Raw genomic sequence first — 136556 nt, 5'->3', positions numbered from 1 at the left:
CTAGACTAAGATTAAAGTTACTGCAGAAATTTAAACATTCAGAATGAATCTCCAAGGAAATGGTACTTTTCAGTGTGATACACTTCTATTTAAGATTGCCTTTAAAATGAATATATAAGCCCTGAGGACTGGCTGTTTAACTTTCAAGAATCACAAAGCAGAATTGAATTCACAGACTAACACAAAGGTGGGTGTCACTTGAAGTGACTGTTTAAAGTCCAGTTTTTTTTTGTTTTTGTTTTTTTTTTTTTGTTTTTCTGTGAGCATACATCTCAAATTTAAAAGACAGTGGAAAACTAAGATTTTATTTAAGTCCTAGGTACAACTTTCCAGAACCTTTCAGAAGCACAGGAGGGAACAGTCTTCTTCAACTTCCAAAAAAAGGTATAGTATTTTAACAATTTATACCAACTTTGAGACTTTGTCAGAATTGGAAAATATCTCTAAGATAATGGGAGATCTTTAGAGATGTTTCACACCAGGATAAAGATCAAATGCTCCTGTAGCCTAGAGTTAATATGTTTGGTGGTTATCAACTAGATCTAAGGCATAGTGAGGCAAACAATGTCCACTCTTTGATGCATACATTCTTTTTGATTTTTGCTCCTTTCAGTTTTTCCCCTGCCCCATTGCAGCTAGTAACAGTTTGGCCCTATTTCACTTGTAATCAAGAGCTCTCTCTGTAAAGAACCATGGTTCCCTCAAACAGTGGTACCAGCAATAAAACTATGATAGGTGACTTAGACAACCCCCTGCCCAAAAGAAATATTCATAGTAATACAGAGTGTCTTTCAGTTCAAATATTTATGTAAGAAAAGCTTAATTCCCTTTTCTGTGAGAAACCATTTCAAATAACTTGTTTAAAAATACTTTCAAATTTGGAGGTCGAACAAATCTGTTCTGTGTATAGAAACTAATAACATAGGCCGGGCACAGTGGCTCACGCCTGTAATCCCAGCACTTTGGGAGGCCGAGGTGGGCAGATCACGAGGTCAGGAGATCGAGACCATCCTGCCTAACCGAGTGAAACCCCATCTCTACTAAAAATTACAAAAAATTAGCCGGGTGTGGTGGCGAGCACCTGTGGTCCCAGCTACTCGGGAGGCTGAGGTAGGAGAATGGCATGAACCCAAAAGGCAGAGCTTTCAGTGAGCCGAGGTGGCGTCACTGCACTCCAGCCTGGGTGACACAGCGAGACTCGTCTCAAATAAAAAAAAAAAAAGAAAGAAACTAATAACATACACAATAACCAAGAACATTTGAGTAGCACTTTATTGTTTTCTGTTGTTATTCTCACTACCGAGATTAAAAAAAAAGTAAGACTCAGAATAGAGGTCAAGTTTTTTCTGGCAGAAGACTCGATCTCTAGTCTTATGCTTTCAAATTTTATTTCTCTAGAATATTATGATGCTGTGTACCAAGATACCAAAGAGATCAAATATATTACATGAAAATCATGGGAATAAACTCAATTCTAGGAGAACTGCAGGTTGGAAAATAAGATCTAAGAATTAGACATACTTTTGTTATCTCGTCCAGCTTCCCTTTAACAACGTAAACTATTAGTAAACCATGAAAGGAACGTAAACCATTAGTGGCTTTCTATTCTAGAAACCTAGACCAATTCCTTTTTTTTTTTTTTTTTTTTTTTTTTTGAGACGGAGTCTGGCTCTGTTGCCCAGGCTGGAGTGCAGTGGCGCGATCTCGGCTCACTGAAAGCTCCGCCTCCCGGGTTCACACCATTCTCCTGCCTCAGCCTCCCGAATAGCTGGGACTACATAGGCGCCCGCCACCACGCCCGGCTAATTTTTTGTATTCTTTTAGTAGAGATGGGGTTTCACCGTATTAGCCAGGACAGTCTCGATCTCCTGATTTCGTGATCCGCCCGCCTCGGCCTCCTAAAGTGCTGGGATTACAGGCGTGAGCCACCGCGCCTGGGCACCTAGACCAATTCTTGTAAAAATTGGCTTAAGTAAGGATTTAAGGTCAAACCTGAAATACCACAGTTGCCAAACATCCCTGTACTTTTCCTTCAAAACACTGACCACAGCCTGTGGCCGATAATGAGATTAGTTTTCTCTCTCCCACTCATCTGCCAACTCCTTAAAAGGCTGTATCTGCCTTCTTCACCGCTAGCGTCAGGCCTGTAGTTGCATATAAATAAGTGTAATTCAAAACAAAACAGGTGAGCTCTGGCCAGGACCCGTGGAAACTCCTGCCCCCTCCGGACGTCGGGACACCCACACACAAGCGGGGGTCGCCTTCTCCGCTGCCAGTCACAGGGCATTTCCGTGCTGCTTTCTCCTCCGCAGAATGAGGAGGAGCGAAGTACCGACCTCACCGGCTGGTTGTGAGTTTTAAGTGAGTCACCAAGTTGGCAGTGACAGTGGCACACAGAAGGCGCCTTTTAAGTATCTGCTAAGGGACCGTTCCCAGCCAGTCAGAACAGCATTGCCATCTGCGCTGGAGGACCCCCGCAGCAGATTTTAGTCATCAATTCATTCACGCGTTCACAATCGTTTCCCAGGGCCCGCTTCTCAGTCAGGGGCGTTCCCCTGCGTTCTCCATTCTCACAGCAAACGCCTACACCAGTCGTTCGTCGACTGCAGACACCGAAGAACCTGCTATTAACCATCTAGAACTCAGAACGCCTTGATTTTCCGACAAGCCGCGTGCAGCTTCCACAGAGCTGCGAGGCCGACTAGCAAGACGCCCGCACCTGAGGGCAGGCGTCCACCCTAGACCTGAAGTGGCCGCGCGGCGGGCGGGCCAAACGGCGCAGGCGCAGGAGAAAGAGCTCGAGCGGTAGCGGGAAAATCAGGCCTAGATCGCCTCGGGGCCTCGGCCCGGAGTGGGTCACCGGCAGGGGCAGGGCGTCGAGGACTTCTCCCTTCCAGACCCGGGAAGCGGGTGACCCTCAAAGGGCAGCCGGCACACGGAGAGGTCCCAACTAGTCGGCCCAGGAGCGGCCATAAGTCCAACCAGGAAGGCCCTGGCCAGCCCGGGCCAGCCTGGCGGCCCTCCCTGCCCGGGGCCCGTCGGGGCTGTACCTCTCCGTACACCTGGCTCTGCTTTCTCATGTAGACATGGGGAAGCTCGGATGAGGCTGCCAGGGAATAGATGTTGCCGATAAATGGCAGCCCCGGCGGCCCCGGGGGAAAGCCCATCGGCCGCCTCTGCTTCAGCAGCTGGCGGACCCCCAGCGCGAAGAGCAGCAGGAAGAGCGCGCCGCCGAGCGCCGCCGCGCCCTCTTCAGCAATCCAAAGTTTCCACATCGGCCGGTGCTGGGGGTGCGAACTCCACCGCAGCCCTGAGACCCAGGCACTCCCTCCAGCCCTGCCGTACTCCCATTGGCAGGATACCCTCAGGTCCCGCCCTAGCTCCGTGGCCATTGGCTGGCTGAGTGAGCGCTCAGGCCCCTTCGGGACAACTACCCTCTAGTTTTGCGCGGCTAAGAAGTGGGCTTTGCGGAGCGGGTGGCCGGTGCTACCCTTTGGAGGTGGCGCGGCTCTAGGCGGAGCAATGAGCCAGGAGTCCGTTTTCTAGAATGTTGACACCAGGGCATTGACGAGGTGTCAGGATGGCCTCACTCACTGGGCTAGGCGGATCCTGCCTCTCTGGGGCCAGCCCTTTCTTAAAGTGTCTTTTTAAGTACCAGGTCTGCTTATTTCATTTCAGACTAGGAAAACTGGAGAGATGATCAACACAGCAGTCTTTAGCTGAACCTGATGCTTTTCAGAATTTCCAGTAGAAAATTGACCCATCAGTAGTAAAAGAAAGTAATTTTACTGTTTTGTCCTGTTTTACTATTTTTCTCCTGTTAATGTATTTTTGTGTGTGATCTTTTAATAATTGTGATGAATGAGCAGTTTATGTCATTTACTCAGTTTACCTATATTTGACCCCTCTCTGGTCTTTCCAAACTGATTACTTATTGGCAATCACGGGACTCTTGTCTGCACTTGTTCACGGAGAGTATTTACTATTCAAGATTTCTGCCTCCACTGCCTGGAATTAAGCAACTGATTTCATATTATTCTTGCTAATTCTGTTTTTATTCCTGTTTTCTATTGGACAGTTCCTTGCAACACAGGACTTACTGGGTTTGGGACTCTTCTAACAGCTGCCCTGTAATTGTGATTTAGCAGTGGCATGAGTTTTATGGTCCTCATTAGCTTACGGCTCATTCACACAACAAATATTTTTGAATGTCTACTATGTTTCCATGTCCTAAGCAATGGAGATACATAGGTAAATAAGAGCAACAAAGTCCTTTCTATAACTTACATTCTTATGAGAGGGAAGAGCAATGACATGGAAATACAATAATTTTCAATAATCATAAGCAAACAAAAAGTGCGTTATAGAAAACGCCTGGTGGTTGGGGAGATACTTTAGCAGGCGAGGGCTGTCAAGGAAAGTCTTATTAGGAAGTTGACATTGGAACTGAGATCAACTGCTAAAGAGGTGTCTTTGTTTCCTACTACTGATGTAACAAATTACCACCAATCTGATGGCTTAAAACCACACGAATTTATTTTCTTACAATTCTTGAGGTGAGAAGTCCAAAATGAGTCTTCCAGGGCTGACAGAGAGGTGTTAGTGGGGCTTCATTCTTTCTAGAGACTGTAGGAGAGATTCTATTTCCTTGTCTTTTTCAGCTTCTAGAGGCTGCCCACATTCCTTGGCTTTTGTCCCCATTCCTTCCTCTTCAAGGCCATTAATGTCAGTTTGAATCCTCCCAACATGGCTGTCTCTCTGATTATCTCTCTTCTACTTCCTTCTTCCACTTATAAGGATCGTTGTGATTATATTGGGCCCACCTGGATAATCCCGACTCAAGGTCAGCTGATTAGCCCTTTAATTCCATCTGCAACCTTAATTCTTCTTGCCATGAAACATATTCACAGTTCTAGGAATTAGTATGTGGACCTATTGGGGGAGGGGAGCATTATTCTGCCTACTAGAGAAGGGAAATTTGAGGCAGATATGGGGGAAAATATTCCAAACAGAGGAAATATCAAGGGCAAAGTCTTCATATACTAAGCAAACCTTGTCCTCTGACAGTGTTTCCAATTTCTCTACATCTCCCACGCAAGGACACTGCGGAAGTCAGCAAGTTAGTCAGGCCTTTGAGTTTTTCTGTTTAACTGGTTTGTGACCATCTCCAGGGGCTGAAGTTACCCCCACAGGTATGTGTCACAGGATCTGCAGCCACAGAATATCTACCTACTGCCTATTACAAATGCCTATTAAGAGATACCTTAAAATTCTTATTAATCAACAATCTTCTAATAAAATGAAAAAATAATTGTGAGAGATCATTACTAAATTTGGTCTCTAATTTCTTACCAAAGGCCAGTGGAGATGACACAGGATGGATATTGGGACTGTGGGTGGGAGGCAATGCTGCTGAGGCACCAGGAGCTGGGGAATATCACCTATGGGATGCCTGAGATCAACCCTGCCTTTGCAGCACCAGGAGGCTTACAGTTTTTGGTCTGGCCACAGCTGTTATACAGTACAGGTACTTGGTTTAGGAGTGGGCCCCCTGCCATCATTTATTTTCAGAAAGGATTAATTTTCATTACAAAAATATCCTCGAATTCACTTAAATTAAGGAACATTCCTTCTTTGGCATTCTTTCCCTAGCTACATAGCAAAGGAGAGCTGAGTTACCCCGAGGCAGCCATTTCTGACTGACAGCACTGATGAAATGTTTCCCACCCCACCCTACCCCAGCACCCCTTGAGGGATAATAGGTGGGGGATTCTCAGGAATAACTATAAGTCTTTCAGGACACAGAGCCTTCCCTGTAACAGTTTATCATGTTCTCTCAGCTCAATAAGGAGAAATCCCTCCCTTATTCCCCCTCCTTGCATTTGCTCTTTGAGTGATAGAAAACAATCAGTAATGTTTGTCTATGGCTTTTATCATGACAGGAAGGTTTAGGGCAGCAGGAAGTTAAGTATTTCACTGTTTCATGGCTGAGATCTCATCTTCAGTACTCGGGGTGGAATGGGTGAACACACTGTATAGGGCTTTGCCATTTCTATGTGCAGAACAGTAATGGTTTTAACAGAGAACAGCAATGCTGTGCCAGAATCAGAGCCTCTTTCTGGGCCTTTGGGAACTGAACTGAAGCTCCAGGACTCATCCTGAGGGGCAGTATCAAGTGAGATTCTCCTGGGGTCCCTTTCTGTTCTTGAATGGCTGCAGCCCTGGCCTGGGCTGTGGGTGTTGTCCCAGAGAGCTCCCCACTCAGAGTGATGCCATCAGCGCAAATGTGCCTCCTTTGCACGTTCCATTATGTGCATTCTCAGTGTGTTTCATCAGAATTGAAGGAAGTGAGAGTCAAAGGAAGTGCCAAGCTGAGCCATACTGGAGGCTGAGCTAAAAGAAAAAAGTCGATAATACTGATCCTGCCTTATTAACAATTTGATGTCTTGTTCATAATGGGTTTTTGCCTCAATTTTGATTTTAAAGTGTTGCATTAAAGTGTTATCTTGCTTTTGATCTTCTTGGAGCCCTCTTAAATTCTGTTCCCAAGGTGAATTTCTCACTTGCCTTATCCTAGTCCTCATGCTGGGAGGTAGGGTACCCAAATGAAGACTTTGATTACAAAATGATGTGTAGAAACTGAATTTGTGCACTTGGATTTTCATTGTGCTCTTAGGAGCCAGGCACTGAGGTGGGGCTGGCAGACCAGTAGCACTTCTGGGTGAGATTAGGAACCTTATGAAAGTCTCCCTGTGACCACTTTAAAATGTCCTCTCCACCCCACTGCCTGAAGTTCAGTCTTTACAAATTAAATGATACGAATTGAACATTTCCTATAACAGGCTAAGTTGGAAAATGCAAAACCTGGTGGCAGGAGAGTACAGCAATAGGAAGTTCCTAAAAATGCTTATACATGAATGAATTTAATCCCACATTTACAGGCAAGGCCGCATGAGGGACATGATGACATGGATTTATTGGAGGTGGTGGCATGGTGATGATGATAGTGGTGGGTGTGGGGGTTTCAGAAGAGGATACAGAAGGGGAAAGGAAGTTTTACAGAGAAACTTCTTTCCCTTCACAATTTTTTCAAAGGCTAGATCAACTTAGAGAAATCATATTTCTCAGAACCAGGAGTTATCCCTGCCATTTCCTAGGGATACTCAGCCAACCAATCCTTGCCACTTCCTCCCATCCAGCTCCCCACTGAGCCATCTTCTGTCATGATATCTTGTATTCCTTTCCTTGTGTTTCAAAAAAATAGAAATGCATGAACCCTTCATGATCTTGTTGAAGACCCTCTTCCAAATGCAGTAACAGAGAGTCAGAGGAAGTTTAGTGTTCTATCCAAGGTCACACAAGATAGCACCAGTAGAACCAGAATTCTGGGCTCTGGACTTGCCATGTGTTCTTTCAGTCATTCACCACAAATGTATTGGGCACCTACTATATTAGATGCTGGGGATATAATGGTGAGCAAAATCAGTCATGGTCCCTGTGTTCCTGGGGTTTACATTCTATTGGGGGATGCCAACACCAGTCAGACAATCACAAGTAAATTTATTATTCATGTTTTCAAACATTACTATGTTTTCAAGATGCCAAACATTTTTGTTTTCTGAAGTAAAGAAACAGTTCTACAAGTGTGCATGAACACAGGAAATGTGATCAGTCTTGGAGGTCAGTAATTGTAGTCTGCACCAAACAACCAGCTTATATCCAGGGACTCCCCCATGATTGTGTTCATGGAAGATGTTACTACAATTCTTCCCTATAAACTGGTCTCATATGGACACTGAGTGAAGGGAAAGGAAAGTAACAAAATCCTATATTTAAAATTTTTGAATATCACTCAGAGAGACATTTAAGTCTTAATTTAAAGCCTTCTTCTGCTTTGCAAATGATTTTCATAAACATTCTTATATTGTGCTTCTGAAAATAGTAGATTTGAAGAAGCAAAGTAACAGTAGATTGAATTGTTGTTAGAGATAGCCACAACAACAATTCTGAAGACATCTGACAATCTGATAATGAAAAAGGAAACAATAATTATCAAATATAGATGTAACAAACCAAAAAGCACAGGAGTCTGAGATCATTTAGGGTAGAGAATATCAGTACCACACATCTCAAAGCCTGAGAGCATCATGTGTATGACAACAACACATTAATTCATGTTCTCATTAAATGAACATCCTCATCAAAGATTAAAATTATTTAAGAACATTCTAATTTAAGAGTGCAGAGGAAGGGTATATGTATTTTTGAAAGATTTGGCTACATTTCAAAAACAGAAAAAAAAATTCCTAGCACCTGAATAATTTAACTTCGGTCACTTAGAAAATGTTCTTTGGGAGCCCTAATACCCTGATGATGATGAAGGAGGCCTCCTAGCACTGGTTTGAAGGTTTAGTGGGGATGCCTCTGGCCCCCTCTCCCTGGTTTTACAGGTCAATGCCCTCAGAGGAAACAAGAAGAGAGTCATGTGGTCTTTGCGTCTGAACCCCAAACAATTTTTAATCATTATGGAATATAAGTTGAGAAATTCTTCAGTGTCATTTGTGGAGGTTGTCCACCTCTCAGAGTGAACAACCTGGGCCTGTATCTGGGTACTGTATCTTGGGTCATCACACTGAGATCATGTTCTTCAACAACTTTGAAAATTATCTTCTGGTCTTCAGAAGGGACACTTGCAGATGGTTGGTGGTACAGAGGTTTATTTCTCTGGGGTTTTAGAGACTGGCATTTTAAGAATCAGAGAGAAAACAGAGCATTTTCTGGGCCTGCAGGAGATGGTCAGTCAGACTTTTCGCAGGAATACCTGGCTTTCTAATTTCTGTCCATCCTCAAAGCCACCCTCCTCAGGCCTGCTGCAGACCGCCTCTGTTGCAGAGCCTTATCCAAATGCTCTGGCCCATAATGCGTCTCTGCCTGTGAGCCCCTCCAGCATTTATGCTTCTTATCACCTAGCTCAGCATTCACCTTGCAGGGCTTTCTCTTTTTCATCTATCATTTAATGAGAATGGCTCTAGACTTCTGGAGAAGAGGATCCCTGTATTACTCTTTTCCTGAACCTTAATACCCTCATATGTGGTTAGACATATCATGGAACCTGAACCCATCCTGGATGATTGGCTGGGTCTACCTGGGATAGTCTCTCCCGTCAAGACTCCCCTTAGAGGGCCCTCTGGGGAGGATATTTCAAGCCAGTTTGTAGGCTCCAGCAGAAGATGTGTTTTGCCTCTCGGTGGATTCATCAGACAACCACAATGGGAAGCTTCTGTCTATGGAAACACATGGTGTTATCCACAGAAAACTTGTTCACAGAGAAGCAAGGGCCCAGACACAATGCAAGCCTGTTTTAAAGAAGAAGGAATAATCCCTACTGGTCTGAAGGGCATAGTGCTCCTCACCTTCTTTTCCTGTCTCTTCTGGGAATTGTACACTTCTCCTGTCCAGGGGATGGGGCAGTAATTTTCCTGATTATGCCTCACACCACAATGACACATCCTTGCACCTCTTAGCTATACTTCTGGAAGTCATAGCGTGACCTGATATAGAAAAGTAGTGTAGAGTTCACATGGCATAACATTTACAGCAACTTTATAGAATTTCAAAATTGGAAGAAATATCCAAAAGCTATATTTTACATACAGATGTGGAAGTTGAGGTCCTGAGAGGACAAATGACTCACTCAAGGTTACACATTGAGCTGGTGGCAGAAGAAAACAGCACAGTGTACTGACTCCTGTGCTGTCAGTACAGCTATGCTCTTTCTTTTTTTCTCTTTTTCTTTTCTTTTCTTTTTTTTCAGGCTGTCTCAACTGTGTGAGAGTGAGTATAAACCTATTCAGATTGGATATCTAATACCATTCAACCTGAAATCTAGTTGCTTGCTTCTTTTTTTTTTTAATCCACATAACCGAAACCCACGCTACTAAACACTATAACTTAGCCTTCACTAGCTTCATTTTAAATAATACCCCGACATATATGTCTCCATGGTAATGATTGCTTAAGATGTCTTTCAGGAACTTGCAGCAGCCACTGTCCAGTTCAAGCCAGTTGAGACCCTCTGGCTGAGCCTGCACAGATATCTGAAAAGTGACCTTTTGATGTCAGAGGGCCCAAAACTCCAGCCTCAGATCATGCTAATGCTGCCATTTTCTGAACATGTGTCCTATGAAGAGCCATGAACCCTGACTATGCTTAGTGCAGGATCAATGATTACCTCATTTTTTCGCACTGCCAATTACCTTTCCACATGCTTTTTATCACCCTGCTTCTTTATTTAATAAATATTCCTAAGTCTTATCTTCAGGAAGTTGGATTTGAGAGCTGTTCTACTGTCTCCTTCCCTGGCTGTCCTGTGAATAAATTTTTTCTCTGCTGCAAAACTTGTCATTTCAGTAATTGGCTGTCTGCATGACGGGCAGAATGAACCTGGTTTGGGATCAAATCTAAGTCAATTTGCAGATGTTTGAGTTCCAATTTAAGCAAAACAGGTGGATTTATTTAAGCAGATTTGTCAACACAATAAAATGAGTAGAGAAATTTTCTGCTTTTGTAAGTTTATCTTTTACTTTAATGAATTTAGTTATTTAAAAATTTCTATGATTCACTCTGAAATAAGCAGGGGAATACATATTTTTCTCCTGCAAAACTGGAAGTTTCTCACACAGTATCTTTGGATAATTTATATACTGTCATGATGTCTTTCATTACAAATCAGTCTGGTCCAAGCAGAAAGACCTGGCTATATTTTCTCTTGAGTACATTCATTGCCCTAGGGAACCAGGTGTCTTAGCAAATATGGCAGGTATATGAGAAGTCTGTGGGCTAATATATTTTAGTTAAAAGTCTATGGTGAATATTATTACTGAATTCAAGTTTAACAATTAATAAAACATAAATATCTAATGTTTTGTTTCCAGTTTTAGTTTGGGTACTTTTCATTATACTTGTGTGTTGATATCTTTAGAACACAATCTTACAATTAGGTTTATATAGTCAAACTAAAATCTCCCTGGGTTTGCTTGTGGTAAAGCTACATAAACAGTGGTATAATAAACATCCCTTTCATACAGTATTCTCTGTGTCTGAAATAATTTCCTCGGTGTAGTTTTCCAAATTCAGAATTATTAGATCACTGCCAGATCACTAAGCAGAATCCCCTTCTTGGTACCCTGCTACCTGAATTCGATGCCCCCCCCCCGCAAAAAGAGAAGTAATACAGTTTTCTCTGATAATAACTGAATACACAGCAGGCTAGCAATCACTTTATTTCCTTTTTAAGTTCTCTCTTAATAGCAGCCCCTTTAATAGAAGGCTTTTGGCTGTCTCCTTCAAAAACCATAATCTCTGTACAATTTGGAACACTCCAGTTAATTAGAGATCTTTAAACTGTGCCAAGATACAGAAAGGACCAAGCTTTAAAAAATATTGTCTTCCATATGGATTGATCTAAAAGCAGTATTTTAACCTAAGCTCTGAAATACAGTTTTACAGTAACTATTATCCTAGGGCAAATGAAAATTTTGAAAAAATGCATTTTGACTATGTGACATATTATTTAATTTCAGAACTTCATAATATGCCCTCAGCTATGAATCTAATAATATCCTAGAACTTACATATAAATTTAAAATCAAATTTAAACCACTTATTTTTTCTTTGTAAAGATTTGTGTGTATGTATGTGTGCAAGTGGTGTGTGGTGTGTATTCTGGCAATGGTGGTATTAAATTTCTGAAGAGAACAAAAAGTTGTTAAAAATATTATATAAGTAATCCACTCAGAAGTTTTCAAAATATATTAGAAAATAGAACCTCTATCTTCTAATTAAATATTGAGAATTAGCCATTACTGCCCAAATAAAAGTTGTGAAAATAGTTAAATACCAAACTATAAGTAAGATAGTTATGGAGGTAATACATTTACTATTTATTTTTATTTGTTTATTTTTTTTGAGACGGGGTTTTTTTCTTGTTGCCCAGGCTGGAGTGCAATGGCGTGATCTCGGCTCACTGCAACCCCTGCCTCCCAGGTTCAAGTGATTCTCCTGCCTCAGCCTCCTGAGTAGCTGGGATTACAGGTGTCCACTACCATGCCCGGCTAATTTTTTGTATTTTTATTAGAGACGGGGTTTCACCATGTTGGCCAGGCTGGTCTCAAACTCCTGATCTCAGGTCATCCACCTGCCTTGGCCTCCCAAAGTGCTGGGATTACAGGCATGGCCACTGCGCCCAGCCATACATTTACTATTTAAACAGTTCTTAAAAACATATAAGACAACCTTTGAAAATCAAAGAAATTATTAAACAAAGGCCATGAGTAGATATATAATTCACTAAAGAGGAATTAACAATGGGTAAACAAACATGAAAAGGCACAGCTTCACTCATAATAAAAAACACAAAATAAAATATCTCTGAAATTCACAGCAGCTTAATTCAGAAAACCCAAAAACTGGACATAACCCAGGTATATATCAACAGGAGAATCAATAAATAACTGGGTATATTCATGCAATGGAATATTACTCAACAATAAAACGGGGGAGGAAAATCTGCTGGTACATGAAACAATGTAGATGAATCTCAAAAACATGCCAAGTGAAAAAATGTATATCTCAAAGCATACATACTGTATCTGTCCATTTATGTGGAGTTCTGGAGCTGCCTTTAGTAAACTGTGATTTTAAAAAATTGAAAATGGTACTTGCCTCTGGGAAGGTGGGGGCAGGTATTGGGGGCAGGGTTTGATGGAAAGGGGTGTGAGGCAACTTTTTGGCATAATGGTACATCCTGTATTTTCTTGTAGGTTTATATTTTGTAGGGGTATGCATTTTTCAGAACCCATCAAACTGTGTACTTAAAATTTATGCATTTCATTGTATTGAAACTTCTTCCCTAAAAAGGACCAGCAAGCAAATATAGAACTCTATTTAGGATATGCATACTAAAGTGTGTAGGGTGAAGTGTCCTATTGAATGCAACTTACTTTGAGATGTTAAAAATAATACACATTAATGCATACATAAAGGGATGAATAGATATCTAAATATGTGTTAAAGCAAATATAGCAAAATTTTAAAGTGTAGGTATGGGGTACATGGGTATTCATTGTATAAGTTCTTCAACTTTTCTGAATTTTTCAGTTTTTTCTTATTAAATTGCTGACAGACTCTGAAGTACTATTTTGCCTATTAAATGAGAATAATATTTTAAAAAATATAATGAGCCGAAAAATTTTTAAACCCACAATAATGGCCATGATGCCATGGAAAAGATACTCCCTTGTCTATTGATACTTGATATTGATACTAAAATATCTAATGGATTTTTTTGGGAGAACAATTTAGCAATATCTATCCAAGGTCACCAAAATGGCCTACCTCATCTAATAATTCTATATATAATCTACACCAAGAAATAATCTCTAACATGGAAAACTCTGAATAAAGAAAGATATTCATTATAACATTACTATATAAGAATAAGTTAGAAACCTAACTGACCAAGAATAAATCAATAGATAAATTTGTATCCCTTGTTGTCACAGAAAATTTGAGGTTCTGGTAATAAAATTACGTACAATGAAATAGTAAAATAGATATAGAAATAATGGCTGATGAGGGAAATGAAGTTATGAAGTAAAATACATCTTGAAATGCCCTCGAAATATTACACATAGTTAAAAGGCATAGCTATGAAGACAACGCAGTTTCACTGCAAATGTCTGTGATGTGATAGGTACAAAGTAGACAAGTGTGTACATATACACCATAATTATAGCTGTGTGAAAGTGGTACATGTCTGAAGCTGTTTGTAGTGGATGCTGTTGTGTACTGCCCAAATCTCACTTTCAGGACTGAGTCTTGCATTCCTCCAGCCTCACTGGAGTATGGTGGCTGAGAGCTCTCAGATGAGTCAGTTTCTGAGAATGGCTCTCAGCCACAGGGAGTTGTGTTGATCAACGTCTAGATCCTTCCTGGGAAAAATTCTCATTGAATGCATGATTGAGGGCAGGGCCAGCTACATAATTTGCAAAGTCCAATGAAAAATGAAAATATGGGTCCTCTTACTCCAAAATTATCAGGAACTTCATAACAGTAATAGCAGAGCATTAAACTAAGCATGGAGCCCTTGTGAGTATAGGGGCCCTGTGTGATTGCACAGATCATATGCCAATAAAGCTGGCCCTATTCCAGTGAGGCATAAAGGGTCCGGCTCCTTGCCTGAAGCTGGAACAACTCTGAAGTCCTAGCCCAGCTCTAGAGTTCCCTGTGAGACAGGTCTTTCCTGTACAGTTCAACTTTTCTTTCTGCCCATTCCTACTTTCTTCACTCCCTTATAGGTGTTGATACCAGGGATTCCTCCCAAATACCTTTTGGCACACAAATCTCCAACTAAGAGTTTGCTTCCCCTGGAATCTTACATAACACACTATTGTTAATGCAAAATAAATCAGCATAAAATACAGGAAGAAAATACAGTAATTGTATAAGAATAATTTCTTTCTCTTCTGAATTTTAGTGTATATGCTTACATGACATTTAAAATTAAAAATAAGTTCCGATTTAAAAAACGATACTTTTAAGAAAATACACAAAAGAATTGAAAGCATAGACTCAAATAGATAATTGTATACCAATTTCATAGCAGCATTATCAACAATAGCCAAAAGGTGAAAACCACCTAAATATTCATCAACATATAAAATAATGAACCAAATGTCATATATGCATATGCAATGGTACATTATTTAGCCTTAAAAAGGAATAAAATCCTGTTACATGCTACAACATGATGAATCCTGAGGACATTATGCTAAGTGAAAGCCAGACACAAAAGGACAAATATTGTAGGATTTTACTTATATGAGGCACCCAGAATAGGCAAACTCATACAGACAGAAAGTATAATAGAAGTTACCAGGGGCTGATAGAAAGAATAGTGGGGATTATTGTCAAATACAGTTTCCATTTGGGATGACGAACAAATTCTGGAAATGGATAATGATGATGATTTGCACAACATTGGGAATATAATTATTGCCACTGAACTGTATGATTAAAAGTGTTAAAATGGTGTTAAAAGGATTCTGTTCCTGCTTACAATTTCGAAAGCAGCAGAAGCATATCACTCCTACCCTAAGAATGAGAAAAACCTGAATAATCTATAAAATCATAATTTTTTGGACCCACCAGAAAGCTGAAGTCACAAGGCAAACTGAGTCACAAAATATACTGATTCAAAAGGGTAACAAGCTCCTCCAAGAAGAAATGGATCACATGAATTGCTTCAACTTTGGAAGAAGAGGTGGCACTTGTAAAAGCTGGTAAGCAGGACTGGATTTGAGCGAATGCGTGTGTGGGCATCATCCAATTGGTTGAGAGATTGATAGAACAAAAAGATTGGAGAAGGTTGGATTCCTAGCCCTGTCAGATCCTATTTCAAGTTTAGATATGTTCTTTGTCCTGGATGTTTTTGCACTCGTTTTTATCATTAAAGACATTACGTTAAAATATTACTCTGGATTCCTGAGATTTTTGGCACCCCTTTACATTTTGCAATGGAAACAAGTGCCTCTCTCATCTCACCCCAGTTCGGGCCTTGCAGGGCACCTTTATAGAGAAACTGATTTTGTTCACCAAATAAAACGAAGCTAGTCTTTGCCCCAGCAGTTTTGCTTTCCCAGGTAAGGAGAGATCAGATATAAAATGTAGACGTGCTCTGGATTTATTCTTGGTTGAGGATTGCACCAGGCAGCAGCAACAAAACGATTTTGATTTGCTGAGTCCGAATCTAATTGATCCACACAGGTTTCCCTATTGCTCGCTATGCTTAGGTCTGGCGTGGCCCACTGGTTTCTGACAGGGTGGCTTTTATTTTGGAAGTCTGAGGACGCACTGGACGGTCGCCACATGGGGATTTCTGGTTGAGCAGTTTTCAGAAAATGAAATCAGTTCCTTCGCACTTTTCCTGGGAGCATTTGCTGAGCGCTAGAAAAGTTCGCCTTTCTAGGCCCAGATCGCATAAGGGGCAAGCAAAGCGTCAAAACAGCGCCCCCTGTCGGCGGCGAAGTCATGGCGGCCCGCGGACCGGCGGACCCCTGGGCGTACCCGCTGTCCGGATGCACAGGCCCAGGGGCCCCACGACCGCGGGTGTCGGGACCGTGGGCTCCACTCAGGAGCCCACCGAATCCTTCGGCCTTACCAGGCGGGGGGTCTTCTTCCCAGTCCGCGGAAGCCAGGTCCGGGAGACGGCGGGGCTCGCTGTGCCTCCGGACCTACACTCTGCTCCGGGGCCCGATCTCTGCAAAGCGTCCACTTTGGAAAGAAGTTTCACTTGCAGGGAAGGCGTGTGTACACAATGATGGTCTGTGTGTCCGGGATGTGAATGCCAACCAAGACTGCGTCCGTTGGTGGAGTGTGCGCGGGTCCTCCGTGAGGGTGCTTCTGGCAGTCACAGTTCACGAGTTAGCGAGAAGATGGCTGGGAGGCGGCGAGCCCCCGCCCCCGGGGCGCGCATTTCGAACTCCATAGGTATGGGTGAGTTGGTTAGCATTGGATGAGAGTGCTTGTCCTTATCTGAGTACAGACACCTGGTAACCTTCGGGCCTGCAGAGGCCCCTGTGCTCCTTTGGAGGGCGCTGCAGGACGGGCTGGGGTGCATCCGGGCCTTTACCCCAGGTAGCCGGCAGCAAGTGAACTGGCCTGGATTGGCCGGCCCAGGGCACCTCCCCACACACAGCTCCGCGGCACAAGGCAACTGTGCAAAACGGTCTCTAGAGGGGCTGTCCTCGCCCTGATGGATGGGCAGAAAGGCGTGTGCATGCGTGTGTGTGTGTGTGTGTGTTCGCGCGCGCGTTGGGGTGCAGCCGGCCGGTCGTAGGCTGCGGTAAAATGTGGCTTGTTATTCTGGGAGGGGGGCACCGTAAAGGGTTTCACTTCCCCTGGGTGAGCCTTCTGGGGGTGCTGTCTTGGGCAGAGCGCCAGCCCCAGTGGTACCACTGCGGGGGAGCCCGCTGGGGTCCGAGTCTGCCCACTGTGGGGCTGTTGTCTGCTCTTGCCGTTAGCCCCGCCCGTTCTCTGCATTTCCCCTGGTCTTTCCCCTTTGATCTGGAGGCGCTGTTTCAACGGCTGTCAGTCTCTGGAAGGGTAAATTCGGTTCCGGTCATTCTTCCAGTGGGCCCTTATCCCTAATCCTCCCTCTCCTCTCGCCTGCTCCCTCGGAGGCGAGCTCCTTGTTTGGGGCGGTCATGGCGCCGCGGCGTACCCTGCGCGCGGAGAGGCCCACTTCAGTGGCAACCTGAGCTGGGTCCAACGCTACGGTGTGTGCCCCTTGGGGAACAGTCCCTAAATCAGGGCAGGGCAGCAGGCGATCCCAAGGAGATGGGTTTGTCCAGGGGTCTGGCCTTCTAGAGAGGGATGAGGCACCCACATCTACGTTCAGGTGAAGCTGCTGAGCTCAGTCCCTACAAACAGCCGGGCTGTCTGAGAGCAAGAGCCTTGGGATCTGTACCTGTCATTAAATGTTCCTGGGACTAGGAACGTGCAGAGCAAGTGTGTGTGTGTGTGTGTGTGTGTGTGTGTCTGGGCTATTGAAATAACGACCTTGCCCCGGGAAAGATAACCTCAGCTGTCTAAGTGCCTAAGGAGGGAGACAGTGAGCCTGCCTTCTTCAGCCATATTGGGCAGAAAGCCTTCCTGGTAGACTAGACCCACAGGATGGGACTAAGGCCCTTCAACCCCAAGCGGAACCCGGCACCCTCAGGCTTGGACATCTCTCCCTGCTCTGTCAAGCTTCCAAACCATTTACATTCATGAATGCCTTCAAACTTGAAGGCACCCCATTGGGGCAATGAGGCCTAGATAGTGTCCAGTTACTTGCCTGAGGTTACACAGGAACAGAGGCAGCACAGGAAACCTGGCCTCTAGCCACTGCCACACCAACCTCTTGGGGAAGGGCCCCAAAAGACACGAGGAACCCTAGGAGACACTCTAGAGAGCCCCCTGAACAAACGCAGAGCTGCGTGGAGCCTGGAGTTTTAAATTCCTATGAAGAACAAAGCCAAGGCAGACTACAGGAGGGGCAACTGAATCCCCCACCCCCAGCTCCACATGTTGTTCTAGGCCCCGGGGAAGTGTGCATGGAGAGATATTTCATGGGGAGGTGTGAAGGGACGGAAAGACTTGGAAATGGGGCCTGAAGCCTGAGGAGACTTGGGGACTCCTAGTTGGGAAGTGCCTTTGGAAAAGCTATGGAAAATGGGCGGAGCCCAAGACATCCTCTAAAGAGTCCAGGATAGATGGGAAGAAGGATCTAGGCTGGTGGGCATGGTAGGGAAGAAAGCAGGTATTTAGGGCAGAAGCTCTGTGCAGTAATGAGTACCATGCTTTCGCCTTTAGATCCAGGTGTGAACATACCGAAAACTTAGCTGTAGCTGGCCTGGCCCCGCTCACTAGAAGGTGAGAGAAACCCTTAATATACCAGGTTACCTCAAACGACTGAAAAAAGCTGTGACAGTGACCCCAGCTGGGGATTAACTGACTTGCCTAAAGGCGGCATCATTTTTCTTGTTACATAGAGCAAACAAAGGCTCCCAGAAGTTCTCCCGCTTGCTGGCTCTCAGTTTTGGTCCTGTGCCAGGAAGGCAGCCTCCAGGCAGCGCCACTCAGGTGAGACAGCTTGAAGCCAGGGGCACCTCCGCTCCCACTGCCCCTGGGACCAGGCAGCTCTGTGCCTCTGAAGCCATGCATGGTTCCCGGTGAATCAGTGCCCACAGGTGGACCCTGACCTCATGCCCTGTCCCCTGGGAGTCGCAGTGGCCACATCCTCAGGGGAAGAAGCAGAGACCAGAAAGCCTGGCTGTTTATCCTGGGGAGGGGCAGGCAGGGACTCACAGCCTGCATTGAGTTTGCTTCCCCTCCACAGGTCTGCCCTGGAGAGCAGTCCAGACCCGGCCACACTCAGTGAGGTGGAAGTGCGCCTCCTGCTGGCTGCACTGGTGCAGGACTATGTGCAGATGAAGGCCAGTGAGCTGGAGCAGGAGCAGGAGCAGGAGACAGCTCCAGGTGAGGCTCCCCAAGGGCCCAGAACAGGGCCTCCTCTCCCCGCAGCATACCAAGAAGGCAGATCCCAGGAGGTAGGAGAGAGCACACTGGCAAGGGGTCCAGCAAGCTGATTTGTTCAGGAGGAGTTGGAGCCCAGCTTTTCTCAGGCTCCAGGGGAGACAGAGGTCCCAGTGCAGCTGGAAGGACTGTGGTTAGACACAATAAAAAGCTCCGTTTCTGAAAGCTGTTAGGAAGTGAAATGCGAAGATGTGGAATCGCTCACTGTGGGAATTGCTCTTGCAACAATAGCTCTCATTAGATGGGATAATTGTGAAATACATGTACTTTGTTTAGTGCTGACTATGAGCTGGTTACAGTTCTAAGTAGTTGACTCATGATTTTGATCCTCACAACGATCTGTGAGGAAACTAAAACAAGTAAGGTTAAGTAATTTGTTAAAAGTCATAAACTAGTAAATGGTAAAGCTGAGCTTTAAAATCTGGGTAGTTTGGCTCCAGACTCCATTTTCTTAACTAGTATTTCTACTGCTTCTAGTTAGTGAGTGTGTGAAGACCTAGCATGGGGGCTGGAATACAGTAGGTGCCCTAATGTGTTAGGAGGTTTTAGACTTGCTCTTTCTTACACTTTCTCCTTCCCTTTCAGTCAGTTCGATTTCTGATGGCTGGTTCTCCCCATTCCTTCCCTTTCTAAAGTGGAGAGTAGATCTCAGGTAGAGCAGCTGATCACCAGCAGATGGCAACAAAGACTGTCCAGATAAGAGCTAAGAACTCTTTACAATGTGATGAATTAGTACTTCATCTGTAAAAAAGAAAACTGAAATAGAACTCATGGAAATGTTTCTCATTTCTGAATAACCAAATACACAGGAAACTAAGTAAAATCCTTAGGCTTAATTCATGTTGAAATGCCCTGAGAACATTTGTTGACATCCAGAGTGATATTGAAAAGAACTGATTGAGGATAGTGAACATCTTCATTGTGTTTATAAACTCAGGAGGAAAGGTCATTCAATATGATGTTAACAGTGGGATTTTTCATATGTATCTTTCTTCAGAATAAGAACATTCTTTTCATTCTAGTTTTCTGAGAGTTTGTATCAAGAACATTCTTAAGTTTTATCAAATGTCTTTTTAAAATCTATGTAGATGATCATATGGTGTTTCTCTTTTATTCTGTTAATGTGGTGAATACATTGAGTTTTGGAGGTAAAACCAATATTATATTCCTAAAATAAACACCATTTGGTCATGATCATCATTCTTTTCCACATTGATGATTTTTGATTTACTTTTCTTGTTTGTTTAGGATTACTACATCTATATTTATGACATATATTTGCTTGTATTTTGCCTTCCTGGTGATGTCCTTATAACTTTTTGTGGGATTCTACTAGTTTCATTAAATGAATTGGGAAATGTTGCTTCTTTCTTTTTTCTCTGAAAAAGTTTCTGTTTGATTAATTATATTTCTTCCTTCTTGGAGCTTCCTTTGTGAGAGATTTAAGTTATATATTTAAGTCTTTATCAGATACAGGACTATTCAGATTTTCCATTTCCTCTTGTGTAAATTTTGGTAGCTTGTCTTATATAAGAAACTTGTATATTTTATCAAAATTGTCAAAATTATTGGCACAAAATATTCATAATATTGACATATTTTCTTTTAATGTCTTTAGGATCGCTAGTGGTATTAACACTTTTTATTCTGGATACTGGTAATATGTATTTTCTCTCTTTTTATCTTGCTCAGTTTTGCTAGGGGATTGTGAATTGTATTAATCTTCTCAAAGAACCAGCTTTTGGCTTTGTTGATTTTCTCTCTGCTATTTCATTAATTTCTCCTGTTATTATTTTATTTTTCTCCTTTTTTGGATTTAATTTATGTCCTTTTTTTCTATCTTCTTTGGATGGAGGCTGAGGTAACTGATTCTCAACCTTTCATTTTTTCAAATATATGTATTTAAAGCTATAATAACTTTTTAAAATAATGGTTTTTAACTGCAGCCCACGAATTTTGATGTCATATTTTAATTTCAATATTTCAATTGAAAAATATTTCAATTAAAAATGTTTTTTATTTTCTTTATGACTGCTTCTTTGATACATGGGTTATTTAGGTATATATGGCTAAATTTCCAAATATTTTTCTGTTATTGATTTCAAATTTATTTTCACAACAGTTAGATAAATACTCTCAATGATTCTAATTCTTGGAAATTTATGGAGAATTGCTTTATGATTAGCATATGATCTATTTTGGTAAATGTTCCACTTATCCTTCAAAGATTGTATATTTTGAAGTTGTTGAATGTAACATTGTATATAGGCCGATTGGGTCAAGATGCTTAATTGTGTTGTTAAAATCTCATTGACACTGTTTTTTTTTTTTTTTTTGAGACGGAGTTTCACTCTTGTTGCCCAGGCTGGACTGCAATGGTATGATCTTGGCTCACCACAACCTCCACCTCCTGGGTTCAAGTGATTCTCCTGCCTCAGCTTCCCAAATAGCTGGGATTACAGGCATGAGCCACCAAGCCTGGCTAATTTTTGTATTTTTAGAAGAGATGGGGTTTCTCCATGTTGGTCAGGCTGGTCTCGAACTCTCGACCTCAGGTGATCCACCTGCCTTGGCCTCCCAAAGTGCTGGGATTACAGGTGTGAGCCACCGCGCCTAGCCATACCGTTTTTTTTTTTTTTTTTTTACTGATTTTTCTATCAGCTACTGAGAGAGATAAGTTAAATTATACAATTATATAAATTTGTCTAGTTCTCCTTCGGGTTCTTTATTTCTGTTGTATATATTTTGAAACTATGCTATTAGGTGTATTTAAAATTTAGGATTTTTTTTTCTCACTGTTTCAGATCTTGAAATGTTCTTTATCACTAGTAATACTATGTATCTTAAAGTCTGCTTATTTGATATTATATAGCCACGCTACGTATATTATATTAGTGTTTTTATATCTTCCCCATTTTCTAACTTTCATATTTATAAACAGCATATAGTTAGCATTTTTTAAGACAGCCTGACCATTTTCTTCCTTAATTGGAGTGCTTCATCCTTGTACATTTAATATAATTTCTGATATAGTTGAGTTTGTCTTCTACCTTCTATTTATTTTGCTTTAGTCCCATCTGGCCTGTTTCTTTATTTTTTTTCTTGTTTTCTTTTGTACAAACTAAGTGTTTTGCTCATTTTTTCAGTCTTTCTTTTCCTTTCTTTCTTTTTGCTTTTCCTTAATTGTAGTAGTGACTTTGTCAAAACTTGCCAAACTATAAACTTAAATGCATTCAATTTTATGTAAATTATACATCAATAAAGTTGATTTTAAGAAAAGATAATAAAATAATAAAATAGAATACATAAAGGAAATGAAGAAAATTTAAATTTCTTTCGTATGTTTAATTAAAAATATATCCCTTTCCATTATCTATTTCTCTTTATACACTCTCCATTGTTTATTCACTAATGTATTACTTCTACTTTAATGTCCATTTCCAAAATATTTTTTCTTTTATTTCTAATGCTTTCCTTGGTTTTGTAAGCTCCATTTTCATATCTTCCTGCTCTCTTTTCTCCAATAATATTATTTCTGAGTTATTTTGATCCTAATTTAAGTTGTTCTTTTGATCCTAATTTAAGTTGCTCTTTTGAAACTTTTATTATTTTCTTAATTTCTTTTACCTTGTTTGTTTAGAATATTAGCATATAGTTTTTCCTATTTTGTGGGCATGTCTTTCTGGCTTGTTTTCATTGTTTGCAAGAATATTTTTCTGGTAATAATTTTGAGGTTTGACTAATTTTCTTTCTGTTGCTTGTTTTTTTGTAAGACAAGTTTTCCTGTACTAGAAGGGAAGACAGCCAGTGTAGCTTTCCTAGCTTCAAGGTTCTAGAGCACCTTCTGCAGTTAATTTGAAGTGTTAAAAAATACTGTGCTGTCTGAAATTGGCTGACTCTTCTTCCCTTTTCTTTCCTTTGCTCCTTTTGTTCCTGCTCAGTACAGAGGCTTTGTCCTGTAACTAAGATTTGGGCCCAGAATCCAGATCACCCCAGCATTCTCTGACTTAATGTGGTCCCCTTGCACTCCCTTGCAAATTTTAGTCTACAAAGCTCCTCCCAGTTTTGATTGATATTTTCTGGAAGAATATACCTGCAATGCATATAAAAACAAAGCATTTCTAGTAATATCCAAATCATATATAATAAATAAGGAAAAGAAGACTACCCAATAGAATAATGTATACAGGTTACAAACAGGCAATCTATAAAGGAGGAAACCTGAATGTGAGATAAACATATGGAAGGGTGCTTCATCTCACACATAGTTGGAAATGCTTAATCTCACCCATGATTGGAAACATATGGAAAGGTGCTTTATCTCACTCATAATTGGAAATAGAGTTTCATCTGATTTAGCACTAAAAACATTATAATTGTCTCATATAATAATTACCAAATTAAAAAAAGGAGTCAAATCTTGGCTTCTTTTAAAATAATTCTGAAAAAAGAAAGCCGGAAAATAAATCTGATGACGAGAGAAAATTGCATCGCTAGTGCTCTTTCTCTCTCTCTGATTTCTGGGCCCTTGCTTATACTATTCCCACATCTCAGAATATTCTTTATCCGTCTTTTAATCTAGCTAATTCCTACTCATCCTTCAGCTTTTATTTTAACTATCATCTCTTTCAGGAAACATCTGACTGCCTTAGCTAAGATAAATGCCCTTGCTATCTTATAAGATACGTGCAAGATGTATGTCCTTGGCATTTTATACTACCATAGCATTTTCCAAATATAAAAAAATACAAAAATGATGTCAGTTTTATACATTACTTTGGCTAGGCTATAGTATCCAGTTATTTAATCAAACACAAATCTAGATCTTTCTGTGAAAGTATTTTGTAGATGTGATTAACTTGTATAATCAGTTGACTATGTAAAAGAGACTATTTTCCATAAGCTGAGTGGGCTTGATTCAAGTACAGCCGTCCCTTGACATCCATGGGAGATGTGTTCTAGGACCCCCAGTGAATACTAAAATCCATGGATGCTCCAAGTCCCTGATATAAAATGGCATAGCATTTGCATATAACCTATGTATATACTCCCATATACTTTAAATAATCTCTAGATTACTTATAATATCTAATACAATGTAAATGCTGTGTAAATAGTTGTTACACTCTATAGTGTAGGGAATAATCACAGGGAAAAAAGTCTGTACATGTTCAGTAGAGCTGCAATATTTTTCCCAAATATTTTCAATCTGCTGTTGGTTGAATTGACGGATATGGAAGGACTGACTGTAGTTGAAAGGCTTTAAAAGCAGAACTGAAGTTTGCCTGAGGAAGAAGAAATTTCACCTGTGTACTGTAGTTTCAGTTCTCGCCAGAGAGTTTCCAGATTTCTCCTCCTGATGGCCTGTTCTATAGATTTTGGATTTGCCAAGGCAGCCCTCACAATCCTGTAAGTCAATTCCTTGCTGTAAATCTCTTTATATCCATATATATGGATATGTCCATTTATAGCTATATATACATACATATAAACATATACATATATATGCATGACAGAACCCATAGAATAAATAAAATATTCTAAAATTATCTAAATAAAATTATATATTATATATGCTTTAATTTTATTTATTCTACTGGTTCTCTGTCTCTGATAGAACCCTATCTGATACAATTACTATACCAGATTATATAATTACCTATTTTCTTTCACATCAGACAGTAAATATCATCAAAGCAGAAATACTGTCTTGTTGATCTTTGTATTTCTAGTGCTTAGAATATACTATATGCTCTAGCTGACCTTCTGGAAAAAAAAGGAATATAGTATATGCTCAAAAAAATGTTGAATAACAAATCAATTTCCTACTGAGATTGAAGAATATAAGTGGCCTAATATGAAAAATCCTCAATATAGCTGTGGGAGACCCTGCTTAGTGTGCTATAGGATTGGAGAAGGAATGGGCTAAGAAACTGCTAGGTGCTTCTAGTAAGTTCTTTGGAATACCAGATAGTAACAATTTACTCCTTAGAGAAATCATCCATTTGGTAAGTCACTAGAATATCCATTAAGTTTTCACAGTTGTCACAAACATTGAAAAAAGTAAGCTGATTCTAGGAGTTAGTAATTTCTGTACTAAAAAAGAAGGTCCAACAAAATACTACTTGCATAGTTTAGTGGCAATAAACTTTGATATTTAAAGGAAATGTAAATGTTAATATATCAAGTGGCCCATAATTGCATACTCTAGGAGTCTGATTCTGTTTTTAAACTTCAGTGAAAACATGAAAACAGAATTTCAACTGATTCACCACAAAAGATTACAATAACCTAATATGATAATTGGAAAAGAATGAATCAGAATCTTGGCTTCTATTGAAGAACAGACATTACCTTGTAGGTATTCCCCCCCACAAAAAAGCCAGAAAAAATCTGATGACAATAGAGAATGACATAAAAATTTTTTTAATGCTAAAGATTGAACTGTAAAAAACCCTCTTGAATTGTGCCCTAAACCTATGTGTTCCAAAAAAAGTTTGAAGGCTTATTCCATCTGCATCATCTGGATACTTGTAAAGACATATATATATCCCCAGGCTCCATCCTATGCCAACCAAATCACTAGGGGTCAGGTCTGAGTATTAAATATTTACCAGGTGATTCTGATGCACAACCACTTTTGGGAAGTAGCGCTAAACTGTCAGTGCTTATGTCACATCCTTTCTTTCCTTCATCTCATTGGTCAAGGTCAACTTTCTGCAGGAAGCTCTCTGTGTTTTTTTTTTACCTGCTGGCAAAATTTCTGCGGTTCCTTTTGTTTACTAACTCCCCTATCTTAATATGGCACTTAATCAGAGTATATTACTTTATGAAACCATTAAATTGGGTTTGGAAAATAGTGAAGAAAAGTAACACAATATTTAATTTCTTCCCATATTGGATCTTTAGATCCTGCTTTGCTACATTAGTTCAGGCATTCTCTCACATAGAACAACAGGTATATTAATATTGAAATGCAAATCTGAATATAACCCACATCACTGGCAAGAAAGATCCTAGCATGTAGTTTCTTGGGAAGATATCATAGCTCACTGGGATTAAACAACAGCTAAGGATTTTCCAACTGATAAGCTTGATATAATAAAGTTCCTGACCTAATGCTTTAGAAAGAAGTTTAATTAACAGTACCACTTTAGGCTTAGAACAAAGGTCTAATCCTCAGGATCCAAAGTTCAAATCCCAGTTGTACTATTAAATGTGATTTTAGGAAATTTGCTTCACTTTTTCACATCTAGATTTTCTGATTAGTAAAATGAAGATACAGTATGTCATACTGAAACAATAACAATAGCTAATAGTCACTAGACGCTATGCTAAATGGAAGGCAAGTGGGAAAACAAAATGAATTGTTTCTCATCCATTGAAGAAATATTGGCAAGGTGTGGTGCCTCATGCCTGTAATCCCAGTGCTTTGGGAGGCTGAAGGAGGCAATTGTTTGAGGCCAGGATTTCGAGACCAGCCTGGTCAACATAGCAAGACCCCTGTCTTGACAAAAAATATATACAAAATTAACCTGATTTGGTGTGGGCACTTGTAGTTCCAGCTACTCAGGAGGTTGAGGTGGGAGGAAGTATTGGATCACCTGAGCCCGCTGCACTCCAGCCTGGGTGACAGCGCAAGATGCAAGACCCTGTCTCTTAAAAAAATAAAAAGAAAGAAGGAAGGAAAGAAGGAAGGAAGGAAAGAAAGAAGACATGAAAGGAAAAGAAAAGAAAAGAAAAAAGAGAGAAGTTGATGACCATGCAACTACCACAACTTTTAGTCATCGTACGGATTAGCCTGACAATTATATCCACAGGAAAAAATGTATAGTTCTGGTAAAATATTTTTTTTTCAGAATCAGATAAAAGGAAAACAATAAAATGTGGATATCGTTGTTTTAAAAAATCAACAATATCATTATATTGAGATCTATCTATCTGGATCAAAGAAGGTATTTTTTGGCTGTGGCAGATTGTATTTTTCCAGTAGTGGCTGAAATAATATTTCCCATCCTGCATGTTTTTTGAGAACCTTGACAAATTCTCATCAAGAGACTGAGTTTATATCCTCTTCTCTTGAACTTGCATAGACCTTTGTGATTAGTTCAATTAATGCACTATGAGACTTCTGAGGCTGGGTCACTAAAGACAGTATAGCTTCTGCCTAGCTCTGTCTTTCAGAATTCTTGCCCTTGGAATCCGAGTATCATTCCATGAGGAAGCCCAAGCCACATGGAGAGACTGGTTCAGAAAGAAACCAAGTTTCCTAGCCCTCCACTCCAGCTGACCTTCCAACTGATCACCAGGACCAACCAGTTGAATGAGCCTTCTTGGAAGTGGATTTTCTGGCCCTTAGCCAAGCCAGATACAAGCATTTCCCACCAAGCCCTGCCCAAGTTGCAGATTTCTGAGCTAGAGGAATGATTGCTTTTGTTTTATACCACATAGTTGAAGAGTGGTATGTTATGTAGCAAAAGATTACCAGAACATTGCCTAATTTTCTAGAGCATGTATACATTAATAACACATGTCAGCATTTCTTTAATTACCCCATGGAGTGTTAGGATGGAGTAACTGGGCATCCAATTCAACTGCAGAATGTTATTCAGAGCAGTGCTAGAACTCCTGCTTGAAATTTATATAGTGGGTATGTTAGTATTTTTGTGTGGCTATAACAAACTACCACAGACTGGGTAACTTTAAAACAACAGGAATTTATTTCTAACAGTTCTGGAGGTCGGAAAGTCCAAGATCAAGGCACCTGCATGTTTGGTGTTTGGTGAGGGCTGCTCTCTGCTTCCAAGATGACACCTTGTTGCTGCATCCTCCACAAGGGACAAACTGTGTCTTCACATGATGGAAGGGAGGGTAGGGATGATCTGGTGCTCTCAAGCCAGCTCTTTTATAAGGCATTAATCCATTTATGAGAGCAGAGCCGTCATGGCCTAAACACTTCCTAAAGATCCCATTTCTTAATGCTTACACTGGGGATTTAGTTTCAACATAAATTTTGGTGGGGACATAAATATTCAAACCATTGCAGTGGGTACATTTTCTTAAGTTGGAAAAAAATTTATGGATGAATGTTCATTACAGTCCTATTTTTAATCTCAAGAAAGAAAGACAAAGAAGGAAATGAAAATGGAAACTATCTAAGTGATCACTAATAGGTAAAAAAGATATGGTATATCTATATAAGGAATGCTATACAGGCACTAAAAAGAAGACAAAGATGTAAATGTACTGACCTACATTTTATGGGAAAAACACAAAATGACATGTATAGGAAGATCCCATTTGTGGTAAAATATATAAAATATATTCCATTTATGTAATTGTTTAAGGAGAAAGATTTCTGGAAGGAGACGAGTAATGATATTTTTGGGGTGTGGGAATGTGGAATTGAATTGGGAAATAGGAACTTATATTTCCTTTTCTATATTATCTGTATTTTTCAATTCTTTGAGTATAGGTTTTATAATAAAAAATGCTTTTCAAATGCATCAAAATTGTACAGATTACCTATAAACTATCAGAATTAACTTTAAAAAGGAAAAAGACATCCTGAGGGGCATCTGGAAATATTAAATATGCATTTGGCCTCTCTGGATGATCGTATTTGTATATGACAGCTGTCCCACACAGAACTATGCACTCCAATGCGTTTGATGTCAGGCAGCCATGGATTTAATTTGGAATAGTAAAACTCTTTAAGAAAAAGTAAACAATTTGATCAAGGCTGTTCCACCATAAGAATCTGAAGTACTCCAGGTGAGGTGGCTCATGCCTGTAATCCCAGCAGTTTGGAGGCTAAGGTGACAGGATTGCTTGAGCCTAGGAGTTTGAAACCAGCCTGGGCAACATGGTGAGACTTCATCTCTACAAAAAAATTAAAAAAAATTAGCCAGGCATGGTGGTACACGCCTGTATTCCCAGCTACTTGGGAGGCTGAAGTGGGAGTATTGCTTGAGCCCAGAAGGTTGAGGCTGCCGTGAGCTATGATTGCACCACTGCGCTCCAGCATGGGCGACAGAGTGAGACCCTGTCTCAAAAGCAAATAGACAAAAGGATCTGAAGAACCATAAATAAAAGAATAAAATAGCTTTAACCTTTAACTTTCCCATAGTAATGCTAAGTGTTCCACAGACAACGTGGTTACTTACCTTATTTTTCAACTTGCTCTAAAATAAAATACATTGTCACAGTAACTGGGACAACCCTATATGTTACAGAGACGAACAGTGTTGGGTATGACCCCATGGTCATTTACTTTACCCAACATTTTAGGACTCTTATATCAGTTCACTGGTGAATTGCTGGAGCTAAGGGTAAAAGTACTCTTATTTTCTAAACACACGTCAGCTAAGCATTAGGTTAGGTGGCCAGGGTGGAGATAGGTGGTGGGAAAAAGCAGTAATAAAGAATGAAATTTGCCTTATTGTAACTCAGATAGAAATACCATTGATAATTAATTATTTGTATTATCAAAACAAGCATCTCAGTATAGCTTTGATGTTTTCATGTTATTATATTATGTTTCATGATAGGAAAGTTTTGATTTGAGATTAAACAATCACTATGAAGAAACTTTCATGAAAAATAAAAGCCAAAGCAGGGAGCTTGCTAAAATTATCCCTAAACCAGTAATCAACGAAATAGACAGAAAGCCACAGTGTTCAATTAGCCTTATGCAATCTCAAGATATTAAACTTTCAGTGCATCCAATCTTCCTGCTCCTCCCATCTGAGCTCCAAGAGCATGCATTCGTATGGTTGACAAGCCTGTGTTAAGCCCCCTGTGCCACGTATTTTGCCTGACATTAAGGACAGAGAGGTAAAGGATGCTGTCCTTGCCCTCTGAGAGCTTGAACTGATATCATTGTGTGGTTCATATCACGTCATGTTATGGCTTGTAGTAAATATGTCTTATAGAAAGGCTTGGGTCTTACTCATATTTGTTCACTGTCTCTACCACAGTTATCAACTGTAAACCACAGCAAAAGGTTTAAATACTGATATGGTTTAGATTTGTATCCCTGCCCAAAACTCATGTTGAATTGTAATACCCAGCGTTGGTGGTAGGACCTGGTGGGAGGTGATTGGATCATTGGATCATGGGGGCAGTTACTCATGAATGGTTTAACACCATCCGCCTTGGTACTGTTGTCACAACAGTGAATGAGTTCTCATGAGATCTAGTTGTTTAAAAGCATGTAGCACTTCCTTCCCCTCTCCCTTGCTCCTGCTCTCACCATGTGAGATGCCTCACCCTTTGCCTTCTGCCATGATTGGAAGCTTCCTGAGGCCTCCCCCGAAGCAGAAGCTGCTATGCTTCCTGTAATGCCTGCAGAACCGTGAGCTAATTAAACCCCTTTTCTTTATATATTACCAAGTTTTAGGTATTTCTTTATAGCAAGGCAAAAATGGACTAATACAAACGGTAATTTTCTTTCCAAAATATGGTCAGGGAATAAAAAGAAAAATGAGAGTAGATGAAAAAGAATCAGAATTGTTGGACAAAAGAAGGCACTGATGTTTCCTGATTGCCTGCCACGTGCCAAATTTTGTGCTAGGGGTTTTGTATGTGTTCCCTTGTTGAATCCTTCCTCCAATCCTGTGAGGCAGAAAGGAAGCTAAGACTTATAGAAGCCTTACAGAGGTCTAACATCTTCATTTCTTCTCTTCCATTTTCTCCATTGCAGCTGGGTTGTCTGGTCTGATCATTGATTTAACAGCCATCCATGGTTCACCATTACCCTGGGAATAAAGTTCAAAACGTTCCACTGACTTTTAAGGAGCCATGGGACCTGGTACTTTCCTACATCTCCAGCCTCATTTCTTGCCTTGCTTTCTCTTGCTCTCTCTCTGTAGACATAGAACATTTACTTCAGTTTCTTGAGCACATTATGCCCTCTTTCATATCCTGGCCTTCCCACAGGCTGTTTTCTCTGCTTGGAATGCTTTTCCTTCCTGTCTTCTCAATAATGTTGAATGAATGAATGAATGAAGGGATACTGGAGAGAGTAAGGGTAGGAATCTTTTTGGGGGAAAGACTAGGCATAGATAAAGGAATTAGAGAGTTAATCATAAACCTATGACAATAGACGCATTCTTTAAGGTTTAAGCTGGTCAAAGATGACCAGATCTTGGTTTCTTCTCTTTATTAGTTCTTCTCCTCCTTCAAGCCTCACCATTGGTGCCACTTCCTCTAGGAAGCTTCTCTCACTCCCACAATAGTCAAATCCTCTTGCTGTATGCCCCACAGCTCTATGTACTTTTTGTCTATAACGCTCATCACAACAGACTAAAGCTGCTTGAGGACAGGGCCTTGTCTTTCTTGTTTGCTTCTCTATCCCCAGCACAGAGCAGTTGTTCTAAATATATTTGTTCATTTGAATTATGAACAGTTAGGAACACATAGTTGGTTTGTGTTTCTCATTGGTTTTGTTGTTGTATGTTTTGGACCATTAGTTTCTTTCATGCAGAGTTATCAGTGGTTAGCAATTTTAGAAATTCCCATTCTTCCAGAGTGAGTGCAACTGGTTGGGGAGTGGGGCTATTCTCAAACACTCTCTAATTTATAACATAATTAAAAAGCAACTATTCTGAGTTTTCTAAATGTCCCTGTGGGCACAGACTCTGGGGACACATGTTTATTTTCCATTCTTTTACCTCAGCTCCCTCCCCTTTTCCCTTTGCCTGACTAATTCCTATATATTAGGTCTCGGCAAAACCGTAACTTCAGACAGCATGCATCTAGACTATGTAGGTGGCAGTGGCATCTTAATGCGAGGCACAAGAGTACTTGACATATGATAGCTAGATAAATGATGTTGAATGAATGAGTGAGTGAGTGAGTGAATGAAGGGATGTTGTGGGGGAGATTCAGGGTAGGATCTTGTCTGGGAAAGGTCAAGAGGAAAAAGTTAGGGAATTAATCACAAAGCTATAATGATAGCTGTGTTCTTTGACATTAAGCTATAATAATAGCTGTGTTCTTTGACGACTACTATCAAAAGATGCAGCACATCTAGCACCCAGAACTTAAATCATAATTTTACATTTATATATTGTATATTATTCTCCAATAAAAGGAAGCAGGAATCCCTGGATAAATGGATGACTCTAAGGCTGGGGTAGGGAAAATACAAAGTAAATTTGGAGCATCTTATAGTGCCAGAAAGTAAGGAAGTGCTCAAGTGCCTCTAAATGTGGGCTGCATTTACTGACTCTCAGGTGACAAACAGTATATGGAAAAGGAAAAAATAGTAACTTTGGTAACAGGAAAAGCTGGCAGACACTACCTTAACCAAGTGATCAAGATTAACATCACCAGTGATAAATATTAATAAACATCGTGAACTTCTCTATATGAGGCTATGAGAAAGACACCTTGCTTCTGGGACATTTTTCCCCAAGATCTATAACCTCAATCTAATCATGAGAAAACATCACTCAAATTTGGAATAGTCTAAAAAATACCTGACCAGTGTATTCCAAAGTGTCAAGGTCATGAAAAACAAGGAAAGACTGAGAAACTGTTAAAGACTCAGGGGAGACTAAGGAGACATGACAACTAAATTGCAACATGGTATACTGGAAAGAAAAAGACATTAGTGGAAAAACTGGCGAAATCTGAATAAATTCTGTAGTTTGTTAATATTACTCTGTACCAGTGTTAATTTCTTAGTTTTGATAAAGGATCATGGTGAAGGGTATATGGGAACTCTGTATTATCTTTGCAACTCTCCTGAAATCGAAATTTATTTTAAAATAATTTTAAAAAAAGGTTTTTTTCCTTTTTTTTTTTTTTTTTGCCATGCAAGGCTTGGCTGCAGGATTTGTTTGTGGAGAGTACTAATGCACGGAGCAGGAAAGCTTGTCTGATTTGGGATTCATGAAATCTTGGCCCTCTAGCAGTGCATATATGCTACCTTTTTCTGCATAGCTTTTTTTATTTTTACGGAAGGATTTCATATCCTTAAATTCATTTGACCTTCTCCATCAAGAGGAAGGATAGGAAATGAAGTACATTAGTTGCTGTGGGTCTAGAGTAAGCTTCTTCCAGGACCTTAGGGTAAAATGAATAACCTCACATATAATGTTCAAGATTAGGCATCTGTGGAAATGAAAGTGTGGTCTCTGAAAGAGACTGATCTAAAAGAAGACTGTGACATAATTAACACACTAAGGGAAGAGTCTGACAATGGTGGCAACCAAGTCCAGAAAAAGAATAGCCAAACACTATATATTTGTTAGCTTATTTCTAGCAGGGTGCAAGGGAAAGCAGACCCTAGCAGTCTCTCATAGACTTAACCAACAGGATCTTCCCTTTGGTAGAGATCAATGCCTCAGACTATTGCAACTCCTTTGTTCTGATTCTACTCTCCCTAAACAAATTATTAAGCGCAAAAAAAGGAAGGTGAGCATGTATTTGCTTATCATTGTTCTAGGTAATTTAAATGCTTTATGTATTTAAATTGTCTCAAGACACTATGAAGTTGGCATTCTTGTCCCTTAATTTACATGTGCAAATCAGAGAGAGATTAAGCAAACACACTTGATTACACAGTAAGTGGCAGAGCTGGGATTCAAACCCAGATGATTCAATGCCTTGGCTCATGCTGTTCCTACACCCAGATGGTAAGTTCAGTCCTCCCTTGGTATACATGGAGGATTGGTTCCAGGAATCCCCGGGTATACTGAAATCCACGCATACTCAGTTTCCGAAGCCCGGAACCCGAGTATACAAAAAGTCTGCCCTCTGTATACACAGATTTCACATCCCGAGAACACTTTATTTTCAATCTGTGTCCGGTTTGGTTGAAAAAAGCCCACATATAAGTGGACCTGCGCAGTTCCCACCCATGTTGTTCAAGGGTCAACTGTACAGAAGAAATGTCCTTCAGCCCCACCGTGCTCTTTAGCCATCCTGCCTGATAGGGACTCCTGGTAAAACTGATCTTTGGGATTGCATTGTGGAAAGCGCCTGGTTTAGAAGCAGGAAATCCTACTTTCCTTATGAAGACAAGCTCTGGAGTGAATCGACAACAGGGTGGCTCCCTGACATTTGTTTCCCCCTTCTGTTGGGAAGTATCCTGATTTTTGTTTGGGCATTAATCCTGCCTAGCCCAAGTACTTTGGTTGAGGCTGATTCCATCCCTGGCACTTTGGGCAGGAAATGTGATTCAGACTGGTGTGACCCTATTTTATAGCCCCAGATTTTGGTTATAGGATGGGTGTGTAAGTGAAATTGGGTCAAGGAACACAAGGATTTGTTTGCTGGGAGCCTCTGGGCTCTTCTAAGAGGTTTTCAGAAACATTCTTTCCTGTCTCCTGGAATATGAATGATGTCATGCTGGACCCCTATTTACTCCAATAGTGATGGCACCATGTCCAAGGGGCTGAAGAAGACACCGGAACTAGCAAACTTGACATAGGGTTTATTGGGGCCTTAGATACAGGGCTATCCAAGAGAGGGGAGCTGGACAGAAAAACCGCTCCCATTAGTAAGAAGTGTGCAGGTTATATAGCATTTTCACGTAGCAGCTTCCACCTAGCAACTCCCAGCTAGCAACCCCCATTTAACCCAAAACAAAGGGCCTCGATTCCCTGAAATCCAAGGAATGGGTCAGGGGGCTTTGGATGTCCTTTAGAGATAAGGAGTGAACTGGTTTTCTCAGAACCCTGAACACACATTCTTATTAGACCATAAGGTCATTCTCAGGGTATGCTTGAGCTATTGCTGTCAGATGCATCTGCCCTACAAATGGGAAAGTGTGCAGCACAGGGGTGTGGATAAGGAAGCTGCCTACTGCTAATTTTACTTTGCCACAGTGATATGTGGACCAAAGAAATCAAAATAAATGAAATGTTTGGTATTCCCACTCTACCTTATGAGCTCACAGATCCGTTTTATTATTAACTCAGTTTGAATTGGATTTTTTCTTATTTACAACTGAAATAATCTTACAGACAACTTCCAAACTAATTTTTCTGAAAGTTAGCCAGTGAGTAAGGTAATTACATAACTTATTATTCAGATTAAGACTATTTTGAGAGAGCAGTGGGAAGCATTAATAACTGTCCTGGGCAAACTGAGATGTGTGGACACTCAACTCGTGAGGCATGAGCTGGTTGCAATTCTGCCTGTGGATAAGCTTTGAAACTCTGAGCAATTAATTTTAGATCTCTGGATATCAATTTTCCCATGTGTAAGATGAAATATGAAATTCTGTGAGTTTAGGTTGTTTCTCTCCAGTCTATGCTATTCTGCACTCTCTTCTGCAGTAAGAGTCTGAAGGCCAAAATGTTCTTTCGAGTAGATATAACAACAACAACAACAGCAGCAACAACAACCATAATAATAATGAAAGTCAACCACTGCAGCAGTAATGCATCACAAACCACCACAGAAATCTCAGTAGCTTTCAACAACAGTTATTTTTCTTGCTGACAAATCTGCAGATATGTTGTGGTTTGTCTGATCTTAGCCGGGCTGACTTGGCCAGGCTGAGTTCAGAATGCTCCATGTGTTTCCATTTCTGCATCCAGGCTGAAGAAACAATAACTATTTGGGGCATATTCTTCTCATGGCAGAGGGAGGAAGCTCCAAGAGGTCAGAAAAGAACCAAGCACATTTAAAACCTTTCTGACATGACATATATTATATCCACTCACATTCCCTTGACCAAAGCAAGTTGTATGGCCATGCTCAATGTTGAGCATGACCATACGCTACTCCAAGAAAAAGACATTGAAAAGTCACATAGTGAAGGGCTTAGATATATAAATCTATTACAGGGTAGAAGTAAATAATTGATAATAATAATCCAATGTAATAACCTCTGTTACATACACTGGGCACTCACTAGGTGCCAGACTCTTAAGATACATGATATCATTTAATCTCCACAGCAAGTATATGGGACAGATACTATTAGTATTTGTTGTATGAATGAGTGATTGCCTATTGTATACCTACTGGGCTATGTTCTGTGGCTACTGTATAAAACAGTTCTGATATTCAGTTGGCTGGATATCAGTCAGGGTACCTGGAGGGCTCTGTTAGGCATGAAGAGGAAGCTGAAATTATTTCCTAAACTCACATTTGCAATGATGCACATCTGAACCCAGGGCAACTGATGAACAGGAGGGTCTTGACTTACATAGAAAGAGAACTTCTAGTGTAGATGCCTCTTCTCTCTTCCCCTCCAAGTCATCAGCTGTGGGCATCACTCTTTAGGGTTACTTCCTATATGGCACAATTGGATACATTGTCTTCCCCTTTTCCCAACATACAAGCTCGGTGGAAGATTCACAGGTTAACATACTGAATGTTTGCTAGTTAGGATTTTGCTCCTCTGCCATTTTCATACCTACATTACAGAAGCACCAGTGAACAATAATTACAAACCAGAAAACACATAATAAACAATCAGAAGATGGTACATTTGATGTCTGGAGGTTCTTATGATGGGATTATTAACACAAGGAAAAGCCTAATTAGGGGAAAATCTGGGACAAGGGTGATTTCCAGTCACTGTTCAAACAGTTCTTCCTCCCACTCATTCCCAAGACCATTTTGATGTTGTAAGCCTGGAGCCTCAAATCTTGAGTCTTTTGCCAACTCATTATTCTTTAAAGGGATGGGTGAGAGAGCCTGTTTTTCTGTTTAATAAATAATGTACTCTAACAATTAATACAAGATGTCAGGGCGCATAACTTTATTTCATCCAACATTTACTGAATATCTACTATATGCCAGGCAGTGAGCTAGGTACAAGTGACAATCCTGCCATCAGGGTGACACACAGACCGGTGTGGAGAGAGACACATATGTACAGATTTAACCTTAATGAAGAGTGCTCCATTTGAGATATGAATAAGTGATATGAGACAGAAGAGCAAATAATTATTTCTTTTTTTGAAGACAGGAGCAGAAAGAGTAGATGCCATTTTATCTGAGCCTTGAAATCTAAGACAGAAGAGATAGAAGAACATTGTAGGAAGAGGTTCAACATGTAAAATGGCACAATGGAATTAAAGCATGACTTTTCTCTTCCAGAGTCCTGGGGCTGTCTAAGGAACTACGGTGGGATAGAGAGTGTTATGGGTTGAATTTTGTCCCCCTCAAAAAGGTATGTTGAAGTCTTAAACTCAGAATGTGACTATTCAGAACTAGGGTCTTTATAGAGGTAATTAAGTTAAACTGAGGTCATAAGGGTGAGCCCTAGTCTAGTATGATCAGTGTTGTATAAAAAGTGGAGATTTGGTCACAGACATGCATAGAGGGAAAATGATGTGAAGAGACACAGGAAGGATGCCATGTGGAGACTAAGGATTGGAGTGATGCATCTGTAAACCAAAGGATGCTAAAGATGCTGGCAAACAAGCAGAATCTAGGAAGAGACAAGGAAGGGTTCCCTTACAGGTGTCAAGAGGGAGCATGGTCCAGCAACACTTTGGTCTCTGACTTCTAGCCTACAGAACTGTGACAATACATTTCCATTGTCTCAAGCCACACAGTTTGTGGTACTTTGTTACAGAAGACCTAGAAACTAATACAGGGAATTAAGAAGGAGCTGTTAGGATTCTGGACTGCCCATTCCTATTTCAAACATGGTGTCTGTCATTTTATGCTTCTCTTAAGTGTTTGCTTGAAAAGCAGTGTTTCGTTGGTAAACATGAAAACAACAGGTAGCGAGTTTTGAGAGTGTGTCATTTGGACACTTTCAGTTGATTTAAGTTGCAAATAACCAAAAACCTAAGTCTACTGGCTTAAATAACAAGGTTTATGGTTCACATAATGACAAAAGGCTAGAAGTGATGTGAAATTCCTGGGCAATTAATAGAGGATTTGATCAAGGCTCTAACTCCATTTCTTTGCAGTTTTCTGTAGAGTTCTCATGTGTTGGTTTCTTCCTCCGGTTGGCTCTTGTTATGGTAGCAAAACAGCTGTGATATCTTCAAGCTTCACTTCACAGCGCTCTACTCAAAGTAGGGATGAATAGCTTTGACTTGGTATTCCCAGCCAAGGCCTTGAGGTTCTCACTGATTGGGCCACTCCTGAACCAATCTCTGCATGCATGGATGAACTGAGACCTGTGTTATGAACCAAATGTGGCAGGAGGGAAGGATTTGCCCTGATTGGCTTACCCACTTTTTCCATTAGCCTTATTTACATAACAAAACATTTAAAAAATTTAGTGGCTGAAAACCACAACAATTTGTTTACTCATGATTCTGTGGGTGAGGAATTTGGGCAGGGCTCAGCTGGAATGTCTCATTTTCTACCATGTGGTGTTTCCTGGGCTCACTCATGCACTTAGGGTAACTTGGCAAGTCAGCAAAGGGCTGGCTGGTCCTGGGTAAGGGCGAGTGACAATCTGCTGACATGTCTGCTGGTTGACGGGGTAGTTCGGTTCTCTTCTCTGTGTTCTTTCCAGCAAGCCAGCTTGGGCTAATTCACTTGAACATGTCATTCTATGAGAGTGAGAACAGCTGTAAGGCCTTTGACATGTAAACTTGGGACTTGTGTGACATGATTTCTGCCACATTATATATTGGTCAAAGCAAGTCCCTACATATTTTAAAAAAAATAATTTCAAGTTTTATTTTAGATTCAGGGGGTACATGTGCAGGTTTGTTACATGGGGATATTGCATGATGCTGAGGTTTGGGGTATGACTGATCCCGTCACTGAGGTAGTGAGCATAGTACCCAATAGTTAGGTTTTCAACCTTGTCCCCCTTTCTCCCTCTCCCTTTCAGTAGTTCCTAGTGTCTATTGTTGCCATATTTATGTCGACGGGTACCCAATGTTTAGCTCCCACTTATAAGTGAAGACATGTGGTATTTAGTTTTCTGTTCCTGCATTAATTTCCTTAGGATATTGGCCTCCAGCTGCATCCATGTTGCTGCAAAGGACATTACTTCATTCTTTTTTATGGCTGCATAGTATTCATGGTGTATGTGCACCACATTTTTCTTTATTCAATCCACTGTTATAGGCACCTAGGTTGATTCCATGTCTTTGCTGTTGTGAGTAGTGCTGTGATTAATATACAAGCACATGTGACTTTTTGGTAGGATGATTTATTATTTTTTTTGGATATATACTCAGTAAGGGGATTGCTGGGTCAAATGGTAGTTCTGTTTTAGGATCTTTAAGAAATCTCCAAACTGCTTTCCACAGTGGCTGAACTAATTTACATGCCCAACAATAATGAATAAGCATTCCTTTTTCTCCACAACCTCACCAGTATCTGTTGTTTTTTGTTTTTCTTTAGTAATAGCCATTCTGACTGGTGTGAAATGGTATCTTACTGTGGTTTTGATTTGCATTTTTCTGATGATTAGTGATGTTGAAACATTTTTTCATATATTGGTTGCTTGTATGTCTTCTTTTGAGAAGTGCCTGTTCATGTCTTTTGCCCACTTTTAAATGGGGTTATTTGTTTTTTGCTGGTTGAATTGGTTAAGTTTTTTATAGATTCTGTATATATGTCCTTTGTTGGATGCATAGTTTACAAATATTTTCTCCTATTCTGTAGGTTGCCTGCTTACTCTGTTGATAGTTTCTTTTGCTGTGCAGAAGCTCTTTAGTTTAATTAGTTCCCATTTATCAATTTTTGTTTTTGTTGCCATTGCTTCTGAAGCAAGTCCCCACATCTTGATGTAAATAGTTATAAAAATATGTGATCATTTAAAATCTATCAGACCCACCCTTACAACTGGGGGAGGGGTAACCAATTTCACCCAAACCACATGCTTCTAAGCAGAATGAACATCATGGAGGAAGCTGGGTAGAGGCTGGAGAAGAGGCTGAAATCATGTTGTGGCAACTATACATTAATAAAACTGGCAAAAATGAAAAGAAATTAGGCTGTAGGGGGGCTTTGTATGACATGCTTTGTATGACATGCTAAGCATACTTGATCTTCTAGGCTCATGATTCTTCATGGTTGATGAATATGATGCATTCCCATTAGTAAACATGATTTAAAAGTGATTTACCATGGCTGTGATTCTCATCATGCAGAATGGGGGTGAGAAATGTTTCCTATAGGGACTGCATCAGACCCTCCATCTATTTGTGGGGAGGGTGGTGGAGCTACCTTAATTGTTAATCACAGTTCTAGGTGATGGGGAGTCACTGATGCCTTGATCCTGAGTGCAAGGCAGATTTTCTGCTTTTAGATTCAGTCTGAAGTTGCTCCTATAACAGTTCTGGGTTAAATTCACATAAACCTGCCTTCATTTCCCCCAGTGTGCACATATGCTGCTAGTTTGGGACTCTCCTGTTTTTAGCAGTACACTGTCTCTGTAAGCAACATTTCTTCCTGAAGGCCAAGTCCTTGGGGATCAGTCTACTCCTGAGTACTCACACACCATTCTCATTGCCATGGCTTTATCCTACTCTCTAGCCTTGACAAGAGCAGCCCCATCCATCCAATGTGTTTTTGGACCTCAATTCGGCAAGTGGCCACAATCCAATTCTTTTCTTTCCCAGAAGTCTCCTTCATACATGCTCCACCTAACATGGTCTCCAATACCCAAACAAACATGAACATAAACTTACTGGGCAAGAGGAGGGTGATATCTTTGTGGCATTCGAGCTGAGGTTACAGTGTTCTGCCATGTGTACATATTCACCTCTGCTGTTGGGCTGAATACAAGTTGTAAAAGAAACATGGGATTTCCGTTGTTTATGGAGAAAATGAATAACTAAATAAATTTATTGAGTAAATGAATTAATATGGATGAATAAGATAACCCTGTGCAGCATCCCTCTAGGATAAAAAAGCATAGTGACATGGAAAATGTTCCCTGGTGGACAACTTTTCTCCTCTTCACTCAAAGCCCAGGAAGGCACCAGTACAAGTGGCTATAAGGCATCTTAATCTTGGATCCTCTCCATACACTGGTGGAGGATACCTAAGCCAAAAGGAAGAGTTTAGAACAATGAAAATGTCTCTTAAATTGGGTAGGAATAAGGTTCTGAGCAATTCTTTGGCATACTGGAGCAGAGCAGGGATAAGGGTGGGGTAGATGGACGATAAAGAGAAAGAGTGTTGTAGGTGTGAGCTGGGAAGAGCCCCTCCATCACCTCCCCAGGGGCCCTTCCTAATATAAAATCTCACCATGGAGCCCACAGCCTTGTTTCTGCAGGACTTCTGGCTGTGCCTCCCCATCGAGGAGTGGCTAGTTTACAAAAAGGACTTGAAGCCTTAAGTGTCTCTGACTTAATTCAGTGGCTGCTGCTCCATTTGGATAGCTCATTTCTGCTCCCATGCCTCATTAGAGGCAGCCCTTGCTCACTTCTATTTGGCTAACAAGCATGAGCACTGGAGGAAATGGAGGCTATTTACAGTAAATTATTCAATTAGAACCAGGAGCAACAGTAACTTCTACCATCGCCTCACAGGCCAATCTCAGGGCAGCTCAAGATCGCTAGGATTGTTTAATCTGCAGAGTCCATTAGAGCTGTCAACAAGGGTAGTGTGGAAAGCAGTTGAAGGGTGCGGCTTGTCTTTAGCTTTAGAAGCAGTCCCAGTATGGGGAGGAGGTACCTGGGGGAGAAAGTTAAGCAGGGAGAGGCAGCAAGGCTAGTCAGGCTGGCCTTCTTGCCTGCTCCTCAAAGACTTCTAACCCATTGGTTCTCACCACTCTTGGATGCACATTGCAATCTCCCAGGAGGGATTTACAAAATGCTGATAACTGGGGTCCACTCCCCACCCAGATTCTAATTGAGTCAGTCTGGGAGTCAGGGTTAGGAAGCTCCCCAGGTGGGGAGGCTAAAAGGGAATGGAGAGATTTTACTATTTCACAGTGGAAAGCTGGAAAGACTCCTAGAAAACCCAGCTTCTCAGGTGAAGAAACAAGAGGGAAAGGTCTCCTACCTGGCTTAGCAACAAAGAGAGGACCAAAAACTCTTGAGTTCTCAGGTCAATTAATTTTCTCATTTAACACTCTTCTTTCACTTACCAGTCATGTGACCTTTGCCAAGTCTCTGTTTTCTCATTTGTAAATGGGTATAGTCATTTATTCTACTTATTTCTTATTGCCATGGGGTCTGAGTTCATGAAGATGTTCCTGAAGATAGTAGGGGGAGAAGAAAGAGCACAGATACATTTTTTAAGTGCAAGACTTTAGAAGAGATTATCTAAATCAATGGTCCCCAACATTTTTGGCACCAGGGACTGGTTTCATGGAAGATAATTTTTCCACAGACCTGGGTAATCTGGGGGTCAGGGTTAGGAAGCTCCCCAGGTGGGGAGGTTAAAAGGAAATGGAGAGATTTTACTATTACACAGTGGAAAACTGGAAGGACTCCTACAAAACCCAGCTTCTCAGGTGAAGAAACAAGAGGAAAAGGTCTCATACCTGGCTTAGTGGCAAGGATGATTCAGGTGCATTACATTTATTGTGCACTTTCTTTCTGTTATTATTACACTGCAATATATAATGAAATAATTATACAACTCACCATAATGTAGAATCAGTGGGAGTCCTGAACTTGTTTTCCTGCAACTAGATGGTCCCATCTGGGGGTGATGGGAGACAGTGTGTGTTTCTTATGTCCAGTATACTCTGTAATCTCATTTTGGTTGCTGTCACTGCAGAAATCCTGCTTCACAAAGATAGGATGTTGGAAATGGAAGCAGTCTTTTCAATGCTTCTGTGGCAATCTCAGGATATCCCACCTTGACCTTAATCCAGAATGTATGGAGATTTTATGTTGGCTCAAACATGCTTTTAAGGCTACCAGCATTTGCGATCTCAAGCAGTTGATCCCCTTCTAGCACGGACAAAGCTGACTCACCTGGCTTATTAAAAAATGGGTCACAGATCCATTCCTTCCCAGTTCGGGGGTTTCTGTGGTTGAAAAGTAATGCTCAAACTCTTTTGAAAGCTAAGATAGGTGATCATGCGTCAGCTTGGAGAAAGATGACCTGACTCAGTCTCTTTCAAAATCTCTGCTAATGTTTCAAACATGTCAAAAATCCCAATGTTCACTTGTCACCCCCATGATTCCAGTTTGGCTTTGAATGCAGCCACTTCATCTGCCAACTTGAACACAGTTGTTGTTCTCCCCTGGCGTGACAGATTGAATTTATTGAGCAGGTTGAATATATCACACAAGTAAGCAAGTTTTGTGACCCATTCTGTGTCAATGAAATGTGCTGCCAGTGGTGACTGGTTTTCTAAATGAAATCTCTGGAGTGGCTCTCATAGCTCAAAAACTCTGGCCAGTGGTCTACCTTTAGGAAGCCAACTCTCTTCTGTGTATAAGAGAAGACATGTGTGCTCTGTGTCCATCTCCTCACAGAGCTGCATGAACAGATATGAATTAAGGGCATGTACTTTAATGTGGTTGATAATTTTAATCACATCCCACAAAACATTGTTAAGTTCAGGTGATATTTTTCAGCTAGCCAGCATTTCTCTATGGCTGACACAGTGCGTAGACTCACATTCAGAAGCAACTTCTTTGAACTGAGTAGTGAGACCAGAAAGCTGTCCAGTCATGGCAGCTGCTCCATCCGTGCATATACTGACACCAAATGACCAACCCACATTTCCTGATATGTAATCATTCAAGGACTTGGATAGTTCTGCAACTGTGGTGTTGGTTGTTAGCAAAAGTGCACGTAATGCATCCCCATGCACATCCTCCTGAAAATATTGCACAAAAACAAGTGTTGTTGCCTTGTGGTCAACTTGGTAGACTTGTCAACCTGGACTGCATACCATGGTGACTCATTAATCCTCTCTAACAATTGTGCCTCAACATCCTCTGCTATTTCATCAATTCATCTAGTTATGGTGCTAGCTGAAAGAGGAACACATGCTACCTTTTGAACTGCAGCCTCTCCTAAAAGTTCATGAAATGTCCTTAGCAGCAGGTGGGATCAACTCTTCACCATTAGTAAAGGGCTTCTTCACTTTAGCAATGCAATTAGCCACTAAGAATTACGCTCTTGGTGCAAACACATTTGATAAAGTGGTGGCCTTCAATTGCTTCTGTTTGGTATTATTCCATTTTCACACTGCTAATAAAGACATATCAGAGACTAGGTAATTTATTAAGAAAAGGTTTAGTGGACTCACAGTTCCATGTGGCTGGGGAGGCCTCACAATCATGGCAGAAGGCAAAACACATGTCTTTGATGGTGGTAGCCAAGAGAGAGAATGAGAACCAAGCAAAAAGGGTTTCCCTTTATGAAGCCATCAGATCTCATAAGACTTATTCTCTACCATGAGAACAGTATGGGGAAACCACCCCCATGATTCAATTATCTCCCACCAGGTCCCTCCCACAACACGTGGGAATTATGGGAGCTACAATTTAAGATGAGATTTGGGTGGGGATACGGCCAAACCGTATCATATTCTTTGTGTTCACATTTCTTTCTTTGGAAAATGCCAAAAGCTTGTCTTTTAGCACAAGGTGCTTGGTCTCCCTGTTGTGAAGGAATTTTGAAGGTTTCGTGGCTTCATTTGATAGCTGGTCACTGCACATTATACAAAGCACGCTTAGAGGATGTGAATCACCTGTTGCAATGAACCCATAATTTAAGAAAGACTCTTGGTATTTTCTTTTAAATGCAGCTTTCTTTTTGTTGGCAGTCTTAGAGTCTTCTGCTATCTTATCATTTGGTCTTTCCCTCTTTTCAAAGAAGTTCTCCAGTGATGTTGTTTTTTACTAATTTTGGCTAGGGTTAGCTTGTTGGCTTACCAAAACTGACTGAGATAAGCGCACAGTGCAGAAAAGAGGTGCGGATGGAAGTGGTAAATAAAATAATGGGTGGGCCACATGCAGACTAAGTAAGTGTCGGATTCTGACTTAAAGCCTGCCACCAGAGGCAGCTGTACAATTGAAGTAAATCAACTCACTTGACACTATACAGCCTGCCACTAAATGCAGCTTAATTGTCACTTGCCACTCATTGATAGGGTTTTGATATGTCTGCAATGAGTTGATTTATTATGGTCTCTGTGCAGTCAAACCTCTCTGCTAATGTTTATCTGTATTTGCAGCCACTCACCAGCACTAGCATTGCTGCCTTGGTTCCACCTCAGATCATCAGGCATTAGATTCTCATAAGGAAGGTGCAACCTAGATCCCACACATGTGCAGTTCACAGTAGGGTTTGCACTCCTATGAGAATCTAATGCCACTGCTGATCTGACAGGAGGTGGAGCTCAGGCCACAATGTAAGCTATGAGGAGGGGCTGTAAATATAGATGAAGCTTTGTTCACCCCACCACTCACCTCCTGCTGTGAGGCCCAGTTCCTAACAGGCCATGGACTTGTGCCAGTCTGTGGCCCAGGGGTTGGGAACCCATGATCTAAATGACAAGGATGGGATAGACATGCATGAAAAATAGACATTCAAAGGACTCTACCTTTTAATTTTTTTCACCAAAGGGGTGCAGTAAAATCTGGTCTGAGTGTTGTGAAGTCTCTGATCAGGCTGCCTCTCTGCTTGCTGGAGTCAAATCCAGTCTCATTTGTCCACTAAGGAGCCAATGGCCATTTTGCCTCTTCATGAGTGGTCAGTTAGTCCGGGGCTAGCACATATCTAATTCATGGTTAACAGGGTTGTCAGATGAATGAGTATATGAACTCTTGGCTCCTTACAGACTTGATCTCTGTCCCACCTTCCTCAGACTCCTAAAATGATGACCATGCCCATGAAAAGCTACAATCCCAACCATCATACACCCTTGTACTAACATGCTTCACTATATTTCACTTTACTTTCAGCCTTAATGATTCCAAAGAGAATTGTAATTTTTGATCCAAATGACTAAGGCACTCTCTTATACAGCCTGTAATTCCTTCCTTCCTTTCTTTCTTCCCTCCCTCCCTCAAATTATTGTTGAATTAAACCACAGGAATCTTAGCTACATACCTTGGAAGTCAGTATGTGAAGTCTTGTGTTGTTCTGCCCACTAAACTTTCATGCCCAAAGCACTTTGCCAACAGGCCCAAAGGGGGTACTAAAGGGCTCATGTAGTTGACCTCATTTACCAGGACAGGAACATGTATTGGTTGCCATGAGCCCAAGGGTAGAGCTTCCTCTTCTGAACTCTTTGTCCCTATAATAATGAGATACAAGATATAGGGGAAAATGCAAACTGGAGATGGCTAGAAGTGGAAGCCAGGGAGCCCATGGGTGACTATCCAGACAGTAGCCACAGAGGCAAGGTCTATATACAGTTGGCAGCAGAGAGGTTTGAGATTAGGAAACAACTATGGGCATGGGCTCCCCAGGCCAGATGGGAATGAAGAGGGGAGGGCAGGGAAGGGGAGGGGAGGGGAGGGGAGAGGAGGGGAGGGAAGAGGAGAGGAGGGGAGGGAAGGGAAAGGGAAAGAAGGGAAAAGACTTTTTGTTTTTGTCCTGAGAAAGCTGCTTCTAGACTGGAACTAGCAATTAGGCTAGGACAGGTGCGCAAGGCAGCTCTGAAGGTGACCTTGCCCAGGAAATCAGTGGCCCCAGCTATCAGGGTCAGAAGTCAGAGCTCATGGAGGCCTATGGTACATCCTTTGCACACCAGCCAAGGTTTCAGATTCTGGTCTGCTCTGTCCTACAGAGCAGCACTTGGCCCAGCAGAAGGATACTAAGGAGGTTTCTCAACCTGACCCAGGATAACCAGACCTGCTAGTAATGAAACTTCTGCACTTTGGGTCCTCATCCTCCCCAGGACAGTGCTTGGGCAATAGAGGCAGCATGTTGAATTGCTGGTTCTGTCAAGGCAGCTCTGGGAAAAGCTCTTCAGCTTCTGGACACCTCCTGAAATGACTACTGGGAAATTAGTAGTATCTTGGCTTGATAGGTTGGATGGCATGGAAGGTAGGGCTTTCCTGCAGACTTGACTAGGGCTGTCTGTGAGGCTGCTATCTTTGCTGCCAAAGCCCAAGGTCTCCACACACACAGTGTTCTCAGCCTTGACAATACTAGCATCTTCTTCCACGTATTATCCCGTCTAGAAATTGCAGGAGCCTCTATTATGAGGGCAAAGCATTAGAAGCAAAACCCACTTGATTTCAGACATTAAAGCAGTAGCAAGCTAGCAGCCTTAGATCGGAGAAGAGAGGCCAGCTGAATCCAGCTGAGAAGATAGGCCCTGGGTCTCTATGTGCCTACCCAAGTACAGGCTGGTCTCAGGAAAATGTCCTTCTCTGGCTTGTCTTTTGGCACTAATAGGTCAAATTAGGCACTAATATTGATGACCTTGTGAAGGTCACTCTCTCTCTCTGGGCCTCTATCTTCTCACATGTCAGATGGAGCATTAAAACTAGATCAGTAGCTGGGTGCAGTGGCTTATGCCTGTAATCCCAGCACTTTGGGAGGCTGAGGTGGGGGGGATTACCTGAGGTCAGGAGTTCAAGACCAGCCTGGCCAACATGGTGAAACCCCATCTTTATTAAAAATACAAAAATTCGCCAGCAGTGGTGGCATGTGCTGGCCTGTAATCCCAGCTACATAGGAGGCTGAGGCAGGAGAATTGCTTGAACCCAGGAGGTAGAGGTTGCAATGAGCTGAGATCACACCATTGCACTCCAGCCTGGGTGACAGAGAGAGACTCTGTCTCAAAAAACAAAACAAAACAAAACAAAAACAAACAAACAAACAAAAAACTAGATCAGCTCAAAAGCTCTTGCAACCCTAATACTCTGAGATCTCCTCCTTCTGTTCCCTGCTCAGCCTGGACCTGCTTCTGGCCTCCCTGTTTTCTCAGCCATTACTATTCCTTCTCTCACCTGCCTTAACATTCTTGAGCCTGGGTTTCCTTTGCTTATTTCCTCACTGTGACCCAGAGATAGCTCATCTTTGCTGTTTCTCTCTTGCTTGCCCATTAACCATCTGTACTTAGCTATTAGCCAAGGTGTTCATTATAATTGGCATAGCTCTTAAGTGTTTCTGGAGCTCCTTCACAGAAATTCTGTCACTAATTTTCACAAAGGAACTTGACCTGCAAGAACCCCACACAACTCAGTCTCCAGGGGGCCTGTTTTAGTCACTGAACCTTAGGGCCATCTATTCTGGATTAAGGCTTATTTCTTCTTACATTGACACATCTATATGAGCTAAACTAGTTTCACATGAAAACTTGCTTCCACAGGGAACTTTAAGAAATTACAATGCTTTTAAAATAGGAGTTTATTAATCTCCTCTTCCAATATTAAAAGCTATTAAGCAAATTATGTCTTGCTGGTTTGGGGGCTTTATAACCACAGAAATTAGACTATTGATGTGACTCTCTCTTAATTGCTTAAAGGGCAAATTTCCAGGCTGACCCAGCTCGAAGCCTGCAATGCCTTGAATAATTTTTTTCCAGGGGTCTCTGAGTGGTCACTGGCTACAGCCCTCCCCCATCTCTACAGTCAGGAGCTTTCAAGGAGACTACAGTGATGAGAAGCAAGCTTCTCACAATTTATTAATCAAGTATGGAGAAGGACCATTGAAGAACAGGCCCCCAGAGTGTCAGTAGCTAGCATAAGACATTGATTTTTAGAGCTGCAGAGGAGCAGCTGGCTTCTGGGCAAGGCCTTGGACATGATCTCAATAAGGAAAAGTGAGGCAATGACTTTCTTGAGAGCAGAGGAAACTCAAGGACATGTTTTCCTCTGGTCATTGAGGGAAAGCGTGGTGGGCAGGTACCTGTATTATTTGAGACTGGATAGTTTATAAAGAAAAGAGGTTTAGTTGACCCACAGTTCTGCAGGCTGTACAGGAGGCATGGTTGGAGAGGCCTCAGGAAACTTATAATCATGGCAGAAGGCAAAGGGGAAGCAAGCACATCTTCACATGGCTGACGAGAGAGAGAGAGAGAGAGAGAGAAGGGAGAAGTCTACACACTTTCAAACAACCAGATCTCAAGAGAACTGTATCATCAAAACAGCAAGGGGGAAGTCCACCTCCATGATCCATTCACCCTCTACCTGATCCCTCCTCCAACACTGGGAATTATAATTTGACATGAGATTTGGGTGGGGACACAGAGCCAACCATATCATTTAGCCCCTGGCCCCTCCAAAATCTCATGTCCTTCTCACATTTCAAAACACAATCATGCCTTTCCAACAGTCTCCTGAAGTCTTAAGTTATTCTTGCATTAACTTAGAAGTCCAAGTCCAAAGTCTTATCTGAGACTGGGCAAGTTTCTTCCACTACCTATGAGCCTGTAAAATCAGAAACAAGTTAGTTACTTCCAAGATACAATGGGGGTACAAACATTGAGTAAATGCTCCCATTCCAAAAAAGATAAATTGTCCAAAACAAAGGGGTACAGGCCCCATGCAAGTACAAAACCCAGCAGGGCAAGTCATTAAATCTTAAAGCTCCAAAATAACCTCCTTCACTCCATATCTCACATCCAGGCCACACTGATGCAAGGTGTGGACTCCTAAGGCCTTGAATTGTTCCACCCTTGTGACTCTGCAGGGTACAGGCCTTGTGGCTGCTTTCATGAGCCGGTGTTGAGAGCCTGCAGATTTTCCAGGTGCACAGTGCAAGGTGTCAGTGGATATACCATTCTGAGGTCTGGAGGATGGTGGCCCTCTTTTCACAGCTCCACTAGGCAGTGCCCCAGTTGGGTATCCATGTGGGGGCTCCAACCCCACATTTTCCTCCTGCACTGCCCTAGCAGAGGTTCTCCATGAGGGCTCTGCCCCTGCAGCAGACTTCCACCTGGACATCCAGGTGTTTCCATACATCCTCTGAAATCTTGGCAGAGGCTCCCAAGCATCAACTCTTGATCTCTGCAAATTTGCACACTTAACACCATGTGGAAGCTGCCGAGGTTTTACACCCTCTGGAGCAGTGGCTTGAGACGTATCTGGGGCCCTTTTAGCCATGGCTGGAGCTGGAGTAGCTGCAATGCAGGGCACCATGTCCAGAGGCTGCACAGAGCAGTGGGGCCCTGGGTCTGGCACATAAAACCGTGTTTTCCTCCTAGGCCTCTGGGCCTGTGATGGGAGGGGCTGCTATAAAGATCTCTGAAGTGTCTTCTAGGCATTTTCCCCATTGTCTTGGCTATTAGCATTTGGCACCTTTTACTTATGCAAATTTCTGCAGCAGGCTTGAATTCCTCCCATGAATTTTTTTTTTTTTTTTTTTTTTTTCTACCACATGGCCAGGCTGCAAATTTCTCAAGCTTTTATGCTCTGCTTCCCTTTTAAATATAAGCTCCAATTTCAGGTCTTTTTTTTTTTTGCTTATACAAATGAGTGTAGGCTTTTGGAAGCAGCCAGGCCAAATCTTGAATGCTTTGCTGTTTAGAAATTTCTTCCACCAGATACCCTAAATAAATCATCTTTCTCAAGTTCAAAGTTTAACAGATCCCTAGAGCGGGGGCACAATGCCACCAATCTCTTTGCTAAAGCATAGCAAGAGTGACCTTTACTCCAGTTCCCACTGTTTCTCATCTCCATCTGAGACCTCCTCAGTCCAGACTTCATTGTCCATATTACTATCAGCATTTTGTTCACAACAATTTAACAATTCTCTAGGAAGTTCCAAACTTTCCCTCATCTTCCTGTCTTCTTCTGAGCTCTCCAAATTGTTCCAACCTCTGTCCCTTACCCAGTTCCAAAGTTGCCTCCACATTTTCAGGTATCTTTATAGCAGTACCCTAGTCTCAGTACCAGTTTTTTTTTTTTTTTTTTTTTTGAGACAGGGTCTCACTCTGTCACCCAGGCTGGAGTGCAGTGGCACGATCTTGGCTCACTGCAACCTCTGCCTCCTGGGTTCAAATGATTCTCCCACCTCAGCCTCCTGAGTAGCTGGGAATACAGGTGCATGCCACCATGCCCAGCTAATTTTTGTATTTTTTGGTAGAGACGGGGTTTCACTATGTTGGCCAGGCTTGTCTCGAACTCCTGCCCTTAAGTGATTCACCTGCCTCTGCCTCCCAAAGTGCTGGCATTACAGGCGTGATCCACCACACCTGGCCCAGTTTTCTGTATTAGTCTGTTCTCGCATTGCTATAAAAACCTACCTGAAGAAAAAGATTAAAAAAAAAAAAACCTACCTGAGACTGGGTAGTTTATAAAGAAAGAAGTTTATTTGACTCACAGATCTGCAGGCTGTGCAGGAGGCATGGCTGGAGAGGCCTCAGGAAACTTACAATCATGGTGGAAGGTGGAGGGGAAGAAAACACATCTTTACATGGCTGGCAGGAAAGAGAGAGGGGGAAGGGGGAGGTGCTACACACTTTCAAACAACCAGATCTCATGAGAACTGTATTGTGAGAACGGCAAGGGGGAAGTCCGCCCCCATGATTCAATCATCTCCCATTAGGCCCCTCCTTCAACACTGGGAATTACAATATGACATGGGATTTGGGTGGGGACAAAGAGCCAAACCATACAATGTAAATATATAGAAAGAGATTTATGAGGGACTGGAAGGTCTGGAAGCTGGAGCCCAGGTGGGCCAGTGGTGTAAATCCCAGTCCAAGCCTAAAGTCCCAAGAACTGGAGAGCCAATAGTGTAAGTACGAGTCTGCATCTGAAAGCCAGGGAAACAGAAGTGCTTATGTCCAAGTGCAGGAGAAGGTGAATGCACCAGCTCAAACAGAGAGAGAAAGTTCACCTTCCCTCTGCCTGTTTGTTCTATGCATGGCCTCAGCAGACTGGATGTTACCCACCCTCTTTGGGTGATCTTCTTTGCTCAGTCTACCCATTCAAATGCTAATCTGTTTCAGAAACATCCTCACAAACATGCACAGAAATAATGTTTTACCAGCTACCTGGGCATCCCTTAGTCCAGTCGAGTTGACGTAAAATTAACCATCAGAATGCCCAAGGAGATATGACTTAAATGATGTTAGGAGACCAACCGCTTCCAGATATCTCTCATCTTTCCATGATGCTACCTACCATTGGGGCTTTGCATTTCTTGCTAGAGACCTAAGCTATGCCAAGCACAATCCTGGTGCTGAAAATACAAAGTGAAATAAGACCTAGCTCTGACCTTATGGAACTTCTGGCTTATTTTGGAGCTTGATAGGACTAGTTGGCTGTGGGGTTAAATTATAATAGGTGTAGGATGTCCCCCAGCATTTTGACTTAGGAACTGAGTGGAAGCTCTGAAATACTGATGTTAGTTGCTTTCATACATGTTAGGAGAGAGTGTCCCAGCATCTTTCAAAAGCCAGCACCTCTAGGCTCTGGGTCCATCCTCCTCCACCCTCTTGTTTTTCACTCTTGCATCAATTTGCTCCTTTACACTGGACCATTCTCATTCAGCATGCAAACATGTCTGTTTTCTGCTATTTTTAAGCCCTCTCTTTGACTTCTGACCTTACTGCTGCTGTTTTATAAAAAAGTTATCTCTGTCACTTTTTCCTTGCCTTTCATTCTCTCTCCACCTTACATCAGTCAGGCCAGTGAAATGGCTTTTGAAAAGGTCACTAAGGGTTCCCTTGTTGCCAAATCCAGGGGTTATATTTCTGGCTTCATCTTACTTGATATCTCTAGCATTTTTGACATAACTGGCTATTCCCTCTTTATTCAAATTTATCTTGTTTTTTATGACTCCACTTCACTGGCCACTTTTTCTTAATTTCCTTTCCTGGCCCTTCTTTTTCTTCTGAACCTCTAAATTTTAGAGAGCCCCACTGTAACTGCCCAAGGGGTTCACCTTGACCACTGCCTAGACAGAGCCAATTTATCAAGACGGGAATTGCAATGGAGAAAGAGTAATTCATGCAGAGCCAGCTGTGCAAGAGACTGGAGTTATTTTTATTACTCTAATTAGTTTCCTGAAAACTCAGAGATCAGAGTTTTTAGGATAATTTGGCGGGTAGGGGGGCCAGTGAATCGGGAGTGCTGATTGGTTGGCTCGGGGATGAAGTCATAGGGAGTCGAAGTTGTTCTCTTATGCTGAGTCAGTTCCTGGGCAGAGGCCACACAACTGGTTGGCAGGTCCAGGTGGGGCCACCTGGTTGTTAGAAATGTGAAAACCTGAAAAGACACTTCAAAAGGGCGATCTTAGGTTCACAATAGTGATGTTACCTTTAAGAGTAATTGGGAAAGTTGCGAATCTTATGACCTCTGGAATAATGGCTGGTAATATTTAGAATTCCAGCTGTTCTCATTCTGACTTGGTGGCTGGTGGCCTTTCATTCATTCTACAAGAGCAGTTTAGCTTTGGGGAAGGGCTATTATTTAAACTATAAGCTAAATTCCTCCCCAAGGCTAGTTTGACCTATGACCAGGAATGCATAAGGACAGTTTAGAGGTTAGAGGCAAGATGGAGTTGGTTAGGTCTGATGTCTTTTACTGTCATAATTTCCTCAGTTATAATTTTGCAAAGGCAGTTGTACTGCCCCAGGCTCTCTACTCCTCTCTGCCCTCTTAATCTGAGTGAGCCTTTCTGCGTCCATGGCTTCAAATACTGCTGATGACTCCTAAATTTAGTTACCCTCTGAGCTCCAGATTTATAATTAAATTGCTTATTTGACATCTCTATTTAACACTTGGCATGACAGAAACAAAAATATTGATTTCTGTGGATAGTTAATTATCCACAAAACTGTGCATAGTTATCCTTCTGTGGATATATAGCAAAACTCTTCCCTTCTGCATAAGAATCTGACTTTCAAGCTTTTTAGCTGCGTTCTCCTAATAACCTGAAGATGGTAAGAATGTCAACTCTGTTACTAGCCAATGTCACTTAGAGTGAAAATGACCCCTGATAGGTAATCTAAACCTGGAGTGGGAGGAAGTACAAATGAACCATAAATGCCTCCTGTGAGAGCACACTTTGGAGCTTCCCTGTGTGTGGCAGTTCTTGTAATTGTCATGGCTCCTGTAGGCAATGAAGCTATTAAGCTAGGGAAGCCCCTGCACCTGACTGATATAGATGCAGAAAATCATAATGTGGTTCTGGCATGGAGAGCTTTTTTAGCTTTTCTCTGTTGAAAATCTCCATCATTCTTACCTTTATCACCGAGAATCCAGAATCCTTCTGGATCTATATACTGCAATTTTCTTCACTGTTTTTGCTTTCCCTATTGTTGGACATTTAGGTTGTTTTCAATTTCTGCTATTATAGATAATGCTGCAGTGAAGAGCCTCATACATACAGATTTGCCCTCCTTTTGAATTATCTCCTCATTCTAAATTACAATGAATAAAATTACTGGGTGTGAACAATTTTATGATTTTCAATATATGCTGCCATGTTCCTGTTTTATATCCAATGCCAGAAAGTATGTACACATTAATTTTACTGAAAAATCTGTGGCACTAGTGTTACTATTACACGTTCCTTGCCAAGTTAATAGATATAAAAATATACATTATTGTTTAATGTAAATTTTGTTGCACCCTCAACCCGTGTTTGCTATCTACATTTTTTCTGTTTATGTCTTTGCCGATTTAGCTATGAGAGCATTTATGATATTTATAATATATTAGAATACATTTTATATATTATACATAATAGTCCATTTCTCTAACATTTAAGACAAATACTTCTGCTGTTTTCATTTTCATTATGGTTAGTTTATTCTTGTACACAAGTTATTATTGATCTTTTCCTTCATGAATTCTTTCAAAGATTCAAAGTTCAGGCACTATCATCTAAATAAATGTATAAAAACTCTTGGTTCTATTCTGTGAAATTTATTCACATTAAATTATTTGACAAATTCTTAATTTTAAATGTACATTTTTGGATGTAACTTGATTTTTCCCCAAACTGGTAATCCAGTGGTAGCTTCAGAGTCTGTATGTGGGGGACTTATGGAGCAACCTTGCTAAAAGGGCAGGCAGATTCCTGGTCTTGCAACTGCACTTGTACAGCATGCATGTTGTTTTAATTTAGACCTCATGCAATTTGGTAGCTTGTGATAATAGTAAGAATGATGGAGATTTTGAACAGAGAAAAGCTAAGAAGCTCTCCAAGCCAGAACTACATTATAATTTTCATGACTCCTAGGAACTTTTGCTTTTATGAGTGCCTTTCTTCATAAAAATATTAAAAATTATATTTTACAACTTCTTTGTTATTATACTCCAGGATGGATTATCATATGTTCATTATTACTATTGTATTATTTTTTCTTATTTTAAAAGATCTTAAAATGAAAACATTTTTGTGGTCACTAAACTGCCTTTTGTGCCTAGTGGATAAGTTAACCCTGCCCCAAATTACCCCTTAGCACTAATTAACTCTCTGTATGTAAAGTATTGGGCCTGCTTCTTGCCTTTTTATTCTGTTCTTCTGATATGCATTTGTCTTATATAAGAACCACAGTATTTAACTATTATTTTTAATATGTTCTAATAGTTTTTAGAGCTGACCTATATCCCCAGATTTCTTCTTTTTAAGTTTCTTGACCACCTGTTTTTCCAAGTGAATTTTAGAATTGCTCTGTTTATTTTAATAGAGTCCTCTTGAATTTGCATTGTATTTGTAAGTTATCTCATTGAGAGATGACATCTTTAAAAGTTACAACAGTTGGCTATTTTGCTGTATAAACAAAATACCGTTACCATGCTAGAGAGAGAGTTTAATAGCAATTGAGACAGAGGACAGAAATGGGGTAAAGAAGAACCTGTACTTTGTTAGGGTGAGTGACAAACTAGGGGTGCTCAATGAGGCTGGGACAAAAGCTCCCATGAACCAAGATAGCCCCAGAAGTAGGTCTCAAGTCAGCCCTATAGGACAAGTGCTTAGTTTATTCTTTAGATGAGGGGAAAGGGAATGCCCATGGGGTGAGACTAAAGACCATTCTTTTGGCCAAACCCACCTGCTCGCAATCTGGCATTCTAAAGAGGATATAGTTTGATAATATGAATATTAGGGTTCTACGCGAGTTTGAATAAGACATTTTGTTTTTCCATGCACATATCCTTGAGGCCGATGAGTAGTGGTAGGAATAGAAGAGATGAGAAGGTGGAGGCTGACCAATATGGCAGCATATTGGATCATCAGTTATAACCATCTTGCTCCTCTCCCTTTTTTCTTTCATGAGAAACATTTTATTTATAGTTATAACTTTATATTTTTTAAATATGAAAGACAATCATTTAAGGACAGACTTGCAAAATTCAGAGGCCTTCCTCCCTAAGTCCAAGTCTTTAGTGTTGAAAGTGAAAAATCATGATACTTCAAGTGAATGACTTACAGGTATTGTCTGCTATGAATAGACATAACTCTAATATAAAGGCCATTAGAGGAAATTGAGTAACTTTAATGTAGAGAGAATTTGGATTTATATTATATTTTATAAGTCACATGCTGAGGTTATACTTGGCAAGCTATTTCCTTTTATGAATCATGAATAGGACCTAGGCTGGGAAGATTTTTGTGCCTCCAAGAAAAAGATGAAGGTGTGATCTGAAAACTTAAACTTTCAAAATTTCAAAGGCAATGTTTTATTTCAATTTTAATGTTAGGGGGCACATTGGAGCAACTTACTGGAAAATCTCTCTGTGGGTCTATGCTTGCCTACTCATCATGCCCAGAAGTATACAGTTATCTTTATACTCAAAGAAGTACCCCCTCACTCCAAATAAATCAAATAATGACCTATATGTGTACCAGGGATATACATTAGTTTCCAACACTGATCAATGTTGTTCAGTATCTCTCTAAACAAAATATCATCCTATATTTGAGATGTGTGAGTAGATTTTTAAAAGGGGACAAGCTGAATAAACAAAAAAATTCTCATGATGAAATAGGGAATTTAGCTTAAACGTATGAACTGATCACATTCTTAAACATCAAATAGAAGTAAAAGTAAATTAATTCTAGAAAATATAAATTCAGGCTAATAAAAACTCCCAGTTATTAAGTACCAATGAATGTGAACTGAAATTTAAAAATCACAAAAATATACATGAAACAAGTCATCATAAGCAAGTGTCATCAGAAATAAGAAACTAAAGAATCAGACCCACAAATAATGCAGATATAGGACTTACTGGTTTCAAAATAAGTTTGTCTGATATTTTTGAGTAAACTAAAAGTGACGTTACAAGTTGAATTAATCAGTTAGGGCTGCCATAACAAAATACCACAGATGGGGTGGCTTAAACAATGGAAATCTAGTTTCTCACAGTTCTAGAGGCTGGGAAGTTCAAGACCAAGGTGGCAGATGTTTTGGTTCTTGATGAGGGCTCTCTTCCTGACTTGCAGATGGCTGCCTTCTCACTGTGTCCTCATATGGAGAAGAGAAGGAGCTCTTGTGTCTTTTTCTCTTCTTATGAGGGCATTAGGCCTCTTAGATTAGGGCTCCGCCCTATGACTTCATTTAACTTTTATCATCTCCTTACAGACCTTATATCCAATACAATTATATTGAGGGCTTAGAGCTTCAACATGTGAATTTTGGGGGGCATAAACATTTAGTTTATAACACAACTATAACTAAAAATAAAGTGTCTATAAAAAATCTAAGATTGATTTGAGAAACAATCCAAATAAAATTTTTAGAAGCCAAAAACAACTAAAAATTTAAAAATCAATAGGTAGGTTAAGTAGAATATTAAAGCTAAGGACAGAATTAGTGATTTGGAAGGCAGATTTAAAGAAATTCCTTTGATCCAGTTGTGCAACAAGAAAATAGAGGCCAGGTGCAGTGGCTCATGCCTGTAATCCCAGTACTTTGAGAGGCCAAGACAGGCGGATCACCTGAGGTCAGGAGTTTAAGACCAGCCTGGCCAACACGGTGAAACCCCATCTCTACTAAAAATACAAAAAATTAGCATAGCATGATGGCACGTGTCTGTAATCTCAGCTACTCAGGAGGCCGAGGCACAAATATCGCTTGAACCCAGGAGGTGGAGATTGCAGTGAGCTGAGATCATGCCACTGCACTCCATCCTGGGTGACAGAGTGAGACTCTGTCTCAGAAAAAAAAAAAAAAAGAGATAGAGAGAATAGAAAATATGATATAAAAGTTTAAAACCTTGGTGGATGGTGTGAAGTCTAATGTCAACAAATCAAGTACCAGAAGGAGAGGATACAGAGAATGGATGAGAGGAAATAATGGAAAGGTAATGGATGTGAGTTTTCCAGAAATGACAGAAGTTTATGACTTTTTAAATTCAACAAGCTCTACAAATCTCAAAGATAATTAATAAAAAGAAATTTATACTTAGACACAAGTATATGAAATGACAGAGATGTCTAAATGACAAAGGAAAGACCTTAAAAATAACTAGAACAAAAAGACAGGTCATCTGCAAATAAATACCAATTAAACTAATAACTGATTTCTCAACAGCAACAGTGAAAGCCAGAAGATTGTAGAATAACATCTTTAAAGTACTGAAAGAAAATAAAATATCATCCCACCTATGTGTGTGTGTGTGTGTGTTCAGAGAAAAGGGGCAAAATAAAAATATTTCAAAGAAACGAAAAGAAATTAAGACTATTTACCATAAACAGAACCTCTGTAAAGAATATTCTAAATCAGAGTTTTTCTGTCTTTTCCTTTTTACTGATAGTATTGAAATGATCTTATATGCTTGTGTATTCAATATGACACTGTTCTAGAAGTGGTAATTATTAGATCAACAGATATGCCTCTGCATTTTAAATTTTGGCAGATACTACTAAGCTTTTCTTAAAAACAATAGCACTAGAGCTCATCAATATTTTAACTTCTTTTCAGACTCAGGCTACACCAAGTGCTGGACTCAGTCAGGACCATATATGTGTATATTCTACGTGCCCATTCAGATGTGATGAAACTGTTTTGCGACTGCTTGTCCTGATGCTTTTATCTTTTGCATTGACTTTAGGTAATGGAGACCCCTAAGTCCCCTACTCCCATCCTTCTCTCCACTGCTCCTCAGTGGGAGTCTTCATTACAGCAGCCCCTATCACCCACTCACGTTCATGGCCATGAGCAAAACTTCCATAACTTGTGATGATAATAGAGGTAATTAGTCGCAAACCAGGCCACACAGGGATTCTAAGTTATTCTGTTCCTCAGATATACATTTCTGTCTTATATAAGAACCCTCTTCAGGCAGCTTTTTCTGATTCTTCTTCTGAGAAGCTCTGAGATCAGCCCAATATCTTACTTAATTTGGTCAGGTCAAGAAGGGAGACAGTGTGGCCCTGTGTTCACAGTCAGTCAATCAATAAACATATCTTAAGCTTCTGTTGTATAACACACTAGAAAGAGACACACAAATGCATAATTAAAATAAAATGTAGTAACTCTTAACATGAATTCAAACAAAATACTACATCTGATTCTGCATGACCTTGGACAATCATGCTCCTTATCTGGACCTCTAATTTCCCAAGACCTCCAATGCCCCAATTCCAGTAGTATACTGGTAAATGTTCAATTGTTAACTTTCTGAAAAAAAACATGTCTATAAGTTTGTTATAAATTTTACTGACATAAAAGGTATGTAGCACACAATTTACAACAACAAAATGTGCTATAATATTTATTGCAAATTATGTAGCCAATTGGTCCTCACAGAATGCTTTATTGATTTTTGCTGAACTCTTGTATCATAGACAACCTATGCTTGTAACTGATGACAGAGTATAGCTCTGGCCTGAGCATTGGGCAGTATTTTTGTTTTCATATGTAAGACAAAAATGAAACAATAAATATGTATGCTGGAACTTCACTCATTCATCAGTGACATGATTAGCTTCTTTGTGAAACTGGATAATAGTGATAAAATACTGAAAGGCTGTTTCCTCAATTTTCTGTTAGTCACAATGTACCAGCTATAGACATGACACACTTTTAAGCTTAATTGCCATTTAAAAAATTTTCTGTATTATTTCTTGAGTCTAAGCAATCAAGAAAACAGTAAATCAAGCTCTGATTGGTAGTATTTGTAATTTCTGGGATGTGAGTATTCCTACCATGATCGAGTTCAAGCTACCAAATATGCATCACTGAATGAAAGTTGGGAAGAGATGTGACTAGCACACCATTGTATAATGTTTCTACCATACATACACAATAGGTGTAAATAACCTTAACAGCACAGATAAAAGTGACATGTAGTACAATAAATAGGAAGTGACAAGTTTGGCACATTTATTACCTTCTTTTTACATTTAATTCAATTGTAAGTTTATATAATTTAATTTTATTAATGGCTCAATGGTGTTTAGTAAAATGGCTCAGCATTTCTTTTTTTTATTTTTATTTATTATTATTATTATTATTATTATACTTTAGGTTTTATGGTACATGTGCGCAAGGTGCAGGTAAGTTACATATGTATACATGTGCCATGCTGGTGCGCTGCAACCACTAACTTGTCATCTAGCATTAGGTATATCTCCCAATGCTATCCCTCCCCCCTCCCCCCACCCCACAACAGTCCCCGAAGTGTGATGTTCCCCTTCCTGTGTCCATGTGTTCTCATTGTTCAATTCCCACCTATGAGTGAGAATATGCGGTATTTGGTTTTTTGTTCTTGCGATAGTTTACTGAGAATGATGATTTCCAATTTCATCCATGTCCCTACAAAGGACATGAACTCATCATTTTTTATGGCTGCATAGTATTCCACGGTGTATATGTGCCACATTTTCTTAATCCAGTCTATCATTGTTGGACATTTGGGTTGGTTCCAAGTCTTTGCTATTGTGAATAATGCTGCAATAAACATACGTGTGCATGTGTCTTTATAGCAGCATGATTTATAGTCCTTTGGGTATATACCCAGTAATGGGATGGCTGGGTCGAATGGAATTTCTAGTTCTAGATCCCTGAGGAATCGCCACACTGACTTGCACAAGGGTTGAACTAGTTTACAGTCCCACCAACAGTGTAAAAGTGTTCCTATTTCTCCACATCCTCTCCAGCACCTGTTGTTTCCTGACTTTTTAATGATTGCCATTCTAACTGGTGTGAGATGGTATCTCATTGTGGTTTTGATTTACATTTCTCTGATGGCCAGTGATGGTGAGCATTTTTTCATGTGTTTTTTGGCTGCATAAATGTCTTCTTTTGAGAAGTGTCTGTTCATGTCCTTTGCCCACTTTTTGATGGGGTTGTTTGTTTTTTTCTTGTAAATTTGTTGGAGTTCATTGTAGATTCTGGATATTAGCCCTTTGTCAGGTGAGTAGGTTGTGAAAATTTTCTCCCATTTTGTAGGTTGCCTGTTCACTCTGCTGGTAGTTTCCTTTGCTGTGCAGAAGCTCTTTAGTTTAATTAGATCCCATTTGTCAATTTTGGCTTTTGTTGCCATTGCTTTTTGTGTTTTAGACATGAAGTCCTTTCCCATGCCTATGTCCTGAATGGTAATGCCTAGGTTTTCTTCTAGGGTTTTTATGGGTTTAGGTCTAACATTTAAATCTTTAATCCATCTTGAATTGATTTTTGTATAAGGTGTAAGGAAGGGATCCAGTTTCAGCTTTCTACATATGGCTAGCCAGTTTTCCCAGCACCATTTATTAAATAGGGAATCCTTTCCCCATTTCTTGTTTTTGTCAGGTTTGTCAAAGATCAGATAGTTGTAGATATGTGGCATTATTTCTGACAGCTCTGTTCTGTTCCATTGATCTATATCTCTGTTTTGGTACCAGTACCATGCTGTTTTGGTTACTGTATGGCTCAGCATTTCTAAAAATTTAACAATCAGCTCTCAAAAGCCAGTGTGAGCCAGTTCCATAACGCCACTGCCTACTGCTCTTAAGATAATGTTCTATAATCCAGTAACCTCCAGAAGCTTCTGGAAGAACATTTCATAACCAGATAGCATGACAGCTGGCACCAAAATTTTTCTTTTTCGCTATCCCTGCCCAGAAGATAATTATTTATAAATGACAGGATCTGGAGGGGTGTGACTAGGTTTAGTTTGTTACTTAGCCCACAGATTCATGGGATAAAGCACAGTCTCGAAGGAAAACAAAGAGAAAATAAAAGCATCATTGTTGAACATAGTGAAAGGAATGCGATTTTCCATTCACTCCCCCAGCCTCTGCTGCCCTCATGCATTTGTTTATACACAAACACTAACTTTTGTTTATAGCTCTCAAAGCTCACCTTCGGCCCATGGTAATAATCAGCCCCTTGAGTCAATGCCTTCAACTTTTTGCTGGCTAGAGAAGCAAAGTTACTCTCTGGTGGTCTTTCCTACCAGGCCTACCACTCCTACCTGAAGTGGTGAGTCAGTGAGAGAACTAGAACAAGAACTCAGATCTTATGCTCTTTGCCCCACGTTAAGTTGTGTACATATACACATACATGCACGTACATAAACATGCACAGCCATGCACATATATACACTCACTCATACTCACAGAAGCTTGTCTGTCATCTGGCTTCCAGAAGCTTTGTTTCTCCTTCACAGTTGAGCTGTGGGCCCAACCAAGGCCACTAAGTGAAGATGAAGTTCCTTCAGCTGTAACTGTGGCTCTGCAGGTGCCTGGAAGGCTTGTGAGTGGGGAAATCCTGTCTCAGGCTGAGGCCTCAGCTCTATGCCTCCCCAGTTTGAGGTTAGACTTCCACTGCCCTTTGTCCTTCTAGTTTCTCCGGGGAGGGTTACTCAGCTCTAGGGGATAGGGAGAAGAAGGATCTATAAGGGACCTGGGGAGACTTCCACCTCCCCTGGAAAGTGAGGGAATCACTGAAAAACAAACCCCTTAAAGAATGAGAAAGACAGAGATAATTCTCATTCATAACAACTAAGTTTCCAATATAATCCCAGGTTTTGAATGGTTTTCTCTTGAAAGCTCCCTGAGGAAAGAAACCTTGCAATTCCTCTAAGCAGCTTGTTCTTTCTTTGTCTGACCTCATTCTTTTCAGCTTCAGAGTCAGCTCTGCTATCTCTTGATGGACCTTTTGGGGGTCCTGTGTTGGCACCCTCTGTTTTTATATACCTCCAAGGTTAGGACAGCATCATCTTTTCCATCGGCACCTGCACAGAGAACGTTATCAAAGTGACAGGGCAGTATAAAAATAGCTGATGACCAGAGAGGACCCAGACCTGTGATGGAGATAACAGATCAGAAGGTCATGATGATAGTAGCTGACATGTCCAAAAATATGACAGATGGGCAAATATCCAGATACCACAAGTTTTATTCCATATCCTGCCACCATCCCTACAGAATATGAGCTAGAGGGGAGCTTGACGATCATATGGTTCCAATTTCTCCATTTTATAGAAAAGAATGCTGAGACCTAGTGAGGACTGGCCTAGCTAAAGCCACACAGGAAGGCCAAAGCAGAGAAAAGGAATAAAAAGTCAGGGTCCTGGGCTCCCGACTCTCACCCTAGGCCCATTTTCTTTTCCCTATATTATGCTGCTACATATTCTGGTGGCATTGTGTGCTTGAGAACCAATGGTTGCTCAGCTTAGGGAAGAAGGGCCATCAGTGCTCAGGCATAAACAGTTTGGGCTGTGGCTGGTCACACCTGCCTATCCAACTTCTTCAGTCCCACCTCCTGAGGACCTCAGAAATCTGAGCAAAGACTGGGTGTCCTAGCCAAGATGAGAGCACCTGTGACCAAGTTCTACTTCCAAAGGCAACATGGTCTCAGCAGAGACACAGGAAGAGGCCAATTGCTGCAGTCTGGTTTTGGTGCCTTATTGAGTTAGTGACTCAGCAGCTATCACCAGTCTCTTTGATTGGCTAGCGTGTGGGGGGACGGTAGTACCCAGATTTAAGCTAAAGTGATTCTCAGGAGTTTGCTCTTGGCAAGCATGCCAGCATTTCTCCAAGAGGAAACTTCTCATTCTGGTTCCAGAATTGACTTTGGGGGATCCCAGGACCTCATGTTTCCTCTCTAGGGAATTAACATCTGCCTGCTGGTTTGGCCCTCTAAGACGCTTCTTGATTTTCATTTTTTTTCTGGACCTTCATTCAGTATATTGGCCTAAGACCCCTTTTTCTGTCCCCTGACACTTTTTGCTCTCTTTCCAAGCTTAATGTACAATTCCCTAAGTTTTCCTCACTGTACAGTCTCAAACAGGCCCACTTAAGTTGGCTTGTATAAGGGATATGTGCATTTTTTAAATGTAAAACACAGCTATTAAGTTATTAGCATCCCCAAGTGCTGAGTACTGTGTGAGGTACCCTGGAGACCACAAGGAGAAAAACCAACAATCCCTGCCTTTAAAATACCTAGAATATATAAGGGGAGACAGAGAGGCTAACCAATTATAATATCATGTATTCAGGGCTGTAGTCAAAGTGATCTATAATCAAAGTGCTGTAAACCTGGTTACTCAAAGTTTGGTCTTCAAACTGGTAGCATTGGCATCATGGGAAACTTTGTAGGAGTTGCAATCTCTGGCCTCAGCCCAAACCTACTGATTAGAGTCAGCATTTTAACATAATTTGTACATGAATTACCTGGGGGTGCTAATGCTGCTGGTGCCTGGGTCCCACTTTGAGAAATGAGGTTGTAGAACACAAAGGAAGGGACAATTCTGCCTAGCTGAGGGAAGGGCTAAGGGTGACATTGAAAGAACCAAAGAAGATGTGACATATACACTGGGGAAGGAAGGATGGATAAGACTTTTCTGAGCAAATGCAGGGAGAAGACAAGTGGATGGGCAGTCCAGGCAGAGGAAATAACACAAATAAAGGCACAGGAGCATGAAAAGTATATCTGGGGAATGATAGACTGATAAGTTGTATTCATATTGGACAAATAGATGAAGATGAAGTTGAAAATATAGGCTGGGACCATATTGTGAAAAATCTTTTATGCTATGTCAAAGGCTGTAAGCAACAGGAATTCAAGAAGTTCTTTGAGTAGAGGAGAAGCAAGATTATATCCCTCTCACTTAAATGAAAAGGGCAGACTAAATGAGAGAAAGTCAAACAACATCAAGAAGTCTGGAGGAGTTTATTGCAATAATCTAGGCATGAAATGAATAAGGATTAGAACAATGAAATGGCTGTGGAATGGATGTTATTTTAAGCTGCTATTATTTGTGGTAATTTTTTATGTGGCAACAGATAACTAACACAGATTTCAGTACTTGGAAGTGGGGTGATGCTGTAACAAATACCTAAAAATATAGGAGCAGTTGTGTAACCAGAGATTAGGCAGTAGCTGGAAGAATTTTGAAAAGCATGTATGAGAAAGTTTAAATTACCTTGAACAGATTTTTAGTAAAAATCTGAATGTTAAGGGCACAGCTGGGGATTAGCATGGAAGGTTTAGGTAAAGGAAATGGATGAGGCTGAATTATTTGATCACTTTTGGGAATCAGATGAGCTCAGCACCACCTGAGATGAAGCCACACTTGTCCTATCCAAACTCCTCAGTCCCACTCTCCTGAGGACCTCAGAAATCTGAGCAAAGACTGGGTTACAAAAGATAAGTCCATTTTTTTGTTTTTTTTTTTTGTTTTTTTAACAAAAATACTGGTATGTAGGCACTACCCCAATAGTCTAATTTTAGTCTCGTCTGTTTCTACTTTATCTTTCACTCTCTGTGCTCTGACTTTAGTATATTCTGTTTCTTAAACATGATTTCCAGCTATGTGTTATAATTATTTAACAACTGATGACTCTCTGGAAAGAAAAGGCCTGATTTGTAGCATTTGCTCATTTCCATTGTGTAAATACTCCCAAAATCACTGATTTCAAGCTACCAATAAGATATCACTGAACACAGAGTTGGGAAGAGATGTTAACAATTGGCTTCCATGAGCTGATATGAGCAAACTCCGTCATGCCATTGATACTATGACTGTGTTCCTGGTTGCTAGGTCTGCATGCTCTGCACTTTCCCCCAAGACCCTTCTCTTTGGCCACTTCCCTTCAATGTTCAGATCTCCAATTAAAGATTATTTCCTAATGTGACCTTGGAGTTCATACAAATGGTTAAAGTCCTAAGTTCTAAGTGGAAACAAAGAACAGAATTCTGAGTAACTAGGACTCATGAAGGGAGAACATGAACAGTTATATGGGCCACAGATTGGGGATTAGCATGGAAGGTTTAGGTAAAGGAAATGGATGAGGCTGAATTATTTGATCACTCTTGGGAATCAGATGAGCTCAGCACCACCTGAGCTGAAGCCACAACTGTCCTACAGGCAAGCTCAGCAATCTTTAACAGCTCCCAGATCTGGTGTGTGTAACATAGCCTTCTGGTTTCTGTAGGATTCTATGGAGTTGCCTTTGCATTCCTGAGTCTTACCCTGGGCCCAGCCTTCAAGAGACCAAAGGACAAAAAACCTGAGTAATCCTGCCCTGACTTGATATTATTGCACCTAGTTTTGAAATCCTCAGCCCCGGCAGCTGCATATTCTACTATCTCCAGAAACCCAGTCATCGGTGATCAAGGAGGCAGCTCTCTAGCAAAGCTGGCCTTCCTCATGAAGCTCTGAGAGGGATCTGGCTATCTCACAGGAACTGTGTGACATCCAACTGTGACCTTACAAGCTTGTTTCTTATCCAGTTTTAAAGCTCTCCATCCATCATAGGACTTTCGGTAACTTCCTGTTTCTGGATAGAAGGACCAGTAGTTCTCATCTGCAGAGGGGAGAAAATGGACATGACTTCCATGCAATAACTGATCAGCTCATTCAGGCCCTTGTTACCTCTTACTTCCCCAGTTGCTTTGTTCACCTGGCAGAATCCTCTGCATTTCTAGACACTCAATATGATAGTATTTTCCCAGGAAATCTTTTCTATCTGGGTCAGGTTAGACCACAATTTCTTGTGTCTACTGCAAGGATAGCATTTATCACATTGGGTTCTAATTGCCTCCTTTTTTCATGCCACAATACTTCTTGAGCACTTATATTTGATACTATATTAAGTGTTTTGATAGAGAGCAACAGGAATGCAGTCCTTGTGTGAATGTCTGAGAATAGACGTTAATCAAATAATTGCACTAATAAATGCATAAACTAAAACTGAAATGGTAAGCTGAAAGGGAGGCACTTCTGCCATTTGAAATCAAATATGAAAGAAATAAAACCTAGACTGAGGGGTTGTAATCTGGGAAGACTTCTCTAAGGAAGTAATACTTAGCTGAGATCTGAAAGATAAGAGATACCTGGGAATAGAGAAGATAAGATGACTTCAGAGTAGAGAAATGTCACATTGAAAGGCCCCGTGGCAGCAAGAACAGGCTGAATGTGACTCACTAAAAGAATGCCAGAGTAACTGGACTTCAGAGTGGGAGGAAGAGCATGGTGAGAATGAAGGTGGAGCAGTAGTCAGGTGTCATATTATACACAGCTTTGTAGACTATCTTAAAGGTTTTATACAAAGCCTGGCACATTGTTGGCTACTTTCATGAAGGCAAGGAAGCATTCCTACAAACGTCCAAGACCTACAGATAAGCCAAGCTCTCCAGGAAGCCTCTAAAGCAACCCTCTTTGTGGAAATAATTAATCTTATCATTGCCCTGGCAAGTCTGAATAGGAGAGATGAGGCCCAAATTTATAGTGCTTGGCTCAGGGCCCTACCAGAGACAAGGGCAAGACATTTGTTCATGCTACTCATCACTTACATGCAGCAGTGGCTATAGGAATATCCAGAAAAAGTTTTGCCAAGAGAAGAGCTATCTGAGGATCCAAATAATTAAAGAGACTTATCCCCCAGCATCAGACACATTCTTTATAATAGATAACCATCTAGGATGGATTTAGCTAATGAGATGGCTCATACAAACCTCAGTGCAGCTAGGGACTTCATAGTGAAAAAAAAGTGATTTCCTTTAAATCTCTGGCAATTAATACCAAATCCTTGCTTGAGATGTCTGGTCTCAGTCACAGCCAATTCTCCATGAAGGGTCTGCCCAAGAGTGAATCTCTTGGGAATCAAATGGAGCAAGAGAGCAGAGAAAGTGAATTCTGCTCATGATTAGAGGACTTTTCTAAGAGTCAGAGTGATCCAAAGTTAGAATGAGATAATAGGAGATGGTTACCTCAAGATTTCAAAAATAAGCCAGAAGACCATGTGGGAGATAGAGAGAACATTCAACCATGTGGTTGGTATACATGGCCTTAAGAGTTTCTTTCCCACCGTGAGAATCTCAGAGACAGAAAGGATGACGTGAAATAGTAGATGCAGAACAGAGAGAAATGAGACTTCATAGAGGGAAGGAAGGTGCTGGCAAAATGCACTCAATGACGTTGAAGAACAGAAGAACTTAATTTTGTTTGAAGTGGAAGCAGCTTATGCTATTGCACCTAATCTGATCTGGGCCTGGGAACCAGGGGAATGAGATCTGATGATGAAGCCTCCTTTCTGGGAACTGTGGCCTTCAGTGTGATCTCAGGTCAGCTTCTCCAGCCAACTCCAAAGGCTGTGCTTTCCAGATTTCAGGGGTTGAGCTGGAGTTATCACAGTTTGATAGGTATTCGATATCTATTACTATGTAGCAAGTTACCTCAAAATTTGGCAGTTCACAACTACAAATACTTACTATCTCACAGTTTCTGAGAACCAGGAATCTGGAAGAGGCTCAGCTAGGTGGTTCTGGCTCAGGGTTTCTCATGAGGATGCAATCAAACTTTCAAATGGGGCTGTGGTGATCTCAAGGCTCAACTGGGCCTGAATTATCCACTTCTGAGCTCACACACTTGGTTATTAGCAGGCTGTCATTTCTCACTGGCCAATGGCCAGAGATCTCCATCCCATTGCACACGGGCTTCTCCACAGCCTACTTGAGTGGCCTCATGACATGGCATCTGGCTTCTTACAGAAGAAGTTACCCAAGAGGTAGAGAAAAGTGAGCAAGTGGGTGAAGCAGTGCCCAAAGAGGAAGCAGAGTTTGTATGTAGAATATACATAGAGCTCCTACAACTCAATAGTAATAAGAAAAGCTGTTCAATTAAAAGTGGGCAAAATATTTAAACAGAAACTTTACAAAAGAAGATAAACAAATGGCAATAAGAAGATACTCAATTATTAGTAGTCATTAGGGAAATTTTTTTTTCTTTGAGATAGGGTCTCATTTTATCACCCAGATCGGAGTGCAGTGGTGTGATCATGGCTCACAGCAGCCTCAGCCTCCCCAGGCTCAAGCAATCCTCCCACCTCAGCCTCTCGAGTAGCTGGGACTATGGGCAAATGCCACCATGCTTGGCTAATTTTTATAAAAAAAATTTGTGTGGAGACTGGGTCTCACTATGTTGCCCAGGCTAGTCTCAAACTCCTGGGTTCAAGCGATCCACCTGCCTCAGCCACCCAAAGTGTTGGGATACAGGCATGAGCCACCATGCTCATCTGGGAAATAAAAATTAAAACCCACAATCAGATCCTGCTACAGAATCATAAGAGTGGCTAAAATTGAAAAGACTTGAAAACGCCAGGCATTTGCAAGGGTGTGTGGAGCAAGTTAAATGATCACATAGTTCTGCTGGGAGTGTAAAATGGCATAGCCATTTGAAAACAGTTTAGTTATATGCACACTTACCATACTACTTCTAGGTATTTATCCAAGAGAACTCAACTGTTCACATAAATACTAGTACATAAATGGTCATAAGAGTATCATTCATAATAAAACCTAGGAACATTTTAAGTATTCATCCAACAATGAAATACTACTTAACCCTCTTCCTCCCCCAAATCCTTGAGAATTGGTACCTGATTAATCCCCCAAGTAATTATATAATGATACATGCAACAATATAAATAAGTCTCATGAACATTATGTGAGTGAAAGGAGCTAGATATAAAAGAATACATTCTATCTATCTATCTATCTATCTATCTATCTATTTATCTATCTATCTATCATCTACCTATCTAATCTATCTATCTACATAAAAGTTACTCCACAGTAATAGAAATCAGATCAGTGATTTCATAGAACAGGGGTTTAGGAGACATTGACTTCAAAGTGGCATGAGGAATATTCTTGAACAATGAAAATATTTGATACTTTTCTTGTGGTGACAGTTACATGGATTAGATGGTACACATTTGCAAAACTCATTGAAATATAACTTAAAATATAATTTTATATATTACGTATTATATAGCCCAAATCCTAAATATAACAAAGGTAGTACAAAATCCTAAATAAATCACAAATTAAATTCAGTAGTATATTTTAACATATCCTTGACCAAGTAGAGTTTATCAAGAAGTATAGTGATTTAAGAGAGAAAACTCTAGATAGAGAGCCTGGGATTAGGTTTACATCTTGAGATGAATCTAAAAACTGTATGGCTTTGATCAATCTATTTAATCTCTGTGTGTCTTAGTATCTTCATCCACAAAATAGGGCTTATGGTAGTATGAACCTTATACAGTTGTTGTAAAGATTTAAAAGAGTTAATATCTAAAAAGTACTTATTATGGTGCTTAGCATGAAGTCAGAATTCGAAAATCTCAACTGCAATGATTAGTTTCTACATTTGAAAATACATTATTAATATTACTAAATTGAAGGAGGAAAGCCATAAGATAATCTTGTTAGATACCAAAATGTGTTTTGATAAAATTTAATATCCATTTATGATTTAAAAACATTTCTTAGTACTTTCTTAAGATGATAAAAAATCTCCCTCTGAATTCAACAGCCTTCATCTTCAAGGATGCCTGCTATTACCATTTCTACTTCAACATTGTTCAAGAAGCTCTAGTTGATGCAGGATGAGCAAAAATATGAAATAAGATTTATTGTTTTTCATAGATAATACAATTATCTACCTGAGAAACCCAATCCCAGTCAAAATACAAATAGTATTTTTAAAAAATTGAAAATTATTCTAACTTCTGGAAGAGTAAATGTGTGAAAATTGTCAAGAGCATTTTGAAAAAGATGAGTATGGGGGTGTTTTTCCTTTCCTAGCTATTAAGCTGTGATACTGGTGCACAGATATATCATTGCAAGAGAAAAACAAGAAGGCCAGAAGATGATCAGTATATGATACGTTTGATATTTCAAATAAATTGAGGACATTTTGGTTTATTTAATAAATAATATTAAGACAGAAGACATAATCTGATAATTAATAAAATCTTTCACCTCTTTGTGAGTGTAACCACTGTATGATTTCTGAGATCTGTCATATTGTCGGGGAGTATTTGCCAAGCCAACTTGGAACCACGCATTAGGGGGGTGATTCTAGAATCCTATTGCTTTTTGAGAAGGGTGCATTAATTCTCTATCAATAATTTTTCAGTAATTACTTTACGTAATTTGAGGCTGTATTGTTGAGTGCATGCTTTCATGATAAATTTATCTTCTTGCTCTATTGTTCTTTTTCTATATGGCATATTTCTTATTCCATAAACCATTTTTTGCCTTGAATTCTATTTTGACCGTATATTAAGAAGTTGTCACAACTTGCTGTTTATATTTGTCTTACATATCTTTTGTTACCTTTTGAATTTTAATCCATTTGAATCTTTTAGTTCTAAAAATTTCTTTTGTGCAATAAACATTGCTGGATCCTTTAAAAATGCAACCTGATAGCCTTGGTGTTTAAATTGTTGACTTGAACTAATTTGAAATTATTTTAAAGCCATCTAAATATTTCTTATTGCCATCATTTTTCACATGGTGCATCCACTATACATTCTTGGGGTCTTTATTTTTGTGCTTTGCATTGAATAGAATAGATTCTCTTTGGCTAGTTTAAAAGTTATTTATTATTTAAAATTTTTATGGTGGTTGCCTTAACTTAAAAAAGACCCATGCTTGTGTTTATTTATTCCTATTAAACATGAGTTATATATGCCATCCACCTATTCCAACTACCCAGCTTAGAAAATAAAACCTTAGGAAAGAAAAACCTTGATAGAAGCTGCCTATGTACCCCTCTTCATGACATTTCCTTCCCATCCCCACAAAGTTAATCACTCTTTTGAATGTGATGTTTATAATCCCTATACATGACTTTGTATTTTTACTATATGTGTATATATCTTTAACTTATGTATAATATTGTTATGTATGCTTTAATCTCAAAATAAATGGCATCACCTGATATGCATCCTTTGCAACTTACCTTATTTTACACTTACCATTATGTTTAAAATTTATCCAAAGTTGATACATATATTTATATTCAGTGCTGTGTAATGTATTGTGCATGTCCATTATACAAATAAACCACAATTAATTTATCTAAGGTATATGTTGTTCAGTTTCAGCAACAGGAGGCTGGAACAGAGATGAGACAAACATCCTTTAAGATGATTTTGAGAAGACAGAGTGAAAATGGTTACCAAAATAAATTACTAAAAAGAAATAACAAACCTGCACGTTGTGCACATGTACCCTAGAACTTAAAGTATAATAAAAAAAGAAATAAGTAAATTTGTCAAGTTGGATGATCATCAAATTTACCTAGAGCTCAACAGGAGGAAAAGCAAGCTGTGGCAACAAAAATAATTTTATCCGCTAATGCCCCTGAATTAATCTGCTCAGGCTGCCATAAGAGAATGCCACAGACTGAGTGACTTAAACAAAAGAAATTTATTTTCTCATAGTTCTGGAGGCTGGAAGTTCAAAATCAAGGTGCCATTAAGATTGGTGTCTAGGGTGGCCTCTCTTTCTGGCTTGTAGATGGCTGCCTTCTCACTATGGCCTCACCTGGCCTTCCACTCTGTGTGCACATGCATGAAGAGAGAGAGAAGGCTCTCTTGTGTCTCTTTCTCCTCTTATAAGGACACTAGTCCTATCAGATTAGGGCCCTACCCTTATGACCTTTTTAACCTTACATTACATTCTTAAAGGCCCTATCTCCAAATGCCATTAGGTCTTGAGTTAGGTCTTCAACATATAAATTTGGGAGGACATTGGGGGTTAGGTCTTCAACATATAAATCTGGGAGGACACAACTTAATCGATAACATCCCCAAATACTATGAATCATTTAATTATTGCCACAACACTACATAAAAGCAAACTTAATTTCAGTGGCTTATAATAACAAATACTTGTTTTTCTTGCTTATGGGTTTGTGGCTTGGTTTGGATGAAGTTGATCTCAGCTAGTGTTGGTTGGGTATGGATCCAGGCTGTAGGCCAGGTTTAGGTCCACATGTCTTATTTTGGAGTCCAGGCTAATAAGGCAAAGAATACTTCTATGATTTGAATATGTCCCTCAAATTTCATATGTTGGAAACTTAATCACCAGATTAATTTGTTGATTGTCAGTGGGGCCTTTGAGGGGAAATTCGGATTAGATAAGGTCATCAGTGTGGAGCACACATGATGGGACTGGTGACTTTATAAGAAGAGGAAGAGAGACCTGAGCTAACACACAATCTTGCCCTCTTACCATGTGATGCCCTTCCCCATATTATTACGTAGCAAAATGGCCCTCACCAGATGCTTGCAGGCACCATTCTCTTGACTTCCTAGCCTGTAGAACTATGAAAAATAATTTTTTCTTTATAAATTACCCAGTCTTTTGTATTTTATAATAGCAATGCAAAATGGACTAAGATAGATATCTAGGGCATGTTCTTTTCATGGTGATGGCAGAAGCACAAAAGCCCAAAAGCCAACCACATAAACATATTTCAAGCCTCTGCTTGCACCATGTCTACTATAGCCCATTTGCCACAACAAACCACATGGTCAAGCCCAAAGTCATGAGGCAGAGAAGTCAACTTCTCTCCCTATGGCAACTTCTATCCATGGTGAACCAACCATTAGATCATGGCAATAACAAGGGTTTATAATACTATGATAGTATAGTGAAGAACTGGGAGCAATAATTCAGTCAGCCACAGCATATATACTGAGGCTCTGATTGTTTGGGATGAGCATTAACTGGCATTAAAAAACATCCTTTCTCTGTAGTGTCCTAGGGGGTTGTCAGTAGTAAAGACTGGTGATGCATCCACACCAAAACTCATTGTTTCTCCATTTTGTGCTTTGATTGCCGTATGCACTTATTACATCTTTTCTTAGGTTCCTGATCCAGTGAACTCTATGTTTTATTTGAGGATTAAAATTAACCGCACTCTTTTACTCTATGAACTCTGGGTCATTTGAGAAATATCCACAAGGTCTTTGTGTGAATTCAGTATAGTATTAACTTTATTATTGGTGAAGGTGTCTTGGACCCACGACTGAAATAGTCTTCCTGCTGTTTCTCCTCCTGATTTTGAAGTTACCTGTCCACTCATAGGTATCAAACCTGGAGAGCACCCTCCTGGTTTGCTTTGTTCACTGCATGGGAAGAGGAAGAAAAGCTGGTCAGAATTAATGACATGGAGGAGGAAGATGGGGTTAGAAGTGTGTCCAAACAAAAGAAATAGTCTGTGTAAAAGTCTTGAGGCAGGAAACAGAGTTACTGACAAACTGGTGGCCACTGCAGTCTTCAGGCTGTTGAACAATTTACTATCCAGATGTGATTGTTAAAGCTTAAGGCCCTTGGAGAATTTGGCATGAAGAAAAATAGGTCCAGAGGGAACCTAAGAGTTGACCACAAAAGTAAAAGAGAAGAAGACTTTACTTCATTCATTCACTCTTTCGTTCAACAAATATTTATAGAGTGCTACCTTGTGCCAGGCACACTGTTCAGCATTTTGGGATACAGCAATTAACAAAATAACCATATCCCTGACCATGTGAATCTTATACTTATGGCTGGGAGGGATACAAATAACAAACAAAATAATAAACAAAACATATAGTATAGTAGAAGGTAATAAACAGTAAGGAGAAAAAAATTAAGCAAAGAAGAGGGCTAGGGTATGTTGTTAGTGGGAGTGGGGTGCAATTTCAGAAAGAATGGTCAGGATAGGTGACATCTGAGAAATAATTGGAGGAGATGAAAGCCATGGATGGAGGGTGTTCTTCACAGAGTACGAGTGGTGGTTGAGTGCTGGAAGATAGGAAGTTGAGGAATAGTAAGAGGGCCAGTGTGCGGGAGAGTAGGAGATGAGGTCAGGCAGGTAATGGGGGTGGTGGTGAGAGGAGAGAAAGGGAAGATCAACTTGGCCTGCAATGCTTCAGGTGTTTGCTCATGAGATGGGGAGTCACTGGGATGTTTTGAGCATAGGAGAGACACGGTGTGATCTATCTTTTACAGTCACAGTGGGTTACTGTGTTGAATACAGACTGGAGGAGAGAAGGGGGCATAATTCTATATGGCCTGAGAAAATAGAGTCAGTGGGTAGGAGCTGACTTTTCTAACCACTAGCTGACTAGTTAACTAATAACTAACCCTAATTAGCTGACTACCACCAGTGAAACTGGCTGCTAACTCACCTTGGGAGTTACACTCAGCAGCTTGTCACTGGTGGTCCCAAAGAATGCTATGGTTGTTGATGCTGGGTAATTCCTACCTTGAATAAGGAAGGCATCAGACTCTATGACATTCTGGATTCCTTCCAATACTGAGAGTCCTTGATTCTATAGCATGTACCACCTCAATCTCCCCTGCTAGAATGTAAGCCCATGAGCCCAGGGAGTTTTGTCTGCTCTGTTCAGTTCATTGCTCTATTCCTAGTGCCTAGCATATAGCAGGCACTCAATAAGTATTTGTGAAGTGTATGAATGTCTCTGTTAAACCTATTGCTGGACCTTGAGCAAGACGTTTCTCTGAACCTCACAGAATAAAAAAGTTGGGTTGAATGGCATTGATGACCTTTCTAGGTTGGCCAGTCTGTGATCCCCATTTTAGGCTCTGAGCCATTGTTTCTAAAGCAGGCTAAGGGGTGCATGAAGAGCTTCTTATATGGAGGAAGGGCAGGGATGGGTAAAGGCAAACCTGCATGAAGGAGGAGTACATGGGTAACTTCTGAGGCTGGAGACCAGGGCACCCTCTGAAAATAAATATGAATTGTTCTCTTTGACATGCACAAGGCTCTAATTTCAATAGGAGATGCTTCACTAAAAACTGAGGGTACAAGACACTAGGGATCCATCCCAGGCATGTTGTCTTTGTGCTAAGTGAGTCAGATTGGTTGGTCAACAGAGTGCTTACAGGCCCCTGAAACTCTCCTGGGAAAAATAGCATAAATAGCAGCAGATATTCCATTGAAGCGTATAGAAAATACATTTTTAATTTTGATAGAGTTCACAAATGACAGCATTGACATTTCTTTAAACAAATACTTCTGTCAAGGCACAGCATTACCATGTGTCCCCAGATGCCCAAGAGGCAGTGATTTCATGACCCCCTGAGGTTTAGCAGAGCCACCAATGTCAATAGGATGGCTGACGGGGCCTAGATTTGCTACCAGATAAGCCAGTGAGACATGCTGTCAGATTTATGGTTACATAATCAAGTATTTTAAAAGATGCACAATAGGTAACTGCAATGAGCTTGTTCTGATTTAGCAACAGTTCCTTTCAAACAAAGAAGATAGTTTTCAGTATCAAGAAGGATGCCTATATGTATGTCTTCCATGGAGCCTTTCCTACAAATTGCTTTCATTATACATTAAGGAGTTCAGCTTCATTGTGACCTAGGAGGAAGAAAATAACAGCTAGAATTTAGTTACTGGTTAATTGTCAGACTCAACATCTATTATCTCACTTGCTCTTTATAGTAATGCTTGGAGGTAGATAATATTGTAGCCCTCAATTTACAGATGGAGAAACTGAGGCTTGGAGAGAGTTAAGTAACCAATTCATGGTCATATAGCTGGTAAAGGGCAAATACAGTTCTTGAACTCAAGTCTGTACACTTAATTAAGAGGTACACGACATAGTAATGTATACTCTAAAATGATAGTGTCATTATCTTTCAAACTCAAAGGCTAGAATAATCAAAATTATAAATGTCAAAGAGCAGTGTTTTAAATAAACAGGATCTATATTTCTTGGTCTCATGATCTCAGGGTTACAAGGAGAGACTGAAAAAACAGAGATGAATCCAAATTCTAGGGTTTTAGCTACTGGAACTCAGATACTGGTGTGGGTACCTTCCCTTATGGATTTTTTAAAACCACATGGTCTCAGGGAGGCTCAGAGTGGTTTTACACCCCTATAAAAACAAGTCATTCATCTTCCCATCCCATCATACAAGGGCAATCACCTTCTTGAGTCATTCAGCTGCTCAGGCTTGAAGGTCCCTGCGGCGCCTGCCGAAGGCTTTGGAACCCACATTGGTGGGCACAAAGTTGTTCTTCACCACACCCCCTGATCTGCTCAGCAAGCCTGCCAGCCGATGAGTCACACAGGTGGCAGTGTCACAGGCTCTCTTCTGGGCAATGATTCTGATTTGCAGGATGGAGAAAGAAGAGGTCTGTGAGTGAGAGGCTGGGAGAGAGGTCAGCCCCATGGGACCTTCATGGTAAAGTTGCTGTGCTGAAAGGCACCAATTAACTTTAAGTGTTTCTCCTAAACACAATTATCAGAGCAGAAAATCACAAGGCCATTAGGGAAAATGCCATGATCACTCCCCATAGATATTCCCAGGGGTGTCAGAAAACCCAAAGGTGACTCTGGATGACTGGCTATGGAATGTGGAGCAGTAACAGCCAATCTTTCCTGTATAAACTAGCTAAAAATCAAAGCGGAGGCTTATGACACTGGAGTGAATTATGGTCCCACACCCAGCCCCATTCACAAAGGACTATAAAATCTATACCCCAGTCACGGGCACCAAATACCCTTTCTTAGGAAAATAAAAAATTCCTCAGTCTTACCTGGAAGAGGAGCGGAGTTTGCAGCATCAAGTCCTAGAGGTGCTTACCTGCTCCTTAGGACCCCTGTTCTTGCTGCTTGAGCTTGGTCAGAGGGACCACCCACCATACCCTCTGTCCAGCTAGCCTAGGGTTAAGGCTGTTTCTAAGCATAGGTCTTAGACACTATGAAGCCTGGGACATAGATCAGAACAATGACCACCACAGCTCAGATCTTTGGAGAAAAATAGTTTTATTCCTCAAATGATTAGCACATTCAGAAGCAGGACAGAGGAGCTCTCATGACATCTCTGGGGGACTCAAAGCAGCCCTCATTTTCTGGTATTTTCCCGGGTGATTCTCTTCCAGCCTGTGAGTCCTGCTCTCTTTCCTCCCATCTGAAGTTTGAGACATCCTCTGCCACAAGGAAAGCCACCAATACCAGCCCAAAGAGCCACCAGAGAGGAACCAAACCACATGCATCAAGTTATAGGAAGGATGCAAGAAAGGAAATTAGGAAGGAGAGGGAGGAGTTTAGTTGGCATCCTGGGGCATGCTAACATGAGGGCGATGGTCTCTCTCCAAGTCGCTGGACATATCCCTTTTCTTTCCAGGTGCTCCAACCCCAATTGCAGTTTGGGGGAACGTGTGAAACTTGTTGAAGTCCTGCGTGTATGTGCCCAGCATGCAAGTACTCAGATTACCGCACCGCTTAGATCTGGGGCTGTTCAGGCTGCAGGGAAAACACATGCCAGAGAGTACCATGCACCAGAATCTGTCCCCATGGGCAGTCACTTAGAAGGTTAGACCAGGCAGGGGACCCTGGGAGCAGGAGGGGCAGGCAGGAGGGCAGCTCACTTATCCTTCATTAGGAGAGCTCAGAGGTGCAGTGGGCCAGGGCAGTGCAGGGAAGGGCTGGATGGGGAAGGATGATCTTTTCTGGCATTCCACATGCTGTTCAGTCCTTCATGCTTGACAGAGGGGTTCTCAGGGCAGATGCAGGGGCAACACATGCCTCTGCCTGAGCAGTGCTGGGGCCAGGCCAGGGGCTGGTCTCTGCTCAGGCTCAAGGTACACAGGGATGTGGATCTGGGGAAGGGTGCTCTCCCTGGCCTCCTGACAACATGCACATCTCCACAGATGCCACACATTTAAAGGCTCAAACCTACCTCAGACACTGCTCTACCTGTCCCCATCCCCTGCAAGGGCCTCACCTTGACCTTGCAAATGTGAAATGAAGGCTCCTTGCAGATGTGAAAGAATGTCATATGCAGATTAACAAGGTGGATCCAAATTTCTAAAACTTCCTGAGATATACTATGTCTATCCCTGACTTCACCCTTACTAGTCTTAACTCATCCAGTGCTGGGAGATCTCCCAGTACTGCAAGAACAATTCCCACAGTGAGCGATTCCACACCTCCCCATTTCATTTCCTAAGAACTTTCAGAAACGGAGCCTTTTATTATGTCTAACCACGGTACCTCCAGCTGCAGTGGGACCTCTGTCTCCCTTGGAGGCTGAGAACAGCCGGGCCCCAGGTCCCGGTGAACAACACAACCTGTTGGATTCCTAGCCAGTGTGTTCTCTCCTACCTCTTGGGATCCACCTTCCTGTGTATGCTGCCGGGAGAGGAGGCCCTGTGCTGAGCCCTTGGGGAGCCTCACCTGGAGCCCTCTCTCTCCTGCTGCTCCTGCTCCAGCTCACTGGCCTTCATCTGCACATAGTCCTGCACCAGTGCAGCCAGCAGGAGGCGCGCTTCCTCCTCACTGAGCGTGTCCAGGTCTGCTGGGCTGCTCTCCAGGGCAGACCTGTGGAGGGGAAGCAAACTCAGTGCAGGCTGTGAGCCCCTGCCTGCCCCTCCCCAGGATAAGCAGCCAGGCTTCTTGGTCTTTGCTTCTTCCCCTGAGGATGTGGCCAGCAGGAGTCCTAAGGGACAGGGCACAAGGCCAGTGTCCTCCTCAGGACCCAGGCACTGGTGTGGCATCCAAGCAGTGGTGTGCTGGAGCCAGTTTTTATAGGCTTGTGAAAGCTAATGGTTAAATTTTCAAGAATTTTGCAAGCTGAGTGCAGCCATTATTAAAAATTAAATGCTAAAACTTACAGTTAGTGCTGAACCTGAAAATAGTTTCAGTTTAATAGATTTATATGTGGGTGAGAAATAGATCAACAGGTAAAATACCAGATTTAACAATAACAAATTTAGTGGCAAACTATTTAACAGAATAGGATGCAATTCATTTCTCAAATCATGGCTGAATAGGATAAACAGGATGGCTACACATACAAAAGTTTGGCTAAAAGCAACAAAAGCATTTTGTGAGACTCAGTGGGCTATATAAAATTTATAATAGGCTGGGTGCGGTGGCTCACGGCTGTAATCTCAGCACTTTGGGAGGCTGAGGCAGGCGGATCCCCTGAGGTCAGGAATTTGAGACCGGACTGGCCAACATGGTGAAACCCTGTCTCTACTAAAAATACAAAAATTAGCCAGGCGTGGTGGTGGGCACCTGTAATCCCAGCTACTCGGGAGGCTGAGGCAGGAGAATTGCTTGAACCCAGGAGATGGAAGTTGCAGTGAGCCGACACGGTGCCATTGCACCCCTGCATGGATGACAGAGTGAGGCTCCGTCTCAAAAAAATTATAATAAAGAATATTGTCTAAATATTTATCACTACTTATAAATTGTGTACCACACATTTTTATATCAGAAAAAAATTATATATGTGCATGAGTACATACATTACCCCGGCCCCCTGTCGGTTTTTAAGCATTCAGTACACCACACTTAAGAGGCATGGAATTGTCTGATACCAGTGTGGTTCTGGCTTCAGGCTGTCTTACCTGAATGGTGCTGCATGGAGGCTGCCTGCCTGCAACAGGACCAAGATGCTGAGAGCCAGGAAGGGGGAGAACTTTTGGAAGCCCATGACACCTCTCTGCAAGGGAAGAATGAGGTAAACCACCTGCGCCAGTTCGAAGTTCTAGGAGCCCACAGACCTTGGCTCCTATCCTGGTTTTCTGTCTTGCTTCTAACGCCCTGGCTTTGTGGCTTTAGACTGGTCATTATATTTCTCTTCTTTTTTGTTTCCTTGTCAGCACAGTGGACTTCTGGGAGGTTCAGTGGGCCTGTAGCATGCACAGTTTGACAGCTGGAGGAGCAATCCTACAGGGAGAGCTGAGTGGGGGAGGTCTCAGTCCTACCCTTCTCCCCAAAGCCACACACATACATATAAAGCTGTTAGCCAGGTATCTGTGGAGGACATGCTCCCAGGCCCCTGTCACAGAAGCTGATCCCATAAGGAAACCCAGAGCTGTCCTCCTCTTGTGGGGCTTTTGCATACACCTTGGTGGGAGGGGTGGGGAGATCTGTCCACAGGGATTATCTCTGCAATTGGAATCTGAGAAATAAAAGAATCAGTTTTAGTGCTCAGCCTAAGCTCCGCCTGCTGGCACCTCAGTCCCCTGCAGGAACCAAGTTTTACTCTTAAATTGGGACCCAAGACTTTCTCTCTTTGCTCCCAGAGCCTGTGACTGGGACTTGCAGTTTAGGGCTGCTTGTCCCTCAGTCGTCGTGCCTATTTGCCACCCATCCGCTCTGTTCCAAGTTCTGAACCAATTTCCCTGGGACTGCTGGGCTCCAGACGCCATCCCTGATCGCACCGTCTGCGGAAAGTTTCTCTTGCCTCCGGCTCTGTGCGCGGTCCCTGGGGAGCCTGAGTGTCCCGAGACTGGCCCAAGCCTGTGTACAGTGCGAGAGAGTAAGACTGGAGTCCGCAGCCGAGCAGGAAGAGCGAGCCGGGGGATTGAGACTGTCTGATCCAACCTAGGGCAGGAGCCTGGTATAAATCGCGGACTAACAGAGACTATCTGATGAAGAGACTAACGGAGAGAGAGGGAGAGGAGGAAAGGGAGAGAGAAAATGACTAATGGAGGGAGAGGGAGAGAGAGACATATACCTGAGCCAGAATCTCGGGGCTCACCTGGCGGGAGGTGGCTTGGATCAGAGGCGGTGGCAGCGGCGGCGGCGTCGTCCAGCCAGAGCCCTGTGGAAGCGGCGGCGACACTTGGGCTGGGCAGTGTCTCTGATGCCTCCCAGCGCCAGCGACTGCTCTTATTCCCGCCGCTGTGGGTCGGGAAAGTTCCGCCAGTGCACAGCAACCAATGGGCGGAGGGGTCCTTTGCCCCTGGGTTGCGTCACCCTCATGCTTCCAGAACCTGGAGGATCCAGCAGGACGGTCCCACTTTGTATTTGCATTGAGGTCATTGATGGAAATGGGGGGGATGGTGGGGGCACCAACAAGTAACGCCCTTAAAGTGAGCGGGAATTTGGGGGCAGTTTGACATCATGGTGAATTTCACCTCTCAGTCCGGCCTGGTTTTGAACCCGCGCGCCACTCCACCCCTGGTTTCAGGATTTGGAGGAAAGGGTCCAGGATTGTAGGGACTCTTCCAACTCTGACCCCAGACCCTTGCCCAAGTGAGATTTTAAAGGTTAATGCCCCTAAGGGTGGGTTCTGGGCCCAAGAAATCTGACTCCAGTAGCTGATATTACCCACAGAGGGCCAGGGCTCGTGGGAAACAAGAGACGGAGCTGGGAGCAAGAACTTTGTTAGACAGAAGTTCAATTACAGTTGGCCCAATTCCTGGTTGTGTGATCATGGGCAAGTAACTTCACAGAGCCTCAATGTACTCATCTTTGAAATGGGGACCACGGTCTCATCTTGAAGGAATGTTGTGAGAAACAGCCCAGCGCCTGGGCCTCAGATAGGCAGGGATCTACAAGAGTTTCCTTGTCCTCATAGCGGATTCCGTAAGCTCTCCATGGATACTTTCTGAATCTCCATCTCCCTGGACTGTCCCGGGGTACTCTTCAGATCCATTACATGTGGGAGGAGGGGGCCGATGACCTGCTGGGCCTGAGGGGTGAGTTGCAAAGTACAGATGCGGAAGCCTCCATCCAGACCTCTGGACCTCCCCCTTCCTACCCTGCCATCCATCACCTGCCTGAGCCGTTTGCACAGCTGCCCCTTTGCTTCCGGCTGCTGTTTGCCAAGATGTCCCAGAGACATTCTATTCTGGCCCCATACCCCCACCCCCGCACTTCAGTCCTCTACTAAAGAGCAGGCAGGCGTGACAGTGCTGTGTGGTCCCTGCCTAGACCAAGCTCACACTCACTTCCGGTCACACTCATTTACACACACTCAAACCCATTACTGTCTCCCAACATGTGCCCACTCTGAATCAGACACTAAAAAACAGATACTGGCGCAGAAGAGTATCCTGAGGGGTTCACTCAAACGTGTCCCAAGCCTGCCTCCGAGTCTCTCGGGCGGTCGCAGCCACACACCCGCACGACGATGACCTGCTTGCATCAAACCTGCACACATCACGAACAGGCGCCCTCCATCACACCCAATTACGCGTGACCTCAACAACTCTCACATCCCGCAGCACCGGGTTTCAATTCCACTGTGCCTGAGCGTTCAGCTCAGCAGAGGTAGGGACTAAGGCGCTTGCCGCCCACAGCGTCCAGAGTGGCGAGAAAGCAGCTTTTCAGCGTCTCCACCATCTCCCGGTGGAAGCTCGCAGCGCGCCATCTGCGGCAGCCGGTCCGGGCGCTGCCTGTGCGGTGAGAGCAGCAGCTGCATCCTGGGGCTGTAGGGGGAGGCAAGGACCCTGGCTTGAGGTTCTTTGAGGAAGAGCAGAAATTAGCCCCTAGGTGTGCCGTCCGTGGCGCGAGTCACGGAACTCCAGGTACCCCGGGGTCGTGTCCGCACCTTGGTCCTCAGTCCCCAGAAGCGTCGAAATTTCTTAGGACGACACCCCTGCCTCGCGCTACATCTCTTCCCCCTAGGGGGTTGGTGGCCTCCGTGCTCAAAGGAGACAGCGGGAACGCCTAATTTCCAAGATGCCCTTAATTGATCTCCTCCTTCTTAACTACAGCGAGGGAATAACAACTCGGGGCTGGGGACTGGGAATTTAAGACTCGCTCTCCGCAGGGTCCGCCGGCAGGGCGGCCACAGGACCCGGGACTGGAACTGGCCCGGGAGGACACCAGCGCGCGTCAGGCGCAGAGCATGGAACAGGCAAGCTGTGCGCCGAGCAGGGCTTGGATGGCGGATCTTGGGCACAACGAGCCCCGGATCCTGAAGGAAGACAACCCCTGCTGAGACCCTGTCCGGAGCCTTGGAGCTTTTCAGCAGTTTAGGCTCCGATCTCTGGCCTGGGTTTTCAGTGCAGAGCTGCTTGAAGAGTTGCGAATGCCGCAGTGCGGGCACTAAGTGGGGAGTAGTGCTTGGGCCTCTGCCACTGGGGCTGTAGCAGAAGAGTATTTACGCTCAGCTACCACATACTTCAGCGGAAATGATTTTTTTCCCAAGACCAGAGGTTTCTAACATAAGAACCACCTGAAACCGTTTGTAAGTGTGTGTGTCTGTGATGTGTATTTTCCTAAAGAGAGAGTTCATAGCTTTCGCCCGTGCCACGGTGACCGCAAAATGAAAGACTGTAGACGCAGATTTTGTGGCCATGTCACTTTGAGGGGTCGGAATTCTACTCCTGACTGTCGTGTGTGTCTTCAGCCTTCAGAATAGACACGTACTCCCCGCTATCAAATCTTTGGCAGCTACAAATCAAAGGCTGGTGCTGTGGGGCGCTAACCAGAGCCTGCGTCCAGAGGGCGCTAGTGTAGCCTCGAGCAGTTTCAAGGCTGACTTTAAAAGTCCGTCTCTTTAGGACAGGAGGGACAGTCATTAACTCACCTCTCAAGCACTCCTTGAGTTTGTAGGATTTGCCTGGCTCCTTGCTGGGGGCCGAAAGTTTTTTTTCGTTTTTGTTTGAAAATCATTTTCTCCAGCAATTAGCACCATGCCAGGCACCCTAGTAGACGATCTGCCAAAGTTAAATGAATGAAAATTCATTCTGGCAAATTCACCAGTTTCACAAGATAGCTTGCAGAAAATTCGGAGCTAGTTAGAGCGGCATTTCGCTTTGCTTTCCGAAATCCACAAACTATTCAGCCAGACTCCTCCCATTTTATTTGTCACAGCAAGTCGGTTCCCAGGTAGAAGTTTTCAGGAATGAGGCAGGGAAGTAAGGATTTCGTCTAGGGTTCTCTCTAAAGACTGAGATCTTCTGGTGCAAAATGCGAAGTCATTCTCTGAGCCCATCCCGGATTTACTGAGCGAGCCGAAGGAAGCGTAGAGCTTCCCGTGCGCGGATCACTTAGATTTCATCCCGCTATTCCTGGAACTTCTCTGAGTTTCAGTACTAAACAGAGTACGGTCTAACGAAAGTCTCCAAGGAAAATGCTGATTTTAAAAAAATAGTCGCTTGACTATTTGACCCTTGATTTTTACTGTCTTATTTCCCAACTTTAAAATCTGGAAACCAGGGTCAGTTTTGAAACAATCTGATTTTGGAAAAAAATATTTTTACAACACTCCAATAAAGTCTAACTGTAATGTTTGTTCCCATTAGTTTAGACCAGATTACTGTACCCTTTGCTTCAGAAATAAAAATAAACATGAAGTCTGGTTGAAAATTCTCGTGTGAATTTCCACGTGACTAAAAAAGTCACACCTGAAGGCTTGAGTTCAGAGCTCAAGTTAAATTTATTACTGCTCTACAATTCCTTTATAATATGGACTCAACCACAAAATCTCAGCAGTAGCAACAGCACTACCAGCAACAGTAATACAACAGCCCACAACACACACATTTTCTTCAGCCTGATAGAAACGTGGAGCTATCAAATTAACTGGAAAATCCCAACTGAAAATCGATTGCACTGTTTAAAGAAGGGCAGAAATCAAAGCTTTCCATCGTCGTGTTTACTGAAGAACATGCCAAGAGAAGTAGTTGCTTCTGAATCATTTTCCTAAGACACTTTTAGACTGCAGTAAAGCTGCTTCTGGGGGAGGGAGTACAGAAATGGCTTCCAAAGAGACAGCAAGATTAACAATAACCAAGATACAGAAACAGCCTAAGTGTCCATTGATGAATGAATTATTAAAGAAAATGTGGTGTGTGTTTATCACACACACAGTGGAATATTAGTCAGCAATATTATTCAGAAGAAGGAAATATTGTCATTTGTGCCAACATGGCTGAACCTGGGGGATATTATGCCACACGAAATAAGTGAGGCACAGAAAGACACATAATACATGATCTCACTTATATGTAGAATCTCAAAAAACAAGTCGAACTCAGTAACAAAGGTTAGAATGGTGATTATTTGGGGCTGTGGTTGGGGGTAAAAGAGAAATACTAGTTAAAGGATACAACCTTTCAGTTATAAGATGAGTAAGTTCTGGAGACCTAATATACAGCCTGGTGACTATAGTTAACATATGCTTGAAATTTGCTAAGAGAGTAGATCTCAAGAGCTCTAAGCACACACACACACACACACACACACACACACACACAGAGGAAACTATGTGAGGTAATGATATGTTCATTAACTTGGTTGTTGCAATCATTTCACAAAGTATACATGTATCAAAATATCATATTGTATACCTTAAAAATAAAAACCTTTAATATGGAAATAAAAGTGAAAAAAAAAAGAGAGTGAGAGACAGCTGAAATTCCCCAGGGGGAATTTTGCTGAAGACTTTAGAAGACGTGCATCTGTATAAATACTGAAGAGGATATCAATGTTTTATTAATAATCTAGATATAGAATTATCTAAAAGATGTTGCATGTGCAGTAAGTATGAAAAGTCATATAAATCATATTAAATTGAAACAAAGAAAAGATATTATAAATATTATAACTACCATCAACTAAGTTCCATCCATGTGCCAGGCACTGTGTATATATTATCTTTCTTACTCTCAACAGTTTAATAAGATAGATATTTTTATCTTTGTTGTATATGCAAGGGAACAGTAAGAGTATTTGGCTTGAATTAATTATATTTTCCAGGTTCCTTTTGAGGACCTGAAACATAGCTTATCTGTCTGCCATATCAGTTAAGAGGTCTGATCCCCTGGATCCAGGCACTGACTCAGAGGAAGATATGGGCATGTCTGCCTGCTTCAGGGCTAATGTGATTTGTAGTGAGAGACTCAATCAGCAGGCATAAATCATTTACAATTCCTGGACCAATATTTGGGAACATTGACGGTTTTGCAGCAGGAAAATAAATATTGGTGCCACCACTTAAGATAAGTAAATTGCTAAAGAATAAAACCCAAATCAGATTATAATAATATTCATAAGATAAAATTTTAAAACACTTGAGTTCAAACAAACAAAAATCCAAATGACTTAACTTCCTATATTTAGCATCATGCATTACTTCATCTTGTCTGAAATTGTGGTTGATTTTATGGAGTGTTCTATTTTGCCAGTGGATATGGGGGTTGAGATGGAATGAGATAGGAGTTAGTGGAAACAGTGCTGGGAGTCAGGAGTTAGGGTTCTGATTCTCACCCCTAAGGGTATGGCTTTGAGAAAATCATTTGGGCCTCTGTTTCCACATCTGATATATGAACTTTTATGGGATTGAGGGATTCCTAAATTCCCTTTTAATTCTGACATTCTATCCATATGCTGTGAATTTTATGCTGTTTTATAGTACTTTTCTATAACACCTGCTATTTGGCTTCCTCCACTTACCCTGGCAGGTACCATTGTCTTCTAAAAGAACAGCTGAGGAGTTCAACATGAAGGAGGAAGGATATGTCATTCTTTGCAGTGACACAATCAGAAAAGGTACTGCTCCCCCACCTAAATATGAGGGATAAATGATTTTCAGAAGAGACAGGAGAAGAAGGGACAAATGTCCTGGTCCTTGTCTCCTTGTCAACAAAAGATGTACTGGTATCCTTTGAAAGGGGACAGAGAGGATGCCAGCTGAACTGGGAGCACTAAGTTCTCTGCTTTGTGAAAATGCATCTGCAATGAACTCCTGGTCTTTGTCTGGAGGCCCATCTTTCTGCAAGTTGTCAGCAGAAGCTTTGCAATGTGGCTACTTGGTGAGTTCACATACAGCCCAACCCATAATTCTGATGGAGCCTGAAAATCAGACCTGAAAAGTTCTCCTCAGAGGATGCCTCTGAAGTGAGAGGCATGAAAAAAGAGGTTAACCTTCAGGTAGGTCCAGCCAATATTTTAACAAATATTCAATAAATAATTTGGTTGGAAGGTAAATCAATTGAATATGCATAGAGAAATGTATTATGTCAAGTAGTACGTACAATAAATACATAAAATGCATTTGTTTAGAGGGGTTATAAAATTATAATTATATGGCGATACATGTTTGGAAATATTCTGTATTAGTAGAAATAGAATGAACCAAGTAAGTACTTTTATTAAAATATATGAGGAGCAGGTGAAAGAAAGAAGTGTAGGACTATTTATATCTTTGTTACCAAAGAGCAAAGAGAAAGTATGGCTAGTTAACTGGAGTTAATGAAGAGACCCCCACCAGCTTTTCTAACTAGGCTCTCTTCTTGTGTTAATGACATTGTGTCCACAAATGCTGTGTGCAAATGAGGCAATCAGGTAGAGCCATTCTTGATCTTCAGATCATCTTGGGTGGGTTTGGAGTGCATTATGAGTAGAGAACAAAGACTGAGATCATATGGCTAAGGCCTTGTATTGCAAATAAAGGAGATATACTGAGTTTTTGTGTTTGAGACCATCTTGGGCCTACCTGTTGGTCTCCTGCTGGTATAACCTGAGAAATGTGAGTAAATCCAGGTTGCCTCACCTTCTATGTTTGCTGTCATCATTTTATGTAAGGAACCCTGGACTAGGGAATAGTAGAGTTTGTTCTCTTGGTGGCCATTGAGAGCTAAGTTAGGTTGCTAGTAACTGGGTGGCCTGATGACTCATTTGTTTCTCCCTGAACCCTATTGCTGTCAGAGGGTCAGCATTATCTAGAGGAAGTGAGATAATGAAGTTAACAGGATTGAGGGTTCACCATATGCAGGATAAGGTGGAAATGAATAAGACCAATTTACTAAAAGCACTATGTGGTCTCTCAGGGAGACAAGACCCACACATCTGAAATAATGAAAGAAGAATACAAGATAGTGAATAAGTATACTAGTTTCCCATTGCTGCTGTAACAAATGACCACAAATTTAGTGGCTTAAAACAACACACATTTATTATATTACATTTTTGTAGGTTAGAAGTTCAACATCCAACATGAGTCTCACTGGTCTAAAGTGTTTGCAAGGCTGTTTTTCTTTCTATAGGTTCTAGGGGAGAATCCATTTCCTTTCGATTACCAGCTTCTAGAGGCCTCCCAAGTTCCTTGGCTCATGGCCCCCTTCCTCTATCTTCAAACCCAAAGTGGAATACATCTCACATCACGTCACTCTGACCTCCTTTTCTGCTTCCCTCTTTTACTTGACAGGATCCTTGTGATTACCTTAGGTCCAACTCCTGGAGAATCCAGGATAATCTCTCTATCTCAGGGTCCTCTATTTAATCACATCTGCAAGGTCCCTTTTGCTCTGTTCTCAGGGATCAGGGTGTGAACATTTTGGGGGAGGTCATTCTTCTGTCTGCCATAATAAGTAAAGGCTGGGCTAATTGGCTAGGAATGTAAATGATGGGGGTTGGAGAAACAGGCTGCAAGCACTTTTAGGAAGCCTCCCAGAGATGGTGGGGCCAGGACCAGAAAGTGGCTCAATGGGGGACATTACAGAGCTTCTGTTGAGGGATCCATCTACTGGGTTGGGGAAAAGGATGAGGAGACAAGACAAGCCCTCTTTATATCAGGTGCAATCCTCTATGACTCTTTTGCTGGGAAGGGAGACCTCCTGAATATGTACTGTATGGTTGTTGGCATTCACTCCTCAGGTGGACTGTCTAGAAATCATGAAATCTCCTGTATCAGAAGTTTCTCTTTTATCAACTTCCAATTTATTATGTGTCCCTTTGTTATTCATGTTTAGATATGCTGTAAACAAAGGGGAGATACTGAGCCAACTGGTGTCAGGTTTGGTGCAGATATCTCTGGGGTGAAGTTCCAGTAGGGGTGGGGAATGAAACTTTTGCCACCACATTAGTCCATGTCTTAGCATATTATGATGGTGCTATTAAATCTTAAAGTTGAAGCTTAGCCTTTGAACCCATGGCTTAGATATCTTGCTAGACTCCTTTGACAAATAACCAAAGAGCAGGTTTCTAATAAATTGATCACTGAATTAAACCACATTTGAAAAAAATCCACTTAAAAAATTTAGTGGCTTCACTGAGGTTGGGCAGGCAATAGGGAATTGCTTAAATGTGAGGGGTGTGTAGGTGAGCCTCAGGACTTTCCAGCACCCAGTGTGGGGAAGATTTCTAATGTCTCCCTACTCCCATGAGAGAAGTTGGTAATTATTCATACTCAGGCACTGGGGCTTGTGAAGATTTTATGTGTAACTCCCCCCTACCATGGGACATATTAACTGCCATTAGAGCTTAGAACAAGGGACACCAAGTCAGTACATTTTAGGTTAGATCAGAAATGAGAAAAACATTTATGGCAGAAAGAAAGAATGGGATTTTATTTCTGTGGGGGTTTTCCTGGCCTCTCATTCTTGGAAAATGAGAGGGCTTAAATGAGATTTTTGTAGAGTGGAGCTGACTGTTGCCCAGGGAGCAATTCTTCCCAACCTCAGTGGTACTTTATTTGCTGTAGGCACCAGGAGAAGTTCCTTCCAAGGTCCAGAGGCTATTTTTAGGGTGACTTCAGCTGCCAGGGAAAGAGCTGAGTATAGCGGACAAGGGCCAGGCTGGTCACTGAAGGTGGATGGACTTAGTGGGTGACGTCAAGGAATTACTCAGGATGGGTTCCTTTAACATGATTAAAATTCTCCCTTGGCTCAGACTAGCCGGATCTAGAATGGCTCTTCTCTCCCTGGCTAGGAACATTGTTCCGTGGAACAAGAGAGATAGAGATAGGAAGCTTCCCATGGTACCAGAAAGCTCATTACAGAGATGACTCCTTTATGGGTATTGCCAGGGAATAATAAGTTATATATAAGGGGATTTCTTATATAAATAGACTCTGACTGAGATTATGAAGAATGGGGCTTTGAGGTGTTATGCAACTGGATTTGAGTCTTGGCTCTACCACTCACTTATTGTTCTTAGGCAGATAATAATCTTCCTAAACTACAGTTTCTCAACTTGTAAAATGGGGATAATAAGAACTACCTAGGAGGGTTAAAGCTATTTTATGCTAGAATACCTGACGCATTGCTTGGCATGGAGCAAATTCTTAAGAGTGGTGGCCATTATTATTAAAACAAGAGCTTATTCCTTCAAGTGCCAAATGACATCAGCTTAATACAGTAAATTAAATAAAATCATTACACATTCCTCTGTCTTCTTAAGAGGCCAATCTATAAGCCTTTAATTCTCAGAATAAAACTAATTGCCAAGGCCACAACAGAATGGCTCTGCCTTTCCCAACCCTCTCAGATTCATGCCTGGCTGTGTTGCAGCCTCACTGCCCAGCAGGATTAAGCACCTGGCATATTGCCAGCATAAGTAGATTAGGCACTGTAGAGTGATGGCTATTATTGTGATTATGACAAAAGCTTACCCCTTCAAATGCCAAACTATATCAATTTAGTTTGAAAAATTAGAAAAAAATGGATTTCACACACCTCTACCTTTTTATAAAGAATAAACCAAATATAGTTTCAATTCTTTCTTGACAATTCATTATCACCATCATAAGAATATCACTTAATGTGTTGGCCCGCATGTTGGACCAATAGCCTCAAGCAAGATCATACCACACTGTCTTTCTTTTTTTTGAGGTGTAATATATATGTAATTTTATGATTATTCTATTTTTTTCTTCAGTTTGTCTCCTATCACTTATTACTGGTTTCAAGTAATATAGTAGTAATCTATCTACTTCCATTTTCATTTGGTACACAGCAAAACAAACAATAAAACACCAACAAAAAACAAAAACCAAGCTTAGTAGAATGGTATGGGAACAAAGAACTTATAGTCATGGAGTATGGACCTGTAAATACTGGTCAAGAACTACAGAAAGGGGACTTTTTGGACATCTGCTCAACTAATTTGTACTCAAGAGAACAGAAGCAAAGCTTTTCAGAATTATGTTTAGGCACACAGCAGATACTGAGTGTGCTCTTATGGTCTTTTGGTCAGGAACTTCATGATCTTTTGCAACAATGGCTTCAATTGACTTTTGCTTAGGGAAACCAAACAGAACAAGCAAACATGGTAGAGCTGTGTGTGCATGAAGAGCCTACAGAACTTGAGTGAGAACTTCATAATTGTCACAATGGCAATAATAGATCACTGTGACACCATTACAGTTATTCATATATGGGTTTTTTGGGTCTTTTTTTCTCAGCTTTGTCTGGCTTAAGGGAGGTTGCCAGGCTAGTGACACCTGATGAGTGGGTGTTTTGTAGTTTCTTTCAGGAGGTAGAATACTGGTGAAGACAAAGTCCATGATGTGGGAAGGTGTCTCAGTCTGCTATCTGTTAGTTTTAACACAATACCTGAAACTGGGTAATTGATAAAGAAAAGGAATTTATTTCTTATAGTTATGGACGTTGAGAAGTACAAGGTTGAGGGGCCACATCTGGTGAGGGCCTTGTTGCTAGTGGGGTCTCCCTGCAAAGTCCTGAGGTGGCACAGGGCAGCACATGGAGAAGGGTTTGTGTGTGCTTGTTCCTCTCCTTATAAAGCCACTAGTACCACTCCCATGACAACCCGTCAATCCATTAACCATTTCATTAATCTGTCAATAGATTAATTCATCCATGAGGGCAGAGCTTTCATAATCCAATCACCTCTTAATGGCCCCCACCTCTCAATACTGCCTCATTGAGGATTAAGTTTCCATATGAGTTTTGGAGGGGACACTAAAACCGTAGACAAGGGTTCAGTGATCCAGGCTGCAATTTTATGAGGATTATGTCTCTAATTAATAGGGTTCTGAGGACATGAGTAGAAATGGTGTCTTTATTTCCAGGAAAATATCTAATTGGTCCTTGGAGCTGAGGAAATATCAATCAGTTTTCAGGTTTTCAGATCTTATATTGATTTCTGTACTGCAAAGTCATTCTTTGGAATCAAAAACCCTAGAGGATCTTAAAAGGCCCTTTGGAAACCCCTTAGACCTGGCACCAGTTGTCTTAGGCATACTTTTAAGCAGTAGTGAAACATGGTTAAGCAATCGATGCCTAATTTCTCTTCAGCACCAACAAGTATTATTTACAGATAACCTCCAGTTAAATGAGAATGTAGTGAACAGGCTGCCTGAGGAGTCCAAGGACTGAGCAAAGACCACAGGTTAGTGAATGGTTCTTCCTTTTTCCCTCCTTCGCTTTGTGGTAAATCTGGCAATGACTTGATCCTTTTGTCTTTGTCTCAGAATTTCAAGATTTATTGCCCAAAAGACTGCTAAGAAGTCCTTTTTCCTCTCTGTAGGAAGATAGAGATTCCAGGTTCCTGCAGGTCATAAAGCAGGATAAGGAGAGGTTGTAGAGAAAGTTTATTTTTACTTCTGTCATGTATATTGAACAGGAAATGTCTACACAAGCCTTCTGGCTTTTATGTTCCTTCTCTGAGGTCCTACTATGTATGGGGTAAAGTTAGATCATATGCAGTTGCCAGATCATATAGAGGTCATATTAGGAAAGTTGTACTAGTGATTTGACCTCTGTCTCTATGTTTTACAAATAGTTACATGTAATTAAAATAGCTGTGAGGCCCATTCCAGTCTTATAGTTTTAGTTTATTTCAATGGAGAGGGAGTGAAGGAGGTGAATATAGAAGAATAAAGAACAAATGAAGGATGTTATGTGACAGCAATTAGATTTACTAGGGGGTTAGTTGAGAAATACTGGTGATGATTATTTTATTATATTTTGGTGGTGAATGTCTGCTCGAATTCCTGGTAAGCACTTCTAGAAGAAGCAGTGTTCAAGAAAGCTTCCTTCAGGGGGTTCTTGTTCAAGATGGCTGACAGAAGCAGCTAGTGTGTGCGTCGCTTTCACTGAGAGGAAACAAAATGGGTTCAAGTGATTCTTGTGCCTCAGCCTCCGGAGTAGCTGGGACTGCAGGCACGCGTCACCATGCCCAGCTAATTTTTTGTATTTTTAGTAGAGACAGAGTTTCAGTATGTTTTTGCCAGGCTGGTCTCAAACTACTGACCTCAGGTCATCTGCCCAACTCGGCCTCCCAAAATGCTGGGATTACAGGCGTGAGCCCCCGTGCTGGCCAGAAGTGCCTGCCTTTTTAAGGCTGAATAGCCTTCCATTGTATGAATGAACTGCACTGCCCTTTTTCATTCATCTGTCCACTGACCCTTGGGTTGCTTCCACGTTTTTGGCTGTTGTGAATAACGCTGCTATGAATATGGGTGTACAAATATCTCTTCCACTTCTGACTTCTAATTCTAGATGGTAGGTACCCACAAATGCAACTGCGGGATCATCTGATAATTCTATTTCTAATTTTTCAAGTACACTCCATACTATTTTCCCTGTTCCTGCACAGTTTTACGTTCTGATCATGTTTGAGCATTCCTACTTCCCTCTAGTTTCACCATTGCTTGTTTGTTTATCATATCCATCCTAATGTGTGGTATCACATTTTTGGTTTGATTTGTATTTCCCTATGATTAGTGATTTTGAATATCATTTTATATGGTTATTGGCCGTTGGTATATCTTTCTTAGGGAGATGTCTACTCAAGTCTTCTGACCATTGTTAATGGGATGCCTTAGGTTTCTTGTTGTTTAGTTCTAGCGGTTCTTCATATATTATGAATATCAGCCTCTTTTCAGATATATGGTTTGCAAATATATTTCCTAATCCATGGGTTATTTTTTCACTCAGTTCATGGTATTTCTTGACGCACAAAAATATTTCTCATTTAGCTGTAATCCAAGGAATCTAATTTTCTTTTGTTGCCTATGCTTTTGGTGTCATATCCCAGAAAGCATTCCCCACTCTGATGTCATAAAGGTTTTGCCAGCGTTTTCTTTTAGGCATATAGTTTTAGCTCTTGGGGTTAGGTCTTTGATCCAGTTTGTGTTAGTTTTTGCATCTCGTGTGACATAGGGTCCACCTTCATTTTTCTGCATGTGAAAATCAAGTTTCTCCAACACCATTTGTTGAAAAGGCTGCATTTCCACCAATGAATTTTCTTGGCACTCATGTTAAAAATCATTTGAACATATATGTGAGAAGTAATTTCTGGGCTCAAGAACAAACTAACAACAACAGACAACAGGTAAAGATGTAGCATGGGCCAGGTGCGGTTGCTCACGCCTGTAATCCTAACATTTTGAGAGGCCGAGGCGGGTGGGTCACCTGAGGTTGGGAGTTCAAGACCAGCCTGACCAACAGGGAGAAACCCTGTCTCTACTAAAAATAAAAATTAGCTGGGCGTGGTGGCACATGCCTCTAATCTCAGCTACTCAGGAGGCTGAGGCAGGAGAATTGCTTGAACCCAGGAGGCGGAGTTTGTGGTGAGCCGAGATCACGCCATTGCACTCCAGCCTGGGCAACAAGAACGAAACTCCATCTCAAAAAATAAATAAATAAATAAAATAAATAAAAATACAGGATGATTTCAAGAGTTCCAATCTAGCCTAAAAAAGAAGAATATAGAAGGGTGTGACTGGATCAGAAAGAGAATAACTTAGAAACTATCATGATGAGAAAGTTAGGAATCTTCTTTCCAAGCCATCTGGAAATATGCAATAAATATTTGTGAACTAAAATTTCCGTACTGTACTATCAAACACTAGAACTCATTTGTTCCATCTTTTTATATTTTATACCCAATTATCAACTTCTCTTCATTCCCCATCCCACCCCTTTTCTTTCTAGCCTCTGCTAACCACCTTTATAATCTCCACCTTCATGAGACTCCTTTTGTGTGTATGTGTTTGTTGGAGTCTCATTCTGTTGCCCAGGTTGGAGTATAGAGGCAAGATCTTGGCTCACTGCAACCTCTGCCTTTTAGATTCAAGCAATTCTCCTGCCTCAGTCTCCCAAGTAGCTGGGACTACAGGCATACGCCACCACCCCCAGGTAATTTTTGTATTTTTAGTAGAGATTTGGTTTCACCATGTTTGCCAGGCTGGTCTCAAACTCGTGGCCTCAAGTGATCCATCCAACTTGGCCTCCCAAAGTGCTGGAATTACAGGCATGAGCCACCACACCTGGCCAAAATTTTCCTTTTTGTTCCTACATATAAGTGATGACATGTAATATTTGTCATTCTGCACCTGGCTTATTTCACGTAATATACTGACCTGCAATCTCATCCATTTTTGCTGCAGTGGAGAGGATTTTATTCCTTTTTAGCCTGAATAATACTTTATTGTGTGTGTATACCACAGTTTCTTAATTGAAACAGATTTTTTAAAAACAAATATTTTAAAAATGTTTCGGAATGAGAAACTTTAGGGATACTGTGACCATTTTATTTTCTATTTCCCATTTTATGTATGTACAAGTGTGAAATAAAGCAGCAATCAATGTGTGTATAAATCTATAGCTTCAACAAATGTAAAATGAAAATGCTAAGTGGTAAGAAAAAAGAGCATAATAAAAATTTTTTATAGTGTTGAAGGACAATGCATTTGAAGATAACATTTGAAGAAATTATATTACAATTAAGTTCTATTCTTACTCATCAGAGCTTGATCCCTCTAGGAACTTCATCGTTGGAACCATATCTTTTGCTTAAAAAAAAAAAATCCGCATACCCACACAAGTACAAGTAAATCAGAATCTTAGGTAATGAGACTGAGGCCTCATCATTTGTAAGCTACCCAGGTGATTTCAATCAAAGCCAAGATTGAAGACCAGTGACATGGATCTCTATACATAACCTGCCTAAATAGATTCCCTAGAAGCAGTTTATAAAGGAATTTCACATGAACTGTGGGAAAGGATGTGCATTTGATGTACAGTATTCCTCACTTAACATCTTTGATAGTCTCTTGAAAACTGCACCTTTAAGCAAAATTATGTATGGTGAAACCAATTTATTACTCATCAACATTATAACTAGACAACTTTGAACAAACCAATGGTGTTGGAGGACCTGCTGTACACTGTTTCCATAAAGTCACTTTTCAGGGAATTACAAAATGAAGTGAGGACTTCCTGTATATAAAAAGATGGTTGTGATTCCACCTGGACAACAGGGTTATTGCTCAGAAACTAAAAGAGGCTGCCTAGGTATAGAGGATTCAGTCATCAAGTTTATGCTAAACAAAGGATCCCAGAATACTCACTCATTCCAGTTAAAGGCATAACAAAGCAATATTCACATAGGAAATGTGGAAAGGAATATAAGCCATCAAGCAACAAAAATAATGTGACAAAGGGGGCAGGATTTGCAGATGTAGAGATTTAATGTAGTTGCCCTTTCTAACCCACACAAGAAAAAGGATGAAACAGATCATGAGATTAGACTTTTCTCCTGCGCAGCCTCCACAGGGCACTTTGAATGCCCCTGTTTCTCAGGCTGCAGATGAAGGGGTTCAGCATGGGGGTGGCCACAACATACAACACTGACCACACCATTCCTGGGGGATAGTGACACAGCTGAAGTCAGGTACACACCAATGCCTGTTCCATAAAATAAGCAAACAATTGCCAGGTGAGAGCCACAGGTGGAGAAGGCTTTATACTTCCCATCTGACAATGGAATTCTTAGAATGGAGGGCACAATTTTATAGTAAGACAAAAGGATCCCTGAAATGGGAAGAAAACCAAATATTGTACTATCTAAATGTATGAATATGTTACTGATGACACAGTCAGAACAGGCAAGGTTGAGATCAGTCACAGACAAAATTAAAGATTTCCACATTCTTGAAGCAGGTGAATTGTAACAATCCAATTGTGCAGCTGGGAATCCAACAGGCTAAGGAAAAAGACACCAACACTAAGAAGACACAGAGGTGAGGATTCATGATGACTGGGTAGTTCAGGGGGTGACAGATGGCCACGAATCAGTCATAGGCCATCACAGTCAGGTGCATGTCATCTATACATGCAAAAAGGACAAAGAAAGATATCTGTGTCAGACAGCCCGCATGGGAGATGACTCTGCTATGTGATTGCATGTCTACAATCATCTTGGGGACCGTGGCCAAGGTGAAACCAATGTCAGGCAAGGACAGGTTGGAGAGGAAGAAGTACATGGGGATGTGGAGGTGGGAGTCAGGGCTGACAGCCAGGGTGATGAGCAGGTTCCCCAGCACTGTGACCAGGCACATGGACAGGGACAGCCCAGCAAGGACTGGCTGCAGTTCTGGATTCTCTGAGAGTCCCAGGAGGAGGAATTCTGAGAGTCCCAGGAGGAGGAATTCTGAGACACCTGTGAGATTCTGTGGCTCTGTGTGACTTGGATACCTTGAGAAGAAAAAAGGATTGGAAAAATAAAAGATAAAAACCAGCACTTAATGCTGTGTGTATATTTTGGATACAAGCAATTCACAAGGAACATTTTCACACTTGAGGACCAAACACCCTCAGCAATATTTCTCAGTTGTGACAAACCCAAAAATCTCAGAATTATTACATGATTTACTTTTTTGCTTTTCACCTCTTTCTGTGCATACCTACTTTAGAGAAAACCCACTGGAGAATGTTAGAAGACCAAAACGTAATATATAACAAGTCCAAGATCTCAGTAAAATATGGCCTACTCTTTTCAGAAAAAATAAAATAAAAAATGTTCTCTAAGAAAACAAACTCAATCTAATTTAAAAATTAAGAAGCAGTGAAATAGGCTTTATTTTATTCTGACACTGTGCAACAAATTCCTTTGATGTAGAATATTTATAAGCACTATACAAGAGCTAGGATCACATTATCTAAAAATGGAATTGACCCTTATAGTTCTTGATCAAAAGACCTTTTTACATGCCAGTTACTTTTCATATTTATTATCATCCTTAGGTTTTCTGACATAATTTCTTCATAAAAGTAAATGCACACTCAAATATGGGAGCTATGTTTCCAAATTTATTTAATATATAACTCTCTGCCAAGCACGTTGGCTCACACCTGTATTCCCAGCACTTTGGAAGGTTGAGGCTGGTGGATCACCTGAGGTCAGGAGTTCCAGACCAGCCTGACCAGCATTGTGATACCCCGTCTCTACTGAAAATACAAAATTAGCCAGGCGTGGTGATGGGCATCTGTAATCCCAGCCACTCGGGAGGCTGAAGCAGGAGAATCCCTTAGAACCCAGGATGCAGAGGTTGTACACCTTGTGATATTATTTTTGATATCCTAGGGAGATATTGCTTCTAATGTCATAGTGGGCATACATCCTGTGATATTATTTGTAATATCCTACAAAGATATTACTCCTAATATCACAGTGGGTGCACACCCTGTGATATTATTCATAATATTTTACTGAGATATTACTCCTGATATCACAGTGAGTGTACACCATGTTTGTACACTTGGTGATATTATTCATAATAACCTAAAAAAATTAATATCACAGTGGGTGTACACCCTGTGATATTATTTATAATATCCTAGGTAGATATTACCCCTAATATCACAGTGGGTATATACCATGTGTGCACATCCTTTGAAATTATTTGTAATATCTTAGGAAGATATTGCTCCTAATATCACAGTGGGTGTACATCCAGTGATATTATTCATAATAACCCAGGGAATTATTATTCCTAATATCACAGTGGGTATACACTCTGTGATATTATTCATAATATCCTAGAGAAATATTTCTCCCAATATCACAGTGGATGTACACACCTTTATATGAAAAGTAATATCCTAAGGAGATATTACTCCTAATATCACAGTGGGTGTGCACCATGAATGAACTCCCTGTGATGTTATTCGTAATATTCTAGGGAGAAATTACTCCTAATATCACAGTGATATTTTGGTGTTATTCATAATATCCAAGGGAGATACTGCACCTGTCACAGTGGGTGTAAACCATGTGTGTACATTCTGTGATGTTATTCATAACGTTTTAGAAAGTTATTGTTCCTAATGCCACAGAGGGTGTATACCATGTGTGTACACTCTGGGAGGTTATTCATAATATCCTAGGGAGATATTTCTCCTAATATATCAGTGGGTGTACATCATGTGTGCATGCCCTGTACTATTATTTGTTATATTCTGTGCAGATATTACTCCTAATATCACAGTGGGTGCACACCCTGGGTGTAAAATCTGTGATGTTATTCATAATATCCTAGGGAGATATTACTCCTAATGTCATACTGGGTGTACAGCCTGTGACATGATTCATAATATCCTGGGGAGGTATTATTCCTATTATCACAGTGGGTGTACACCCTGTGGTATTATTCATAATATCTTAGGGAGATATTATTCCTAATCTCACAGTGGGTGTACACCCTGTGATATTATTTGTAATATTCTAGGGAGATATTACTGCATACACTGTGATATTTTTGTATTATTTTAGGGAGATATTTCTTCTAAAGTCACAGTGGGTGTACACCATGTGTATTTGTAATATTCTAGGGAGATATTACTCCTAACATCACTGTGAGTGTACACCCTGCGATATTATTTGTAACATATTAGGGAGATATTACTCCTAAAGTCACAGTGGGTGAAGATATTCTTCTTAATATTTTAGGGAGATATTACTTCTAATATCACAGTGGGTGTACGCCTTGTGATATTCCTCATAATATTCTATGTATATATTACTCCTAATATATCACTTAGTAGTAATATTGTTCATAATGTCCAGGAAGGGAGAGAATTGTATTACACCCCAATATTGCAGGGGTTGGGGAAGAATGGCATCACACACAATATCGCATGGGGTGTACACATCCCCTGTGATATTGTTTCTTATATCCATGGGGCGAGAGGATGATATTACTCCAAATATCGCTGGAGTTGTACACACTCCCTATGATATTGTTGCTAATATCCAGGAGGGAGAGGATGATATTACTTCCAATATCACAGGAGGTGTACAACCCCCTGTGATATTGTTCCTAATATCCAGGGGGGAGAGGATGATATTCCCAATATCGTGGGGGGTGTCTACCCCCCTGTGATATGGTTCCTAATATCCAGGGCGGGAGAGGGGGGTGATATTACTCCCTATATCGTGGGGGGGGGTCCACTCCCCTGTGATATGGTTCGTAATATCGGGGGGGGGGGGAGAGGGGCATGATATTACTCCCCATATCGCAAAGGGTGTCCACCTCCCTGTGATATGGTTTGTAATATCCAGGGCGGGAAAGGGGGGTGATATTAATCCCCATATCGCAAGTTTACACCACCCCCTGTGATATTGCTCCTAATATACAGGGAGGGAAAGGATTATATTACTCCCAATATCGAAGGGTGTGTACACCCCCCACCCCCCCGTGATGTTGTTTATAATATCCAGGGAACGAGAGGATGATGTTACTCCCGAAATTGCAGAGGGTGTACTCTACCCCTGTGATATTGTTCCTAATATCCATGGGGGAATGGATGATACTACTTCCAATATTGCAGGGGTTGTACACCACCCGTGATATTGTTCATAATATAAAGGAAGGGAGAGGATGACATTACATTCAAGATCGCGAGGGGTGTATGCCCCGCCCGTGTTATTGTTCCTAATATCCAGGTGGGGAGAGGAAGATATTACTCCCAATATCGCAGTGGTGTACATTTCCCGTGTGTTATATTTTCTAAAATACAGGGAGGGAGAGGAGAGTATTACCTCCAATTTGGCAGGTAATTTACACTCCCCTTGTAATATTGTTCCTAATATCAAGGGGGGAGGTGATAATATTATCCTAAATATCGCAGAGGGTCTACACCAGCTCTGTGATATTATTCCTAATTTCCAGGGGGAGAGAGTATGATATTACTCCCAATATCGTAAAAGTGTACACCCCCGCTGTGATATTGTTCCTAATATCTGGGGAATGGGGCGAGTATGATATTACTCCCAATATGGCAGTGGGTGTACATTCCCCCTGTGTTATTGTTTCTAATATATGAGGGGGAGAGGATAGTATTTTTCCCAATTTGGCAGGTACTTTACACCGCCGTTGTAATATTGTTCCTAATATCGAGGGGAGAAGACAATAATATTACCCTAAATATCACAGGGGTGTACACCACCCCTGTGATATTGTTCCTAATTTCCAGGGGGAGAAAGGGTGATATTACTCCCAATATCATAAAAGTGTACAACCCCCTATGATATTGTTTCAAACATTCAGGGAGGGCAAGTATGATCTTCCTCCCAATCTTGAAGGGGGAATACATCCCCCAGTAATATAGTTCCTAATATCCAGTGGGGGAGGGGATGACATTACTCCCAATATCGCAGGAGGTGTACACCCCTCTGTCATATTGTTCATAATGTTCAAAGGGAAAGATAATATTACTCGAAATATTGTTAATGCCTTGTGTCTCCATCCCCCTGTGATATGGTTTGTAATATCCAGCGGGGGAGAGTGGGGTAATATTACTCTCCACATCATGGGGGGTGTCCATCCCCCTGTGACATGGTTTGTAATATCCAGGGTGGGAAGAGGGGGGTAATATTACTCCCCACATCATGGGGGGTGTCCACCCCACTGTGACTTGGTTTGTAATATCCAGGAGGGGAGAGGGGAGTGATATTACCCCTCATATTTGGGGGGATGTCTGCCCCCCTGTGACATGGTTCATAATATTTAGGGGGGCATAGGAGGTGATATTACTCCCCATATTGTGGGGGGATGTCCGCCCCCCCGTGACATGATTTGTAATATCCAGGTGGGGAGAGGGGCGTATTCCTCCCCATATCACGAGGGGTGTCTATCCCCCTGTGACATAGTTCGTAATATCCAGATGGTGGAGAGGGGGGTGATATTACTCCCTATATCCCAAGGGGTGTCCACCCCCCTGTGACACGGTTTGTAATAACCAGGTGGGGAGAGAAAGGTGATATTACTCCCCCTATCGTGGGTGGTATCCACTCCCCCGTGACATGGTTCGCAATACCCTGGGGGAGGGGGGTGATAGTACTCCCCATATTGTGGGGGTTGTCCACCCCCCTGTGACACAGTTTGTAATATCCGGTGGGGGACAGTGAGGTGATATTACTCCCCCATCTTGGGGGGTGTCCACCCCCCTGTGACATGGTTCATAATATTTAGGGGGAGGAGAGGGGAGTGAAATTACTCCCCTTATCGTGGGGGTTGTTTACCCCCCTGTGACACAGCTTGTAATATCCAGGGGATGGGCGAGTGGGGTGATATTACTCCCCCTATTGTGGGGGGTGTTCACCCCCCCGTGACATGGTTCATAATGTCCAGGGGATGAGAGTGGGGTGATATTACTCCCCATATCATGGAGGATTTTTCCCCCACTGTGACATGGTTCATAATATCCAGTTGGGGGAGACGGGGGTGATATTACTCCCCATATTGCAAAGGGTGTCTACCCCCCATGAGATGGTTTGTAATATCTGGGGGGGGAGAGGGGTGTGATATTACTCCCCATATTGTGGGGGGTTTTTAACCCCCTGTGACATGGTTCATAATATCCACTGGGGGGAAAGGGGGTGATATTACTCCCCATATTGCGGGGGGTGTCCAACCCCCGTGACATGTTTTGTAATATCCAGGGTGGGGAGAGGGGTGTGATATTACTCCTCGTATCGTGGAGGGTGTCCACCTTCCTATGACATGGTTTGTAATATCCAGTGGGGGAAGAGGGGGGTGATAATACTCCCCATATCGTGGGGGGTGTCCACGCCCCTGTGACATGGTTTGTAATATCCGGGGGGGCGGATAGCTGAATCGATCAAGCAGAATCAAGGATATCAGAGATTGAAAATCAACTTAATGAAATAAAGTGAGAAGAAAAAATTAGAGAAAAAAGAATAAAAAGGAACGAACAAAACCTCCAAGAAATATGGGACTATGTGACAAGACCAAATCTACGTTTGATTGATGTACCTGAAAGTGACAGGGAGAATGGAACCAAGTTGAAAAACACTCTTCAGGATATTATCCAGGAGAACTTCCCCAACCTAGCAAGACAGGCCAACATTCAAATTCAGGAAATACAGAGAATACCACAAAGATACTCCTCAAGAAGAGCAACCCCAAGACATATAATCATCAGACTCACCAAGGTTGAAATGAAAGAAAAAATGTTAAGGGCAGCCAGAGAGAAAGGTCGGGTTATCCACAAAGGGAAGCCCATGAGACTAACAGCGAATCTCTCAGGAGAAAACCTACAAGCCAGAAGACAGTGGGGGCCAATATTCAACATTCTTAAAGAAAAGAATTTTCAACTCAGAATTTCATATCCAGCCAAACTAAGCTTCGTAAGTGAAGGAGAAATAAAATCTCTTACAGACAAGGAAATGCTGAGAGATTTTGTCACCACCAGGCCTACTTTACAAGAGATCCTGAAGGAAGCACAAAATATGGAAAGGAACAACCAGTACCAGCCACTGGAAAAACACCAAACTGTAAAGTCCATCGACACTTTGAAGAAACTGCATCAACTAATGGGCAAAATAACCAGCTAGCATCATAATGACAGGATCAAATTCACACATAACAATATTAACCTTAAATGTAAATGGGCTAAATGCCCCCAATTAAAAGACACAGACTGGCAGATTGGATAAAGAGTCAAGACCCATCAGTGTGCTGTATTCAGGATACCGATCTCACCTGCAAAGACACACATAGGCTCAAAATAAAGGGATGGAGGAATATTTACCAAGCAAATGGAAAACCGAAAAAAAAAAAAAAGCAGGAATTGCCATCCTAATCTCTGATAAAACAGACTTTAAAGCAACAAAAAATCAAAGGAGACAAAGAAGGGTAAAGGGATCAATGCATCAAGAAGAGCTAACTCTCCTAAATGTATATGCACCCAGTACAGGAGCACTCAGATTCATAAAGCAAGTACTTAGAGGCCTACAAGGAGACTTAGACTCCCACACAATAATAGTGGGAGACTTTAACATCTCACTGTCAATATTAGATCAACGAGACAGAAAATTAACAAGGATATTCAGGACTTGAACTCAGCTCTGGACCAAGCAGACCTAATAGACATCTACAGAACTCTCCACCCCAAATCAACAGAGTATACATTCTTCTCAGCACCTCATTACACTTATTCCAAACTTGACCACATAATTGGAAGCAAAACACTCCTCAGCAAATGCAAAAGAATGGAAATCATAACCAACAGTCTCTCAGGCCACAGTGCAATCAAATTAGAACTCAGGATTAAGAAACTCACTCAAAACCACACAACTATACAGAAACTGAACAACTTGCTCCTGAATGATTACTGGGTAAATAACGAAATGAAGGAAGAAATAAAGATGTTTTCTGAAACCAATGAGAACAAAGACACAACGTAGCAGAACCTCTGGGACACATTTAAAGCAGTGTGTAGAGGGAAATTTATGGCACGAAATGCCCACAAGAGAAAGCAGGAAAGATCTAAAATCAACACCCTAACATCAAAATTAAAAGAACTAGAGAAGAAAGAGCAAAGAAACTCAAAAGCTAGCAGAAAACAAGAGATAACTAAGATCAGAGCAGAGCTGAAGGAGATAGAGACACGAAAAACCCTTCAAAAAATCAATGAATCCGGGAGCTAGTTTTTTGAAAAGATCCACAAAATAGATAGACCACTAGCCAGATTAGTAAAGAAGAAAAGAGAGAAGAATCAAATAGACGTGATAAAAAATGATAAAGGGGATATCACCACTGATCCCACAGAAATACAAACTACCATCAGAGATGATAAAGGGGATATCACCACTGATCCCACAGAAATACAAACTACCATCAGAGAATACTATAAACACCTCTATGCAAATAAACTAGAAAATCTAGAAGAAATGGATAAATTCCTGGACGCATACACCCTCCCAAGACTAAACCAGGAAGAAGTCGAATCCCTGAATAGGCCCATAACAAAGTCTGAAATTGAGGCAGTAATTAAGAGCCTACCAACCAAAAACAGTCCAGGACCAGACGGATTCACAGCCAAATTCTACCAGAGGTACAAAGAGGAGCTGGTACCATTCCTTCTGAAATTATTCCAAATAATAGAAAAAGAGGGAATCCTCCCAAACTCAATTTGTGAGGCCAGTATCATCCTGATACCAAAATCTTGCAGAGACACAACATAAAAAGAAAATTTCAGGCCAATATCCCTGATGAACATCAATGCAAAAATCCTCAATAAAATACTGGCAAACCGAATCGAGCAGCACATCAAAAAGCTTATCCACCACAATCAACTTGGCTTCATCCCTGGGTTGCAAAGCTGGTTTAACATATGCAAATCAGTAAACATAATCCATCACATAAACAGAACCAGTGACAAAAACCACGTGATTATCTCAATAGATGCAGAAAAGGCCTTTGACAAAATTCAACAGCCCTTCATGCTAAAAACTCTCAATAAACTAGGTATCAATGGAATGTATCTCAAAATAATAAGAACTATTTATGACAAACGCACAGCCAATATCATACTGAGTGGGCAAAAACTAGAAGCATTCTCTTTAAAAACTGGCACAAGACAAGGATGCCCTCTCTCACCACTCCTATTGAACATAGTATTGGAAGTTCTGGCCAGGGCAATGAGGCAAGAGAAAGAAATAAAGCGTATTTAAATAGGAAAAGAGGAAGTCAAATTGTCTCTGTTTGCAGATGACATGATTGTATATTTAGAAAACCCCATTGTCTCAGTCCCAAACCTCCTTAAGCTGACAAGCAACTTCAGCAAAGTCTCAGGATACAAAATCAGTGTGCAAAAATCACAAGCATTCCTATACACCAATAACAGACAAACAGAGAGCCAAATCATGAGTAAACTCCCATTCACAATTGCTACTAAGAGAATAAAATAACTAGGAATACAACTTACAAGGGATGTGAAGGACCTCTTTGAGGAGAACTACAAACCACTGCTCAAGGAAATAAGAGAGGACAAAAACAAATGGAAAAACATTCCATGATCCTGGATAGGAAGAATCAATATCATGAAAATGGCCATACTGCCCAAAGTAATGTATTGATTCAGTGGTATCCCCATCAAGCTCCCACTGACTTTCTTCACAGAATTGGAAAAAACTACTTTAAACTTCATATGGAACCAGAAAAGAGCCCGCATAGCCAAGACAATCCTAAGTAAAAAGAACAAAGCTGGAGGCATTGCGCTACCTGACTTCAAACTATACTACAAGGCTACAGTAACCAAAACAGCATGGTACTGGTACCAACACAGATATATAGACCAATGGAACAGAACAGAGGCCTCAGAAATAACACCACACATCTACAACCATCTGATCTTTGACAAACCTCACACAAACAAGCAATAGGGAAAGGATTCTCTGTTTAATGAATGGTGTTGGAAAAACTGGCTAGCCATATGCAGAAAATTGAAACTGGACTGTTCCTTACACCTTATGCAAAAATTAACTGATGATGGATTAAAGACTTAAACAAAAGACCTAAAACCATAAAAATCCTAGAAGAAAACCTAGGCAATACCATTCAGCACATAAGCATGAGCAAAGACTTCATGTCCAAAACACCAAAAGCAATGGCAACAAAAGCCAAAATTGACAAATGGGATCTAATTAAACTAAAGAGCTTCTGTGCAGCAAAAGAAACTTTCATTGGAGTGAACATGCAACTTACAGAATGGGAGAAAATTTTTGCACTCTATCCATCTGACAAAGGGCTAATATCCAGAATCTACAAAGAACTTAAACAAATTTACAAGAAAAAAACTATCCCATCAAAAAGTAGGCAAAGGATATTAACAGACACTTCTCAAAAGAAGACATTTATGCAGCCAACAAACATATGCAAAAAGACTCATCATCACTGGTCATTAGAGAAATGCAAATCAAAACCACAATGAGATACAATCTCATGTCAGTTAGAATGGTGGTCATTAAAAGTCAGGAAACAACAGAAGCTGGAGAGGATGTGGAGAAATAGGAATGCTTTTACACTGTTGGTGGGAGGGTAAATTAGTTCAAGCATTGTGGAAGACAGTGTGGCGATTCCTCAAGGATCTAGGACTACAAATACCATTTGACCCAGCAATCCCATTACTGGGTATATACCCAAAGGATTATGAATCATTCTACTATAAAGACACATGCACATGTATGTTTATCATGGCACTATTCACAATAGCAAATACTTGGATCTAACCCAAATGTCCATGAATGATAGACTGGTTAAAGAAAATGTGGCACATATACACCATGGAATACTATGCAGCCATAAAAAAGGATGAGTTCATGTCCTTTGCAGGGACATGGATGAAGCTGGAAGCTATCATTCTCAGCAAACCAAAACAAGAATAGAAAACTAAACACTGCATGTTCTCACTCATAAGTGGGAGTTGAACAATGAGAACACATGGACACAGGGAGGGGAACATCACACACCAGGGCCTGTCAGGGGGTGAAGGGCTAGGGGAGGGATAGCATTAGGAGAAATACCTAATGTAGTTGACAGGTTGATGGGTGCAGCAAACCACCATGGCACGTGTATACCTATGTAACAAAACTGCACATTCTGCACATGTACCCCAGAACTTAGAATGTAATAAAAAAAAAGAAAGATTCCAAGCATACATTTACATATACAAAATCAGACAAAAACCACTGATATGTAGGTGGTAGGCAAGTAGATAAATAAGAATAGTTTTATAATTAAGTTTCATGCTATACATGCCTTTTAAATGTACTTCATTAATTATATTTGAATTCAATAGAATAAAATAGGCTTAAGGAATTGCTGAATTATAGGTAAATATTTAATAACAGGATCATACAATTTATCATGAATTGAAGCTGTACTTTGCATTTTTTGGTGCATATGTCCTCTTTAGACAATAAGAGTATTCTTCTGGCTATAAAAATACTTTCTCATACCTTCTCATTTTTCTTAGTCATAGTTATTTTATTTTGTCAGAGCATATACTATTTTTTACAGTAGGAAAACAGGAATGAATTAGCACAAAATTTGAATGAAACTTAAAACAAAGCCTTGCATGAGATGTACCACATTATTTCAGGAGTATGATTCTGGGAATCAGATATTATATGTTACCTTGCAATTTTTTCCAAGTTACAGTTTATATACTATCAGATACACCCACTTTAAGAGCACTCACAGTTTGATTAATTTTGACAAATGTGTACACACATGTAATCACCACCATATTTAAGATGTAGAATATTTCTATCAACCCAAAAATTTCCCTTCTTCCCCTTCCCAGCCAATCACCCTTTCCTCACCCATACTTCCACTGATCTGTTGTGATTGTAGATTAGATTAGTTTTCTAGAGTTTCCAATAATCATAACCATACATTATATACTCTTTTATCTGCATTCTTTTTGGAACCTCTCCATGTTGTGTATATCAGTAGTTTGTTTCTTTTTACTTCTGAGTAATAGTTCATTGTATGAATGCACCACATTGTGTTTATTCACTTGATGGACATTTTGGCTGTTTGCAGTTTTTGTCTTTCATAAAAAAAAAATCTGTGAACAATCTTGTACATATTGTTTTGTGGAAATATGTTTTTATTTTTCTTGGGTAAATACCTAGAAGTGTCATTGCTATATTACATGTAAGCATATGTTTAATTTTATAAGCTGCCAAACCATTCCCCCAAATGATTGTAACAATTTACATTCCCGTCAATTATTTATGACAATTCCACTTGTTCCACATTCTCCTCAACACTTGGCATTGTCAGCTTTTAAAATTTTTAGCCATTCTACTAGTGGTGTATTTGTATCTCACTGTGGTTTTGATTTGCATTTTCCTGATGACTAAAAATCTTAACATCTTTGGATGTGTGTATTGACCATTTGTATATCTTCTTTTGTGGAATGTTTGTCAAAACCTTCTGCCTGTCTTTGAGTGGATGTCTTCTAACACTGAGTCATAAGAGTTCTTATAAATTGTAAGATTTATACATATCTGATATATATTTAGATATCAGTTTTTATCAGATGTATGTATTATGAATATTTTATCCCAGCCTGTGGCATTTCTTTAAAAAGCAGGAGGTTTTAGTTTTATGAAATCCAAAATGTTTCATGCTTTTTATTTCCTATCTGAAGAAATCCTTAGCAACTCTAGGGTCACAAAGATTTTCTCCTGCGCTTTCTTCTGTAAGTTTTATAGTTTTATGTTTAGGTCTATGGTCCTTTTCAAGTTAATGTTTTGGTATGGTGTGGGATCAAGATTTCTTTTTTTTTTTTTTTAATCCTACGTGAATATTCAGTTGTTCCAGTACCATTTGTTAAAAAGATTATCCCCTTCTCATTGAATTGGCTTGGAACTTTTGTCAAAATCAGTTGACCACATGCATATGTTTCTATTTATGAACTCTTCTGTTGCACTGATCTGTATGTTTATCCTTATTATCCATCACCATACTGTCTTAATTACTGTAGTTTACATTAAGTCTTGAAAACAAGTAGTGTGAGTTCTTCTCATTTATTCTTCTTCAAAATGGTTTTGGCTATTCTAGGTCCTTTACATTTTGATTTATTACTATTTCTCACAGTTTTTTTTTGTAGATTTCTCCAAATTTGGTACTTACATTGCATCACCATCTGTGAATGAAAGCAGTTTTATATCTTTCTCTCCAATATGTATAACTTGTGTTTATTTTTCTTACCTTATTGCATTGACTTTGGCATCCAGTACAATGTTGAATAAACATGATGGTTATAAACATTTTTGCTTTGTTTACAATCTTTGGGGGAAAGCATTTGTTTATTCACAAGTAAATGTGATGTCAACTTCAGGGTATTTATAGATGGCTTTGATCAAATTCCTTCTATTCTATAAAAACTGAGAATTTTACCATAAATTTGACTTTGTCAAATGCATTTTCTGCACCTATTAAGACGTTCTATTTTTATTTTTTTAATGTTATTTTGTTGAATTGCATTGGTTGATTTGAAATATTAAACAATCTTTGCATTTCTGGGACAAATTCCACTTGTTCAAGATACATAATACTTTGTACATATTATTTGATGCAATTTGTTACTATTATAGTGTTAAGGATTTATTTTGTCTATGTAGATGATGGATATTAAATTAATCTGTAGTTTCTTTGTCCTATAACGTTTTCATCTTTTTTTTTTTAAATCAGCGTAATGCTAGCTTCAGAAAATGAGTTGGGATGGGTATCTCGTTCTTAATCTTCTAAGTGAATTTGTGTAATTTTCACTTTATATACTTCATTTTTCTTCTCTTGCAGTTCCACTCAGTTTCATTTTTTAAATCTTCCATTTTTCTCTTCATTACATTCATGTTTTTATTTAAATTCTTAAGCATATTAAACACATTTTTAAGGTGATTTTTATCATTCTTGCTACTAATTCCACCTCATCATTTCTGTATCTGTTTCTATGGAATTATTTTTTTCTTTGGGTACATTTTCTTCTATTTTTTGCGTATCTACCAATTGTTGATTGAATGTTAAACATTGTAAACATTTTATTGTTAAGTGCTGGATTTTGTTGTTATTTCTTTAAAGGAAATTAATTTTGTTCCGGCAAGAAATTAAACTACTTGTGATTCAGTTTGATCTTTTCTAGGCTTGTTTTAAAACTTTTTATGCGTTTTGAGGGTGTGTTTAAAGTCACTGTTCCCGTAGTACCAGTTTAGCTCCAGATAGGCTTCTTGTGGAGTCTCTAGTAAATTTCATATGCATTTAACAATATCATTCTGCCCTGGCTGGAAGGAACTTGAGTAATTCTGGCTCTGAATAAGCTATGGATATTGTTTGGCTTCTACTTCCTGGTAATTTTTCTTTTTCTACATGTTGTTATTTGTACAGTCTTGTTAAATTTTATGCTATGCATGGGCAGATTATTATTCAGTCAAAGACTCAAAGGGACTCCTGTTCAATTACCCAGAGCCGTTTTTTCTAAACAGTCATCCTCTCTGCAATATTCTACCTTGCAAAATCTAGTTGCCTGGGCCACGCTAAACTCTAATCTCTGTCTCTTCAACTCAGGGAAAACTCCTCGTACTTTGATCAGCTTCCCTATATCTGCACTCATGGGCCATAAATTGTGTATAGGCTAAAAGTGGAAGCTATTGTAGGATTCATCTGTTTCCCTTCTGTCAGGGATCACAACCCTTTACTGAATTTGTCCAATGTCCAAACACTTTTATTTTATGTATATTTGGCCAGCTTTCTAATTGTTCCTGGTTAGAGAGTACATCCATGTTCTTTTACTCCCTCATGACTGTAAGCAAAAACTACAGTATTAAATAATAATCAGAATCTGTCATTGATGTTCCTCTGTACATTTTTTGGGGGGGATGTGGTGTACCATTTTAATCTGATGATTTTGATTTACAGATTTTATTATTTCAAGGATTTTTTTCTGGATTCTATTTCAAACAATTTTGGGGGGCATTCTATTTGTTAGGTTCACTATTTTTGGGACATCAAATATCCTCACTGTGAGATTTTCTTTCTCTGATTTCTATGTCTATTTTTTACACCATTTGTTTTACTCTTTTTTCTATTAATTTGTGATTATTGGATTAAACCTTCCAACAGTTTTTGAGTATTGGCTTTGTATATCCTGTTCAGGTAATTTCTAGTTTATAGACAATGCTATTTCGACTTGTTTTTATTTCCTTAAGTTTACAATTTTTATTTTTCTTTCCATTCTGTTACTTTGCTTTCTATTTAGACTTTAAGCTCTTGATTTCCTGATTTCATATTTACTAAGTAGATCTATAAAGCTCAGCACTTGCAGGCAATTTGTTTCCATATTCCATGTTATGTTATTATCCAGACTGGGTTATTTGACAGTTCTTGCTTACTTTCTGGATTATTTGCTTCCTGGGAATGAATTCTGTTTGATATCTCTCTCACTTTATTTGAGAATTGTTTTTCTTTTCTGATTGGAGGTCTAGATATTTCTTTCCATTCACTTTTCTGAAGCCAGTTTATACCTTGAGTCTTGACCTAAATGTTAGTTACTTAGAGAGGCTTTCTCTTATTCTCTTATCTAAATTAGGATTCCACTGTTATTCTCCATCTCTGAACCCTTGTCTTTTCCTTTATAACATTTATTACAATGTGTGATTTTGATCACAATTTGAGAAAGAAAATTCCTTTTATCTTTGATGTAATTTTTGCTCATACCCCAAAAGGTCTACCAGTGCCATCAAGGGTTTTTTTTTTTAATTTTTAGCATTAGAAATTTCATCATTGTAACTTGCTATCTGGTGAATAAAAAAATTTCTGTGAAACTTTCAGAGAATTTTAAAGAAAAATAACTCGTTTATAAACAGCACAGATAAAATAGCTTGCTTGGGGCATGAATAAATGTCTAAATGTCATTGGAAGATATTGATTTTCACAGCTAGTTCATTTGATCCTTTCTATTAAAGTCCTTACCCAGTGCTAAATGATCAATACCACTTAAGAGTGTTCTCAGAACATCACAAAAAAAGATGATCAAAAGGACAAAAATGTATGGATAAAACGAAAATCTGATGCTCTTTTTTGGTCCTGTCTGAAAATGATATTTTACTCTATGTCCCAAATCTACCCCATGGACATTCTGAAAATTTCTGACTTCATCTTTTCAGACTTTTTATTCTCTCTCTCTCTCATATATAGATAGCTATATAACTACTTTTTATTTTGTGCACACTGTCATTGGCACAACTTAACAACTGTGGCCAGACAAAACACGAGAGGAATTTACGTGCTTGAAACCAAAACATTTTTATATTTTTGTGATATATCTAGAGCCAACTGAAAATAATTTGAAAAAAACACTGCAAAATTTAATTGGTCAGAAAAGTGGTTAAATCCAAACCTGGGTGTTTCAAAATACCATTTGTCCCAATTAACTCACTATAAAAGAGCCCAGCATGTTCTATTCCAAAGTAGAATCATTTTGGAAGCAAAGAATATCCTTTGTTTAACAATGGTGCATTCCTCTTAGAGTATAAAAGCCTCTGGGATGCCAAAATGGTTTATTTGGAACTTTTTTTGCTGATATTGAGAAAGTAAGTCCTAAAGATTTTGTTAACATCTTTGGCAAGTCAAATGGTGTCTATTTGTTTTCAACAAAACTGAAAAAGATTCAAATCAAGATATCTTGTACATCGTTAAAAATTATTTTTAAAGCTAGATCAGCAGGTGCTTTCTGGCATTTAACTCAGAAGTAGTTCAAAGAATTGTGATATTGCAATGACAAAACTTCTTCCATTCCCATTCTCATTTTTTATGTTAATGAAGTTTCTCAACTCTTACATCCATTAAAGCAACAACTACAAGATAGTGTGAGAATTGCTGCTGAGCATTTTTTTATTTTAGTAGTAGGTAAGAATTGTCCAGGGATGATGGAACTGATTAAAAAATATCCATCTTGTTAAGAGATGCATTCCTAGTAAAAATTGACTGTCTATATTTTATAATTGATATAAATGTAATACATTTATGTTTAATCAATTCTATTATAAATATTTGCAATGATAATTCATTTTAGAAGAAAATTTATAAAGTATTATAGATATGAGAAATGAAAATATACATTCATCTATTTTTTCAAGAAGAATAAAATGAATGAGTAAAAAACTCTCAACAATAAAATGTAATGCATTATGATGAAATTCAAGGGAAATAGAAGTATGTAAAATTTTTGACAGTTAAAGAAGAGCCTACTCCTTTATTTCTGAAATGGATGACATCATTATCAAATTGCTATGGTATTTAGATTCCAAAGGCTGTATTTGAAAGAGCAAGACATTGGGAGGCCAAGGCAAGCAGATCACTTGAGGTCAGGAGTTCAAGACCAGCTTGGCCAACATGGTGAAACCCCATCTCTACTAGAAATACAAAAATCAACTGGATGTGGTGGCATGCTCCTGTAATCCCAGCTACTTGGGAGGCTGAGGCAGGAGAATCACTTGAACCTGGGAAGTGGCAATTGCAGTGAGCTTAGCTCGTGCCACTGCACTCCAGCCTGGGCAACAGACTGAAGTGTAGACTCCATCTGGAAAAAGAAAAAAAGAGCAATGCAATAGCTTAAAATGTCAATATTTATAATATATTGGAAAGTTTATATTTTCCATTTTATAACTATTTAAATTTAAGAGAAACATTTTAGGTGTCACCTTAAAAACGTTAGTGAGCAAAATTATTTGAAGATCACTGTACTAAGCTATGCAGACTTATAATAATCTCAATTAGTTTAACTTTTGTAATCTGAAAAAGTAGACATAATTATATCAAATTTACAGAGTACTGTGAGAGTTAAATGAAATAATAAATGCAAACATCGTAGCAATAAAAAAGGTCTCAATGAATGTTAAGTTTATTTTCAAGTAAAGACTCCAAGCTGAACTGACCTTTCTAAGAAAGATGGTGTGAGGCCTGCCCCAGCTCCAATGAGAGAGGTTATGGAAGCCACACCTTGGGTTAGCAGCCCTGGGTAAGTTGCAGGGACAGGCCAAAAATTCCAGAGAAATGAAGAGACATATCTGGATACTACTTAATCGGGGCAGGACCAGAACAGGAAACCAAACAATTTCCCACTTCTCCACATACAAAACATTTCCTATGTGTGTGGTGCAGTGTGTCAAAGCCATTTCAATCATTATGTAATTTAATCCCATGAACAAACTAAAATAAAGGTTTTCCAATGAGATTTTGTCTGACCCACTACATTCAAATTGCAAGTTCATCCCCATTTCCTGCTTAATTTTTCCATTATACACAACATCTGGCATTTCATATATTTTATTTTTTGTCTGTTCCCCACTGGAATGTAGTAGGGTAGAAATCATGAGTTTTGTTTACCATACTATATCCACCACCTGCAATAGTGTTGGGCATATAGTAGATGTTTACTGAATTCAATGTATCAGTAAATATTTAAAAACTTAAAGGAAAAATATTTAAGGGGACAATGTTTATGAACCAAGCGAAAACTTGTGGGATGAATGAAAGAACAAAAATGTGGACAAATAAGTGCTGACGGGGCCTGTTGAAGGGTACTAATTAATAAATCAATTTCATTCTGGAAAAATCTTTCCAGTGCTTTCAAAACTCTGCTTTGTGCTTTGTTCAGGTAGAGTTAATTAGTTCTCCATGAATAAAGGTTCCATAGTAAAATAAGCTTGAGAAATCTTTTTGGAAATTCATGACATTAAAAGACTGAAAGAAAAAACATAAATGAAAGTGTAATCTTAAATTTTAAGGGAAAGTGAATTTATTTGTGCAGAATACATTTTTCTGCACTTACTTTTAAACGTTTTCCATCGAATATTAGCTTATGAATTTCTGCTCTTTAGGCATACCTCAGTTCTATGTTCTTAGTGAGTGACATCTTGCTGAAAACACTGCTCTGAATACGTGACATGAGGCTAGAGAAAGTCATAACTGAAGGGACAGACTAAGTGAATGGCGGCTTGGAGCACCAACCTATAAAGAGGCTAAGACATCTCTAGACAATTGGAAATATGCCGCCAGTTCTGTTTTCCACTACCAGATGGAAAATGGTGAAATGCACATGGTTCTTGCTTCTGCTGAAGGAGATAGTGCCCTCTAGTGGAAATTAAAACAAAAAGACCCTCCTTGCTGGCGTCCATTGCTGTAGCTGTGCTCCTCACTAACCACTACGTGGCTATTTAAAATTTCAATTTCCTATGTTTTAAATTAAAATTTCTGTTTCTCAGCTCAATTGTATTAACCACACTTCCAGAGCTCAACAGCCACATGTGGCTAGCGGTTACTGTACTGGATAGCACAGAAATAGAACATCTCACCTTTGGACAAAGTTTGTACAGGGTGTACCACTAACCCCAAGCCAACCAGCTGACATGCCTTAAGTCTGTTGTCATAGTCAACTAAAATTCCCAAACCATTAAAATGCCTGGTATTGTGCTTTTTACTAGGAATGAGTGATTCACTTTGTCGTTGAATTTTTCCTTTCTTAAAACTACCTCTCAAGAAGTAATTTCAGAAAAAAACCACAATTTCAAATATTTTAACTTTAAATAAACAAAAATGCTACATTAAACATAGCTTTTATAGCATAAAAAGGCGTACTATTTTTTATTTGTGGAAAATTAGTTTTATTGTATCCCTACTAAATAATATTGAACAATTTTACAAAGAATTTTGGCTTAAAGCAGTGTCATATTTTTAGCTTATTTGTATTCTCTATCCTATCCTTTTCTAGGTGGGCTCTATCTTCTTCAACTTCAGTAAGGAATAATGAGAGTTACTAAAGTTTCAGGCTTGCGTTATTTCTGGAAATCCAAAATACTCATGAAAACTATTTGGAAAGCAAGTTTTGTCATAAACAATCCATGGCATTTATCCTTCATGAAAGCTGGGTAGTAGCACAAGAAAACCAATAAAGATTCACAAACATTTGGCTTATTTATTCTGGTCATGTCCATATGTGTAAAAGAGGCAACTGGCAGGCATCCTGCCCAAGAAATTCTCATCAATTAAAATCCACTTTGGGAGGCTGAGGTGGGCAGATTATGAGGTCAGGAGTTCGAGACCAGCCTGGCCAACATGGTGAAACCCTCCTTCTACTAAAAATACAAAAGGAAGCCAGGCGTGGTGGCACACGCCTGTAATCCCAGCTACTCGGGAGGCTGAGGCAGGAGAATTGCTTGAATCTGGTTGGCAGAGGTTGCAGTGAGCCAAAATCTCACCACTGCACTCCAGCCTGGGTGGCAGAGCAAGACTCTGTCTCAAAAAAAAAAAAAATTATCTTTTGTTTATTGCTGTAACCATTCTCTTAAAAATCTCAGTCAGTATCCTCTGCACACACTTCCTTCAAAATCTATCTCATATATAACATTCTAAGTGCTAGAAAAATATTAAGTGTCTCTTTCTTTTTCTTATGCCATTGACTTGAATTGTCTTGCTGGCTGAGACATATTTTTGATGCTTATTAAGTTAAATGACCTCTTTCTACTGAGTCAATTTATTCTATCATAAAACACAGCATGCAAAATATTACTGACAATGTATGACCTCATAATTATGTATTTTACATAGAATCTTTTACAAAATGCTTTTCTCTATATATTCATTAGCTTGACAGTTTGTTGTTATTTTAATGTAATATATTTCCTCTTATCAGCACATTGGGAACTGGGGTTTCTTGATCAGGCCTTGGGAAAAGTGCATATGAATAGAAGCTTGAGAGATTAGTTGTCACTAATAAATTAAACATAAGACAAATAAGTGTAGCATCTTGCAATATGTACCCAAAAGCTAACTATACATATATACGGAAAGCTTGGGGGAAACATGGCTCAGTAGATACATTTGTGAAAAATATTTGGTGGTTTTAGTGATTCTTGATTTTGAGATATGATGGCAAAATGACAGTGTAGTGGATACTAATTAGGACAACTGTTTGACTATCCCCTCTTCTCTCTGAGAACAACAATAACACACAGGGTTAGGTCTCCATTGGTCGTGTCTGATCTAAATTACCTGCAGCGAACTTGCCCAGGTGGCGTGAAAAAGACTGGCCAGCCAACCTCTGTTCCCAAGATTTGTCACTCAGAACTAAGGAGAGAGAGTTCGTTAATGACTTGTGAGATACGGCACCTGTCAGTACTATATTTCCCAGCATGAGTGTCCTGGAAGGATTTATGCCTTTTAAGTTCTAGTCAACTAACTGTCAGGTCAGTTTGCCCATTCTGTGCAGTAAAATAAATTGTAGCCATTTATGCCTAGTGTTCCATTATTGGAACGCTAAGCTAGTGGGAGTCATTTATATCCTGCTGCTCAAGGTCATCACCAAGGTCTGATTTTTCACCAAAAAATTGCAACTTCCAGCATAAATGGGTTAAAATCTCAGTTATTGTCCTCTCTACAAACTTCTTCCAAAATTCTTTTCTTTACTCTTCATCCTTCAAAATCTCCTATCTTTTCAGTGACTTTTTTTTTTTGCCTAAGCTCATTTGAGTTGGCGTTCTATCACTTGCAACCAAAGTTGAGAATACATATTGTTGTCAAAGGAACTAATGTAATCTTAGTTTACAATACTGTAAGTAGTTAAGACAAGATGAGTGATACCCGTATTTTATTTTAAACTGTTGCAATATAGTGATTCTGGATGTCAAATTTGATGGTGAAGAGATTCAAAGTTACATCATATAAAAGGAGTTTGAAAGAATTAGGAATTTAATTTAGAAAAGAGACTCCATTTGAATGATAGCCTGCTATGTGGCTATTAGATTTGTTTTATACTGATTTAAAGGAACTTAAAAATTATCTGAAGTCCAACATGCTTTCAATGCCTAAATCTCTTCTATTTACTGCCTAGTAGATAGCTGACTTATTCTTGATAAATCCAGTGATTTAAAAATAATTCCGCTAATAGCTATTGAGTACCAACTGTGTGCTAACTACTGTACTAGAATATGTTTTGGCAATGAGGAGAGATATTGTCTCTGTCCTTGTGGCAACTATGGGTTCACTAAGGAATTAACTACCACTTGACACAGATAATTCAGAAAATTCTTCCTGGGACCAGTGGAAAAACATTATAGAAATACATGATCTATTTGAATAATTTGAAAATAGCTAAATCTAAGTGAGACCAGATATTTAGACAGATTTGGATAACATCCAGTCTTAGATCACATGAAAATAAGGGCACCTTTTATACAAGTGGTTTCTAATTTTGGGACTGCAGACCACAAGGAATCCAAGGAGTTACTTAAAAAGGTTTAGGAATCCATATGTGCTTTAGTAATAATTTCAGATTAATAAGTAATATTGCTACCACTATTATGTAAGTGGCCATTGAAATTTTCATCCATTCATGCCTTCATCATTCAATATGTAGAAGACCTATTAGGCTCTAGATATTGTTCTAAAAGCTGGAGGAAAACCCAGAACAAAAACATTCGGAAAGACTGGGAGTCACCGCTATGTGCTCCTTTCAATACTCAGCATATTTACTTCATGCTTTTATCAGAATGTTAGATGGCAAATCTATGATTCTGTTGGCTTTTGGGGAGAGGGGCAGACTGGGCTTTTCATATGCAAAGTTGATATACAAGTTGTTACGATATAAATAGTACTCTGTAAGCCATATGATCCAGGGTGACTCAAAAATTTTAGGACTTTTATTTTGACCTATGGTAGTGGATAAAATATAACTTGACCAAAACTACATTATTTTTCTATGTTCACACAAAAGAGAGTTTCTTCTTTTCTTATGGCAGTTAATTTAATGTGAAACAGGCCTGTTCAAAAATAATGAGATGTCTGTTTCCATGGTAGCTTTACAAGAACTGTCCACAAAGCAGAAGATTTCAAAAGCTCCAGTAACCTGTCCTCAGAATTGTGTGGTTGTTAATAATCTTGGGAGACCCTGCAGTCCTAGGGCATATGGTATCAGAAGTGAGAAAAGAAAACAATCAAGCTCTGTTCTTTGCCCCTTTCTTTGCACAGGGCTAAAAGGTGAGGGCAAGACTACAAAGACCCATTAGTCAAGATACATCTTAAAAAGAATTAGTTAAAACCAGCGAATGGTGCACTATCCCAGTGCTATCTGTTGTGGGACACATTTTTATTGCCTGTATTACAAAGAGTAATACATAAGTGTTCACAAGAGCAGTGCCTTCTTCCAATATTACTAATAAAATCAATACTATCTATGCATAGTCATGTTAAAATACAGAAAATCTTCTAGGTTATAAGCAGATAAAAAGGGACTCTACAGTATTAATATACTTAAAAGAAAGATGTGTCAAAAGAATGGAGTGTTGGCATGAAATATGGTAAACATGGTGTCAAAGAGGAATATTTTGGCAGCATTTATACAGTGTTGTCTAGAAAATGAAGAGAAACCAAATTGTTACTTATATCTCTGCTGTAGGACAGAGATTTTTTAAAAATCAGGTTTTATTATGGCTTGAATGAAATCTCTCTGTGGTTTATACATTTCTGTGCTTGCCAAGTAATTATTAAAAATTCTTAAGTTGCCTGTTGATTAACTAGCTGCCAGGAAGAAGACACAATATACTATTCATTGTGGAGGTATACATTCCATTGTATATTAACATGTTTTCATGGAAGATCTGATCAGTGAATTTGGGTATAGAGTGTGACTGATAGCCTAAATTAGTAAATTTGAACTTCTAGCTTATGTATGTACCATTTATTGAGAATCTGAGATCCACCAGCTCATGTTCATGGATAAAATGAAGACTAGAAAAGGAGACTATAACCTTGGACAATGATGCCATCTCATGAGACTCTGTCTAAGCAATTAGTTATTTACCATAGGTGAATTATTTTCCACCTACCTTCTGGTCCTCTGACCTATAAATCAGTCAGACATTGGAAATGTGGAAGATTAGTCTCATTTGTTAGGTGCTTTACAAAGAACAAACAAACAAAAAACTGGAGAAAGATCCCTCTGTCCAGATATATGGTTTTATTTCCACCCCACCTATGAACATCCAATTCCCAAATTGATATCTATATAGGTATAGATGATTTAATATAGTACACACTTTATTTGAAAAAATTGCATTTATACATTATAGATGCCAATTAAAAATTCCCAGATTTCAAACACTTAAGTTGAATGTTCTTATGAATTTTGTTGTTGTTAATATTTTAAGTGGTTTGATAAGGAGAATTAGGAACAACGAGGACAAATGTTTTGAAGATCTTTTTCAGGCTTAACTCAGGTACAAATCTGGTTTAAGTTGTATTGATCATCACAGATTAGCTATACACTAAACTCTGGCTATGACTAAATATGTTGGATTGAATGACTTATAAGTACCTTTTAATTTTTAAAAGTTGATTAACAGGATGAGGAGTGTAACTGCCCAATAGGTTCACCTTGCTTGCTGCCTAGATGGAGCCAATTTATCAAGAAAGGGTAATTGCAATAGAGAAAGACTTACTCACACAGAGCCAGCTGTGCAGGATACAGGAGTTTTATTATTAATCAAATCAGTCTCCTGGAAAACTCGGGGACTAAAGTTTTTAAGGATAATTTGATGGGTAGGGGCTCATGAAGTGGGGAGTGCTGATTGGTCAAGTTGGAGTGAGTTTTTCTTGCTGTCTTCTGTTCCTGGGTAGGGTTGCAGAACTGTTTGAGCCAGATTACAGGTCCGGGCGGTGTCAGCTGGTGCATCAGAATGCAGGGTCTGCAAAGTATCACAAACACTGATCTGAGGTTTTACAATAGTGATGTTATTGCCAGGAGCAATTTGGTAGGCTTAGAATCTTGCAGCCTCCAGCTGCAAAAGTCCTAAACCATAATTTCTAATCTTGTGGCTAATTTGTTAGTCCTGGAAAGGCAGTCTAATTCCCAGGCAGGAAGCAGTTTGTTTTGGGAAAGTGCTGTTAATCATCTTTGTTTCAAAGCTAATTTATAATCTAAATTCCTCCCAAAGTTAGTTTGGCATATTCGTAGGACAGCCTGGAGGTTAAAGCAAGATGGAGTTGATTAGGTCAGATCTCTTTCACTGTAATAATTTTCTCAGTTATGATTTTTGCAAAGGTGGTTTCAGTCCCTCCCTTTGGATTTTATAACACCTTATTCTTCAAGTGTGGGCTACGAAGTTGGAAAAAATGAAAACTGCTCTAACCTTTTCCTGCTGACAGGGGGATAGATGTTGACCCCAAGGTAAGAGGAGTGGAACTGCTTTGCAGCTGTTTGCGCATACTCATGGGTGCCTCATTAAGGTTTCAAAGCTTGCATGACAAGGGCGTTAGTATTCTCATCTATAGTTTTAGCAAAGAACAGTGAACTATAAGGTAAATAATGAGTCCCAGGATAAAGATTGAAAGCCTTAGCTTCAGCAGTTTTGAAGAATTGATCTTAAACTCTGGGGGATCCAGGTGAATAGCTCGGAGAACAAATTCGAGATGGGGTTACTAACAGAGAGATTTGGGTCAGAGGTTGTTAGACAGATTGGGATAGACAGGAAAGAGCGAATTTAAACGTACTGTCCCATATCTTTTTTTGTCAGTTGCCTAGTCCTGAGACTAGATCAGTTCAGCTGAACAGCTATCTTATGTATCAGGAGGTTCATTGCAAATGGGCTAAGCCTCTTAAGTTATAGAGCAGGAAGGTGGTGGCAATCTGACACGTTTTTATTGCCTGTATTACAAAGAATAAGCTTAGTTTTCAGGGCCTCAGGTAAAAGGTAGTAGCCATTTCATTGAGTCCAAGTCAGAAAAGTGAAACAAAAATCTGAGAGTGTTAGTTTGGGGACTTGCAGCCCACAAAGAATTCAGGATTTAGTTCAAACTATAGAAAATAATAAAAATTCAAGAGCAACTAACAACAGATATACTATAGTTTTTTGAAACACATTTTTTTCTTTCTCCAGTCCCCAATTTTATTAAAGACAAATCATAGTAGGACAAGTTTACTTGCAACATAAATCCTGGTTTTATTATGCTTGGCCTGATTATTTGCATAAAGTGCATTAGGAATAATTATTTTCCATACAAATTGTAGAATTAATCTTAAACTTTTTAAAATTGGCTTTGCTGGAAGTTTGTTCCATAAGGAATATCAGGTTACACTCTTTTTTTTTTTTTTTTTTTTTGAGATGGAGTCTCACTCTGTTGCCCAAGCGGAGTGCAGTGGCGTGATCTCAGCTCACTGCAAGCTCTGCCTCCTGGGTTCACGCCATTCTCCTGCCTCAGCCTCCCGAGTAGCTGGGACTACAGGCACTCACCATCACGCCCGGCTAATTCAGATTACACTCTTTAAAGCCTTGAGCCTAGTTGCAAATTTGTGACATCAAATACCTAGATTAGTTGGGTAAATTCTTCTTGTCTTGAGGTCTCAGGATAACTTGGGGGCTCCTGGGTCTGTCAGAAAGTGACATTCTTTACCTTCCTTGGGCCATGAACCCTGTACAGGTATGAGGCCAGTTAGCTCAATGGGCCTTTTTTTTTTTTTTTTTTTTTTGACGAAGTCTTGCTCTGTCACCCAGGTTGGAGTGGAGTGGTGCGATCTCAGGTCACTGCAACCTCCACCTCCTGGGTTAAAGGGATTCCTCTGCCTCAGCCTCCCAAGTAGCTGGGACTATAGGTGCCCACCACCACATCTGGCTAATTTTTTTGTATTTTAATAGAGACAGGGTTTCACTGTGTTGGCCAGGATGGTCTCAATCTCCTGATCTCGTGATCCGCCCACCTTGACCCCCCAAAGTGCTGGGATTACAGACATGAGCCACCGTGCTTGGCACCCAATGGGGTTTTACTGGCTCTACAAGTCAAGTTTGATTCCTAAGAAAAAAAAAAAAGCACACCATTCCAGTCAAATCTTTGGTAAAATAACCAGCATCTCCAATTGTGTTCTGTTACAAAAGAAAACAGATTCTTATTACACTTATGAAAATAACTATACTGCCATAAATTGAGTATACTCACAAATAGTTTCTAAATTCTGGAGAAATCAGGTAAGAGAGAAAACAATATGCTCTGAACTTTGTTTACAAGAGTATACTTTACTCAATCGCTAAAAGTTGTAAATAGCTCAAAAGGAAAAAAGTTCTCTTAATTCTGAAAAATAAAAGGATTAGCAATGTTTAACATATCAGCTCTCCATGAGAGTCTTAGAAGTTTTTTTTTCTCTATTCCAATAGCACAATTTCTAAAGTTATCAGCGACCTGTATTCAAGAGTACCCATCAGAGTTTTCTATCAGATTATAAACCACCTTTTGAAAAGAATCAAAACAAGACAAAAATTATCTGTGGGTGACAAAATTCTCAGGACAACCATAGTTAAAAATGCAATTAAAAAAGAAATCTGGTCATCTCTGTGACACACAACAATTTAACATAAGAATTGTAATTGGGGGAGGGGCTATCAAAATCTGATGGAGCCATTAGGGGGAGAGGTGGCTGTGGTATCCACGAATCACCGTTCTTAGTCTTTTCTGCCTGTGGGCTCTGGAGAGTCAGGACAGTCTGGAAGACAGTCTGGAAGAGGGGGATCCCCCCAAGCACAGCACACCTGCTCTGCCAAGGGGCAGCCAGACTACCTATTTAAGCAGGTCCCTGATCCCATTTCCCCTGACTGGGTGAGAACTCCCAACAGGGGTCTCCAGACACCTCATACAAGAGCCTCTAGTTGGCATCAGGTCAGTGCCCCTCTGGGACAGAGCTCCCAGAAGAAGGAGCAGGCAACCATCTCTGCTGTGTTGCAGCCTCCACTGGTGATACCACCAGGTACAGGAGGGACTCAAGTGAATAAAGTCTGGAGTGGAACTCCAGGAAACCACAGCAGCCCTACAGAAGAGGGGCCTAACTGCTAAAAGAAAAATAAACAGAAAGCAGCAACAACAACAACATCAATGTAAAAGGCCCCACAAAAACCCCAGCCAAAGCTCAGAAACTTCAAAGATTGAAGGTAGATAAACCCACAAAGTTGAGGAAGAATCAATGCAAAAACATGAAAACTCAAAAAGCCAGAGTGCTTCTTCTCCTCCAAATTATCTCAACACCTCTTCAGCAAGGACACAGAACTGGGCTGAGGCTGAGATGGATGAATTGACAGAAGTAGGCTTCAGAAGATGGGCAAAAATGAACTTTGCTGAGCTAAAGAAGTATGTTCTAACTAATTTCAAAGAAGCTAAGAACCAAGATAAAACATTACAGGAGCTGTTCACCAGAATAACCAGTTTAGAGAGAAACATAAATGACCTGATGGAGCTGGAAAACACAAGATGAGAACTTCACAATACAAACACAAGTATAAATAGCTGAATAGACCAAGCAAAAGAAAGAATATCAGAACTTGAAGATTATCCTGCTGAAATAAGGCAGGCAGACAAGATTAGAGAAAAAAGGAAGAGAAGGAGGAGCAAAACCTCTGAGAACTATGAGATTATGTAAAAAGATCAAATCTATAACTGATTGAGGTACCTGAAAGAGATGGGGTGAACATAACCAAATTGGAAAACACACTTCCACATGCCAGGAGGATATAATTTAGGATATGTCAGCAGGATATCACCCAGGAGAACTTCCCCAACCTATCAAGACACGCCAACATTCAAGTTCAGGAAAACCAGAGAACCCCAGTAAGATACTTTATGAGAAGATCAACCCCAAGACACATAATCATCAGATTCTCCAAGTTCAAAATGGGGAAAAATGTTAAGGGCAGCCAGAGAGACAGGCCAAGTCACCTACAAAGGGAAGCCCATCAGACTAACAGTGGACATTTCAGCAGAAACTCTATAACCCAAAATAGATTAGGGGCCAATATTCAACATTCTTAACAAAGGAATTTCCAGTCCGTAATTTCATATCTGGCCAAACTAAGCTTCATAAGTGAAGGAGAAATAAGATCCTCTTCAGACAAGCAAATGCTGAGAGAATTCATCACCACCAGGCCTGTCTTGCATGAGCTCCTGAAGGAAGCACTAAATATGGAAAGGAAAAGCTGTAATCAGCCAGTACAAAAACACACTGGAGTACACAGACCAATGACACTATGAAGCAATTACATAAATAAGTCTGCAAAATAACCAGCTAACATCATGACAGGATGAAATTCACTCATAACAATACTAACCTTAAATGTACACGAGCTAAATGCCCCAATTACAAGGCACAGAATGGCAAGCTGGGTAAAGGGTCAAGACCCATTGGTGTGCTGTATTCAAGAGACCCATCTCACATGCAAAGACACACATAGACTGAAAATAAAGGGATCTAGGAAAATTTACCAAGCAAATGGAAAGCAGAAAAAAGCAGGGGTTGTAATTCTAGTGATATGGTTTGGCTGTGTCTCCCCACCCAAATCTCACCTTGAATTGTAATAATCCCCATATGTCAAGGGCGGGACCAGGTGGAGATAATTGAATCATGGGGGCAGTTTCTGCCATGCTGTTCTCATGATAGTGAGGGAATTCTCACAAGATCTGATGGTTTGAAAGGGGTTTCCCCCTTTGCTTGGTGCTTATACTCTCTCCTGCTTCCCTCTGAAGAGGTGCCTTCCATCGTGATTGTAAATTTCCTGACGCCACCCCAGCCATGCTGAACTGTGAGTCAATTAAACCTCTTTCCTTTATAAGTTACCAAGTCTTGGGTATGTCTTTATTAGTGGTGTGAAAATGGTCTGATACAGCAAATTGCTACCAGGAGTGGAGCACTGCTGTAAAGATATGCAAAAATGTGAAAGTGACTTTGGAAGTGGGTAACAGGCAGAGGTTGTAAGAGTTTAGAGGGCTCAGAAGAAGACAGGAAAATATGGGAATGTTTGGAACTTCCTAGAGACTTGTTGAATGGTTTTGACCAAAATGCTGATAGTAATATGGATGGACAATGAATTCCAGCCTGAGCTGGTCTCAGATGGAGATTAGGAACTTCTTGGGAACTGGAGCAAAGGTGACTCTTGCTATGCTTTAGCAAAGAAACTGGTGACTTTTTGCCCCTGCCCTACAGAACTGTGATACTTTGGACTTGAGAGACATAATTTAGGGTGTCTGGTGGAAGAAATATCTATGCAGCAAAGCTTTCATGAGGTGACAAAGCATAAAAGTTTGGAAAATTTGCAACCTGATGATGCAGTAGAAAAGAAAAACCTATTTTCTGAGAAGAACTTCAAGCAGGATGCAGAAATTGGCGTAAGTATTGAGAAGCCAAATGCTAATTGCCAAAACAATGGAGGAAATGTCTCCAGGACATGTCAGACACCTTTATGGCAGCCCCTCCCATCACAGGCCTGGAGGCCTAGGAGAGAAACATGGTTCTCTGGGCTGGGTCAAGGGCCCCCTGCTGTGTGAAACCTCAGTACTTGGTGTCCTGTTTTCCAGCTGCTCCAGCCATAGCCAAAATTGGCTAAAGTATAGCTCAGGGCATTGCTTCAGAGGGTGCAAGGCCCAAGCCTTGGCAAATTTCATGTGGTGTTGGTCCTGTGGGAACACATAAAGCAAGAATTGAAGTTTGAAAACCTCCACATAGATTTCAGAGGATATATGGAAATGCATGGATGTCTAGGCCTGGAAAAGCCACACTCAATGCCAGCCCATGAAAGCATCCAGGAGGTGGGCTATACTCTGCACAGCCACAGAGGTGGAGCTGCCTAAGGCTGTGGGAGCCCACCTCTTGCATCAGTGTGACCTGGATGTGAGACATGGGTCAAATGAGATCATTTTGAAACTTTAAGGTTAATGATTGCCCCACTGGCTTTTGGACTTACATGGGGCCTGTACCCCTTTGTTGTGGCCAATTCCTTCCATTTGGGATGGGTGTATTTACCCAATGCCTGTACCCCCATTGTATCTAGGAAGTAACTAATTTGCTTTTGATTTTACAGGCTCATAGGCAGAAGGGATGTGCCTTGTCTCAGATGAGATTTTGGACTTGGACTTTTGGGTGAATGCTTGAATGAGTTAAGATTTTGGGAGACTGTTGGAAGGGCATGATTTTGTTTTGAAATGTGAGAACATGAGATTTGGGAGGGCTGAGGGGCAGAATGATATGGTTTGTTTCTCTGTGCCCCCCCAAATCTCACCTTGAATTGTAATAATCCCCATATGTCAAGGGCATGATCAGATGGAGATAATTGAAACATGAGAGCTGTTTCTGCCTTACTGTTCTCATAATAGTGAGGGAGTTCTCATGAGATCTGATGGTTTTATAAGGGGCTTCTCTGTTCACTTGGTGCTCATTCTCTCTCCTGCTGCCTCGTGAAGAGGTGCCTTCTTCCATAATTGTAAATTTCCTCAGGCCTCTCCAGCCATGCTGGGTTGTGAGTGAACTAAACCTCTTTCCTTTATAAATTACTCAGTTTTGGGTATGTCTTTATTAGCAGTGTGAGAGTGGACTAATACAACTAGTTTCTGACAAAACAAACTTTACAGCAACAAATATAAAAAAAGACAAAGAAAGGCATTATATAATGATAAAGGGTTCAATTCAGCAAGAAGAGCTAATTCTCCTAAATATATATGCACTCAATACAGGAGTACTCAGATTCATAAACAAGTTCTTGGAGACCTACAAAAAGATTTAGACTCCTGCACAATAATAGTGGGAGACTTTAACACCCCACTGTCAATGTTAGAAAGTTAAGACAGAAAATTAACAAAGATATTCAGAACTTGAACTCAGCTGTAGATCAAATGGACCTGATAGATATCTACAGAGCTCTCCACCCAAAAACAACAGAATATCATTCTTGTCCATGCCATATGGCATGGAACTTACTCTAAAATTGATCACATAATTGGAAATAAAACCCTTCTCAGCAAATACAAAAGAACTGAAATCACAACAAACAGTCTCTCAGACCACAGTGCAATCAAATTAGAATTCAAGATTAAGAAACTCACTCAAAACCACACAAGTACAAGAAAATTGAACAACTTGCTCCTGAATGACTCTTGGGTAAACAATGAAATTAATATAGAAATCAAGAAGTTCTTTGAAACTAATGAGAACAAAGAGACAACATACCAGAATCTTTGGAATGAAGCTAAAGTAGTGTTAAGAGGGAAATTTATAGCACTAAATGCCCACATCAAAACCTAGAAAGATCTCAAATCGACATTCTAACATTACAACGAAATGAACTAGGAAACCGAGAGCAAACAAACCCCAGAGCTAGCAGAAGACAAGAAATAACCAAGCCCAGAGCAGAACTAAAGGAGATAGAGACACAAAAAAAACCCTTAAAAAAATCAGTGAATCCAAGAGCTGTTTTTTTTTGAAAAAAAAAAAAAGATAAAATAAATAGACCACTAGCCAGACTAATAAATAAGAAAAGAGAGAAGAATCAAATAGATGCAATAAAAAATGATAAAGGGGATATCACCACTGATCCCATAGAAATACAAACAACCAACAAAGAATGTTATAAACACCTCTATGCAAATAAACTAGAAAATCTAGAAGAAATGGATAAATTCCTAAACACATACACCTTCCCAAGACTGAACCAGGAAGAAGTTGAATCCCTGAATAGACCAATAATAAGTTGTGAAATTGAGGCAGTAATAAATAGCCTACCAACCAAAAAAAGCCCAGGCCCAGATGGATTTACAGCTGAATTCTATCAGACTTAGAATTCTACCAGAGGTTAAAAGAGGAGCTGGTACCATTTCTTCTGAAACTATTCCAAACAATTGAAAAGGAAGAACTCCTCCCTAACTCATTTTATGAGTCCAGCATCATCCTAATACCAAAAGCTGGCAGAGATACAACAAAAAAGAGCACTTCAGGCTAATATCTCTGATGAACATCAATGCAAAAATCCTCAATAAAATACTTGCAAACTGAATCCAGAAGCACATCAAAAAGTTTATCCACCACAATCAAATTGGCTTCATCACTGGGATGCAAGGCTGGTTCAACATATACAAATTAATAAATGTAATTCATCACATAATTATAATTAAAGACAAAAGCCACATGTTTATTTCAATAGATGTAGAAACGGCCTTCAAAAAATTCAATATTCTTTCATGTTAAAAACTCTCAATAAACAAGGTATTGAAGGAATGTACCTCAAAATGATTAGAGCCATTTATGAACAAACCCACAGCTGGTATCACACTAAATGGGCAAATGTTGGAAGCATTCCCCTTGAAAACTTGTCCAAGACAAGTATATCTTCTCTTATCACTCCTATTCAACATAGTATTGGAAGTTCTGGCCTGGACAATCAGGAAACAGAAAGAAATAAAGCATATTCAAAATAGGAAAAGACAAGTAAAATTGTCTTTGTTTTCAGATGACAAAATTCTATATCTAGAAAACCCCATATTCTCAGCCCAAAAGCTTCTTAAACTGATAAGCAACTTCAGCAAAGTCTCAGGATACAAAATCAATGTGCAAATATCACAAGCATCTGTATACACCAACAACAGACAAGCAGAGAGCCAAATCATGAATGAACTCCCATTTGCAATTGTTACAAAGAGAATAAAACAAATACCAAGGAATACAGGTAACAAAGGAAGTGAAGGACCTCTTCAAGGAGAACTACAACTACTCCCCAAGGAAATCAGAAGGACACAAACAGATGCTCTGGGTAGGAAGAATCAATATCGTGAAAATTGCCATACTGCCCAAAGTAATTTACAGATTCAATGCTATTCCCATCAAGCTACCATTGACATTCTTCACAGAATTAGAAAAAACAATTTTAAAACTCATATGAAACCAAAAAAGAACTCATATAGCCAAGACAATTCTAAGCAAAAAGAACAAAGCTGGAGGTATCATGCTACCTGACTTCAAGCTATGCTACAAGGCTACAGTAACCAAAATGGCATAGTACTGATATAAAAACAGAGACATAGACCAATGTAACAAAATAGAGAACTCAGAAATAAGACCACACATCTATAACCATTTGTTCATCAACAAACCTGACAAAAACAAGCAATGGGGAAAGTATTCCCAATTTAATAAATGGTGCTGGGAAAACTGGCTAGCCATATGCAGAAAATTGAAATTGAAACTAGACCCCTTCCTTACTCCTTAAACAAAAATTAACTCGAGATGGATTGGATGTAAAACCCAAAGCTATTAAAAACTCCAGAAGAAAACCTAGGTTAATGTCATTCAGGACATAGGCACAGGCAAAAGTTTCATGCAATTGATGAAAACAATTGCAACAAAAGCAAAAATTGACAAATGGGATCTAGTTAAACTAAAGAGCTTCTGCACAGCAATAGAAACTATTATCTGAGTGAACATACAACCTACAGAAAGGGAGAAAATTTTTACAATCTAACCATCTGATAAAGGTCTAATATGCAGAATCTATAAGAAACTTAAATTTACAAGAAAAAAAGCAATCCCATTAAAAAGTGGGCAAATGACATGAACAGACACTTCTCAAAAGAATGTCTTCTTAAGAAGACAACAAACATATGACATATGACAAGGAGAGCAACATCACTGATCATTAGAGAAATGCAAATTGCAACCACAATGAGATACCATCTCATACCAGTCAGAATGGCAATTATTGAAAAGTCAGATAACAACAGATGCTGTAGAGGTTGCAGAGAAATAGAAACACTTTTACACTGTTGGTGGGAATGTAAATTAGTTCAACCATTATGGAAGACAGAGTGGCAATTCCTCAAAGATCTAGAACCAGAAATATCATTTGGCCCAGCAATCCTGTTACTGAGCATATACCCAAAGGAATATACATCATTCTATTATAAAGATAACATGCATGTGTTTGTTCATTGCAGCACTATTTATAATAGCAAAGACATAGAATCAACCCAAATGCTCATCAATGATAGACTGGATAAAGAAAATGAGGTACATATATACCATGGAATTCTATGCAGCTGTGAAAAGAAATGAGATCATGTCCTTTGCAGGGACATGGATGGAGCTGGAAGCCATTATTCTCAGCAAACTAACACAGGAACAGAAAACCAAACACCACATGTTCTCCCTTGCAAGTGGGAGCTGAACAGTGAGAACACATGGCTGCAGGGAGAAGAACAACACACTCTGGGGCCTGTTAGAGGTAGGTGAAGGGAGGGATAGTATTAGGAAAAATAGCTAATGTATACTGGGCTTAATAGTGAGATGATGGGTTGACATGTGCAGCAAACCATGATGACCCATGTTTGCCTATGTAACAAACCTACACACCCTGTACATGTACCCCAGAACTTTAAAAAAATTATAATTATGACTAATAACATTTACTGAGACATGTCAGCATTTTAGGAATCTTATTATTAATTTTGTAACACATATTAACATATTTATATGAATATAACTCAAAGAAAGTTAAACACCATTTTAAATTTGACAATGTTTCCTGTATGATTTTAATACATCAAGTAAGCTGAATATGTCTCTTTTGGACTTTTGGGGACCTTTTTTAAAATTTAGAATATGATCTTGGAAGGCTCGCCAAATATTAAATGTTTTAAACACTGGATATCACAAAATATGATCACAGGTTATTCATTTAGCTGAAATGGTAACTCAAAAAAATTTTAAAAGGCAAAAATCCATACTCACTGATAGAGGAGAGAATCAGCTTTCTAAACAAGACCCAATAAAGACAGCATGAAGCCAGTGAAACCTATCTCTTCTCCCTCCCCGTTCCCGTTTTTGTAGTTTACTCGAAAGGCAAACAAAAATCTTTTATTGTCTCTCAATATTCTATAAAATTTTTTTGCAAAAGAGAAAACCAAATTTTATTTTTGTATTAGTGCATCTTTAATGCTAAAACTGGTTTTTAATTAAATTTTATAAATCTATTCAGTTTTAACTAGTTTGATCATAAAGTAAGATTTTCATAAACTTTTTATAACTTTATAATATTTTTGTTAAAGAACAAATCAGTGTTCAAAAAAATCCTGTTACTTTGACATATGGGCCAAGATTCTGGCCCTATGTCAGTGTGCATTTGTTTTAATATTTAATTTATGAAAGAACTAAACAATAAATACCCTTTTAATTTTAGTCAACTTGCCCACTGGCAGAATTCTTTATAAAGTTAATTTTTCATAAACCTTCTATAACTTGCTTGAGCTTTCAATTTTATTTTTTCTTACAAGAAAATATAATTCTTAAATTTTCTAAATTAGACAAAATTAATTTTTTGAAAAAAAGATATGCCTATGACTTTGTATCAAAAACACATAATTTTTCTTTTTAGTGTAAGCAATTTTAATTAGATAGGTGCAGAGTCTAGGATGCACAACAGAACTGCAGATAAAGTCTGACTGTTTCCAGCACGGCTAGGAGACATGGCTAGCTCCACATGTCCCCAGGCCTTAATTAGAATCTATTGACTCTAAAGCATGTAAATTACACAGTTTTCAAAAGTCAAAGAAGCAGTTTATGACATTAAAATATTTAGCAAATCTAATCTCTGACTTAATTTAGACCAAATGTCTAAATTTTGAAGACATTTTTATTTTACCAATAATCTTTAAAACTGTTTTTATTTCCCAAAGATTACTAAAGTCACATGAACTAGAAGGCATTAGAGTTTCTATTTTTCTGACAAAATATTTGATTTAAGTACTTTCATTTTCTTTAAGCCAGTTAATTAGAGCTCCTTTATATAAAGATCAAACACACAACAATTATAAATACAGAGACAGAAGAAGATGTAGCAGTTGTTGAGTTTTTTGTTTTCATTTTATGAACCTTATCACAACTCATACAGGCCATCTATGACATACGTGGACTTTCTGACTTGTCCTATATTTTCCTCTTTCTTCAATAATTCATCATTCTACTTTAGGACTGGAATTTACTGTACAAGATCCTTTCTCATGTTAAATTTCTTTTCTTTATAACCTTCCTTACCATAAATACATCTTCAGATCCATAAATTTCTTTACATAGCTCTCCTCTACTAAAGTAATTTCTGATGCCTCCTAAAGTCAAAAATGTCAGGTAATGTGATGCAAAATAGAGCAGAGCCTTAGATTTTGAGAGGAACCTGTCTGCTTACACTTCTTGGGATTCCATGAGGAAAACAGAGATTTCTCCCAAAATATGCCCTGTGGCACCTTCTCTGTTTTTCCCAAGGAGTCCCAGGCTCTCAGAAATTACCTTAGGTCCTCTCATGTGGGCATCAAGGGTAGCAAGAAGACATACTGGGGAAGCAAGAAGACAGACTGAGAAGAAAAACAAACAAGAACTTTTTCTCAAAAAAAGGAAAAAAAAAAACCAAGATCCAAGAAGAGAAAAGTCATAAAAGCCTTTTAAATATACATGTATATGTATATGTATATATACATATATAAATATATATCTTGAATATTCATTTTTAATTAAGCTGGTTTTAACCATAGAGCTCTTTAAATAATTTATTTTTTTATCTCTTATCATGTGACTCTAGCCAGGACAGACAGCCAATATTTCTGGCTTTTGAATTCTACCACAGGTAACCTCCCATACAAAATTAGTAAGTCTTAACTATATGACTTAACCATGGATGCATAAGCTATCTCAGAGATGATAAGCAGTTTCTTCTTTCTTTCTTTCTCTTTCTTTTCTTTTTCTTTCTTTCTTTCTTTCTTTCTTTTTTTCTTTCTCCTTTCTTTCTTTCTCTTTTTCTTTCTCCTTTCTTTCTTTCTCTCTTTCTTTCTTTCTTTCTTTCTTTCTTTCTTTCTTTCTTTCTTCCTTCCTTCCTTCCTTCCTTCCTTCCTTTCCCTTCCTTCCTTCCTTCCTTCCTTCCTCCCTTTTGTTCTTTTTTCCAAGATTTAGAATCTCCCTAAAGGTAGTTCAGAGAAAGAAAAAATCAAGACAGAAAATCAGAAGCAGTCCATTGAGAGGGAAATGAATCAATACATGACAAAAAAAGAACACAAATGACAAACCAGAATGGACTCATTCCTTAAGCCAAGAATTGAACTTGGGCTACCATTGTCAAAAGACAAAGCCTTAGCCACTGAGCTGCAGCACTGAGCAGTTTCCATTGCTTTTTCCAGAAGGAGGCTACAGCAGCCAATTTTGAGTTTGCAAAGGCTTTTAACTGCTGCTTTTAGGGCCAACTATGATATGAACCCCAAAATTCCTGTCCTCTAGATGGCAGAGACCAAGAGAAAGTATCCCCACATGGTCACAAGGTTAAACTCTCAAGGACATAAAACAGGAGAGAGAAACTTCATCCATTACTGGTTTCAGGGACCTGCAACAAAGTTTGTAACCAATGAGCCTGCTAGGCTAGTTTGAAAAGCGGATGTATAGGGTTCTTAAGCCCACATTCTATCCTGTGATACTCATCTCTCAATGACAGAATGACACAGAAAGACAAATTCCTAGCACAAAGTACACCAGATTCACTACAGCCTAAGAGTAGTCTCACAAATTCTTTTTTGTATTAATCAAACCCTTGCAGAGGAGACAAACAGTGATGACATTTACTGTACACACACACACACACACAGGCCAGAAGCCTGGCTGGTAAGAAATTCCTACCCTTTTTGCTGGCACACCATGTTTCTGGGTTCCCTTTCTCTGCAGCTTCCAGAAGAATGGAGTGGCTTTTGATGACCCTGCTCCCTCTGCCACAGCTGTGGGGGGCAGGCGATGTCAAAAAAGAAAATTATCCATTATGTTTTATGGAATCATAGATAAAAATTTTCAATTTTGCCAAGATACTGCCCAATAGGTTGCATGAGTTACCAAATTAACATTTTCCTTCCCCGCTGAGGAAAATATACATAACAAACGGACACTAGTTACCTTGGTCAGCACCTAATATCAACCTGGCAAGACTCAAACTTTCTCCCCTTGGTCCTTGTCACCTTTGATCCACTCAAGGTGAGGAGGGATGACCTCTGACTGGGAGTTTTAGAGGTGTTCTCTGGGCAAGATGAAGAGCAGACAGTCACTCCAAGTCAGGCCTGTTGAGCTTTCTTCGGGACTCACCAAATGTGACTTGGAGAACTTTGGGTTCTCCAAGTTAAGCCTGCTGGACTTCTGTCAGCAATTCCTTCAGAGATCCCCTCCACATATACAAACACACACACAAAAAAATACAAGACAGACAAAAGGTCTTCCAAACCAAGATCCCTAACCAAGAATTCCAAGAGTATTCCTTCCAAACTAGCCGCCTATTCTCCAACTGAGAAATCTCCCCCAAATCTTTCTGACTGAGGAGAAATCTCCTGAATCACGACTCTTCCTACTAATTAGAAAGAGCCAAAAGAGATCCCCGAAGGAGCTCAAAAAATTTGGATAAGAAAGGAAGTGTTGGCAGATCCTAGAATACTTACCAAATCGGCTACAGTTATAGACACTCCATGATGGGGCTATAGAGAGACACCCTGTGATAGGACTACAGTTACAGACACCCTGTGGTGGAACTACAGACAG

General features: G+C 40.2%; 3 protein-coding genes and 1 pseudogene across 16 annotated transcripts in view; 1 reads left to right on the top strand and 3 right to left on the bottom strand.

Moving 5' to 3' along the window:
• The window catches only part of LOC129009000 (vitamin D 25-hydroxylase), a 14646-nt gene extending 9326 nt beyond the window's left edge, over positions 1-5320 (bottom strand). Inside the window, exon 1 of one of the 7 annotated variants that reach the window (XM_054441636.2) lies at positions 1522-5320. Coding sequence is in view for 2 of the 7 variants with exons in the window: in XM_054441635.2 (XP_054297610.1) it covers positions 3051-3392 (342 nt within the window). In the remaining 5 variants the exon portion in view is untranslated. The remainder of the gene's footprint in view (positions 1-1521) is intronic. The other 6 variants (XM_054441637.2, XM_054441638.2, XM_054441635.2 and 3 more) reach the window with 6 other exon arrangements.
• A 9540-nt stretch (positions 5321-14860) lies between these two features.
• On the top strand, positions 14861-87990 carry LOC129008999 (calcitonin gene-related peptide 2-like). Of its 2 annotated transcripts, none has more exons than XM_054441634.2 (5): positions 14861-16548; positions 18594-18684; positions 18941-19080; positions 37207-37279; positions 87279-87990. In XM_054441634.2, exons 1-4 carry the CDS (start codon positions 16494-16496, stop codon positions 37257-37259), a joined length of 339 nt encoding a protein of 112 aa, XP_054297609.1. In that variant the 5' UTR covers positions 14861-16493; the 3' UTR covers positions 37260-37279; positions 87279-87990. The 2 variants fall into 2 exon arrangements, 1 of the variants encoding a protein (XP_054297609.1); XR_008492605.2 differs by lacking the exons at positions 14861-16548; positions 87279-87990 and adding exons at positions 18415-18474; positions 58793-59773.
• Positions 76045-81726, bottom strand: CALCA (calcitonin related polypeptide alpha). Of its 7 annotated transcripts, none has more exons than XR_008492604.2 (6): positions 81596-81726; positions 80481-80575; positions 79303-79446; positions 78198-78369; positions 77048-77228; positions 76045-76475 (listed from the first exon to the last, which is right to left on the bottom strand). XR_008492604.2 is itself a non-coding variant. In XM_054441632.2 (5 exons), the coding sequence occupies exons 2-4, from the start codon at positions 80564-80566 to the stop codon at positions 77069-77071; spliced, it is 390 nt and encodes a 129-aa protein (XP_054297607.2). In that variant the 5' UTR covers positions 80567-80575; positions 81596-81726; the 3' UTR covers positions 76045-76475; positions 77048-77068. The 7 variants fall into 7 exon arrangements, 5 of the variants coding, with proteins under 5 accessions (XP_054297607.2, XP_054297606.2, XP_054297604.2 ...); XR_008492603.2 differs by having other exon boundaries at positions 81620-81726; XM_054441632.2 differs by lacking the exon at positions 78198-78369.
• Positions 87991-97088: 9098 nt separating the features above from the next.
• On the bottom strand, positions 97089-98600 carry LOC129008636 (olfactory receptor 7E24-like; annotated as a pseudogene).
• Positions 98601-136556: the final 37956 nt, after the last annotated feature.

The sequence above is a fragment of the Pongo pygmaeus genome, chromosome 9 (genome assembly GCF_028885625.2).
Source record: "Pongo pygmaeus isolate AG05252 chromosome 9, NHGRI_mPonPyg2-v2.0_pri, whole genome shotgun sequence".
NCBI lineage: Eukaryota > Metazoa > Chordata > Mammalia > Primates > Hominidae > Pongo > Pongo pygmaeus.
The sequence above is the reverse complement of the archived record's forward strand: the minus strand, read 5'-3'. Positions and strand labels throughout refer to the sequence as shown.

Bases quoted from the DNA above. Each gene is read 5' to 3' on its own strand.
- CALCA (XM_054441630.2), bottom strand. From the start codon at position 80,566: ATGGGCTTCCAAAAGTTCTCCCCCTTCCTGGCTCTCAGCATCTTGGTC. The intron at 79,447-80,480 runs GTAAGACAGCCT...TCCCCTCCACAG, and splicing joins CTCCATGCAGCACCATTCAG to GTCTGCCCTGGAGAGCAGCC. The intron at 78,370-79,302 runs GTGAGGCTCCCC...TTTTCCCTGCAG, and splicing joins CAGGAGAGAGAGGGCTCCAG to CCTGAACAGCCCCAGATCTA.
- LOC129008999 (XM_054441634.2), top strand. From the start codon at position 16,494: ATGGCTGGGAGGCGGCGAGCCCCCGCCCCCGGGGCGCGCATTTCGAAC. The intron at 16,549-18,593 runs GTATGGGTGAGT...CTTGTTACATAG, and splicing joins GCGCATTTCGAACTCCATAG to AGCAAACAAAGGCTCCCAGA. The intron at 19,081-37,206 runs GTGAGGCTCCCC...TTTCTCTTCCAG, and splicing joins GGAGCAGGAGACAGCTCCAG to AGTCCTGGGGCTGTCTAAGG.